Below are 144,179 nucleotides of genomic sequence, written 5' to 3'. Positions count from 1 at the left end.
GATGGCAAGGGATATGACAATGATTAAATCACAAGAGAACATTGGGAAATAAGAGCAGGAGATGGCCACTAGGTCTCTCAAGCTTACCCTGCCATTTAATTTGATCATGGCTGATCTACCTCAGGCCTCAGCTCCTCCTCTGTGCCAATCCCTATGACCCTCAAATCCTTGATCTTTCAATCATTTACCTACCTTTAAAAAGTTCTAATGACCTGGATTCTATAACCCTGCACATGGAGAATCACTACCCTTTGTGAGAAGAAAGTTCTATGTACCTCGGTTTTAAGTTATTGCCACCTTATCTTGTAACCATACCCCCCCATGTGCTCTCATTTGAGGCCCCCTCTCATCCGAAGATCTGTGCTGTTATGTTCCCTTAGGATCTTAAACATTTCAAAAAGATCATCACCCATTCTTCTAATTTCCGAAGAATACAGATCCATCTTCTTTAGCCACTTGGTAACAGGACAGGACTGCCTCCAATATCCTTTCTCAGCTAAAGGGACTGAAACTGAGCACCAGGCGTGACCTCACCAACACCCTGTACAATTCCAACAAAACCGTCCTCTTTCTAAATTCCAACTCCTTTGCAAAAAAATCCTAGTGGGACATTCCCTGCTGTAGTTTTGTCACGATTGTTGAGTTGAATTGGAAGTGTTAAATTAGAAAATTCCAGAACTGAGCACACTGTAGTAGCAATATTAAAAATAACTGATAGAATGCAATTGCAATATTAAGGTAACATGAACTAAAATGAATTCAACTTAGAACTATTCAAAATTAAATTTTGTTTGACAATTGGATGTCAATATAAGCATTTTGGTGTAATTTACAGAATCACGTGACCATTTAAAAGATAAACATGGTTCAATGAACATATATTCCAAATATCATTCCAGATGTTTGTTGTCCTGAGTGATTTAAATAATTAGCCAGAAGCACTCTACATAGAAAAGGAAAAATCAGTCAGGTTACCCAGACCTGGACTCTGTGTAGCAACCTGCATTTCAATGGAAATAATGGCATTGTAAAATATTTCAAGGATTTTTATTGGGGCGTTGTCAAACAAAATTTGACGTCAAGCCACAAGGAGATATTACAGCATGAAATATCAAATAGGGAGCCAGCATGAGTAAGCAAATATATGTCTCTTGTACCTTGTCATTAATATTTCCAATGAATTGAAACTAGATCTAAAAATACATTAACAGCAGGTGCACATATGGACACGCTCCATCTGCTGAGGTGCAGTGATTGTTCACAAGTCCTCCCAACAGCTGTGGCATTGTTGATGCTGATAATTTCCACTTTCTATTAATCACATCCTGTTTCCATTTCCTAACTCTCTTCACCCATGAATAATATGGGGTGAAGAGAACTAAGGCTTTATTCGACATTGGTTAGACCAAAATTTGAGCATTGTGAGCTGTTTTGGGCCCCTTATCTTAGAAAAGACATGTTGGCATTGAAGGGGGTCCACAGGAGGTTCATGAGAATAATTCCATGAATGAAAGGGTTAACGTATGAGGAGCATTTGATGGCTCTGGGCCTGTACACACTGCAGTTTAGAAGACTGAAGGGGAATCTCATTGAAACATATTGAATGTTGAAAGACCTAGATAGAGTGGGTGTGGAGAGGGTATTTCCCATAATGGAGAAATCTAGGACCAGAGGGCACAGCCTCAGAATAAAGGGACGTCCATTTAGAGTGCAGATGAGAAGGAACTTCTTTATTGAGTGGGTGGTGAACCTATGGAATTCATTCCACAAATGGAGTGGAGGCCAAGTCATTGGGTATATATTTAAAGTGGAGTTGGATAGTCTTTTGGTAAGTAAGGGCATCAAAGGTTATGGGGCGAAGGCAGGAGAATGGGGTGAAGAGGGATAATAAATCAGCCATGATGGAATGGTGGAGTGGATTCAATGGACCAAATGGCCTAATTTTGTCCTATGTCTATGGTCTTAATACCTAGAGAGCAGGATGCCTGACTACTGGTCTTCTCTTCACGAGTGCACTTCAAAAAGTGACTTGGAAGGGCACACATGATAAACCAGAGTAATAATCTACCCAACTTTATTTCCACTCCTTTGGAGTGAATTCCATTCTCTTGATCCCTGTATCTCCTCGAACACTGGACCTGACATTGGTTTCATGTATACCAATAAACTTTCATATAAAACAGCGCTGGAAGACATCATACAATCAGATATATAGTGATTAAAAGGATTATATAGAAAGAAGCAAACAATTTTCTTAACTTGCAGTACACATGCAATACACAGTCACCTTGTTAGGCTTTTCTCAATGATCATTACATTTTTAAAAGTATTGACGTTTTACTCCTAAAATCCCAAAGCTTCTGCTCCCAGTTGGATCAACTAAAAAGATGGACAATGATTGATATGGCTTTTGGAATTAATTCATGTCTGAAGGTCAAACTCTTAATCAGGATAAGTAGGGTACTTCTCACAGACTGTCTGTCCAATTATACATCATTTCACTTAATGCAAGTTGTCAGCAAAGCTGATTACTTAATTTCCATCCACCATGCTTTATTGAATGTGGTAAAAGACTAAAAAGCAAGTGATTCATTACAAATACCTTTTAAAGAAAGATGGAGTGGATAGCAAATCGTTGAGTTAGTATTCCAAATCCTTATGGGGTGTTAAAGCCTTTGCCTTTTGTTACTTTTGCCCTTATACTTGACCTTGTGACAAAACCACTTCTACTCCAGAAATCAAGTTGAATTAAGGTTTTTGTCAATGATATTTGAAATGTTTAATAGGATTTGCACCATGAGAAATACAGTAACTTGTTCCATTGTGCTTCCACTTTCTTGATGGGCAAGTGCTTAGTGTCTTAAATCATGAATAGCTAAAGGCATAATTAATGACTGGAATTTACCACAGAGATGTGTATAGGCTCAGAATTTGGTTCTGTTAATCCTGTGGCATACATTGGTATACCATGGGGAACACAGGGTCTTTGTTCTTGTCACACTCACTGTGAGCTCCAGCTAAGCAGATTCAGGCCTGGTTAAGACACAAACAGGAAATAGGGCATTTGACCAGCAGACTGAATTTGCATCCAAACAATCCTCACATACTAAAAATTTGCACCCATGTTGGCTTTTTATCTAGAATATTGCCACTTATATTGCGTTTAGCCATAGTTAATATGTTTATTGGTTGGTGAGTATGAACAGCTCACAGTTGGCAACAAATTATGTTTTGCACATGTTGATTATACTTCCGCTAATTCTGAGTTCATTAACCTGTTTCCAGAACCCATGGATTGTCTTTTACTAAAGTTATTTTCTTTTGGCATCAGTTTAGCGCACACACCTTAACAGTGATTGGGTGGTGGGGAAGGCCACTTGGCCCACAAGCCCCCTCTACCATATAACAAAATATGACTGCAGCCTGAACTCCGCATTCCTGTCTGTGCGTGATAACCCTTGCCCTTTGTTTATCAAGTGTTCATCCACCCCTGCCCTGAATATATTCAGAGACTCAGTTCCTATGGCTCTTTGAGGAAAACAGTTTGAAACACTTACTGACAATCTGAGAGAAAGTATTTTGTATCAACTCTCTCTTAAACAACCAATCATATATTTTTAAACCATGACCCTTAATTATAGATTGTTTCACAAGAGTAAACATCCTTTCCACATTCTGTCAAAACCCCTTCGGATGTTATACAGTATGTTTCAGTCAAGCCCTTCTCATTCTTCTAAATTGCACTGGGTATAAGCCTAGCCTGTCCAAATTTTCCGCATTCCAAACTTACAATTTCCTTGCATTCATTACTGATTTCCCACCCTCATTTTCTAGGGGAGCAAAACTCCATCTGTTTTCTTCTATAACAAACACCATGAATCTTACTATATGTTTCATATTTCTGGCTATTTTTCTCTTGCATCTATACTTTTTCTTCTTTGCTAAACACGTTGTCATTCTTTACTGGCCTTTATATTCCATCCAATCATCTGGCCTGCTGTCTTGGCACAATTATATGCTTCTGCTGATATTATCTTTAACTATTTTAATTAATCACAGATGTAGGTCTCCTCCTCGGAATTTTTCATTCTTGCTGGAATTCTGTGTATTTGTAAAGTTCCTCTTGAATGTCTACAACTGTATATCACCAGACTTCTCCCTCAACTTAATTTGCCACTTCACATTAGCTTGTTCTACTCTTAAGTCTCAGAGTTGCCCATGGTTAGTTTTGGGCCCATTGTTCTCCCTCTCAAACAGAATATAAAATTCAATCAGGTTGATTGTTGTGACCTTTACAACATGAGCATAAATTAATTGTCTCAATGCATAGTACCAAGTCTAAAGTAGCCTGTGTTGTTGCTGGCTACTGAACATCTATTCCAAGAAACTCTCCTTAGAAAGATTTACAAATTCTCATCTGAATTAACTTTGCCTGTTTTTCCATCCCAATGTGGATTTAAATCTCCACAAGCACCCATAGTTTCTTTCTTTATGTATGTATCCTACTGTGCAGTTACAGCAAGAATACTTGTAACTATTACCAAAAGTGACTTGTTGTCTTTATTACATCTCATCTCTCCCCACAGTTTACTGAACTTCCATCAACATCAGGATAAAAGGAGGAACATTTGCTTGGATGCAGAGATTGTGCATGAGGTCCTTAATGAGTACTCTACGGTATTTACCAAGGAGAAGTATGTAGAGGATAGGGAGATCAGTGCTGAGCATATTGATAGTCTATGGCATTTTGAGGTAAAGGAGGAGGAAGTGTTGGTTCTCTTAAATAGCTTTAAGGTGAATAAGTCACCAGGACCTGATGGAATATACTCCAGGTTATTGAGGAATGCAAGAGAAGAGATTGCTGGGGCTTTAGCCATTACCTTTCTGTCCTCTCTAGCCACAGGAGAGTTGGGGAGGTCTGGCGAGTAGCTTATGTCATTCTATTATTCTAGAAGGGAACCAGGGATAATTCTGGATTCTATAGACTGGTGAGTCTTATGTCAGTGGTAGGGACATTGTTTTCTCAGAGTGGTGCGGACACCGAGCAATCTGTGGATGTGAACTTTCCTCTATTTAGGACACTTACAGCAGCAGGTGCGTAAAAAGGGCCTGGAGGATCATCAGGGACTCCAGCCACCAAACAGTACCATAGCATTAAGGCCATGACCAACAGGCTCCAGGACAGCTTCTTTAACACAAGTTATCTCCTGGCTCCCTTGTTTTCCTTTCAACTAGTTTTCATGCTTTAGATTTACAAAACATAATGGTGACGTTGAGGAAGTTTTAAACAAACCTGAGATGTCTACCTGTTGAAGCGCAGTAAGATGTTTGAGTTTTAAAAAAGCAGCGAGGAACAGTTGAGTTAAAAAAAAAAGCAGTGCAGCATGTATCTCTGGAGGGGAGAAAGGGAATGCGTTTGAGTTTAATAAAAGACAGGAAATGGACAAAATTCAAGGGTTCATAAATAGTGAGTACTGGGTGATAATAATTATAAAAAAGAGTAGAAATGGCTGGCTACATCGGAAATATTGACGTGTTTGATTACATAACAGATAACTGGATATTGTATATTGAGTGAATCAGGCAGTAATTTAAAGCAAATGCAATAGCCGATGGGAAGTGAGTGCCTAGTTTGCTGAGTGTATCTGACTTAAAGGAATGAAGTTTTTTAGAAGTTTGTCTGCTCTAACCAATGCAGCCAGAATGAATTTTGCTGATTTTGTGAAAATAATGCAGGAACATTTAGAATCAAAGTCATTGTTGGACTGCAGAACACTTTAGGATTCATAGAATCCTAACCTGAGATTTATGGCTAACACAAGAAGGCACAGTTTTAAGGCGTCTGGAAGTAGGTATAGAGGAGATGTTTGGGGTAAGTTTTTTTACGCAGAGAGTGGTGAGTGTGTGGAATGGGCTGCTGGAAACAGTGGTGGAGGTGGATACAATAGGGTCTTTTAAGACTTGCCTGGATGGGTACATGGAGCTTAGAAGATTAGAGGGCTATGGGTGACCCTAGGTGATTTCTAAAGTAAGCACATGTTCGGCACAGCTTTGTGGGCTGAAGGGCCTGTATTGTGCTGTAGGCTTTCTATGTTCTATGCTCTAAGCAAAAGGAAGGAGAGTCCATTTCAGTATATGTGGCTGAATTGAAGAAATTGTCTGAGCATTGTCAGTTCAGTAATGGGCTTATTGATGCTCTGAGAGATTGTTTAGTTTGTGGAATCTTGCAAGAAAGCATTCAAAAACAGCCGCTAACTGAAGCACAGCTTGCATTTAAAAGAGTAGCTAAAATTGCTATATCAGTGAAAGCAGCAGACGGGGCGCAATTCATTTGCAGTCAGGAGTGAAGGAGAGAGTGAAAAAGATTGCAATGTCTAAACAGGAACCTGCCTAGCTGATAAATTGTGTTACCATCGTGGTAAGGGCCCACATACACCAGTCCAATGCAGACTTAAAGGTGAATCTTGCAACAAAGTAAGGCATATACAAAGAACATGTCAGGCAGACAATAATAAACAGATTACACAGGAAAGAGAAAAAGATAAAAAAAAAACAAGTTGCAGTTTCAAAATAAGCATTAAACTGCATGCTGCTGATGAAAAATCTGATAGCGAGAGTGACTGGGGACTAGGTAGCATTAGGATTTACCATGTGAAAATGAGCAACAGGCAAGCAATATGGCTTACACCAGAAGTGAAAGGCAAATTAATTAAAATTGAATTGGATATTGGCTCAGCAGTTTCAGTCATTCCACAAAACAAGTTTGAACCACATTTCAAAGAGCCTGCAGATATCCAATTAAGAACATGTTAGAGAAAAGATAATACTGTGCAAATGACATTTGTAACAGTAAATACAACAACCAACAAGCCACATTGTATGTAATAAAAACAGGAAGTCCAGCATTGTGGGGCCATGCGTGGCAGAGACAACTACAACTTGGTTGAAAATCCATCCACCACGTGCATGCCACATCCCCTGTAATAGAGTCAATTGACAGCGAATTAAGAAAGGTACTGGATAATGCCAAAACTATCTCCACGATGTACAACATGAATCGTGACCCAACAGAGGGTAAACGGGTGCTGGTGCCAATCAACCCTTGTGCCTCTGGTTGGAAATCATATTGGTCTGAGGATGGACCATGCTACTCAGAAGGATCAAGAAAGTGGCAAAAGTAGTGTTGTGACTAAAACAGGTTTTGAAGGTAACATAACTGAGAAGGTTCCTAAGATTATCATAGCCAGGAGTGGTAGCGGGAAGCTCCCACTACCTGTAAGGTGCTCCAAATGGTGTGCGTCTCTGACAACCAATTCCAACTCTTGGCCTTCACGTGTGGCCTAGCTACTAGGCCCGGCGGAACTGTCCCTACTGACAAGAGAAGGGGCAAAGGCGGACCACTGGCGCCTCAAAACCAGTTGCTTCGGCAGGTTGGGCTTGTCAGCCTTTGACAGCAGCCCGGCTAGGAAAAGGAAAACTCTGATCTTAAACCTCCACTGGCTTGCGGCCATACCCACCCACGGGAAAGGCTTCGGGAGTAAACCTTGAGGATGAAATCCAGAGCTGCGGTCCCTAAGGTGGTTTGATGTTGTTTACAACTTCACTCTGGCAACCCCTCTGACTGACACTGGTGCCAAGCTGTATCGGTGCTTGCCCTTCCCTTGGACTACATCAGTGATGTGGAGAGGGGGAACAGCCAGTTCTTCAAATCTTCCTGCCCAGGCTTGCAACCTGGAGAGGACACAGTCCACCAGAGGCACAAATTCATGATCCCCTGGGATCGATGCCTCCCTGCTACTATCTGAGAAAGCTTCTAATACGTTAATGAGGCAGTTTCTGTGAAATGTGGCTTGGTTTTAAGCTAGAAGTGAATTTAAGGAGGTTCAGAAATGTTTCAAGAGTTTAGCTTCTGTGAGCATAAAGAACCAGAATCTACTCTGTATGCATTAAGGTTATTGCATGAACTTCAGGTGGGAGACAAAAAGCTGCTTGTAAAAGTGGATGCAAAGTCCAAAGCCCAGCTGGATGAATGGAAGGCCAAAAAAAAGGAGTCAACGAAAACAGAGGATTCGTCAGATGATGTGCGATGAAGAAATGAAGAGGAGAGATCAGATTGTAAGGAAGGATTATTAAGAGACTACTCCAGTGAACTAAATGCACTTTCCCAAGATCAGGGTGCACGTCCTAGAAAGAAGAAAAAGGAGAAGAAAGAGGAGGATGACATAAGTGCTGTGGAAATGAAAGAGGACAAGCAAAACTAATTTCTCAAGAAATTAGCAAATTCAGAGATACTCACAAAAAAATAGAAGGAGAAAATGGAAGGAGAGAAAAAGAAATTCCAAGAATTTAAAAAGGAGAGAAGAGATAGAGAGAAAGAATGTGAATGAGAAGGCATGAAAGAAAAATAATGAGAGTGAGAACATGAGCTAGATTGAGACCATGATAGGGATCGATGAGAGAACCATGGATAAGGAATGGGAGTGGGACTGAGAAAGGGGTCGAGATCAGGATAAAGAGAAAGAAAGAAGCTGGGACCGGGAGAGAAGCTCTTGAACTCAGTGCCCTGACTAATGAAGGCCAACACACTAAACACCTTCTTAACAACCTTATCAACTTGTGTGACAGCCTTGAAGGATCAATGGATTTGCACTCTAGCTAACTTATCTAAGTTTTTGATCTTTGTGATGCAACTCCTTATTTAGCACAGTTTTTTAAAAAAAAGTTCAATGTTATATGGCATTCTACATGCTCTAAGATGACTATTTTTCATACATGGCTAAGTCAAACATGTAAGGGTTTTATATACAATTACTAAGGTAGAAATGAATCTTAAATATAGTTATCCACACATATATTTCTGATAAATGCTTGAATTTTCCTAACTGGCTGTGGTATAAATCTTAAATGTAAAAGATGAGCAATAATGGCAATTATATCACCTTTAATATCTAGTCACATTATCCTAGTTTCACTATTTTGGCGAACTGTCCATTTACCTTTTGTGGTGATCTGCCCAAATCATTTCAATTACAGGTACCTGTATTATAGAATCATATAGTTACGTACTGTTGAAACTGACCCTTTGGCCCAACTTACCCATGATGAAGAAGATGTCCATCTGAGCTAGTCCCACTTGCCTGCATTTGGCCCATATGCATCTAATCCTCTTTTACACATGAACCTGTCCAAATATTCTAAATATGTTGAAAATGTACCTGCTTTTGCAGTTTCCTTGCACAGTTCATATCACCTTCTGTGTAAAAAAAAAGTTGTCCTTCAGATCCATTTTAAACCTTTCCCTCTCACCTTAATCCCATCAAGGTTCAAAATAAATTCATTATCAAAGTATGTATATGTCATCATATACAACCTTGGGATTCATTTTCTTCTAAGTATTTACAGGAAAAATGAAATATAATTGAATTTTATCAAAAGCTATGCATAGACAAAGACTGACACATAACCATTGTGCAAAAGAAGGCACAACACAAATAAAAAATAATACTGACAACATGAGTTTGTAAAGAGAGTCAGTAGGTTGGAGAAGCAGTTCAGAGTGGTGGTGAATGAAATCATCTGTGCTGATTCAGAAGCCTGATATTTGTAATGTAATAACTGTTCCTGAACTTGATGGTGTGGGACTAAGGCTTCTGTACATTGTGTCCAGTTGTAGTACCAAGAAGAGGGTATGGCCTGGACAGAGGAGATCTTGGATGATGCATGCAGCAGTGCTCCATTTTATTGCACTCAGTGGTGGGGAGGGCTTTACCTGTGATGGACTGGGCTGCATCCACCACTTTCTGTATCCTGTTCCATTCCTGGGCATTGGTGTTTCCATACCAGGCCATGATGCGGACAACCAGGATATTCTCTACTGTGTATCAATGGAAGTTTGTCAAAATTTTTGGTGAGGTAGGAGAACAGAAGCCTGAAGGCACACACTCAGCAATTCAGGATCAGCTTTGCCATCCATTTCCTAAATGGACATTGAACCTGTGAACACTACCTCACTTTATTAATGTACGTTATTTCTGATCTTTGCACAATTTTAATCTATTCAATATACGTAATACTGTAAATTGGTTTATTTATTTATTATTATTTTATTTTTTTCTTCTTCTTCTATGTTATGTATTGCATTGAACTGCTGCTGCTAAGTTAACAAATTTCACGACACATGCAGTGATAATAAACCTGATTCTGACATGCTAAATCTAAGCAAACTTCTAAGAAAGTAGAAGTGTTGTTGTGCTTTCTTTGTGATGACTCTTAAGTGCTGGTCCCGGAATGGATTCTCTTATGCATTAATGCCAAGGAATGTCCTCCGTGTCCTCTACTTTTAGACTCCCCTACCTAGCATCTCACACAACAAAACAGCCGAAAGCTCCTTCCAGGGAAATTATCAGATAGAGATTTGACCGGGCCACATAACAAAATGTTAGAGTATAAATTCCAAAGCGTGATCATGGGAGGGGGTTTTAATGAGGATCTTAAGGAAGGAAAGAGGAAAGCACGATGAAGATTTATAGAGGAAGTTCTAAACCCTGGAATCTTGGCAACCGAAGGCCTGACCACAAATGGTGGAGTGATTGTAGTTGATATCGTTGAATAGTTGATTGGTTTTGTTGTCCTATCCTATCCAGGTGAATCTAAATAAAGAATGATAAACACATAGTCATAGTCATAGTCATACTTTATTGATCCTGGGGGAAATTGGTTTTCGTTACAGTTGCACCATAAATAATAAATAGTAATAGAACCATAAATAATTAAATAGTAATATGTAAATTATGCCAGGAAATAAGTCCATGTCCAGCCTATTGGCTCAGGGTGTCTGACCCTCCAAGGGAGGAGTTGTAAAGTTTGATGGCCACAGGCAGGAATGACTTCCTATGACGCTCAGTGTTGCATATCAGTGGAATGAGTCTCTGGCTGAATGTACTCCTGTGCCCACCCAGTACATTGTGTAGTGGATGGGAAACATTGACCAAGATGGCATACAACTTAGACAGCATCCCCTTTTCGGACACCACCGTGAGAGAGTCCTTTTATATCTTGTCTGTAAAGCAAGTTCTAACTTGTGTTACAGGTATGTGGTGGATTAGGCTCATTTAGATTTAACAAAAGAACATGCTGTGCAACTAAATACTGCCCTTTCTATCATGTTTTACTGATCTGTTATAGGCACAGGATGAGGTAAATAACACATTTGCCATTATTTTGTAGGTCCATAAAGAAATATTCACAAAAAGGTTCATTGTTGGGTCTGGGTTGGGCAATGCATCAGATTAAGATGTTATATTGTTTCATCGTTGGTCCCATGGTTTGTATGGTGACAGACAACTTCAGGCAAATTCTCATTCAGTAAGAGAGTACAGTTTAATCATGAACAATATGAAAGCTTTAGTCCTCAAAGAGCACTTTAAGGGAACTAGAACTGGAGCTGAAAAAAATTCTACCAAATAAATGTTAGAGCATGTAATATTAAGACTTTAAAACTCAGTTGACAGTTATAAAACTAAAAAAGAACATATTTTCCTTGCACTGTTGTTTATCTTATTCAAATTACCTAACATTTTTTTGTGACTGTGCATTCAATATCTGTGTGGATAAGGGGAGGGTGATGCCTGACTGTAGATAATTCCCTCTCATGCTGTTTCTGAATATCTTTATACTTATCTCTCTGTAATTTATCTCCCTACATCTCATTTCTGGCACACTACCTCTTTTGTGTCCCTGCATTATTTTTAAAGATCTTCTTACTCTGAAAATAATGGATTAAAATTTACCAAAATACATCGGGAAACCAACTGTTGCACAATGTAACAGGCTTTGTCATGTTCCAACCTGTAAAAACTGCAAGGTTATCAGTTCACGATTATGAGTACATCTATTTCATGAAAAGGTTTTAATGTAATGGATTAACTTGAACATTTAAATTGAGTACATGTGGTTTGTAAACATGTCTCCAAAACAAGAATACCTTAGGAATTTGTACAGGAGAGTTCCTTTAAACACTTTCAGATTAATATGCAGATTAAAACAATCTCTGCTGCTATTGTTACTGTTCCATTAACAGCTATGGTTAATATACTCTTGCATGTTTCTCCATCAGCCTACCCAAACAAAATATTCCAGGTATTGAATATTAATTATAAAAATAAATTCTTCAAAATCTCTCATTTTATTGGTTTTATTCATGTGTAGAATTGCACAAACTTTAATAACATTGGCTTCCTAATACTGAAGAATCAGGCGGAATAGGATTGGCACCAAAAGTTAGCCACAGACAGAAATGCAGAGCTGAACCCCTCACATCTCTTTGCTTACCCATGTGGGTGGCCACTGGGAGATCCATTTTAATTCCACTTACACCACTCTGAGATCAATCTAACCCTTCCCTCCCACATAGCCCTACATTTTCCTATCATCCACGTGCCTATCTCAGAGTCCCTTAAATGTCCCTAATGTATCTGCCTCTGCCACCACCAAGCACCCTCCACTGTGTGAAAAATTTACCTCTGACATCTCCATATACTTTCCTCCAATCACCTTAAAATTATACCCCTCTTTATTCTTTGACTGACTGTAGGTTTCTACTGTTAGTAGTCCTGAATGGGATTGTTTGACTATTTCCTTGGGAGCTGCATGCAAAGAGCTTCTAGTCTCCCGTGCCATCAGCCATTTCTGCCTTGAGAAAAAGTCTCTGGTTGTCCACTCGATCGCTACCTCTTATCGTCTTGTACATCTCTATCAAGTCATCTCTCAACCTTGTCTCTGTCAAAAATGGTGCACTCATTATGTGAAATACATTATGTTAATTTTTTTGCTGATAAAAATTTAGCGCTGCATATAAGAACCAATGTAGTAACCTTGAGACTAAGGCACACGCCAGCAAGATTACTGAATTGTAAGGGAACCAAAGGGATGATTGAAAGAGCTTTATCAGCAAGTTGCAAAAAATTGAGCTAATGAAATGAATTTATTGGCGCAAAAACCATGAGAATGGGACATAGAGAAGTAAGTGATGGCAAGAAATTACAGTTTACTGTATTAGGAGTGCTTGAACTATTTTATATGTTGTTGAAAAACAATGAACCCAGTGGTTTATGCTGCACAACAGGTCAAGAAATGATTTCACATCAGTCAGATAAAACTAAAAGTCTGAGAAGGGCAGCACACAAAACGCTGAAGGAACTTGGCAGGTTCTCACATCTGCAGTCTCTCTTTTGTCTCCAAACCTGAAAAGAAGCAATGAAAGCAAAAATGTCTGGTGGTATGATCACATGGTGGGCCTTAGCAGATGATGATTTACCTTTGATAATATTGGCTTCTATACTATTTCAAGCCCGTCAAGGAGCAGGCAAGAGGTATGATTTCGGGAATCACACATGCCAAGAACTAATATGCAATTCTTGAAAGTACATAAATAGCCTATTGAAACAACTGGCCTTGCATAGCTCAAATCATACTGATGGAACATCCGGGAAGAACATTGTCAATGTGGTGAACTGTTGGCATTGAATTTTGTGTGCAGTTCTCAAATATTGCCATTTAACACTACTACATCTGTAATCTACAGTCAGTCACAGGTACTTCAGTAAACAATATTGTTTCGAGATGTCTAAAAAATTCATTGATCTTTCAAATCGGCATACTCCGGACTGCAGCCCACTCATGTAGTGAGTGCAGTTTCCATTGTTTGAGGAAGTATGGCAGCCAGGGTGGGGTACAGGTAAAATTGAGGCCCTCTCCTCCTTACCATCCTCCAGCCTAATGTACGTTCTATGGAAAATAAAACTGAAGACCTCAGCGCAAAGATTGCAGTACCAGAGTTGACCAGAGTCACAAGGTATGCACCCTGATGCCCTTCCATTTGTTGTAGGGGACTTCAGTCAAGCCACCTTGAAGAAGTCTCTGACAAACTGCGACCAGCGTGTCACCCGAAGCCCACACTTTAGCAAGTCTGATCACTTAGCTGTACTTCTACTCTGGGCCTACAGGCAGATACTGAGGACAACAGCACCATCGGGAAGGATCATGAAGGAATGATCAAGGCAGGTGGAGGAGCACTTTGAATCAGTGAACTGGACAATACTTAGGGATTCATCTTCGGATTTGAATAAATATACCGCAGTCATCACCGACTTCATCAAGGCCTGTGTGGATGAGTGTGTGCTTTTCAGTTCAGCTCTCACTTATTGCCATTTAGAAATGCAGGCATTAAAAAATGATACAACGTTCCTCCAGAAAGATATCACAAGAAAACACAGGACAAACCAAGACTAAAACTGACAAAACCACATAATTATAACATATAGTTACAACAGTGTAAAGCAATACCATAATTTGATAAAGAGTAGACCATGGGCATGGTAAAAAAATGTCTCAAAGTCCCGATAGACTCATCATCTCATGCAGGTGGTAGAAGGGAGAAACTCTCCCTGCCATGAACCTCCAAGCACCGCCAACTCGCTGATGCAGCACCATTGGAAGCACTTGACCACAACGGACTCTGAGTCCGTCCGAAAACTTTGAGCCTCCGACCAGCCCCTCCGACACAGCCTCTCCGAGCGCTTCGACCCTGCCCCGGCCGCCGAGCAACAAACAAAGCCAAGGACTCGGGGCCTTCTCCTCCGGAGATTCAGGACCACACGGTTGCAGCAGCAGTGAAGCAGACATTTCAGAAGTATCACCGGATGTTCCTCCATGCTCTCACGTCTGTCTCCATCAAATCAGGATTATGCACGGCCTACTTGGCAAATAACAGATATCACCTCCGGAGTGGCCGCTGCGAGCTGCGTCGCGCCGCTATCTCCTGTCCTCTTTTGAGAATATACTCGGCATTCCCAAACCTGAGGTCATGGATGAACTAGAAGATTTGCAGTCTCCTGAGGGCTGGATCTATGACATTCAAGCCAGTGATCCAGCACACTACAAGAAGTCCTGGTACGACCTATAAAAGGCTATCATAAGAGCAAAAAGCAGCTCCAAGTGAAGATGGAGATATAATTGGATGCATGTCAACTGTGGTAGGGTTTGCCTGCTATTACTTCCTACAAAGTGAAATCTAACGTCATAAATGTCTGTGATACTTCACTCCCAGATGGACTCAGTGTTTTTTATGCACACTTGGATTTTACCTGTGTAAATGCCTGCAGCATCTGGAAACTCTGTGATATCTGTCTCAGCGGCCAACAGCAGAACATCTTTCAAGAGACTGCAAGGAGTCAGGCCAGAAACAACAATAATCCTTCTGGATTTTGAGCTTTGCTGTAATATATTCGCGTGGCTTTGCTGCATATGTGAAAGATTTGATATTACATTTTGCTGTAACCCAACCTCCTTTATCCTAATATTGACATTTGTGCTTGAAGAAGTCTGGGCTTTGAGCTCTAGAATTTCCTCCTGTGATCTTCATTTCTTCATTCTCCCTTTTCCTTTAAGACACTCTTTGAAGCTGATCTCTTTAACTAACTTTTGTCGAATTCCTTAATGTTGCCTTTGTTGCTCAGAGCAAACTTTCAGTTAAGACCATAAGAACATGAGTCACAGGAGCAGAATTAGGCCATTCAGCCCATCACATCTAGTCCAACATTTCATCATGGCTGATTTGTTTTCCTTTCAACCCCATTCTCCAATGACAATGAACTCCACAGATTCACCATCCACTGGCTAAAGAAATTCCTCCTCGTCTCTGTTTTAAATGGACATCCCTCTATTCTGAGGCTGGTACTAGACTCCTCCACTATAGGAAACGTCCTCTCCACATCCACTCTATCTAGGACTTTCAATTTTCAATAGGTTTCAATGAGATTTCCTCCCCCCATCCATTCTTCTAAATTCTATCGGGTACAGGCTCAGAGTTATCAATTGCTCCTCATATGACAACCTTTTCATTCTGGGAATCGTTCTCATGAATGTCCTCTGAACCCTTTCCAATGTCAGCACATCCTTTCTTATTTAAGGAGCCCAAAACTGCTCACAGTACTCCAAGTGAGGCTTCACCCGTGCCTTATAAAGCCTCAGTGTTACCTCCTTGCCTTTATATTCAAGTCCTCTCGAAATGAATGCGAGCGTTGTATCTGCCTTTATCACCACCGATCCCACTAGCAAGTTACCCTTTAGGGAATCTTGTAGAAGGACTTCCCAGGTCCCTTTGCACCTCAGATTTTTGAACTTTCTCCCTGCTTAGAAAGTGCTTACTTACTGCTCATTGCGCCGCTGGTGCTTAGGGCAGCAATGAAGGTCCTCCACCGCTGTCTGTATAGAAGGATAGTTCATTGCTGTTTCCATCACAATTGTTCTTTGACCAGTCTAGGTTGTTAGTCCTGAGCTGAACCCCCAAACCTGGAGGACCAGTGGACCACTCTTAGTCTGGCCTCTATCCTTTGACCTGTTTTTCAGGGGTGTCCACCAAGAGCCAAAACACAAGGCCCTGTCTCCAGTCAAATAGCTCTCCTGGTCATTGAGGCATCAAGACTTCAAAACCTATGACAAAGTTGTGGTCCCCTTGGAGGGTTTAGAAAATAGTCAATGCTTTTACTCCTTCTACCAAAGTGTGTGATAATATATTTCCCGATACGGTGTCCATCTGCCACTTCTTTACTCATTCTCCTGATCTGTCTAAATCCTATTGAAGCTTCCCTGCTTCCTCAATACTACCTGCCCATTAACATATTTTCCTACCATCCGCAAACTTGGCCACAAAACCATCACTTCTGTCACCCATTGACACACAACATAAAAAGAAGCAGTCCCAACTCTGACCCTGAAACACAGCACTAATCACAGGCAGTTAATCAGGAAAGGCTCCCTTTATTCACACTATTTGCCTTCTGCCAATCAGCTAATGCTCTATCTATGTTAGTATCTTTCCTGTAATGCCATGGACTCTTATCTTGTTAAACAGCCTCATATATGGTATCTTGTGAAAGGCCTTCTGAGAATCCAAGTATACAACATCCACAGATTCTCCTTTGTCTAGTCTGCTTGTTATTTCTGCAAAGAATTCCAGCAAATTAGTCAGGCAAGATTTTCCCTGATGGAAACCATGCCGACTTTGGTGTGCCTTCAAGTACCCTGAAACCATATTCTTAACAATCAACTCCAACGTCTTCCCAAACACTGAGGCCAGGCTAACCAGCCTATATTTTCATTTCTTTCTCCCTCACCCCATGAAGAGTGAAGTGACATTTGCAATTTTCCAATCCTCTGGAACGATGCCGGAATCTATTGATTTTTGAAAGATCATTACTAATATCTCCACATTTTTTCAGCTACCTTTTTCAGAACCCTGGGTTGGAGTCTATCTGGTCCAGGTGACCTATCTCTCTACTGACCTTTCAGTTTCCGAAGCACCTTCTCCCTATCTAATAGCAACTGCATTTCTGCTGCCTGGCACTCCCAAACTTTCAGCATAATGCTAATTTCGTCCACAGTTAATATTGATGCAAAATACTTAATCAGTTCATCCGCCATTTCATTGTCCCCCATTACTACCTCTCTCTCCAGCGTCATTTCCAGTGGTCAAATATCTATACTCACCATTATATATTTCGGCTGCTCCGAAATGATATCGTATTTGTGAAGTAGGATGCCGTGCACAATCCTGATCTGATGGAGACAGCCGTGAGAAGCACGGAGGAACATCTGGAGAAACTTCTGAAATGCCTGCTTTGCTGCCGCTGTTATTGTGCGATCGAGAATCTCCGGAGGGGAAGGACCCAAATCCTCCGCTTTGCCTGTTGCTGGAGCCGGGGCCGGGGTCGAAGCACTCGGCAGAGGTGATGTTCGGTGCTCGGTGTCGGAGAGCTGGTCAGAGGCTCGAAGTTTTCGGACGGACTCAAGAGTTGGCTGTGGTCGGGTGCTTCCAGAGTGCTGCATCGGCAAGTTTGCAGCGCTGGAAGCTCATGGCAGGGAGAGTTTTTCTTCCTTCTACTGTCTGTGTGAGATGATGGGACTTTCGAGAGACTTTGAGACTTTTTTTTACCGTGCCCATGGTCTGTTCTTTATCAAATTATGGTATTGCTTTGCACTGTTGTAACTATACGTTATAATTATGTGTTTTTTTTCAGTTTTTCAGTCTTGATTTGTCTCGTGTTTCTGTGATATCATTCTGGAGGAACATTGTATCATTTCTTAATGCATGCATTACTAAATGACAATAAAAGAGAACTGCGTGTCCTCATAATCTAATCTAATCTATATCTGAGAAAAAAACTTTTGGTAACTTATTTGACATTAATGGCTAGCTTACCATCATATTTCATCTTTTTTTCCCCTATGGCTTTTTTAGTTTCCTTCTGTTGGGTTTAAAAAGTTCCTCAATCCTCTAACTTCCCACTAACTTTTGCTCTATGACATACTCACGCTTTTGCTTCTATGTTGCTTTGAATTTCCCTGTCAGCAATGGTTGCATCATTCTGCTTTTAGAGTACTTCTTCTTCTTTGGGATGTATCTATCCTGCACCTTTTGAATTGCTCACAGAAACTCCAGCCATTGCTGCACTGCTGTCATCCCCGCTGGTGTTTCCTTCCAATCAACTTTGGCCAAGTCCTCTCTCATGGTTTTGTATTCCCTTTACTCCACAATAATACTGAAACATTTGACTTTAGCTTGTTCTTCTCAATTTGCAGAGTGAATTCTATCATATTATAGAAACATAGAAAACCTACAGCATAATACATGCCCTTCGGCCCACAAAGCTGTGCCGAACATGTCCTTACCTTAGAACTACCTAGGCTTTACCCATAGCCCTCTATTTTTCTAAGCTCCATGTATCCATCCAGGAGTCTCTTAAAAGACCCTATCATTTCCGCCTCCACCACTGCCGCCAGCAGCCCATTCCATGCACTCACAAATCTCTGCGTTAAAAAACTTACCCCTGACGTCGATCACTGTCTCCTAAGGGTTCCTTTACCTTAAGCTCCCTAATCAAATCTGGTTCATCATAAAACACACAATCCAGAATTGCCTTTCCCCTAGTGGGCTCAACCACAAACTGGTCTAAAAAACATCTTGTGGGTATTCTAAAAATTCTCTCTCTTGGGATCCAGCACCAACCTAATTTTCCCAATCTACCTGTATATTGAAGCTCCCATGACTAACATAACATTGCCTTTTTGACATGCTTTTTCTATCTCCCATTGTAATTTGTGGCCCACATCCTGGCTGCTACATTTTCCGATCCCTTGTCTTGTCTTTCTACGGATTTGATTTCATTTTTTTACCAACAAAAATATGTCATTCCTCTGCCTGTCCTATTAATACAATTTGTAACCTTGTATGTTAAGCTCCCAACTATAATCTTCTGTCAGCCACAACTCAATGTTGTCTACAACATTATACCTGTAAATTTCTAACTACAAGATCATCTACCTTATTCTATATACTGTATGCATCCCATTATACCACATTCACTCCTGTATTCATCAACCTTTTTGATTGTGTCCCCCTTTTATACTGCAACTCATCCCACTGACTGCAATTTGCCCTTTCATCTGCCTGTCCTTCCTGACCATCTCAGTATACACTGTCTCTGTTTGTAAACCAACACCCCTATCCTCAGCCCTACCACTCCAGTTCCCAAATTAATTTAAACCCTCCCCAGTAGTTGTATCATACCTACCCACAAGAAGGTTGGTCCCCTTGGGTTTAGGTGTAACCTGTCCCTTTTGTACAGATCATACCTTCCCTAGAAGTGATCCTAATGATCCAGAAATCTAAAGCCCTGCCCCCTGCACCAGTTCCTCGGCCATGCATTCATCTGACAAATCATCCTATTCTGGAGGTCCTGCATTTCAGCTTTCTACCTAACTCCCTATATTCTCCTATCAGGACCTCCTCGCTTTTCCTACCTATGTCACTGGTGCCAATATGAAGCAAGACTTTTGACTGCTCCCCCTCCCTCGTGAGAATGTTGTGGACCCAATCTGAGATGAACCTGACCCTGGCACTTGGGAGGCAGCACTCTGTCCAGGTGTCACTATCACATCCACAGAATCTTGTGTCTGCTCCTCTGACTATGGAATCCCCTATCACTACTGCAGTGCTCGTCTCACCCCTTCCTATCTGACCCACAGTGCCAGAGAGCTGGTTGCTGCAGTTCCCGCCTGCTAGGTCACTCCCCTCAACAGTATCCAAAATGGTACTGTATACTAATACTTGATATTAGGTGGAACGGGCACAGGGCTGCTCTGTACTGGCTGCCCATTTCCTTTCCCTCTCCTGACAGTCACCTATTTACCTGCCTCCTGCAACCTAGGGGTGATCCTGTAGATCCTCCCTATCATCTCCTCAGTTTCCTATATGAGCTGAAGGTCATCGAGCTGTAGCTCCATTTCCTTAATATGTTCTCTGAGAAGCTGCAGCGTGGCGCACCTTGGGCAGAGTGGGTATTCAGGAGGCTTGAGGTCTCCCACATTTCCCACATCTCACTGAAAGAACACAACATAACCCCTTGAGCCATTCTCACTGCTCTAACTATGCACTAACAGATAAAGAATGAAGAATAAAGAAGGAGAAGAAGAAGAAGAAGAAGAAGAAGAAAGAAGAAGAAGAAGAAAGAAGAAGAAGAAGGAGAAGAAGAAGAAGGAGAAGAAGAAAAAGAAGAAGAAGAAGAAGAAGAAGAAGAAGAAGAAGAAAGAAGAAGAAGAAGGAGAAGAAGAAGGAGAAGAAGAAGAAACTTATCAGATGTACCTCACCCAAGCCTGTTCTTGCCAAACCTGATGAGCCAAAGCCTCCCCACTCCAACAGTGGCCACTCTTCTTGTCCCTGCCTTAATTTTATTTGCCCTTCTCAATGAATCATGACTGCACTGTTGAAATCCTGCAAAAGCACTTTTTAAAATCTCTCTCTCTCCCCGCCCTGCGTGAGGCCTCCTCCACTAATTTGACCATGACTGTGCTGTTGAAAAAACTGAAATCCCTTGAAAGCTCCTTTTTTAAATCTCTCCCCACAATCTGTGTGAGGCCTCCTCTGCCGATTTGACGGCGACTGCTGTCGATGATTTTGTTTCCTTGAGGAACTTTGGGACACTCCAAGTTTTTGTGTACATTCTATCTTTTCTAATGCTTTTGAAGGTTTGGGGCAAATTTCCAACTGTACCAGTTGATTTGCCGTTGTCCTGTGCCTGGGGATTCATGACAATGCAGTGTTGAAAGTTACACTGAATTGGTCCCCGATGAGCTGCGAGAAGGGAGAGCTTTGAAATAGGGGAAGGGGAAGAGAGAAAAGACAAAAGACAATAGTGTGGGGAGATAGAATGGGATCAGTTAGTACACTGTCTGTTTACTTTATAGTTTAAAACTATGCAGAATTTGAAACCCCACTTTGAGTTTTAACCTGGATTTTACTCCCTCAGTGAGTGGCCTACTCTTTTTATGGCCACCATTCTTTTTTCAATTAACATCTCAAAACAAAAAGTTCCTGCTGTCATTTATTTGTTGCTTCTGAACATTATTTTGCTCTTAGATTTACCAACATAACAATGCCCTGGAGGAAGGATAAGCTTCAATTTAAAACTCATTTTCTGCCTTCCGCTAACTTACGGATTTTGCTATGATTGACAGCTACAGCTATGTATAGTGAGACAAAATTACACTCCTGAGCCCTTTTTTAGCATGTTACTATCTTGACTGAGAAAAACATTTGGCCAATTTTAATTCTAAGTGATTCAGTAGTACCTGTGATCTCACTTGGACTACATACTGCTTGTGTTTAAATTTGCCGTAATGGCCATTTTAAGAGAGACGAACTCTTGCTTGCTTAATGATGGGAAATGTACATTTAGAGAGTGATGGCCTCTCCTTTTGTTGCTTCTGGTGGTAGAATTGATCTGTTATGATTGAGAAGGGGTAGTTATGACCCCCACACATGTAACCTATGAATCCTTGGATTGGGGAATTCTGTCACTTTATAAAATTGCATACCTGCTTATGTTACCACATGCCCTTTGGAGTGGGGAAGATAAATTGCTAGCTCTGGAGAAAAATATGCTTTTCTGACTTTCTTAATGCATCCGTGCACAGCTGCTTAACTAATGTTGCAGATGTTCCCAGTGAGAACCTGGACTGACCCCGTAAAGAGTAGTCATGTACTTAACAGGCCCAAGTGATGGTGGGCTGTAAATCAAATTGCAGCATGTGTTATTACTTAGTGACAGTTTCCAGTGGAAATCATAGCCCTTCTAGACAGTGCTTTCAATTTAATGCAAGGAGGAAAACCCCTGCCCGAATATTCTGGTTGGACAAATTGCATTCTCAGCAGCTTGGCTTCTGTCTATACTATAACCCTTGTTTCATCTTGCAGGAGATATGGGAAGAACAGAATATGCAAAGAGAGAGGAATTCTAACCATATTAAAGATGGAAATACATGTGCTCATCAGATGATGTGTTGAAGTGATGTCATTTGCAAAGTTAAACAGTAAAATGCAATGAGGAATCAGTTATGACTACGCTTGTAAGTCACAAACATGAAAAAATCTGCAGATGCCAGAATTCCGAGGCAACACTCACAGAACGTTGGAGGAACTCAGCAGGCCAGGCAGCATCTATAGAAAGGAACAGTCGACCCTTCAGGCCCAGAGCCTTCATCAGGACTGGAAGAAAGATGATGTCAGAATAAGAAGGTGGTGGGAGTGAGGAAGAAGTACAAGGTGGTAGGTGAAACCAGGAGAGTGGGAGAGGGCATGAAGTAAAGAGCTGGGAAGTTGATTGGTGAAAAAGATAAAGGGCTGAAGAAGGGGAATCTGGAAGGAGAAAGTAAAAGACCAAAGGGAAGGGGGAGGAGCACCGGGGGGGGGGCAGGTAAAGAGAAAGGTGAGAGAGGGAAACAGGAATGGGGAATGGTGAAGGTGTGGAGGTGGTAGAATTACCAGAAGTTTGAGAAATCGATATTCATGCCATCAGGTTGAATGATACCTGGACAGAATATAAGGTGTTTCTCCTTCAACCTGAGTGTGGCCTCATCGCAGCAGTAAAGGAGGCCATGGACTGACATGTCAGAATGGGAAGTAGAATTGAAATAGGTAGCTACTGGGAGATCCTGCTTTTTCTGGCTGACTGAGCGTAGGTGCTTGTTGAAGAGGTCTCCCAATCTATGCTGGGTCTCACCGATGTACGGGAGGCCACACCGGGAGCACTGAGTACAATAGAAGATCCCAACAGACATACAGGTGAAGTGTCGCCTCACCTGGAAGGACTGTTTGGGGCCCTGAATGGTAGTGAGGGACAAGGTGTAGGGGCAGGTATAGCACTTGTTCAGCTTGCAAGGGGAAGTACCAGGAGGGTGACCAATGAACATATAGAACATAGAACATAGAATAGTACAGCACAGTACAGGCCCTTCGGCCCACAATGTTGTGCTGACCCTCAAACCTCGCCTCCCATATAACCCCCCACCTTAAATTCCCCCATATACCTGTCTAGTAGTCTCTTAAACTTCACTAGTGTATCTACCTCCATCACTGACTCAGGCAGTGCATTCCACGCACCAACCACTCTCTGAGTAAAAAACCTTCCTCTAATATCTCCCTTGAACTTCCCATCCCTTACCTTAAAGCCATGTCCTCTTGTATTGAGCAATGGTGCCCTGGGGAAGAGGCGCTGGCTATCCACTCTATCTATTCCTCTTAATATCTTGTACACCTCTATCATGTCTCCTCTCATCCTCCTTCTCTCCAAAGAGTAAAACCCTAGCTCCCATAATCTCTGATCATAATGCATACTCTCTAAACCAGGTAGCATCCTGGTAAATCTCCTCTGTACCCTTTCCAATGCTTCCACATCCTTCCTATAGTGAGGCAACCAGAACTGGACACAGTACTCCAAGCGTGGCCTAACCAGAGTTTTATAGAGCTGCATCATTACATCGCGACTCTTAAACTCTATCCCTCGACTTATGAAAGCTAACACCCCATAAGCTTTCTTAACTAACCTATCCACCTGTGAGGCAACTTTCAGGGATCTGTGGACATGTACCCCCAGATCCCTCTGCTCAATGAGGAGGGATGAATGGACAATGGAGTCATGTTGGGAGCAATCCCTGTGGACAGTGCGAAGTGGGGAAGAGGGAAAGATGTGTTTGCTGGTAGGATCCTGTTCGAAATAGTGAAAGTTACAGAGAATTATGTGCTGGACATGGAGGCAAGTGGAGTGGTAGGTGAGGACAAGAAAAACCCTATACCTGGTATTGCAGTGGATGATGGGGTAGGAGCAGATGTGTGTGAAATGGAAGAAATGCGGATGAGGGCAGTGTTGATGGCGGAGGAAGAAAAGCCTCTTTCTTTGAAGAAGGAGGACATCTCATTAACTCTGGAAGCAGATGAGGCAGAGATGGAGGAACTGAGAGAAAGTGATAGTACCTTTACAAGTGACAGGCTGGGAGGAGTATAGTCCAGGTAGCTGTGAGAATCAGTAAGCGTATAAAAGATATTGGTGGATAGACTGTCTCCAGAGATAGAGACAGAGGGATCAAGAAATGGGAGGGAGATGTCGAAAATGAGCCAAGTAAATTTGAGGGCAGGGTGGAAGTCGGAGGCAAAGCTGATGAAGTCGACGAGCACAGCTTGGGTGCAGGAAGCAACACCAATGCAGTTGTCAATGTAGCAGAGGAAGAGTTGGGGAGCGGTACCAGTGTAGGCTTGGAACATGGACTGTTCTTTTAACCAACAAAAAGGCAGGCGGAGCTGGGACTCGTATGAGTGCTCTTGACTATACCTTTGGTTTAAAGAAGTGGAAGGAGCCAAAAGAGAGATTACTGAAAGTAAGGACTAGTTCTGCCAGATGGAGGAGACTGGTTGTGGAGGTGAACTGGTTGGGTCTGTTGTCGAAAAAGAAGGGTAGAGCTTTGAGGCCTTCCGGATAGAAATGGGGGTATATAAGGACTGGACATCCATAGTGAAAATGAGACGATCAGGGCCAGGGAACTTGAAGTCATTGAAAAGATCAAGAGCATGTGAAGTGTCAGAGATGTGGGTAGGAAGGGACTGAACCAGGGGGGATAAGGAAGAGTTGAGGTATGCAGATATATGTTTGGTGGGGCGGAACAAGCAGAAACAATGGGTCTATTTGGATAGTCAGGTTTATGGATCTTGGGTAGGGGAACTATGAGTTTGGTGGCAGAGGATGGGAGATCCCCAGACTTAATAAGGTTAGTGATGGTGTCAGAGACAATGGCGTAATGCTCCTTTGTGGGGTCCTGTTTGAGGTGTAGGTAAGAGGAGGTGTTTGAGAGTTGTTAACTGGCCTCAGAGAGTTAGAGATCAGTCCCCCAGACTACTACAGCACCCCCCTTATCTGTGGGTTTGATGTTGAGGTGAAGATTAGTGAGCAGAGGGTGGAGAGCAGCACGTTCGGAAGAGGTGAGGTTTGAATTGGAGAGAAGAGTGGTAACGTTGAGATGGTTGAAGTCTCGTGGCAGGAATAAAAAGATCTGGAGTAAGTAGAAGATCTGAGCAGAGTTTCATTTTCGCTTCCCCATTCTGGCTCCGTTCTTATCCCTTCTCTTCTCCTCGCCTGACAATCACCTCCCTCTGGTGGCCCCCCTCCCCTTTCTCTCATAGTCCGCTCTCTTCTCCTATCAGATTCCTCTTCCTTCAGCTCTTTTCCATCTGTACCTTCCCAGCTTCTCACTTCATCCCCCCTCCCCACCCACCTGGCTTCACCTATTACCTTTCAGCTTGTACTTCTTCCCCTCCCCCCACCTTCTGGCTTTTTCCCCTTTCTTTCTAGTCTTGATGAAGGGTCTTGGCCTGCAAAGTCGACTGTTCATTCCTCTTCATCGATGCTGCATGAACTGCTGAGTTCCTCCAGCATTTTGTGTGTGTTACATTGTAAATGTTGTCATTGGCACATTCTATTCCCTTCAGAGCAATTAATAAGCCTGGATATTTGCTTTACATGAAGGGAATGCAATATAGATATAAACTCCCATGCTATTGATTGCAACATGCCAAGTCTCAAGTCCAATTGCAGAACCCTGCCCTCCTGAAAAAGCACCAGCTCCTCATGCATGCTACACACACACACACACACACACACACACAAAAATGCAGGCATGTTGATGTAGGCTTATATTCCTGCAGGAAGTATAAGGAATTCAATCCATTCTAGGTACTATGCAAACACGAGGAAATCTGCAGATGCTGGAAATTCAAGCAACACACAAAAAATGCCTTATCGGCCTGAAACATCGACTGTACCTCTTTCTATAAATGCTGTCTGGCCTGCTGCGTTCACCAGCATTTTTTGTGTGTGTTCTGGGTACTATCTACTGTAACATAGTTTTCTCTGGCAGCTGCTCCTCTTTCCTTTGTGAACATTACAACGAACCTCATAAACAAGAGGGTATGTTGTGGGAAGACCCCACTCAAAAAAAGCTCAAAATGTATTGAAAATTTTGTCAAGCAGATGCAGCTTTGTGCTATTGCAAGTTATTTAAATATAAAAATGTTTAAACACAAAAGAGACTGAAAAATAAAAGAATTAAAACTTGTGAGCAAGTAGATCTTTTACTGAAATTTTACAAAAGAAAGATAATCTAATGTAGATCCAACTAAGCCGAGTATTTTTAGAAATGCCAAAAGCTAAATGACCAATGTGTATTCCAACAATTGCTTGTATGTGATTAAACTTCTGCCATGTGTCAAGCATTTCAAACCACTCAGAGATATAATGCAGAAGGACTTAAAATATTCTGAGGGGATTTTTGTAAACTGACACTGGCCAAAGATTTAAAATAGAAGCAACCAGCATTCTTGTTCTCAAATAGTATAATCTCAAAGAAGAGGCTACTCTTCAATGTAGTCCATTCCTCACTGGATTGAAGCAGCAATGGTGTCGACTCAGCAGACTCAAACATGTCTTCAAAATCAGCTCTGACAAACTCACCTACAATGACCCCTGTCCCATGAAACATCTTGCACGGATTGCACATTACACACACCTCTGACAATACTGTTCCAAACTATGAGTAATATTATAAAATATGACAATTACTCATTGAACCTCTCAGGCCAAACCTGGTGCAGGTGTTCAGAATGGTGAAGACTGTAGCACCATGTAAACCTGTAGATTCGTAAGTGATACAGGGTAATTCTGTTACCCTATAGCTTTATTACAGGAAACAGGAAAGATGACATATAGCATCCTTCTTTGGGACAACTAAAATCAAGCTGATCGATGAGGTTGTCATTGTAACTGAAGTTATTGTGTTCTGTTTATATCTTTCAATTTTCCTTCAAAGCATGCCCTTCAAGCCAACATTTCAAGATTCGCAACATTTTGAATCCCAGCTTTCAACTTGCGAGGCTTAATGCAGTGTCTCTTTTAACATGGTCTATCCTACCATTAGCCAGGTTTAAGGTATCTTTTTTGGCCTTATTGGCATTGAACTTGCATGCTTTGTTGTGTTTTAATGTTTTGCAAAAGAGTGCATTCTTCTGTTGAATTTATTGCTCTGAAAACCAATATCTTGGAAAGTTGGCAGAGCTCAGGAAAATTTGTCGGCACCAGTGATACTTGATCATGTCTTATCTACAGATAGTTCTACCAAAGTTAATTTAAAATGCTCTAGCACTATGCTCATTTAGACTTGTAGACAAGATTGAATATAGGGGTGTATTGTTCTTATGCTTGCCTGATTCATATTCATTTCCCTAAAACAATCACATTATTGATTGTGAAAGCTTGCAATATTGTTGGGAATCATTTAACACCAATATTTTCCCATTATATTTAAACTTTCCCAACCAGCAAGAGGTTCACCAAGATTGTGAAATTCACACTTTTAAACTGTCTTTCTGGTGTGAGCTGCATGATAAAGGATTAACATTTTCTTTTGACACAGATAATAATAAATGGATCTAGAACAGTTTCAGAAGCTTAAGAATTATTCTACATTCTTGCACAACACAGTGAGGAGAGGGAATCCGGAAATCCATTGATTCAACCAATCAACTGACTAATCACCTGCAGAAAAAAATCTAGACCAATCATCTGGTTAACCAAAATCAAAAATACATATACTAGAAATCTGAAATGAAAGCAGAAAATGTTGGGACCATTCTTCAGGTCAGACAGCATCTGTGGAAACAGGTTTCAAACAGCAGGTTCAAGACCCTTCACCAGAACTGACAAAGATTGTTCCATCAGAAAAAATAAATCTTATTTCTTTTTCTACAAATACTGCTTGACTCACCTTGTGAATATTCTGACCAATCACTTGGCTAACCATTTGATGAGTATCATGTTTAGCTGTTAAACATATAGAACATAGAACATAGAATAGTACAGCACATTACAGGTCCTTCGGCCCACAATGTTGTGCCGACCCTCAAATCCTGCCTCCCATATAACCCCCCACCTCAGATTCCTCCATATACCTGTCTAGCAGTCTCTTAAATTTCACAAGTGTATCTGCCTCCACCACTGACTCAGGCAGTGCATTCCACGCACCAACCACTCTCTGAGTAAAAAATCTTCCTCTAATATCCCCCTTGAACTTCCCACCCCTTACTTTAAAGCCATGTCCTCTTGTATTGAGCAGTGGTGCCCTGGGGAAGAGGTGCTGGCTATCCACTCTATCTATTCCTCTTAATATCTTGTACACCTCTATCATGTCTCCTCTCATCCTCCTTCTCTCCAAAGAGTAAAGCCCTAGCTCCCTTAATCTCTGATCATAATCCATACTCTCTAACCATACTCTCTTTTATCACGCAGAAAATGTTACAGCCGATTCAATCATATTGAAATGGTCTAATCTGAGAAGAAAACAACAAATGCCTCCTGAAAACTTTCATCGTATTTCTAAGAACAAGTTAATGATAAGTTTAATGATTCCAGTTAACCTCAATTTGCAATATTTGCTCCGTCCCTTTCTGGATAGGGTATACGCTTTTATGAGTTTTGTTCAATCATCATCAGAATCACAATCTGGTTTACTGTCACTGACATATGCCATGCAATTTGTTGTGTGGTGGCAGCACAGTGCAGAATGACAAAGTACTATAACTTACAATAGAATAAATAAATGTTAAATGTTGTACGTTCTATAGTTTAAATAAATATTGCAAAAGAAGAATGATGATGTGTTCATGGGTTCATGGACTGTTCAGAAATCTGATAGCAAAGGGGAAGAAGCTATTCCTAAAATATGTGTAGGTCTTTGGGCTCCCGTACCTCCTCCCTGATGGCACTACTGAGAAAAGGTCATGTCCCAGGTGATAAGATGGATGCCGGCTTTTTGAGGCACCACCTCTGAAAGATGTCTTCGACGGTAGAGGGGCTTGTGCCCGTGATGGAGCTGACTGAGTCTGCAGCCCTCTGAAGCTGCTTATAATCCAGTGCAACTACACCTCCATACCAAACGTGACACAACCAGTCAGAATTGTCTCCACACCACATCTGTAGAAATTTGTTAGAATGTCTTCAAAGTCCTAATGAAATATAGCCACTGGCATGCCTTGGTCATGATTCCATCAATATGGTGGGCCCTGGATCGATCCTCTGAGATGTTGATACCCAGGATCTTGAAAGTGCTCACCCTTTTCACCACTGACCCCTCAATGAAAATGAGCATATGTTCTCCTGACATCTCCTTCTTGAAGTATACCATTATCTCTTGACTCTGAAAGGAATGGAAGCAATAGTAAAATGTAGACTGCCTCCATATCAAAATGCTGCAGTTCCCGTAGGTGTAGATGGATGACAGCTCAGGCCTGAGCTATGTCCTGTTTTAGAGATTTTACTGCTTTTTAGTTTAAATCAGCACAATGCAGATCAGGAATGGAACCAGGGTCTTCCCATTGCTAACTCAACATACAGTGCAAACCTTGCAAATTGGGAGCGGGAGGTGGGGTTCACGAACTGTATTTGCATCAGAAGATAAAAGGAATGTAATTTTTTTAACAAAATATGTTCTTGTGGTGCATAATCATGGGGTGCATCCAGCTGGCCTGATCACTGTCTGTTTGAAGAGTTCAGAGTTCAAAGTAAATTTATTATTGAAGTACTTACATGTCACCTATACTACCATGAGATTCCTGTGTGTAAATACAGAGAAGCACAATATAATCAATGAAAAACTGCATACATCAACACAGGCAAACAACCTATATGTAAAATACAACAAACTGTACAAACTGTGTGGTGGGATGAACTGAGCTGTATCCACTATTTTTTGTAGGCTTTTCCGTTCAAGGGCGTTAATGTTCAATGTCATGTTCAGGCCATGATGCCATCAGTCAGTATAGTCTCTACTGTGTATATATAGAAGTTAGTCAAAGTTTGAGATGACAAGTCAAATCTTCACAAACTCCTATGAAAGTAGAGGCACTACTGTGCTAACTTCATAATGGCACTACCCAGGACAGATCCTCTGAAAAGAAAAACGCTGAAGAATTTAAAGTTGCTGACCCTCTCCACCTCTGATCCCCTGACGAGGACTGGTTCGTGAACCTCCGGTTTCCTCCTCCTGCAGTCAATAGTCAACTCTTTGATTTTGCTGACTTTGAGTGAGAGGCTGTTCTTATGTCACCACTCAGCCAGATTTTCAATCTCCCTCGTATATATTGATTCAGCCAACAACAGTGGTGCCTTCAGCAAACTTAAATATGGCAGTGGAGCTGTGCTTAGCCTCACAGTGATAAGTATAAGGTGGTTTGAGTAGTAAGCACACAGCCCTGTGGTGCACCTGTGCTGGTGGAGATTCTGGAAGAGATGTTGTTGCCAATCTGAACTGACTGGGGACTTCAGCTGAGGAAATGAAGGATCCAGTTGCACAAGGAGGTATGGAGGGCTATGCCTTGGAGCTTATTGATTAGTTTGAGGGGATGTTGGAGAAAAACTTAAGTACCATATCAATATATTTGCCAACTTGTCTTTCATGATTATATTGTGGTTCTTATCACCATGGTGAAGTGATTACAGGAGTACGAGAGTTAGGATGTTACATTGAAGTTGTATAAGATGTTTGTGAGGCCTAACTTGGAGTATTATGTGCAATACTGGTCATGTACCTACAGGAACAATAACAGTAAAATTGAAAGATTGCAGAGAAAATTTACAGTAATGTGCCAGGACTTGAGGACCTGAGTTATAGGGGAAGGTTAAGCAGTTAGGGCTTTATTCCCCAGAGTGTAGGAGAATGAAGGGAGATTTGATAGAGGTATATAAAATTATGAGGGGTATAGATAGGGTAAATGCAAGCTGAAATGCAATGCAAATGAGGTTGTAGAATGATGATACGCTGTCATAGGTACATAATGGTTTCCTTAGCCTTACCATAGCTTGAAAACCATGATTCAGATGGATCTATCCTTCAACCTTTTCTTATCAAATATGGGGTCAGTTGTACATGAAATGCTCACCATAACTCACTCTTAAATGAATGTGGTGAAGACACGAATTTGATCTTTGGGTTCATGATCTGGTTTCTACTGTGTTCCATGTTCCCTGCCTTTTGTCTTTAGGTGAGAATAAAGGTTTTGAGAACTTTGTGTGTTAATCAGTGGAAGGGAGAGACCAAAGATTTCTAGACTTTAGACAGGAGTATTTGGATTCTTCACTGAATGGCTGATTGGTTTACTGCCAAATTCCTTCTGAAGTCATGACAGATCTGTGCAAGGGTTGAGTGTCAAACGACAGTGTTATGATGCTCACTCTCTCAGTCCTGCCAACGTTGGACATTAAGGGGCTGGGACTATTAAGAAGGAAACATGAGTGGCATTAAACTATTGCAAGAAAATATATTATTAAGAACATAGAGAGTTGTATTTATTGCATAAAATATTTATTATATATGATTTTTCAATATAATATTTTATGCTATTGTATATAATTTTGAAAAAATATTGCACATTCATTCTATTTCAATGTATACACTCCACCCCCTACAACCTCTCCCTCCTCACACCACCCGCCTCCTCAATCTTGAGGCCAAATTGCAAACACCTCCACCTCAACTGCTTCCAATTATCTTTTTGGGATGATGCTGATCCCCCTCTTGATTGCAGTTTATTGAGGCTGCATATTTTTTTTAAATGTCTATGATTCATGAGATGATGACTAACAATTACTCCAGGCTTTTTTTGAGGAATCCTGATTGTCAAAGTTCATTACTAAAGAAGAATTCAGGTACTTTGTCACACCCATTGCTCAGATTAAGATCAAGCCACCCTTTCCACCGATGCATGAATTCACACTAAACACCTGTCTCAAAGTCAACCGGATAACCAATTTTCTTCACTGAAGTAGACAGGTATAAGAAATGTAAAAGACAAGATCAGAACAGCTCCAGAGTTATTAAGGTTGTCTCATTTCCTTCATGACACTTAATGACAGTTTGTGACTGGTTCGCCTGGTTACGAGACGCTGGTGTGTAACTGAAGACAGTCTTTCGGTAACAATATAAAATACTGAGGGCATCTATAGGCAAGATGACGAAATCCAGATCTCAGAGATTGCTTAAAGAAAAGTAGAAAGGCAAAGCTGCTACTTCTCTTTAACCCTGTTATTGCCTCTGATTTGTCAGACTACTTGGCTGATGTCCGTGACTGAATGAGTGGCAATTTCTCGAACAAGACATTAACCTTTGTCATTGATCCCTAACAAAACTTCTGTTTTCTAGCCACCAATTCAGCCTCTTTGCCTTGCGATTGCTTCAGACTAAACCACACAGGTTTAATTTTGGTGTTATTCTGTACATAACTCCAAGATGGTGTCCTGATTATCTAATATTTTTGCATCAAACTGCTGACCTCCATCTCTTCCTTTGCTTCAGTTTATCAGTTGTTTCAACTTTAATCTGTGCCTGGTTACTTCTAAATCTCAGTACTCCAGTGTTCCCCAAGTCAGCCTCAGATCTCCCAACAGCTATCAAATTAATGGATATCCAAAACTCTGTTACCTCTGTTGCTCACAAGAACACATACACATCTACATTGGCTTCAAATTAAACTGTCCCTCATTTTCTAACTCCTCAAATGTTTGTATTTATTTTCCATTCACGGCCTCACAACTCTTATTCCTGAGGTTTAGGTCATAAGACCACAAGACATAGGCCCACTGAGTTTGCTCCGCCATTCCAACATGGCTGATCCCAGATCCCATTCAACCCCATTCACCTGCTTTCTTGCTATATCTGTTTAAACTCCCTATACCGACTATCTTGCTGGCGAACCTGCAGTCTCAGGTGAATAAAATCGATGATCACAGAGCCAGGGTGCTGAATCAGAGGGACATTAGGACCATGCGTGTCCTTTGTTTCACAGAATCCTGGTTAACCCCTTCCATACCGGATGCAGCAATCCAGATTGACGGGTTTACTATACAACGTCAGGACAGATCTATAGAGTCTCTCAAAAGCAGAGGTGGAGGAGTATGACTCATTATCAGCTCTTCTTGGTGCACAAATATATCTGTACTGTCCCAATTCTGCTCAGCATACCTGGAATATCTAGCAGTAAAGTGTTGTCCTTTTTACCTACCACGGGAGTTCTCTGGGGTCACCTTGGTATTAGCTTACATTCCACCTCGGGCCAATATCAATCAGGCTTTAGATGATCTCAGCGATGGGATCAACATGCACGAAACAGCACACCCTAATGCCTTCACCATCGTTTTGGGAGATTCTAACCAGGCCAGTCTGAAAAAATCGCTAAGCAGCTACCATCAATAGATCACTTGCAATACCAGAGGAAACAACACACTGGACCATTGCTACACCACCAACAAGAATGCCTACCATGCTATTCCATGCCCTCACTTCGGGAAGTCTGATCACCTGGCTGTATTTCTACTCCCTGAGTATAGGCAGAGACTGCAGACTGCAGCACCAGCAGTGAGGACCAAGAAGGTTTGGACAAGGGAAGCTCTGGAGCACCTACAGGACTGCTTTGAATCGGTGGACTGGACTGTATTCAGGGATTCATCTTCGAACTTGGATGAGTACGCTGCAGTTGTTACCGACTTCATTAAAACCTGTGTGGATGAGTGTGTGCCCACAAAGACTTACTGTACATTCCCAAACCAAAGGCTGTGGGTGAACCAGGAAGTACGTTGTTTGCTGAAGGCTAGATCCGTGGCATTTAGGTCTGGCAACCCAGGCCAGTACCAGAAAACCAGGTGTGATTTATGGAGGGCTATTTCAAGGGTGAAGAGACAATTTCAAACGAGGTTGGAGGCGTCATTGGATTCACGGCAACTCTGGCAGGGTCTGCAAGACATTACTTCCTACAAAGCGAAACCCAATAGCATGAATGGCAGCGATGCTTCACTACCAGGACATCTTCAATGAGTGGCGTCTCAGAAAGGCAGCGTCCATTATTAAGGACCTCCAGCACCCAGGGCATGCCCTTTTCTCACTGTTACCATCAAGAAGCCTGAAGGCACTTACTCAGTGATTCAGGAACAGCTTTTTCCCCTCTGCCATCCGATTCCTAAATGGACATAGAATCTTTGGACACTACCTCACTTTTTTTTAATATACAGTATTTCTGTTTTTGCACGTTTTAAAAAATCTATTCAATATACGTAATTGATTTACTTGTTTATTTATTATTATTATTTTATTTATTTTACTATGTTTTTTTCTCTCACTGCTATATTATGTATTGCATTGAACTGCTGCTGCTAAGTTAACAAATTTCACGTCACATGCTGGTGATAATAAACCTGATTCTGATTCTGATTCTGATCCCTGACCAATCAGGAAACTATCTACTTCTGCCTTAAATATACCTGCAGACTGGGCCTCCACCGCAGTCTGTGGCAGAGCATTCCACAGATTTTCCAACCAAAATTCCTCCTCGTTTCTCTTCTAAAAGGTCATCCCTCAGTTTTGAGGCTGTGCCCTCTAGTTCTGGATACTCACACCAGAGGAAACATCCTCTCCACATCCACCTTATCTAGTCCTATCAACATTCGGTAGCTTTCAAAGAGATCCCCCCCACATTCTTCTAAATTCCAGTCAGTACAGGCCCAAAGCTGCCAAATGTGCTTTATTTGTTAACCCCTTCATTCCCAGAACTCCTCTGAATTGTCCAATGACAATGCATCCTTTCTGAGATATGGAGCCCAAAACTGTTGACAATACTCCAAGTGCGGCCTGACGAGTATCTTATAAAGCTTCAGCATTATCTCCTTGCTTTTGTATTCTATTCCTTGAAATAAATGCCAGCATTGCATTTGCCTTCTTTACCACAGTCTCAACCTATAAATTAAACTTCTGGCAGCCTTACACGAGGACTACTAAGTCCCTCTGCGCCTCTGATGTTTGAACCTTCTCCCCATTTAGATAATAGTCCACACTATTGTTCCTTTTACCAAAATGCATTATCATACATTCCCCAACACTATATTCCATCTGCCACTTTTTTGCCCATTCTTCCAATTTGTCTAAGTCCTGCTGCAATCGCATTGCTTCCTCAGCACTACCTACCCCTCCACCTCATCCTCAAACTTTGTATCATCCTCAAACTTTGCCACAAAGCCATCAATTCCATTATCCAAATCATTGACGTACAAGGTGAAAAGTAACACAAAATAAAAAAGGCGAAAAGTAGCAGTCTCAAACTGACCCCTGAGGAACACCACTAATCACAGGCAGCCAACCAGAAAAGGCCTCCTTTATTCCTACTCGTCAGCCATTCCTCTATCCATGCCAGTATCTTTCCTGTAACACTACAAGATTTTATCTTGTTAAGCAGCCTCATGTGTGGCACTTTGTCAAATGCCTTCTGAAAATACAAGTAAATTACATCCACTGCCTCTCCTTTGTCCACCCTGCTTGTTACTTCCTTGAAGAACTCTAACGGATTTGCAGGCAAGATTTCCCTTTCAGAAACCATGCCAACTTTGACTTATTTAATCAATAGTCTCCAAGTACCCTGAGACCTTATCCTTAATATTGGACTCCAACACTTTCCCAACCACTGAGGTTAGGCTAACTGACCTATAATTTTCTTTCTTTTCCTTCCTCCCTTCTTAAAGAGCAGAGTGACATCTGTAATCTTCCAGTCCTCTGGGACCATGCCATAATCAAGTGATTCTTGGAAGATCATGACCAATGCATCCATAATGAGCGCTTTGCATCTGTTTTCACTGTGGAAGACACTAGCAGTGTGACAGAGGTCCGTGAGAGTCAGGGATCAGGAGTGAGTACTTTTGCTATCACAATGGAAAAAGTGCAAGGCAAATTCAAAGGTCTTAAGGTGAATAAGTCACCTGGACCAGATGGACTACATCCCAGAGTCCTGAAAGAGGCTGCTGAAGAGATAAATTTCATCTGCCATTTCTTTGTCCCACATTACTACCTCACCAGCATCATTTTCCAGTGGTCCAATATCAACTCTCACCTCCCTTTTACTCTTTATCTAACCAATAAAACTTGCTGCTTTATATTGTTGGCTAGTTTGCCCTCATATTTCATTTTTCCCTTCTTATAGCCTTTTATGTTGCCTTTTGATGGATTTTTAAAACTTTCCAATTATCCAACTTCTCACTCAATTTTGCTACCTTATATGCCCTTTCCTTGGCTTTTATGCAGTGCTTAACTTCCCTTGCCAGCCACGGTTGCCTACCCCTATCATTTGAGAAATTCTTCTGTGGGCCATAGCTATCCTACGTCTTGTGAAATATTCCCAGAAACTTCAGCCATCTCTGATCTGACATCATCCCTGCCAGTACCCTGCTTCAGTCTACCTGGGCAAGCTCCTCTCTCATGCCTCTGTAATTCTCTTTATTCCATCGCGATGCTGATGCATGTCTGTTATGGTTCTCCCTCTCAAAATGCAGTATGAATTCAACCAAATTATGACAACTGCCTCCTAAGGTTTCATTTACGCTAAGCTACCTAATAAGATCTGGGTTATTACACAACACCCAATCTAAGATAGCCTTTCCCTGAGTAGGCTCAAGCACAAGCTGCTCTAAAAAGCCATCTCGTAAGTATTCAACAAATTCCCTCTCTAGCGATCTGACACCAACCTGATTTTCCCAATCCACTTGCATATTGAAGTCCTCCTTTACAATTGTGACATTACCTTTATTACATGCCTTTTCCAGCTCCCCTTGCAATCTCAACCCCACATCTTGGCTACTATTTGGAGCCTTATATATGATTCCCACAATGTTTTTTTCACCCATGCAGTTTCTTAACTCCACCCACAAAACTTCAACATTCTCTGACCAAATGTCACTTCTTTCTTTCACAATCCTCTATGATATCTATGCTGCTCTTATTTCCATCATTTGATTGGGCTTGAATAAATTACTCCTCTAAAAGCACTCATTTGCCAAATGCCTGAACTCAGGAATTCCCCCAAGCAGATTTGCCTTTCTACTTTTCTTCCTTGAAACAATCTTGCGGAAACCTAACCCTTTGACCAAATCCTTGATCATATTCACTAATGTCTCTGTATGTAATTTGGTGTACCAGTTTGTTTAACTATGCTCCTTGAAATACAATATTGGAAAACGCATGGTTATGCACATTGGTAGTAGAAATAAATATGCGGACTATTTTCTAAACAGGGAGAAAAACCAGGAATCTGAGATGCAGAGGGATTTGGGAGTCCTTGTGCAGAACACCCTGAAGGTTAAATTGCAGGTTGGGTCGGTGGCGAGGAAGGCAAATGCCATGTTAGCATTCACTTCAAGAGGTCTAGAATACAAGAGCAAGAATGTGATGCTGAAGCTTTATAAGGCAGTGGTGAGGCCTCACCTTGAGTATTTTGAACAATTTTGGGCCCCTCAACTTAGAAAAGATGTGCTGGCATTGGAGAGGGTCCAGAGGAGGTTCAGAAGGATGATTCCAAGAACGAAAGGGTTATCATATGAGGAACATTTAATGGTTCTGGGTCTGTACCTACTGGAATTCAGGAGGATGTGGGGGGCTCTCATTGAAACCTTTCGAATGTTGAAAGGCCTAGACAGAGTAGATGTGGAAAGGATGTTTCCCATGGTGGGAGAGTCTAGGACAAGAGGGCACAGCCTCAGGATAGAGGGGCACCCTTTCAAAACAGAGATGTGGAGAAATTTCTTTAGCCAATGGGTGGTGAATTTGTGGAATTTGTTGTCACATGCAGCTGTGGAGGCCAGGTCCTTGGATGTATTTAAGGCAGAGGTTCTTGATTGGACATAGCATCAAAGGTTATGGGGAGAAGGCTGGGAAGTGAGGTTGAGGAGGAGGTAGAAGCAAAGGATCAGCCATGATTGAATGGTGGAATAGACTCAATGGGCCAGATGGCCTAATTCTGTTCCCATGTATTTTGGTCTCATGGTCTTATGGTCTTTCAAGTTCAAGTTTAGGTTTAATTGTCATTCAACCATACATGAATACAGCCAAACGAAACAGCGTTACTCCAGGGCCAAGGTCCGAAACATAGTGCACCATTCATACACAGCACAAGGCGCATATAGCACATTTAAGATAGCATGAAGATACAGTCACACAAAAAAATATAGTCCAAGACCCTGAGTCCATGAAGAAGTTAAAGCAGATATGGTCTGAACTAAGGAAATAATATGCCTGTGATTAGATGAGAAACATATTTCTGCATTTTATGATCTTAATTCAAAGCCATGATTTCTACTGAATCTGCAGCTCTGTATTGTCATATGTCGCAGATTGTAATACATAAATACAACTCATACAAGACATTTAATCTAGTATACACTCAGTATATTAGGCACACTTGCATGTTAATTCAAATATCTTATCAGCCAATCATGTGGCCGCAACTCAATGTATAAAAGCATGCAGACATGGTCAAGAAGTTCAGTTGTTGTTCAGACCAAACATCAGAATGGGGAAAAAATGTGAATTAAGTGACTTTGAACTGTGGGATGATTATTGGTGCCAGACAGCATGGTCAGTGTGGCTCAGAAACTGCCGATCCTCTGGGAATTTCACGCACAACAGTCTCTGCTAGAGTTACCCAATAAAGTGGCCACCGAGCATAAACTGCAAAACCAGGCTGATGTTATTCCTAATTGAATTATCTTACTGCCATCTAGTGGAGACACACTGCTAACTCTTTGCCTGTATTCCATTAATAATTTTGTGAGATGCCTTGCCCATGACATACTGAAGTATCAGAGCTCTAGATGCTTAATAGTTCGTATCTCACAACCTACAATGAAGGATTTGTAGGAGTTTAGAAGAAAGGTCAATAAATCTGACCTTCACATTTCTGACAAGGAGTTAAAGAGATTAGGATTAAAAGGTGAGAATTTAGTCATAGTCATAGTCATAGTCATACTTTATTGATCCCGGGGGAAATTGGTTTTCGTTACAGTTGCACCATAAATAATTAAATAGTAATAAAACCATAAATAATTAAATAGTAATATGTAAATTATGCCAGGAAATAAGTCCAGGTCCAGCCTATTGGCTCAGGGTGTCTGACCCTCCAAGGGAGGAGTTGTAAAGTTTGATGGCCACAGGCAGGAATGACTTCCTATGACGCTCTGTGTTGCATCTGGGTGGAATGAGTCTCTGGCTGAATGTACTCCTGTGCCCAACCAGTACATTATGTAGTGGATGGGAGACATTTACATAAAAGATACAAACTAGGTGGAGGACTGGGCCATTTGGCATATTAGACGGGCCTGACATTCAATAGGGTCATGGATGATCTGACTGTAACCTTATATTGCAGTCCCACCTACCAGAGCAAACCCTCCCAGACTCGCACATTCTCTTTGCTACTGTACAGAGTTCCCTCACACATTCCAAAGATGAGCTGTTTGAAAGACTCACGGTCCTTTGGGAGAAATGCATTTGCCTCTTTTCTACCTTGAATGGGCGCCCACTTACTGTTAAAGATCCATCCCCCTCTGCGAGTACATGGCTCCTTCACAGACAGAATTAAGTGCACCAGGTTCCTGGGGAGTTCACATCATGGATTACCTCAACTGATCCCATAATATCACTTCCCTGAACAAGAAGGCACAGCAGCACCTCCACTTCCTAAGAAAATTGAGGCAAGCAAGGCTCCCCCCTCCCATATTAACTATGTTTTACAGGAGCACCATTGAGAACATCCTGACAAGTTGCATTTCCATCTGGTATGGGAGCAGTCAGGCATCGGACCAGAAGTCCATTCAAAGGATTGGGAGCACAGCTGAGGGGATTATAGGTGTCTCCCTACCATCCACCATGGATATATAGTATATAAGGAGTACTGCATACAGAGGGCACTTAGTATTATTAAGGATCCTACCCATCCATCCGGAATCCTCTGATTTTCTACCATCAGGCAAGAGTCTACGATGTATAAAAGCAAGAATGGACAGGATGAGAAACAGTTTCTCCCCCAGTGCCATTAGGCTTCTGAATTCCCTGCCACATTACATTCGATGTGTCACCAGTTGATCTGTTCCATACGTTACAATATTTAATATTACTGCACTTCATTTTTTATTTATGTGTTATTCATCTGTAAATTTTATCCTTATCTTCATACTGTAAGTTATGTGTGCTACTGTGCTTTACACCCTGGTTCAGAGAAACAATATCTTGTTTCTATATACATTTTTTTGAGGATGTAACCATGAAAATGGACAAGGGAGAGCCAGTGGATGTAGTGTACCTGGACTTTCAGAAAGCCTTTGATAAAGTCCCACATAGGAGAACAGTGGGCAAAATTAGGGCACATGGTATTGGGGGCAGAGTACTGACATGGATAGAAAATTGGCTGGCTGACAGAAAACAAAGAGTAGCGATTAACGGGTCTCTTTCGGAATGGCAGGCGGTGACCAGTGTGGTACCGCAGGGTTCAGTGCTGGGACCGCAGCTGTTTACAATATATATTAATGATTTAGATGAGGGAATTAAAAGTAACATTAGCAAATTTGCCAATGACACAAAGCTGGGTGGCAGTGTGAAATGTGAGGAGGATGTTATGAGAATGCAAGGTGACTTGGACAGGCTGTGTGAGTGGGCAGATGCATGGCAGATGCAGTTTAATGTGGATAAATGTGAGGTTATCCACTTTGGTGGTAAGAACAGGAAGGCAGATTATTATCTAAATGGAGTCAAGTTAGGAAAAGGGGAAGTACAACGAGATCTAGGTGTTCTTGTACAACAGTCACTGAAAGCAAGCATGCAAGTACAGCAGGCAGTGAAGAAAGCTAATGGCATGCTGGCCTTCATAACAAAGGTAATTGAGTATAAGAGCAAAGAGGTCCTTCTGCAGCTGTACAGGGCCCTGGTGAGACCACACCTGGAGTACTGTGTGCAGTTTTGGTCTCCAAGTTTGAGGAAGGACATTCTTGCTATTGAGGGAGTGCAGCGTAGGTTCACAAGGTTAATTCCCGGGATGGCGGGACTGTCATATGTCGAAAGATTGGAGCTACTGGGCTTGTATACTCTGGAATTTAGAAGACTGAGAGGGGATCTTATTGAAACATATAAGATTATTAAGGGATTGGACACGCTGGAGGCAGGAAGCATGTTCCTGCTGATGGGTGAGTCCAGAACCAGAGGCCACAGTTTAAGAATAAGGGGTAGGCCATTTAGAACAGAGTTGAGGAAAAACTTTTTCACCCAGAGAGCGGTGGATATATGAAATACTCTGCCCCAGAAGGCTGTGGAGGCCAAGTCTCTGGATGCTTTCAAGAAAGAGATGGATAGAACTCTTAAAGATAGCGGAATCAAAAGTTATGGGGATAAGGCAGGAACTGGGTACTGATTGTGGATGATCAGCCATGATCACAGTGAATGGTGGTGCTGGCTCGAAGGGCTGAATGGCCTACTCCTGCACTTATTGTCTATTATTTACGGTTATATATGATATGCATGTATATAGTCAAATGGCAATAAACTTGACTTGACTTGAAATAATTATCCTTAATTCTAGATTGTTCTAGAAGAGGAAATACTCTCCTGGTATCAAGAAGATTTTATATTTTGTAAGGCACAACTACCTCTTGAGTCTCTGGACAATAACAGTTCCACCCTGCTCTGCAATAGGCTATACTATAAAGGAACTATGCTTGACTTCTTTCCATAATACTTGATTGAACTAATAGACATAAATACTTCGGTGATAAGTACTGAATTGCTTTTAACAGAGGAAAATAAAATGAATGGACCATTGGTCTAAAAGCAACCCTGAAGCCTTAATATTTTGCTCCTATTACAGTCCCGGAACTACAATCACCCATCCCATCATGAGGTAGGAGTTCAGGGATGGTGATTGTTTATGGACATTAAATGCCCAGCTTGCAACAATGACCGCACCCCATGAATAAAACACCACCCACCTTTGCCTATACCAACTTCTCTTTTTTTGTTTACAAAAATCAGCTTTTAGTTCATTTTGAAAATAACAATTTGCCTTGTATCAATTGTTGTAGTGGAAAAGAATTCCAATCGTCCACTACTCTTTTCATGGGGGAGTGTTTTCTTATTTTCCAATTTTCACCTTTAAAAGGCTAATCTATAAGTTTGTTACCCTTTATTCTTAACTCCCCCAGACAGCAGAAATAATTCTTTACCATTTTAGTTCCTCTTTCCTCCTTCTCTTTTTGGATTGCCTCCTTCTCCAAGGTGCTGTAGTCAGCATTTAACGGTGTTTTTGATGATCTCTACCTGTGGTCCCTTTTCTAACTTGGTTCCCCTTACTCAATACACCATAATAATTCCATACCCCTTTATGAGATTGAACCAGGAACTGAAGCAATGTCCTGAAAATTAATCCTCCTCCTTTTTATGCTTCAAAATATTTTGTTCCCACATTTTGGTTAGACAGATATACATTGCATGTGTACTCATTACAAGCCCTGACTCTTCAATTTAGATTCTTGATATGTTGTGTAACATCATTCCCTATGATATTTGCAATTTTTAAAGTCTGCTGATTTTTTTTATGTTGAAGGCTATTGGCCTATACAATATCGCATATGGAACCCCGAGCAAGGTAGACCTTAAGGTAAACTAGCCAAGGACAGCTTCATTCCTAGTTTAAGAAAGTTGAAATTTGCCAAACTCCATAAAAAGAAGAATCCAGTACAGTCAGTTACCTTCGAATTGGTCTACTCCCAATACTCACCAATAACCTATTCTCCATTGGTCAAATTGGATTCTGGCGGTCCCATTTATCTTGATACATCATTTAAGAATTCCAGAGTTACTGCTCTTGATAAGAAAACATTATTTGATTGTACTATGCATCATGAAGCCTCACATAGTTATGAGAGCAAGACAAACTTTCTGCAGAAATGGCTTCCTTCCCTAAACCATTCTATCAATTGCCTGACATATCAAGATGGTAAGAATAATCTCCACTAATCTGAAGGGGTGGAACTCCAACAGAAGTCAGTTTTCTACCATCCAGGACAAAGCATGTCACTTGACTTATGGTCTGTCCAGCATCTTAGACTTTAGTCCTTCTGTAAGTTGTGTACCATTGCTTTAACGTGTATTGTTTACAGAAAATTCTGCAATTAGATGCTAAGACTTCATGAGCTGTACCACACAACTGGGATGTTGACGATGTACAGGATGATGGGAGCATCATTATCTGCAAACTTCCCTCCCTTGAAATTTACATAACTTACTGGCTTGGAAATACATTACTTGTCCTTCATTATTCCTGAGTCAACATCCTAGAACTCTCTGCATTCCCTTTTGTTTCCCATATTACCATCAGCTGTAGCATAGTTCATGATTACTTCAAGCCCCAAAGGGATTGTTACGGAAACTCAAGTCTTGCATTTTACAATAGGAGCAGCTTCCACTCATGGACTGCAGCATTTCAGGTAACATTGTACCATCTTCTCCGGTAGAGTAATAAGAGATCAATAGTAAATGTGAGCAACGTTCTAATCTAATACTAAGTTATCTATCCATATATCCAAATTGCTGTGTCATGAGGAAACTGTCTAATCCTAATACATACTAAGAGAAATTTTAATGCAAACCGAACAGAATGAGTTTGCTCATATTGAAAGTATGTTAGCTCAAAGTAAAGTTTGCATGTAATTATTGAACTATTACTGGTATTCGAGGTGAAATAATACTTTCATGGACAAAAAAAACATAAATAATGTGAGGCCCTGGGGGGTTGTGGTGAGTCGTTCTGCGCTGTCAAGCAAGAAATGAAATAGGAGAGAAACTGTCATGCAGATGTCTCAGATGAGATACGTGCAAGGAGAAAATCAAATTTATTTTGAACAATCATTTACAACACTTCAAATATATGTGTAACAATATAAATTCTATTCTCTGATTACAGTTAACCCGATGAACAACAGAGGTCGCAGAATTCAAGATGGCGGTTGTGAATAAGGTCTATTCACGGCTAGGACCCGGAAGTGAATCGCGGGGTGGGCGATGACCAGGGGTCCAGATTCGGGCCTGCAGCTTGGGTCCGGGTACGGGAAACAATGATTCCTGGTGGTGAATGAAGGCCGGACCGGACGGCAGCAGGTCGCCTCTGATGGACGAGTGGAAGCCGAACCCGCGAGCCAAGCCGTTCGTCCCGCGGCGGCACAGGAGCTGGTTCATCAGCTGGAAGTACAGGCTGAGGGGACAGCGATCGGTCAGGAGGCTGTGCCAGGTGAGGAGGCCTTGGCGCCGGGCATAGCCCCGCTCCCTGTCGGTGTACACGGGAGCCGCAGGGGGTGGGGAGGGGAAGGGGAAGGAGGAAGCGGGGTAGGAAAGGTCGAGGGGAGTGGAAAGAGAAGGAAGGGGGTGGAGTGGAAGGAGAAATGGGAGCCTGACTTCATATCTGCAGTGCCACTTCGTAACAATCGGCGCCTCAGGCAGTGGTAGAGACTCTCACAACACGCAGGAAGTGTAGATGATGGGATTAGTAATGAAATGGTATTTCATGGTTGCATTGGAGATGGCAATTGAAGTTCTGGTTGCTGTGCTGTATGCTCCATGAGGCTATAGGGTGTCTGCAGAAGTCTCTAAAATAGGTGGGATAGGGGTTCAATGTCTGTGCTTAATTCCCCATCTTCTGGGTTCAATGTCTGTGCTTAATTCCCCATCTTCTGGGTTCAATGTCTGTGCTTAATTCCCCATCTTCTGGGTTCTACACCGAAGTTCAAAGTAAATTTATCATCCGATTAGGTAAACTGTATGTCACCATACAGATCCATTTTCTTGTAAGCATTTGTAGTAGAATAAAGAAATAGTCATAGTCATGTTTTATTGATCTCAGAGGAAATTGGTTTTCATTACAGTTGCACCATAAATAATAAATAGTAATAGAACCATAAATAGTTAAATAGTAATATGCATATTATGCCAGTAAATTATGAAATAAGTCCAGGACCAGCCTATTGGCTCAGGGTGTCTGAACCTCCAAGGGAGGAGTTGTAAAGTTTGATGGCCACAGGCAGGAATGACTTCCTATGACGCTCTGTGCTGCATCTCGGTGGAATGAGTCTCTGGCTGAATGTACTCCTGTGCCCTCCCAGTACATTATGTAATGGATGGGAGACATTGACCAAGATGGCATGCAACTTAGACAGCATCCTCTTTTCAGACACCACCGTGAGAGAGTCCAGTTCCATCCCTACAACATCACTGGCCTTGCAAATGAGTTTGTTGATTCTGTTGGTGTCTGCTACCCTCAGCCTGCTGCCCCAGCACACAACAGCAAACATGATAGCACTGGCCACCACAGACTCGTAGAACATCCTCAGCATCGTCCGGCAGATGTTAACGGACCTCAGTCTCCTCAGGAAATAGAGATGGCTCTGACCCTTCTTGTAGACAGCCTCAGTGTTCTTAGACCTGTCCAGTTTATTATCAATTCGTATCCCCAGGTATTTAATCCTCCACCATGTCCACGCTGACCCCCTGGATGGAAACGGGTCACCGGTACCTTAGCTCTCTTCAGGACTACCACTAGCTGCTTAGTCTTTTTCACATTAAGCTGCAGATAATTCTGCTCACACCGTGTGCCAAAGTTTCCTACCGTAGCTCTGTACTCAACCTCATCTCCGTTGCTGATGCATCCAACTCTGGCAGAGTCATCCGAAAACTTCTGAAGATGACAAGACTCTGTGCAGTAGTTGAAGTCCAAGGTGTAAATGGTGAAGAGAAAGGGAGACAAGACAGTCCCCTGTGGAGCCCCAGTGCTGCTGATCACTCTGTCGGACACACAGTGTTGCAAGCACACGTACTGTGGTCTGCCAGTCAGGTAATCAAGAATCCATGACACCAGGGAAGCATCCACCTGCATCGCAGTCAGCTTTTCCCCCAGCAGAGCAGGGCGGATGGTGTTGAATGCACTGGAGAAGTCAAAAAACATGACCCTCACTGTGCTCGCTGGCTTGCCCAGGTGGGCGTAGACACGGTTCAGCAGGTAGACGATGGCATCCTCAACTTCTAGTAGGGGCTGGTAGACGAACTGGAGGGGATCTAAGTGTGGCCTGAACGTAGGCCGGAGCAGCTCCAGAACAAGTCTTTCCAGGGTCTTCATGTTGTGGGACGTCAATGCCACCGGTCTGTAGTCATTGAGGCCGCTGGGGCGCGGCATCTTAGGCACAGGGACGAGGCAGGACGTCTTCCACAATACAGGAACTCTCCAGAGCCTCAGGCTCAGGTTGAATACATGGCGAAGTACTCCACATAGCTGGCGGGCGCAGGCTTTGAGCATGTGGAATCAATGAAAAACCAAGATGCAAAAGAAGTCAAACCATACAAAAACAAAGTACAAACATAAATAAACAAGCAATACTGAGAAGATGAGTTACAGCATTCTTGAAACTGAGCCCATGGTTTGTGGAATCAGTTGATAGCTGAGGTGGTTCCATGCTGGTTCAGGAGGCTGATAGTTAAAGGGAACAAAATAACCGTCCCTGAACCTTGTAGTGTGAGACCGAAGGCTCCTGTACCTCCTTCCTGGTGGCAGTAGTGAGAAGAGAGTATGAGCTGGATTCAATTCAATTCAGGCAGGGGACCTTGAGGATGGATGCTGCTTTCTTGTGATAGTGCTCTTTGTAGATGTGCTCAATGGTGTGGAGGCTTTTGCCTGTGATGGACTGGGCTGTAGCCTCTACTTTTTGTGGACTTTTCCATTCAAGAGCATTGGTTTTCCCTCTCAGGCCATGATGTAACCAGTAAGGATACTTTCTACTGTGGATTTATAAAGTTTTGTCAAAGTATTAGATGGTCAATGGGAAGACTTAACTTCATTTCCCTGGCACTAGATTCTCAAAACTGAGAGCTCTATAGTAATAAATTTCCAAGCACATATAGGGGACATCTTAAAATTAGTCTGCTCTTGTCACGTGTACTGAGGTACAATGAAAAGCTTTGCCTGGCATGTCACTTCAGGCTTAAGTATATTGAGATGGTGCAAAAGGAAAAGCAATAACAATGCAGAATAGTGTTACTGCTACGGAGAAATTGCAATTCAAAGGTTCATTTATTACCAAAGTATGCATGTACTTTTGTCCTGAGATTTGTCTTCTCCAATAGCTACGAAACAAAAAAAAACATGGAAATCGTTCAAAGAAAAATACCAAACTCACCCCCCACGCAAAAAAGAGCAGTAACATGATCATCAGCCCCCAAAACCCCTACCCTGCACAAAAAAAACTAACAAAACACACCAATGAGAAAGAACAGGTGAAAACACAGAATAGAAAGCCGTAAGACTGAAAAAGTTCAATCCATAAATGCTGAATCTTGGTAGCATCCTCCGACAGCATCGATAGAAAGAGATACTACTTGAACGTAGAGAGAGGCCTGCTCTTTGGGAGCAGCGAGCAATGGGCCACCACATAGACTCTTTCTCCCTGGCAGCAGAGAGATGCTTTCATTCAGCAATCAAAAGCAGGCAGTCAGTCCTGAACCTTCACCCGTCTTCCGCATTTGCCTTGGTGTTTCAAACTTCTTCAACGTATTAATCAGCGATTAATGAAAGCTTCAGTCGATTACTGGCTCGCGCCCCGTTTCTATGTTTCTTTGCCTCAAGGCGCTTCGAGCTCGAGCTTGCTTTCTGGAATCTTCTCAGAGGCAGCAAAGCACTGGATCACTGAATCATTCTCCCAGCTGTAAATCGCAGAAACACATTTAAGATGAAAATCAGATGTAAAAGAAGTGAAATAAACAGCTTTGTGGACTAGCTGGAAGACGCTGACCAAGGAAGCATTGTAGGCTGACCAGAGTTCGGGTAGACAAGTAAGGAGCAGGGACCATGACTGGGTAGAGTGAGAGATGAAGAGTTCAAATTTATTGTACAAGAGGTCTGTTTGGAAGTTTTGCGGCATTAAAGATGAACTTGAGTTTGATGGTATCTGCTCTCAGGGGTTTGTATCTTCTGACTGATGAAATGGAATAAAGGAGAGAGTGATCTGGGGTGGGGGGAGGGTCTTCGATTATGTTGTCTGTTTTCCCATGGTAGGTAGAAGTGTAGACAGAGCCAGTGGAGGGAAGGTTGGCCTTCATGATGGGCAGGATTGTGTTCAAAACTCTGCAATTTCTTGTGACCTCGGCAGAATACTTGCCATACCAAGCTGTGATGCATCCAGATAGTTTGCACTCTGGTGCATCTATAAAAATTGGTGAGTGTTATGGGGAATATGTTGAATTTCCCTAGCCTTCTGATGAAGTAGAGGTGCTTGCGTTCCCCCTAGCATCTGCGTGATTGGATCAGGACAGGCAGTATTTACACCTAGAAGTAGTAAGCTCTGAAATACTTCCACTTCAGAACCATTGATACAGATTACTGATACATGTACTCTGTCCTGATTCCTGAAGTATTTTGTTTTTTCTGACACTAGGGAGAAAGGTCGTCTTGACACCAGGTCACTAGGCTCCCTATCTTCCTCCTGTACTTCCTCAGTCTTGGTGGGAGGAAGAAGAAGGGGAAGGATTGCAAGGACTCCTGGAGATTCTTGGCCTGAGTAATCACAGTCGATTAGGAATACTTGGCAAGGCACAGAGCATCTCAAACTTCTACAGTGGGACTTCATGTGGATCCCCAAGCAAGTGGTGAAAATGGGCATGAAAGATTGCAGATGCTGGTTTGGTGGGAATATGTACTGATTTGTCAGATGGGAAAACATAGATCGTCTGATGGCAGGACTGAGAAGGGTGTTGCTATTTAGCTGTCCTATTTAAATAGCTGGCTGATTTCAATCAGTTTGCAACAGTTTGGTTGATCATTGACTGCTTTTATTGTCATGCAGCAGAGGCACAGACCTTTTGGTGTCATGTCTGTGCTGACCGTCAAATACCCACCTCCATTGATTGCATTTTCTAGTACTTGGCACGTAGCTGCAATGCCATAGCTTCAGAACCCTGAGAGAGACAGGAACAACTGGAGGTTAGGATTTTCTTTCAAGAGTTGGTTGATTGTGGCTGCACATTGATAGCAGGCAGCTTTTCAGTGCTTTCTGTTATTAACTTGTAAGTTGATTCACCTCCCGTGACAACACGGTGTCTCCTGCACTCTTAAATTCTATCTGGTTTTGGTGTTTCTGTATATCTAATCAGCAGAAGCCCTCTTTACATTTTTAGTTCAACACTGTATGTTGTCAGTTACTTAACCATTGTAGGATGTAAAGTAATCATTGATGTTGTAGTGAGTGAACAGTTATCTGAAGAGCCACCTCACACTGATTGCATTAAATATAACAAAGCTATGATAATAAAATGTGGAACATGGGTATCAAATTCGCTGTCAAGTTATTTAAGTATTTTATGTTTGCATTTGGTTATTGCAGGCAATTGAAATATTTGGGCTAATGTTTTGTTTTTTTTGCATTCTGATGTTTTTTATCAGCACAGGTTTGATCAAATACATTTGTCTTCCAGACTGGTGCGCTCCTGTTTTTACTTGTAACCATAATTGTCAACGTTAAGCTTATTTTGGACACAAGAAGAGCAGCAAATGAAGAAGAGCTTGAAGAAGACTATGGTCAGTTTATGTAAAGATTTCTACACTTTATTATTATTTTTGTCAACAATGTAAACGTATAACAGTTTCTAGCTATATAAAGATATGTGATGTCAGTTCTTTCACCCATGCTGAGGTTAAGGTGTAACCTTTCAAATATAGATAGCCATAGATAGAGATTGCCTATGCTTGCTTTCATTGAAATCGCAAAGAACAATGCATTTTAGATAGTCCTCGTGTACAGTTGCAAGAAGATGAAGCTCAGAACATATTTTATGAAGTAATTAATTCAGAAAACCAGGTGATTGCAAAGGGTTCACAAACTTTTTCTTGCAACTGTACGTGTAAAATTTGCTTTATCTAAGGATTAAATTGACACTGCTTTTTGATGATACATGTCAGTGTGGCCTTTTTAAGTCTAGCTTTGGTAACTTTAACAGGAGAATAAAGCTTGATGGGGTAATGATTACATGTAATCCTTTTATCATTTTTGATTTGAAGATTTAAGTGGCTGGTGTTTTATATGCATAACAAATCGTTGAAGTGATTTGCTTTGCTTTACAGTTTATGGTTTACTTTCAAATTTTAGTACATTAGCCACTTTTAAAAACATGAAGAAAAGGAGTGAGAATTGGTTCCCTCTTAGCTACTACCTCTTCTAATGAGATGTGGACTTGTCTTAACCGCTGCATTTCTCTAGCTACATAAATCTTGATTCCCTTTGTCTAAAAATTTATTCCTCGCATTGTAAGCATACTGTACACACTGAATTTCCATGGCCATCTGGTGTAGAGAATGCCCCAGATTCACAGTATAATTAATAGTTGGAGATGGGTGGTATATATCTGTACTGCCAGCAACTTCTCTATGCTGAGCATGCATATTGCTGACATTTTTGTACTTGTCTGGTATAACTCAGTTCTGCCAGCTCCTCCATAGGTGTTTTATGGATATCATCTTGTTTCTGTGGTAGACGATGCAATGCCGAATATGGAAACTGCTCGAAGGCCATCACACGGCCGGAAGGTTCTGGACATTGAAGTATATTCCAGCAGGTCAAAAGTCTACGTTGCTGTTGATGGAACCACAGTAAGCACCTTCCTCCTATTTAATTTTAGTTAATCCATGGTGCTTTGTAATACCAGTTTTAACATTAAAGCTGCGCAGAAAGGAACAAGTATAAAGGTGATTAGCTTTATGTCAGAGTTGGATACCATCAAAGCTATAGTGATCCATCAGGGTGAGTATTTAAGTTCCCTCTATCTCCTTCATAGAGTTATTCATTGTCTTTTGTTTTGCATAGCACGAGAGAAATGTTGTTATTATCTCTGTTCTTTTCACATTTTTATTGTAGTGTCTTTGCATCTTCTCTTCTGGAAGATTGATTGTTATCTGAATGCCCTTGTTTTTGTTTTTTATTTTTTAGTGTTGAAGTGGGTGATATTTTTTTTGCTCCATTATAGGTCTAAACACAATGACCATAAAAAGACATAGGAGCAGAATTAGGCTATTCGGCCCATCGAGTCAGCTCTGCCATTTGCTTAGGGCTGATTTATTTATCCTCTCAACTCTGTTTTGTGTAACCTTTGACACCTTTATGACCTGTCAACTTCTACTTTAAATATACCCAATGACTTGCCCTGCACAGTCACCTGTGGCAATGAATATCATATATTCACCAACTGAAGAAATTCCCCCTCTTGTCTGTCATAAAGAGGTCCCCTTGTATTCTGAGGCTGGGCTGTCTTTCACTAGACTTCTCCACTACTGGAAATATCCTCTCCATGTCAACTCGAGATAAGTTTTTCAGTATTCAATAGGTTTCAGTGAAATTTCCCTCTCTCCCCCCCCCCCCCCCCAACATTCTTCCAAACTCCAGCGAGTTAAACCTTTCATTCCTCATATGTTGAACCTTTCATTCCTGGGATCATTCTCATAAACCTCATCTGTACCCTGTCCAATGCCATCACATTCTTTCTTGGATATGGGGCCCAAAACTGCGTACAATATTTTAAGTGTAGTCTGATCAATGCATTTTCAAGTCTGAGTAGTATATTGTTGCTTTTATATTCTAGTTCTCTCAAAATGAATGCTAACATTGCATTTGCCTTCCTTTCTACCGACTCAGCCTGCAAGTTAACCTTTAGGCAATCGTGAACTAGAACTCCAAGGTCTCTTTGCACTTCTGTTTTCTGAATTTGCTCCCCTTTAGAAAATAGTTTATGCCTTTATTCCTTTTACCAAATTGCATAACCATACACTTCCCTCCACTGTATCCCATCTGTCACTTCTTTCTCTATTCTCCTAATCTGTCCAAGTCCTTCTGCAGACTCCCTGCATCTTCAACAATACCACCCCTGTCTTTGTATCATCTGCAAATTTGGCCAGAGAGCCATCAATTTCATCATCCATGTCATTAACATATAACGTGAAAAGCAACAGACCCAACTGAACCCTCTGTGGAACAACACTGCTTACCTGCAGCTCCCTCTCTGCCTTCTGCCGCTTCGCCAATTTTCTGTCCGTGCTAGTATCTTTCCTGTAATAACATGGGCTTTTATCTTGTTTAGCTGCTTTGTGTGTGGCATGTTGCCTTTTGAAAATCCTTGTAAGTAACGTCTACTGACTCACCTTTGTTTATCCTGCCCGTTATTCATGTGAGCCCTAATATAGTGCTGGCAGGCAATTCAAACACAAGCATGAAACTGAAGCCATCCTGGCTTTGAACTGTAATGAAGAACCGTGGAAAATTTCCTCCTCATTCAGTCCCCCTCCCACCCCCCGAACCTTCTCTTAACCCTTCCTTTAAAAACAAAATGCATTAGGTGTATTCATGGTACCATCTACTCCAGATGAGTTTAATTAACCCAACTCTTAATTGGTAGATCTGTTGATCTGAAGAGATGAGTAATGTTTGTGTATCAGACTTGGTGGAAAATAAGATTTATAATCATTTATTCAGCTCACTGTCCGTTCATCTTGATTATCAAATGAGAAGTGTGTGTTGAGTGATAGAGAGAAGGACTTGAACAATGCAGGCAGCAATTTGACTGGTGTTTTAGTTTTCTATTATCTCAAATTCCTCTATGAAACCAGTGTTTGGTTGAATGCAGATGAACTTTAATCTTGGAAATTACTGCATTTATTCACTGCAGATTACTGTTTTTTTTTGTACAAAGTAAATCCTTAATATGAAAGTTATACTATGTAATTAATCTGAAGGAAGTTTTTCAGCTTGCAGTTTTTGCTTAGGCAAATGGAGAATGCTTACTTGTTGTTTAGTAGACCGATCAATTAGTTTTTGTAACTGTTCATGCCGACACATGAGAAAAATTTTAATTCCACAGACAGTCGAGCAGTGCTACAACTCATGCACTTTTAATCTGGTGTTGTAGGTTCTTGAAGATGAAGTCAAAGAGCAGAGTCGAGGAATACACGTTATTGTTCTGAATCAAGCTACAGTAAGTTTGGCACAGGAAGACTGAAACTTCTTCCCACAAGCCTATGGGTTTGCAAACTGATTTTTTAGATATCCTGAACAATGCACATTCATTGCAAATAATTGATTGCAAATAACTCTCTCTATTTAGCCAAACTACAAACCCCATTTCCAGAAAAGTTGGGATTTTTCCAAAATGCAATAAAAACAAAAACCCGTGATATGTTAATTCACGTGAACCTTTATTTAACTGACAAAAGTACAAAGATAAGATTTTCAATAGTTTTACTGACCAACTTAATTGTATTTTGTAAACATACACAAATTTAGAATTTGATGGCTGCAACACACTCAACAAAAGTTGGGACAGAGGCATGTTTACCATTATGTTACATCACCTTTCCTTTTAATAACACTTTTTAATCGTTTTGGAACTGAGGATACTAATTGTAGTAGATTTGCAATTGGAAATTTTGTCCATTCTTGCTTGATATAAGACTTCAGCTGCTCAACAGTCCGTGGTCGGGGGCGTCACGTGATGACGTGGGATTGAGACGTGTAAATCCAGCTCTCCTGCAACAAATCAGCAAAGTACCGTTTAAACAAAACAAAGTTAATAAATATTTTCTGAAAACTATTTATAAACTTTGCAAGACTACTTTACGATATGCCTCCTAAACCGCAACAAAAGAAGTCTGCTGTTGCGAAGCAGCCGCGAGAGGGGAAGAAAAAAGGGCCTACTGCAACGATGGAGCCTCGGACTCAGGTTGGATCTCCTTCGGTAGAACAGGGAGCAATGGCAGTGGTAGCGGTTTCTCCGAAGAAGATGCCGGAAATGCGCATGCGCAAAGAAGAGCGCATGCGCAAATCAACACAACTCAAACTACAAGAACCGACAGCCACTGCAATTGAAAATGACTCAGAGTCAGAATTAGATTCTGCAGAGAATACAGATGAAGAAGAGGAGGAAGAATTGGAAGCGATTGGAAGTAAAGGAGATGATAGAGACATAAGAGAGGCTATATAGCAATTAACGGCTGAACTGAGAAAAGTAAGAGAAGAACTTAGAGATACGAAGATGTGCTATAATAAAGTTATGGAAAGACAGGACAAAATGGATAAGGAGCTTCAGAAGATGGAAAGAGCAATGGGGCATATGAATGATAGAGTGGAAAAAACAGAAAATGATCTGCTTGTCTGGAACTCGGAAAGAAATCGACTCTTGGAGAAAGTGGACATGTTGGAAAATTTCAGTAGACGTAATAATATTAAAATTGTTGGTCTTAAAGAAGGTATGGAGGGAGAAAAACCAATAGAATTTTTTCAAAGATGGTTCCCGGAAGTTTTGCAAATGGAAGAGGAGGTTCGACTAATTGAAATTGAGTGGGCACATAGAGCTCTAAGACCAAAACCAAAAGATGACCAATATCCACGATCGATTTTAATAAAATTCTTAAGATTTCAAGACAAGGAAAGGATTCTACAGGCAGCTGCTCGAGCTGCCAAGGATAGAAAAGGGCCATTGATGATTCATGGGAACAAAGTTTTTTTCTACCCTGATATAAGTTATGAACTTTTGAAGAGAAGGAAGAAATTTAATCCAGTGAAAAAAACCCTATGGGATCATGGTTATCAATTTATATTGCGTTATCCTGCAACCTTGAAGATTTTTTTTGCCTGGTGGAGAAAAAAGATTTTTTGATGATTACCAGAAAGCGGAGCAGTTTGTGCAAGATTCTCTGAATATTCACCAGATACAAGAACAAATCCAGGGGAGCGAGATAGATTGAAGATGAAGATTGGGTCAAAGAATGGACTTGTTGGATTTTTGAAGGTGGATGAATGTATAAATATATTATTAATTATACGAGGGGGCTAAGAAAGGTTAAAATTGGAGGAATATTAGTTGGGAATAGTAACACTAATTTTGCCTATATATATATATATATATATATATATAATTTTTTTTTGTTGCGGGGGAGCTGGAAGAAGCACTGACCAATTGCTATGCTAATCATGTGTGCAAGCGTGGCTTTTGCCACGACCCGTAAAATGGAGGGGGTAGTGTTGTGTATCTTTTCATTCACAACATTAGTGGGGGGGTATTTTGTTTTTTCTTTTTTTGTATTCTTTCTATCTTTTTTTTTCTTTTTGCCTGGAAGGTTGGGAGGGAAACACATAGCAACATGGTGAAGTTTAAAGAGATTCCCCAAGGAACTATGAGAGTTGAGAAGATAAGTAATGTTTTAGTTTGGAGTAACTTTGTTAAGAATAATGACTAATTTATTGAATTTTTTGAGTTTTAATGTTAATGGGCTTAATGGACCAGTGAAAAGAAAAAGAATCTTAACACATATTAAAAAAATGAAGATAGATTTAGCTTTTTTACAGGAAACGCACCTAACAGAAACAGAACATCAGAAACTAAAGAGAGATTGGGTGGGTAGTGTTGCTGCGGCTTCATTTAATTCAAAAGCGAGGGGAGTAGCAATTTTGATCAATAAAACGTTACCAATTAGAATACAAAATGTAATAACTGATTCTGCGGGGAGATATGTGATTATACATTGTCAACTTTTTTCTGAACTATGGACTTTTATGAATATTTATGCACCAAACAAAAATGATGCAAAATTCATACAAGAAGCTTTTTTGAATTTGGCAGATGCACATGAAAAAATATTAATTGGAGGAGACTTTAATTTTTGCTTAGACCCAGTCTTAGATAGATCAACCAAGGCTGTTATAAAATCGAAGGTTGTAAATCTAACTTTATCATTGATGAAAGATTTAAATTTGATTGATATATGGAGAAGAATCAATCCTAAAGAAAGAGACTATTCGTTCTATTCCCATAGACATAAAACTTACTCAAGGATAGATTTTTTTCTATTATCAATGCATATTCAACACAGAGTGAAAAATATGGAATATAAAGCAAGAATATTATCAGATCATTCTCCTTTATTAATGACAATAATAACGGCTGATAAGGAAGAAGTGGGTTATAGATGGAGATTTAATTCAACATTATTAAAATGTCAAGATTTTTGTGATTTTATGAAAAAGCAGATTCAATTTTTTTTGGATACAAATTTTCATTCAGTGGATGATAAATTTATATTATGGGATGCGATGAAAGCATATCTTAGGGGCCAGATAATAAGTTATATGTCTAAAATTAAGAAAGAATATATGGCAGAACTAGATCAATTGGAAAAAGAGATTACAAAAATAGAAAAAGAATCTCAAAGATATATGTCAGAAGAAAAACGAAGGCAACTTGTCAATAAGAAGTTACAATATAATATGCTTCAGACATATAGAATGGAAAAAGCAATTATAAGAACTAAACAAAGGTATTATGAGTTAGGTGAGAGAGCACATAAAATTCTTGCCTGGCAGTTGAAAACAGAACAAGCTTCCAAAACAATAAATGCAATTAGAACAAGGACAAATAAACTATCTTATAAACCTCTTGAAATAAATGAAACCTTTAAAAATTTCTATTCTGAATTATATCAATCAGAATCCCAAAATGATGTTAATGAGATAGAAAGGTTTTTATCACAAGTATCTCTTCCAAAATTGAATTTGGAAGAACAGAAGGGATTAGATATGCCTTTTATATTAAAAGAAGTTGAAGAAGCTTTAGGATCACTTCAAAGTAATAAATCTCCAAGAGAAGATGGTTTTCCACCTGAATTTTATAAAAAATTTAAAGATTTATTATTTCCTCTCTTTATGGAACTAATACGTCAAGCAGAAAAAATACATAAACTTCCAGAATCTTTTTCAACAGCGATTGTAATAGTATTGCCAAAAAAAGACAGAGATCCTATGAAACCAACATCATACAGGCCTATTTCTTTATTGAATACGGATTATAAATAATAGCAAAAATTTTATCGAATAGATTATCTAAATATTTACCAAAATTAATACATATGGATCAAACAGGATTTATTAAAAATAGACAATTGGCAGATAATGTAACCCGGCTACTCAGTATAATTCATTTGGCACAAAAAAAGGACGAGGAGAGTATAGTAGTAGCCTTGGATGCAGAAAAAGCATTTGATAGATTAGAATGGGATTTTTTATTTAAAGTGTTAGAAAAATATGGGTTAGGAACATCTTTTATAAATTGGATTAAAACTTTAAATTCTAACCCTAAGGCTAAAGTAGTGACAAACTCTCAAATTTCAAAACCATTCCAGTTAAAAAGGTCAGCTAGACAAGGTTGTCCATTATCACCTGTTTTATTTGTACTGGCGATAGAGCCATTAGCAGAACTAATCAGAATTGATCCAGATATTATGGGTTTTAGAGTTAATCAGGAGGAATATAAAGTTAATCTTTTTGCCGATGATGTTTTGATTTACTTAACAAACCCACAACATTCGTTACATAAATTATCTTCTAGATTGGATGAATATGGGAAGGTATCAGGTTACAAAATAAATTGGGATAAAAGTGAAATTTTACCTCTTACTAAAGGAGACTATTGTCAATGTCGATTAGTAACCCAATTTAGATGGCCGGTAAATGGTATAAAGTACTTAGGTATAAGACTTGACAATGATGTAAAGAATTTATATAAATTTAATTATTTACCATTATTGAAAAAAATTCAAGAAGATTTTGACAAATGGATGATACTACCAATAACATTAGGTAGAGTCAATGTTGTAAAAATGAATATATTTCCTAGATTACAGTATTTGTTTCAAACATTACCAATACAATTGCCACAGAAATTTTTTCAAGAGTTAAATAAATGTGTGAGAAAATTTCTTTGGAAAGGTAAAATGTCAAGAATATCATTGGAAAAATTGACATGTAAATTTGGGTTAGGAGGGCTACAACTTCCAAACTTTAAGAACTATTATAAAGCAAATCAACTTAGATTTATTGCATCTTTCTTCGATGATCGAAAACCAGCATGGATTAAAATAGAATTAGACAAGATAGGAGAAAATAGACCTGAAGATTTTATATATAAATGGGAATCTAAATGGATACGGGAAAAGAAAAAATCTCCTATATTAACACGTTTGATTGATCTATGGAATAAGATAAATGTTGATAATGAAACACAGAAATCTCTATTAGCAAGGAGACCTTTGTTCCAAAACAGACTTATTCCTTTTACAATGGACAATCAACTTTTATATAATTGGTACCAAAAAGGGATTAAATTTATAGGAGATTGTTTTGAACGAGGTATATTAATGTTATTTGAACAATTAAAGGATAAATATAAAATATCAAATAATACTTTCTTTTGTTACTTTCAATTAAGGGCTTACTTAAAAGGTAAGCTGGGTCAAACAATGTTTTTGCCAAAGCTTAATGAAATTGAAATTTTAATTCAAAAAGGGAAAATTAAAAAACTTATTTCTTGTATGTATAATTTGATTCAAGAACAGACAATTAAACAAGGAACCCATAAGTCAAAGCAAAAATGGGAAACAGATCTGAATATTAATATTGATGAAACAAATTGGTCAAGACTCTGTCTTGACAGTATGACAAATACAATGTTCGACTTAGATTAGTACAATATAATTTTTTACACCAATTATATATTACACCACAAAAAATAAATAGATTAAATTCAAATCTATCCGATAAATGCTTTCGGTGTAATCAAGAAATTGGTACTTTTTTACATTCTACTTGGTCTTGTTTTAAAATTCAACCTTTTTGGATAAATTTAAGAGTCTTATTGGAACAAATTACTGGAACTCAACTTTCACATAACCCTGTATTATTTCTATTAGGTGATATTGAAAGGATAAAGCCGAAACTTAAATTGGATAAATATCAGAAAGAATTTATAAAAATTGCATTGGCAGTAGCTAAGAAGACTATAGCAGTTACTTGGAAATCTGATTTGTATTTAAGTATGGATCGTTGGAATAATGAAATGGCTAGTTCTATTCCACTCGAAAAAATTACTTATAATTTAAGAGATAAATATGTAACATTTTTGAATATTTGGCGCCTTTATTTACAAAAGATAGGATGGCATATTCAAGTGCTCCGATAAAGATCTTGGTCCCTTGGAGAAAGTAACGAATAATTATACCAAATTTATTTTGAATCCCATGGAGCATGTGGAAACCTTCCAACACCCAGGCGGCTCTTCTTTTTTTTTCTCTTTTCTTTCTTATTAGGTAGGACTATATATGGGGGGGGGAGGGTTAAGGGGAGAGGGGAGGGTAGATTTTATCTTTTCATGTATTCTTTTTGAAAACTCAATAAAAATTATATTACTAAAAAAAAACAGTCCGTTGTCTCCGTTGTCTGATTGTCCTCTTCATGATGCGCCATACATTTTCAATAGGAGATAGATCTGGACTGGCAACAGGCCAGTCAAGCACACGCACTCTGTGTCTACTAAGCCACGCTGTTGTAGCCCGTGCAGAATGTGGTCTGGCATTGTGTTGCTGAAATAAGCATGGACGTCCTGGGAAGAGATGTCGCCTTGATGGCAACATATGTCTCTCTAAAATCCTAATATACGCCTCAGAGTCAATGGTACCTTCACATACATGCAACTCACCCATGCCGTGGGCACTGATGCACCCCCATACCATCACAGATGCTGGCTTTTGCACCTTTCGCTGATAACAATCTGGATGGTCGTTTTCATCTTTGGCACGGAGAACTCGATGCCCATTTTTTCCGAAAACTAGCTGAAGTGTGGACTCACCTGACCACAGCACACGGTTCCACAGTCTTTCGGTCCATCTGAGATGAGCTCAGGCCCAGAGAACTCGCCGGCGTTTCTGCATAGAGTTGATGTATGGCTTTCTCCTTGCATAATACAGTTTCAAGTTGCATTTCTGGATGCAGAGGCGGACTGTATTGAGTGACAATGGTTTTCCGAAGTACTCCTGAGCCCAGGTGGCTATAATTGTCACAGTAGCATGACGGTTTCTTAGGCAGTGCCGCCTGAGGGCTCGAAGATCACGCGCATTCAACAGTGGTTTCCGACCTTGCCCTTTACGCACTGAGATGTCTCTGAATTCTCTGAATCTTTTCACAATATTATGTACTGTAGATGTTGCAAGACCTAAATTCTCTGCAATCTTGCTTTGAGAGATGTTCCTTTTGAACTGACTAACAATTCTTTCACGAATTTTGGCACAAAGGAGTGAGCCACAACCCATCCTCGCTTGCAAAGACTGAGCCTTTGATGGACGCTACTTTTATACCCAGTCATGATACCTCTCCTGCTACCAATTAGCCTGCTTAATGTGGAGTCTTCCAAACTGGTGTTACTTGAATATTCTGTGCACTTTTCAATCTTATTTTAACTCTGTCCCAACTTTTGTTGAGTGTGTTGCAGCCATCGAATTCTAAATTTGTGTATATTTACAAAATACAATTAAGTTGGTCAGTAAAACTATTGAAAATCTTTTGTACTTTTGTCAGTTTAAAAAAAGGTTCATGTGAATTAACATATCACAGATTTTTGTTTTTATTGAATTTTGGAAAATATCCCAACTTTTCTGGAGGTGGGCTTTGTAAATAATCTATTGGTATCTTGGGCTTTTTCATTTTGCTGAGGGAATGTAAATCATAGGGTGATATGAGGCATGTTTAAAATTAAGAAATTAATAAATAAGGTTTTCCTGGTCATTGTCCACAATGAAGAACTGTAGTTAAGATGATTATAGACACAAGCTTGGACCCCACCTCAATTTCTATTTGACATTACAGGTGCCAGTTTGCCTCTTGAAGTCTATGCAAGTCACACGTTCATGTTTTTTTCTTATAGCTGCAGGCATATCTCACATTTGATAGTGCTGTGTGCATTGATTACTAGTACCAAAGTGTATTCAGTAGGCAGTTCATTTCTCATGCAGCACTAACTTGACACTTGGCTATCCAGTTGGATGGTAATAACATAGATGACATTACATTAATCAGCACAAAGCAGTCCTGACTTTGAGCTGTATTTTGGATTCTAGAATGCCCCAGCATACTGAAATGGTCTTGACAATGCAGAATACTGCCCAGGTACTATTAATCTCTCCCTCTCCCAGTATAGAGTGCCTCCTGCTTCAGAATATCCACCATTGTTTCTGTACCTAAAAAGACCAAAGTAACATGTCTGAACAACTGGCGTCCTGTCGCACTCACTTCAATAATAAGCAAATGCTTTGAGAGGTTGGTCAAGGACTACATCTGCAGCATGCTACCACCCACACTGGACCCTCTACAATTCTCTTACTGACGCAACTGACAGATGATGCAATAGCCACTGCTCTACACACCACACTTACACACCTGGAGAAGAAGGATGCTTATGTGAGACTGCTGTTCTTGGACTACAGTTCAGCATTCAACACCATAATTCCCTCCAGGCTCGACAAGAAGCTCAGAGACCTCGGCCTTCACCCTGCCTTGTGTAGCTGGATCCTGGACTTTCTGTCAGGCCGTCGGTAGGTGGTGAGAGTGGGCTCCCTCACTTCTGCACCTCTGACCCTCTGACCCTCAATACAGGTGCCCCTCGGGGCTGTGCCCTAAGCATCCTCCTTTACTCTCTGTATACTCATGACTATGTCGCCACCCACAGCTCCAATCTGCTAATTAAATTCACTAACGATACTAATCTCAAATAATAATGAGGCAGCCTACAGAGAAGTCGTCATCCTGATACAGTGGGGTCAAGAAAACAACCTCTCCCTCAATGTCGCAAAAACAAAGGAGTTAGTTGTGTACTACAGGAGGAATGGAGACGGGCTAACCCCTATTGGCATCAATGAATCTAGGGTTGAGAGGGTGAACAGCTATAAGTTCCTCGGCATAAACATCACCGAGGAGCTCATGTGGTCTGTATATACCGGCTGTGTTTTGAAAAAGGCACAACAGCACCTCTTTCACCTCAGTTAGTTGAAGAAGTTTGGTATGGGCCCCCAGATCCTAAGAACTTTTTACAGGGGCACAATTGAGAGCATCCTGACTGGCTGCATCACTGCCTGGTATGGGAACTGTACTTCCCTCAATCACAGGGCTCTGCAGAGAGTGGTGCGGACAGCCCACTATTCAGGTCATTTACAAAGACAGGTGTGTAAAAAAGGCCCGAAGGATCACTGGGGACCCGAGTCACCCCAACCACAAACTGTTCCAGTTGCTACCATCCGGGAAACGGTACCACAGCATAAAAGCCACGACCAACAGGCTCCAGGAGAGCTTCTTCCACCGGACTATCAGACTGATTAATTTATGCTGACGCAACTGTATTTCGATGTTATTTTGACTGTCCTGTTGTACATACTATTTATTATAAATTACTATAAATTGCACATTTAAACTGAGATGTAACGTAAAGATTTTTACTCGTGTATATGAAGGATGTAAGTAATAAAGTCAATTCAATTCAACTCAATTCAGGTAGAACTTGTTCATGAAGAGTAGGATCAATCCAGTGTGAGTCACTTGCAATGTAGTTTGTCTTCACTTGATCAGCAAAGTAATGGTGCTCATTGGTGCTCTGGTAAAATATGAAATTCCACGTTGGGTGAGAGTGATTGCCCTTGACATGGGGGTAGTATTTGACTGATTGAAGCATCAAGGAATATTAACTGAACTGAAGTCAGTGGATATCAAGGGAAAAGTGCTGCATTGGCTAGAGCCACTTGAAGAAAAAAGATGGTCATTACCATTGGAAATCAACGTATCAGCCTAAAGATATCACTGCAGAAATTATTCGAGGCAGTGTCCCAGGCCCTTCCTAGGCTAATAATGTTCCTTCCATCAGGAGCTCAGAATTCATTGATGAAGCAGCTGAAGATGGTTAGGTCTCAGATATTGACTTGAGGAATTCATGCAGTTATATCTTTGAGAGAGTATGTTGGTCTCCAAAGGCAGTGACTATCATTCTCTAAGGAATATGACTCCTGCCACTGGAGTGCTTTTCCAGTGATGTCCATCCTCTGACTTTAGTTTTACCAAGACTCTTTGATATTTCATTCAGTCAAATATACCTTGATTTTGAGGGCACTCACTTTGCAAAATGAGTTAATGAGTCCCTGTTGATACCAAGGCTGTGATGAAACCTGGAACAGAACTGGTCCTGGCAAACCATAAATGGAGTGATGTCATTAAGTAGCACTGACAATATTTTCTATTCTTCACATTACTGATGATTGAGAGTTGATTGGGTGATTAAAAAGCTGTATTGATTTTCCAATTTTTTATGAACAGGACACCTGAGTAAATTTCCACATTATTAAGCAGCAGCCAGTGTTTTAACAGCATGGGAGCATATTGAGGTGTGGCTAATTCAGCAGCACCGGTCTTCATCATTATAATTGAATGTTCCTTTTAACTGCTTTAAACTCTGGTACTCATACTGATTTGCTTTCAGTGAGGATAGTGATGTTCCTCAAGATGTTGTATGTTGTCTGTGCATTTTTTTCAAATGCAGGCACTTTTAGACATTTTTAATATTTAACCTACTTAATTTTCAGGCTGCATTTAAACCAAATGGATTTGTTGTGCAGTCCCACTTGTGTGAAAGGTGTACTGTAATAGTTAATTTTTTAATGTCTTATTGTTTTAAAATATTAAAAGGCAGCTTTTTTTTTTTAGTTACCAAGTATACTAATGGTAGTAAATTGTTCTTTCTTTAAACAGGGTCATGTTATGGCCAAACGTGTCTTTGATACCTATTCACCCCACGAAGATGAAGCTATGATCCTTTTCTTAAATATGGTATCTCGTGGTAGAATACTTCTCTTCACTATCAAGGTTGGTGTAGTCTTTCCTTTTCCAAAGTTACATTTGGGAAATTCTGGATTTCCCTATGAGTTGTCTTATAATTCCCTTTGCATTTTGATTTTGTTTGGAAGGAGGTTCACCTTCCAATTGAATTGTTGGGATCTGCTTCTGGAATGTCAACTTGATGAATTTATTCATGTCTATACAGAGTGTTCCAATTAATCGGGCAATTACTTAATTGGGGCAGCTACTTATTTTGGACACCTACTTATTTTGGACAGCTCTTAAAAAAAAAAACAAAAAAAAAAATTGAGAAAATAGCCAGGATTCCCTTTGTTTATTTGCAACACCAAGAGGCTTAAATGGGGCAGGAGCCTGTTGCTGAACCGTTTCTAACTAATGTCAGATGTGTGCACTTGTGTGGCTTTAGTCACAGCACTGTGCATAGAGTGAACAGTTTTTAAATGGCATCAGTTGTGCATGCTTGTGTTCAAAAAGCAATGATTTTTCTCACTGATAGTTGGTGGGAAATAAGCAGTAAGACAATTCAGAACCATTTTGCTGACTGCAGTTTCAAGCATTCAGGCTTGGAGATGCCAGAAATGTCCGAGAGTGAAAATGAAATGATTTCACTACTTCAGCAAGTCAGGAACTATGAAAAATCTGAAGGTATCAACAATCATCTTGAATGTTACAGGTCGACCTTCTATAATCCAGCACCATTGGGACCTGAGGAGTGCCGGATTAGTGAAAATGCCGAATTACAGAAGGATCACATGAAGCAATAGCTAACTGCCTCATCATACCTTTAAAATATCAAAGGATTCAAAGGTTCATTTAATGTCAGAGAAATGTATACAATATACTTCCTGAAATGCTTTTTCTTTGCAACCATCTACGAAAACAGAGGAGTGCCCCCAAAAATGAACAACAGTTAAATGTTAGAACCCCTAAGTTCTTCCCCCCCCCCCGCTCCCCTCCCTCCCGCGCGTAAGTGGCAGCGAGCAACAATCCCCCCCACTGGCAAAAAAAATAAAGCGCATCCACTACCAGCACTCAAGCGTGAGCTAAGCGATAGCAAAGACACAGACTAACAGTTACCCCAAAAGCTACATTGCACTCGCAGTTACTGAGGGAATCCTCATTAGTTTCTTTTCCTCTGCTTAGTAATCTGCTTAAATTCAGCGGGTTGCCATGTCTGATCTGAGGTCGTAGGCAGAAGAGAATGGGGCGCTGGCCGGGCAGTGCCGGAGGGCAGTGCATGACTGCCGGCAGGCGGGCGAGAAGCGGACAGACCCAGCACGTACCAGCTCCCCCACTGCTGGCCGGTGAGATGGGCAGGTGCCGGGCGGCCACGCCTCACATAAATGATATTAATAAATGCAGGAATCGCCTGTCTGTGCTTACAAGAGCGCGACAACGCGTGAACAGTTCTAGCACAACCAAAACAATGCGCGGCAGATTGGTACGGTGGCCCGGGAAATTTAAAATTACAGTTGCGCGGAAAATTTGAAATCAGTGGAGATTATCAAAGGAACCGGATTACAAGTAGTTGGATTAGTGAAGGTCGACCTATACAATGAAAATAAATATTTGGAGGATGCAATCGTCAATAGCCTTGTGTGAAGACAATCCAGTACCTACACTAGGTGGTCTGTGCCAATTTTGTTCGTTTACAGTCACTCAAACGAACACATCAGTGTACACTGGATGAATTCCTCTGTCAATAACTATTAGGAACTAATACACAATTTTATAGTACTGCAGTGGTATTGATAATCTTATTTGTTCTGTATTTCCTTTAAGAACCTAATTTGTTATTCTGCTAAAATGGTAGTTTATTTTTGAAAATTTTTTTCCATGAAACTTCAGCTAATTGGAGCAACCAAAATGTATTGGTCCCAATTAATCGGAATCCACTGCATTAGTAACAGGTTACACATTATCTTCAACCCAATAGTCTTCTTGCCAAGGTATTAGTTTTTAAACCAGAGAACCTTGAGTTTAATATGTTCGTCATTCTTGCTGGAATTTTGACTTGTAGTCAGTTATTGAGCCTTTCCTCCAGTTCATATACCCATCCCCCTTTCAGCTACTACCACCACCCGGTTCTCCTTATAACTACACTAATCTTTTGCAGCCCTGCGTGATAAATTGGTTTTCAGAAGTTACTGTCATGGCTGTAGTTCAAGACAGAACATGCAAGAAATTAAGAACAGGCATAGGCCATCAGGCCCCTCAATCTACTTCACTCTTTAATACAGTCATGGCTGATCTATGCTACCTATTCCTCAAATGATCAAATAATTATCCCCCTCCATTTTAAATTCTTCCAGTGATCTAGCTTACACTATCATAGAGGCAGCAAATTCCAGAGATTGATCACCCTCTGTGAGAAGAAACTTTCAATTACCTCAGTTTTAAATAACCGCACCCACACCCCCTGTAGTTATATCCTCTTGTTTGTGTTCTTCCACTTGTGAAAACTTCTCAACATCAACCTGGTCAATCCCCCTTAGGTTCTTCTATAATTGAATGAGGTCACTCTTTGTGCTTCTAAACTCTATGGAATACAGAAACCAGTCTGTCTAGCCTTACTTGATAGAACGTCCACAGTGGACTAGCCTTCTACCTTTAGGTGACTAGTTTTTGGGGGTGGCTACTGATGTACTAATTCCAGGACAACATTACAACCAAGCAGGTTACAGAGATTCACCTGTACAGAATTCAAAAATTGCTGGCCATAAATTTGAGAGATGGAATAAAAGGTTACTCTTGAAAAATTTCTTTGCAAAAAAAAAATTAATTCAATACTTTTCAATTTGTATTTCTTGGCATGTGCAGATGATGAGGCTTCTTGTTACAGACAATTGTAATATGGCCCATTTTCTTAGAATCCAACCCTCCCCTCCTTTTATGTGTGGTGGTTACCTCTACCACTAATTTAGTACTTAAAAGCAAATGAAAAGAAATTTAAATAATACAAAAGAAAGACACTTTAAAATGTATGATTTACTTAAAATGTATTTGAAGACATTAGATCTAAATTGGCTGACAGTACAATCCCTTCAATTCATTTCTCCCATGTACATTCTTGTAAACTCTCTCTACTGCATATGCGTCAACTCCTACATCCGCACTAAGGCAATGTTCAGTAATTATTTCGACCACCAGCCACGATGCTTTTCTGACGTGTGAGGGAACTCGACCAGTCATGAGAGGAATATCCACACAGTCAGCCACGAAAATTGGGATCAAACTTGGGTTTCTGAAATAGTGAGGCAGTAACGCTATCTGCTTTCTCACCGAGCAGTATGTGCTGTTGCATAAAATTTAAAATGGTCAAACTACCTTTTCAGCAAAACACACAGAATGCTGGAGGAACTCAGTAGGTCAGACAGCGTCTATGGAGTTGATGTTCTGGGCCGAGACCCTTCATAGGGCAATCCTGATAAAGGGTTCCGGCCTGAAGCGTTGATTGGATATTTATCTCCATTGATCTTCCCTGACTTTTGTGTGTGTTGCAGAATTTCTTGTGTTTATAAACGATATTTTCAGTCCAAGAACACAACAAATAAGACCTAAGAGTAGAATTAGGCCATGCACTGATCAAGTTCGCTCTACCTACTGATAATGGCTGATTTATTTTTCTCTCATCCCAGTCTCCTGCTTTCCCTCTGCAAGCTTTGACACCCTTACTGATCAAGAACCCGTCAAACTCGGCTTTTAACCATAGACAATGACTTGGCCTCCACAGCGTCTTTTACAATGAATTTCACAAATTCACCACCCTCTGTTTAAAGAAATTCCTCCTCATCTTTACTCTTTAGCAGGGGTTCCCAACCTGGGGTCCACTGACTCTTTGCTTAATAGTGTTGGTCCATGGCATAAAAAAGGTTGGGAACCCCTGGACTACAGGGGTTTTCTTTTATCCTAAGGCTGTGCCCTCTGGTCCGAGACAGGCCCAGAGCTATCAAACACTTTTCATACATTAATTCTTTCATTCCCAGAATCAGAAATTTCAAAGTACGTGGATGTCACCATGTGCAACCCTGAGATTCGTGTTCTTGCAGGAATAGACAGTAAATCCAAGAAATGTAATAGAATCAATGAAAGCGCATACCCAACAGGCTGGACTAACAACCAATGTGCAAAAGACAACAAACTGTGCAAAAATAAAGTTAAAAAAGTGCAATAAATATTGAGAATATGAAATGAAAAGTCCTTGAAGGCGAGTTCATAGGTTGTATTAACAGTTTAGTGATGGGGCAAGTGAAGTTATCCCCTCTGGTTCAAGAGCCTGGTGGTTCAGAGATAATATCTGTTCCTGAGCCTGGTGGTGTGCTCCTGTACGTTCTTCCTGATGGCAACAGCAAGAAGACGGTATGGTCTGGATGGTGAGGTTCTTTGATGGTGGATACTGCTTTACTGCAACAGCACTCTGTACTGATGAGCTCGGCAGTGGGGAGGACTTTACCTGTGATGGGCTGGGCCATACCCATTACTTCTGAAAGGATTTTTCATTCAAGGGCATTGGGTGTTTTCACACCAGGCTGTGATATAACCAGTCAATATACTCTCCACCACATATCTATAGAGGTTTGTCAAAGTTTTACTTGGGGAAATAGAAAAAGACACTACAGTACTCTGCAGGTACATATATATAACTGGGATACCTGACACATTTCTGCAGTACTGTAGTAGTTTTATGTATTGCCCTGTACTGCTGCTGCAAAAAAAATTCATGATGTGAGTGATGATAAATTAGACTCTAATATAGGTCTCTATTGTAGACTGAGAGTGGGAAAGGGGCAGGGAGAGAGAATCATGTTTGGGTAAAGGGGAAGGGAGAGGAGAGGAGAGGGAGCAGGAAGCAGCACAGAGGCATTCTGTAATGATCAATAAACCAGTTGTTTGGAATCAAATGACCTTGCCTGTTGTCTCAGGGCTGAGTGTGTCTGCACTCATGCTAACAAGACTCCCCAGCACTCCTCTGTCACCTGTCCCACAGCCTTCCTGTGGTGAGCATAAATATGGCATTGGAGCTGTGCTTAGCCTCATAGTGGTAAGTATAAAGTGAGTAGAGTAGGGTGCTAAGCATACAGCCTTGTGGTGCAAATGTTCTGAGGGACATTGTGGAGGAAATATTGGCATCCGAACTGATGCTTCAGAATTAAGTATAAAGCTAATGAAAATAGCATCTGCTGTTGACTTGTTGTGACGGTAGGCAAATTGGAGTGCATCCAAGTCCCTTCTCAGGACTATTCTTGTAAGCCTCCTCTGCCAGCACACCCTTCCTTAGCTGCAGGGCCCGTTGCGCATAAAACTTCAAAACTCCGGCTTACAAACAGAAACTGAAGCAGGAGGTCACGGTGTCAAAAATAGTGTCGCATTGGACGGAGGAAATGGATGAGGTCCTCCGTGACTGCTTTGAATCGGTGGACTGGTTAGTATTCAAGGACTCGGCAGCTAACCTCGATGAGTATGCCTCAGCTGTCACGGACTTTATTTGGAAATGCACGGAGGACTATGTGTCTTGCAAGACGATCTGGGTATTCCCTAACCGGAAACCTTGGATGAGTTATGAGGTCAAGTCCCTTTTAAAGGCTAGAGCTGCGGCTTTTAGGTCCAGGGATACCAGTCGCTACACGGAATCCAGGTGTGAACTCCGGAAAGCCATTAAGGGCGCCAAGAGGCAATATCGAGCCAAGTTGGAAGCCCACGCTAACCAAAGGGATGCCAGTAGACTATGGCAGGGTCTAAATGAGATCACTGGGCGCAAAGAAAAGGCTGGGAATATCAATAACTGTGGCGCTTCTCTTCCTGACGAACTTAACGTATCCTATACAAGATTCGAACAGAAGAGGAGCGTCCCACTCCCTCCGGATGAACCGGACGTGGTGGCGTTGAGATTCATCGTCACTAAGGAGGACGTTAGAAGGGCCTTCCTGAAGATAAATCCAAGGAAGGTGACGAGCCTGGATGACGTCCCAGGACGGGTTCTCCGGGCCTGTGCAAGCGAGCTAGCTGGAGTGTTTGCTGACATCTTCAACTGCTCCTTGCTTCAGTCTAAGATCCCCTCGTGTTTTAAGAAGGCAACGATAATCCCAGTGCCGAAGAAGAGTAAGGTGGCGTGCCTGAATGACTATCGACCTGTGGCTCTGACGTCAATTGCTATGAAGCGCTTCAAGAGATTGGTTTTGGCACACATCAACCACAGCCTACCAGTCAACCTCGATGCTTTGCAATTTGCCTACCGGAGCAACAGGTCAACGGCAGATGCCATCTCTCTGGCCCTATGTTCCTCCTTAGAACACCTGGAGAATAAAGATGCATACGTAAGGCTCCTTTTCATTGACTACAGCTCTGCCTTTAATACCATTGTTCCAAATAAACTGATTCCTAAGCTCTGGAACTTGGGCCTTAGCACTCAGATCTGCAGCTGGATCTTCAACTTCCTCACAGACAGGACCCAGGCTGTAAAAATAGGGGACAAGCTCTCCTCTACAATCACTCTGAGCACCGGTGCCCCACAAGGCTGTGTACTCAGCCCCCTGCTGTACTCACTGTACACCCATGATTGTGTAGCCAAGTTTCCATCAAACTCAATATATAAGTCTGCTGATGACACAACAATTGTAGGCCGTATGTCGGGTAATGATGAGTTTGAGTACAGAGAGGAAATTAAGAACCAGGTGGCATGGTGCGAAGACAATAACCTATCCCTTAACGTCAGCAGGACGAAGGAATTAGTTGTTGACTTCAGAAGGAGTAGTGGACTGCACGACCCAATTTACATCGGTGGTGCGCAAGTGGAACAGGTCAAAAGCTTTAAGTTCCTCAGGGTCACTATCACAAATGACCTGACTTGGTCCAATCAAGCAGAGTTCAATGCCAAGAAGGCCCACCAGCGCCTTTACTTCCTGAGAAAGCTAAAGAAATTTGGCCTGTCCCCTAAAACCCTCACTAATTTTTATAGATGCACCATAGAAAGCATTCTTCTAGGGTGCATCACAACCTGGTATGGAAGTTGTCCTGTCCAAGACCGAAAGAAGCTGCAGAAGATCGTGAACACGGCGCAGCACATCACACAAACCAATCTTCCATCCGTGGACTCACTTTACACCGCATGCTGTCGGAGCAGTGCTGCCAGGATAATCAAGGACACGACCCACCCAGCCAACAGACCTTTCGTCCCTCTTCCTTCCAGGAGAAGATTCAGGAGCTTGAAGACTCGTACGGCCAGATTTGGGAACAGCTTCTTTCCAACTGTGATAAGACTGCTGAACGGATCCTGACCCGGATCTGGGCCGTATCCTCCAAATATCTGGACCTGCCTCTCGGTTTTTTTGCACTACCTTACTTCCCATTTTTCTATTTTCTATTTATGATTAATAATTTACATTTTTAATATTTTCTAATTTTAACTATTTTTAATATCTTTAATATTTAATATTTGTAACCCAGGGGGTGTGAAGTGCAGAATCAAATATTGCTGTGATGATTGTACGTTCTAGTACCAATTGTTTGATGACAATAAAGTATAAAGTGTAAGTATAAAGTATAGTCTGACCACTGTCTTATAAAGCCTCAGCATTGGTTCCTTTCTTTTGTACTCCAGTCCTCTCCAAATGAATGCTAACATCGCATTTGCCTTCCTTACCACTGACTCAACCTGCAACTTAACCTTCATAGAATCCTGCGCAAGGATTCCCAAGACCCTTTGCATCTGTGATTTCTGAATTCTCTCCCCATTTAGAAAATAGTTGATATCTTTGTTCCTTCTACCAAAGTGCATTACCATACATTTCCATATACTGTATTTTTGCCCATTCTCTCAACTTATCCAAATTCTACTGCAGAATTACTGCTTATTCAACATTACATGCTCTTCCAATTATCTTTGTTTCATATACAAACTTGGCCAAAAAGCAATCAGTTCAATCATCCAAATCATTAACATAATGTGAAAAGTAATGGACCCAACACTGACATTTGGGGACCACCACTAGTCACTAGCTGTCAACCAGAGAAGGCCTCCTTTATTCCCACCTGACAGTCAGCCAATCTTTTATCCATGCTGGCTGTAACACCATGGGTTCTTATTTTGTTAAACAGCCATATGTGAGGTACCTTGTCGTAAACCTTCTGAAAATCCATGCTGGCTGTAACACCATGGGTTCTTATCTTGTTAAACAGCCATATGTGAGGCACCTTATCGTAAACCTTCTGAAAATCCAAGCAGACAACATCAAGTTACTCTCCTTTGTCTATCTTGCTTGTCACTTCCTTAAAGGATTCTAACAGATTGGTCAGGGAGGATCTCCCCTTAACGAAACCATGTTGACTTCAATTTATTTTATCATGTTCTTCCAAGTATTGTGAAATCTCATCTGTAATACTGGACTCTTAAGATCTTACTGAAGTCCTTTACCTCTCTCTTTTTGTTTTAAGGAGTGGAGTGATATTTGCAATTTTCCAGTCCTCTGGAATCGTTCTTGACTAGCAATTCTTGAATGATTATTAATGTTCCATAATCTCTTTGGTGGTCTCTTTGAGAACTTGGTGGTATAGTCCATCTGGTTTAGGTGATTATTCACCTTCAGACCTTGCAGCTTCCCAAGCACCTTCTGTTTAGTAATAGCAGCTCACTCACTTCTGCCCTCTAACACTCTAAAATTTCTGGCATGTTGCTAGTGTCTTGCACAGTGAAGACTGCAAAATACCTATTCATTTTATCAACCATTTCTTTATTTTCCCCATTACTACTTCTCCAATACAATTTTCCGGTGGTCTGGATGTCCATTCTTGCATGTTTTTTACACCTTGTATCTGAAAAATCTTTTGGTATCCTCTTTTATGTTATTTGCTTTCCTTTATATTTCATGTTTTCATCCCTTATTGCTGCTTACATTGCCTTCTGTTGGTTTTTAACAGTTTCCCAATCCTCTAGATTCCTATTACCTTTTGTGATATATGCCCTCTCTTTTTGGATTTATGCTGTCTTTGACTTTCCTTGTCAGCCATGGTTGCCCCATCCTCTGGAATGCTGCTGTTTCTTTGTGGTGAACTATTCCTGCGACTTCCAAATTGCTACCAGAAACTCCTGCTATTACTACATTGGAATCATTCTTGCTAGCATCTCCTTCAATCAATTTTGGCTATCTCCTCTCGTGCCTCTGCCGTGAACTTTACTTAACTGTAATACTAACACATCTAATTTTAGCTTCTCCCTCTCAAACTATTGAATTCCCCCATATCTGCCCCTCTTATTTTGATAGGATGTGTGCCCTTGGATGTTTAGCCTCTAGCTGTGATCTTTCAGCCACAGCTCTGTGATGCCCTTAATGTCATACCTGACAATTTCTAACTGCAGTATAATCTCATTCACCTTGTTTCATATACTGTGCATTCAAATATAACAACTTAAGTCCTGTATTTGCCACCCTTCTCAAATTTGTCTCCATGTTGCCTGAAGTTAAATTCTTATCCCTTAATAAACTTAGTCTTTTTTTAACTTTGGAGTCTTCAGCAACTTCTTCCCTTTTTGCTTTATCCATATTTTTCTAATCTATTGAATCCATCCCTTTATTATTTAGTTTAAAGCTCTGTCCATGGCCCTAGTTATGTGATTTACCAGTTTCCTGGTTTCAGGTGCAGCCCACCCCGTTGGAAGAGCACCCTCCTTCCCCACTACTGGTGCCAATGTCATACACCCACTTCTCCTACAGCAGTCTTTGAGCACACATTTAACACTAATCTTATTGATCCTGTGCCAATTGCATGTAGCTCAGGTAGCAGTGTAGAGATTACTACCTTTTTGGTTGTGCTTTTAAATTTAGTCCCTAATTGCGCAAATTTCCTCAGCAAATCCTCTGCTTGTTCTGCCTATGTCATTGGTACTCACATGGACCACAATGACTTGATCTTTCTGACCAGCTCCAATTCCCCTGCAGGTCAGCTGTGACTGCATCGGCAAATGACCCGATTCCAGTGACGTGGCAAGTGTAAAGCTGCATTGAGAAATGTGAATTACTTAAAGTCTGTTATCTCAGCACAATTGTGTTTTGCTTCTTGATTTGATAGCAAAGGAGGGGGACTGATGATCTATTGTCTGAGCACTGTGTTGCATTGAGCAGCTATGTTGAACTCCCGGCAGGAATCTGCGCTATCTGGGCCTATGTTAAGTAACTGAAGTTATCCAGCAGAGGGTACTGCACACTAATTTAACATGGTCTGTGCAGGAAAGATTAAACTTGTTTTCTTAGTTTGAACTAGGTAATGTGAACATCATAAAAAGTAAACTTGAAACTTTTAGTATCATTGTCACTGATGCTTGTATTTAGGCTTGTTTTTTCATTTCATTTACATATTCTCACAGATTTCCTTTATTTCCCAGCTTAATGTTTAATGTATTTGCTCTACACAAGGCAATTCATTTTAAACTTGCCCACTTTTATTATGATTCCTAGAAATTCCTTCTTGAGCAGTGGAAAAAGTCTGGGAAATAACTGCATCCTGCTGATGTATGACTATTGTATGGTTCCCTAGTTTGTCCGTGAGCCGGGACCCCAAACTTGGGCCACCGGTACTATCTGGGGGGAATAATTCTTAGTGAATTTTGACAAGGTATACACCCCTAGTGCTAAAAGATATGTGATAGCATTGCAGTGGTGGTAGCTGTGACATGTGGTCAACATAAACCTCCAAAGCACCTTCTACTTCCTTATGCAGTAAAAACACTTGACGGGTAACACTGAGCTCATCCAAACACTGAACAGGCTTGGACATGGGGTGTCTTACTCCCGACTTGAAAAGAACGACACTGCTCTGTGACTCCAAAAGCTAGCAACAACCTCCAACCAGAGAGTTGTACTTCCAGCCTCCATCAAGCCTCATGTCTTCACCAATCTTGCATGGGACAATATCGATAGACTTGAGGAAACTCTCGCTGGAAAGGGTACATCACATAGAGTCAATGGCATAGTGGTACAGGCCAATGTCTATGGACCACATCTGCCAAGAGCTGAGCTTCCACACATTGAGAAACTGAAGCAGGGATTGGTCACCATTGAGGACCAGGAACTGGAAGTATATGTAGCAGGTGCACGTGTGGGCACACAGCCTCTCCCAACCAGGGAACACTGTGTCCAGGAAACCAAGGAAGCTGCTCTTCATACTGCGTGTCTCGCAAGACGATCCGGGTATTCCCTAACTGGAAACCTTGGATGAATTATGAGGTCAAGTCCCTTTTAAAGGCTAGAGCTGTGGCTTTTAGGTCCGGGGATACCAGTCGCTATATGGAATCCAGGCGTGAACTCCGGGAAGCCATTAAGGGCGCCAAGAGGCAATATCGAGCCAAGTTGGAAGCCCAAGCTAATCAGAGGGATGCCAGTAGACTATGGCAGGGTCTAAGTGAGATCACTGGGCGCAAAGAAAAGGCTGGGAACATCAATAACTGTGGCACTTCTCTTCCTGACAAACTTAACGTATTCTACGCAAGAAGAGGAGCTTCCCGCTCCCTCCGGATGAACCGGACCTGGTGGCATTGAGATTCATCGTCACCGAAGAGGACGTTAGAAGGGCCTTCCTGAAGATAAATCCAAGGAAGGCGACGGGCCCAGATGACGTCCCAGGACGGGTTCTCCGGGCCTGTGCAAGCGAGCTAGCTGGAGTGTTTGCTGACATCTTCAACTGCTCCTTGCTTCAGTCTAAGATCTCCTTGTGTTTTAAGAAGGCAATGATAATCCCAGTGCCGAAGAAGAGCAAGGTGGCATGCCTGAATGACTATCGACCTGTGGCTCTGACATCAATTGCTATGAAGTGCTTTGAGAGATTGGTTATGGCACACATCAACCACAGCCTACCGGTCAACCTCGATGCTTTGCAATTCGCCTACTGGAGCAACAGGTCAGTGGCAGATGCCATCTCTCTGGCCCTACATTCCTTCTTAGAACGCCTGGAGAATAAAGATGCATACGTAAGGCTCCTTTTCATTGACTCCAGCTCTGCCTTTAATACCATCATTCCAAATAAACTGATTCCTAAGCTCCGGAACCTAGGCCGTAACACTGAGATCTGCAGCTGGATCTTCAATTTCCTCACAGACAGGACCCAGGCTGTGAAAATAGGGGACAAGCTCTCCTCTACAATCACTCTGAGCACCGGTGCCCCACAAGGCTGTGTACTCAGCCCCCTGCTGTACTCACTGTACACCCATGATTGTGTAGCCAAGTTTCCATCAAACTCAATATATAAGTTAGCTGATGACACAACAATTGTAGGCTGTATCTCGGGTAATGATGAGTTTGAGTACAGAGAGGAAATTAAGAACCTGGTGGCATGGTGCGAAGACAATAACCTATCCCTCAATGTCAGCAAGACGAAGGAATTGGTTGTTGACTTCAGAAGGAGTAGCGGACTGTACGACCCAATTTACATCGGTGGTATGCAAGTGGAACAGGTCAAAAGCTTTAAGTTCCTCTGGGTCAATATCACAAATGACCTGACTTGGTCCAACCAAGCAGAGTTCAATGCCAAGAAGGCCCACCAGCGCCTTTACTTCCTGAGAAAACTAAAGAAATTTGGCCTGTCCCCTAAAACCCTCACTAATTTTTATAGATGCACCGTAGAAAGCATTCTTCTAGGGTGCATCACAACCTGGTATGGAAGTTGTCCTGTCCAAGACCGAAAGAAGCTGCAGAAGATCGTGAACACGGCGCAGCACATCACACAAACCAATCTTCCATCCGTGGACTCACTTTACACCACACGCTGTTGGAGCAGTGCTGCCAGGATAATCAAGGACACGAACCACCCAGCCAACACACTTTTCACCCTCTTCCCTCCGGGAGAAGGTTCAGCAGCTTGAAGACTCGTAGGGCCAGATTTGGGAACAGCTTCTTTCCAACTGTGATAAGACTGCACTACCTTACTTCCCATTTTTCTATTTTCTATTTATGATTTATAATTTAAATTTTTAATATTTACTAATTAAAAATATTTTTAATATTTAATATTTGTAATCCAGGGAGTGTGATGCGCGGAATCAAATATCGATGTGATGATTGTACGTTCTCGTACCAATTGTTTGGCGACAATAAATTATAAAGTGATCAAAAGTGAGCTTGCCTGCAAGAAGAACCTGGTGTGGACACTTGCAAGGCAAACAGATCCAGAGAATCAGAGAATCCCAAGCTGGACTGGTTTTAATATTAGCACTGGGGATCAAGAACCAATCTCACAAGATATTGTTGGGTATCTGCCAACTATCAATTCACCAGCCACAGAGTTGACCACAGTATGTGAAACCCTGAACCAATCAGAGCTAATCAGGAAGGAACTTCATCTAGAAACAATAGTGGTAGTCATGGATCAAGCACTCTATGCAAAAGCCACTGAAATTGCCTGGAAGCACAAAGAGTGCTTCTCCAACATTCTTCTCAGGATGGGGAAACTCCATGCCATATGTAATGCCTTAGCCATCCTAGGAAAGCGATTTTGGGATGCTGGTCTAAAGGACGTATGCATAGAGGCTGGAATTGTCGCAGAGGGGTCCATCAATGGAGTCCTTGATGGTAAACACTACATTCGTGCTGTCAGGGTCCACAAGTACATCTATGAAGCACTGATGAGACTCGCATAGGCAGAGTTCACACCGGGGTTGACGACAACATTCCAGAGAGGAGTGGGATGATCAAATCATTCTTAGACCATGTGAATGACATGGCCATTGACTTGAACCAACAGAACTTGAACAACCTGCTGCAAAGTCCACTCTTAGCTGAGCTGATAACCCTGTGGAGAGACTTTCTGGAACACCTCTGTCACAACAATGGAGAGCTATCCGCATTCTGGATATCATACATTGGCATGGTAGAGAACGTAGTACTTGAACTTCTGCGCGCCTCTCGTGAGGGGGACAGCGAGCCAACTACCAGGCTGGTATATGGAGAAAATGTTTGGAGAAGGACCCACAAGTGCCAAGCCCTGTTGGCAGAGAACAGAAGATGGAGAGAGAAGAGCAAGCTGAACAGTTGGTGGTGCACTGGATGGAAGGCCAGCCAGCACCCGATCCCGTCCTGGATCTACTAGCCTGTAACTGTCCAGAAAAATATTCACTCCCAAGATGTATGTGTGTTGCAGATAGCCTCAGGTGTACTGACATGTGTAGACTGGCAGACTGTGAGAACCAGGCATCCACCTCAGAGAGTGTGGAAAGTTCAGATGAAGATGTGGAAGACTTGGAAAATTATTATGATTATTAATAGGTTATAAAAGTATGGAAAGCAGTCTTTGATTAAGTATATTCATTTTACAACCAATTGGGGCCTAGGTTATGGCCGTGTGGAACCCCACATTTGAATTATTGTACTGTAATTCTGTATGCTGTGACAAAAGCTTAAGATTGTTTTGATTTGATACAACAATATGGAAGATATCATGACATTGGTAAAACCTAGAAATCTCTCCAAATGAGGTTTTTAACCTTTTGTGGGGTGGGGTAACATTTTCTGCTGTACTGATGTTAATATGGAATATATACAAAAAGTGATTACTTGAATTCCAGAATAAATTCTCCACAAATCCATGTGATTATATGTGTCCTAGGGTTTTTTATTGACTTTTCCAAAATAAACAGACAAATATTTTTCTATAAATGAAATGATTCACTCTACTGAAATTGGACACTGTACTGTGAGTGCCACCAATGACACAGTTTTCAATGTAGAATTTTATAACAACATTTGATGAAAAGTGCTTGAACTCAGCTATCATTGTGACAAATTTCAGTGTTGAGGGATCACTGATGACAAAATACCACGAGGTTGAAGATATATGTTGTACTTTATATTGGCCACTTTTCAGAAATGCTCATTTTAGGATAGTGTTATAAAATGCATGATACCATACATAAAGCTACCACTGGTGCAATGCTATCACATATTTTCGAACTCTGGAGATGTATACCTTGCCAAAAATCACTATGAGCATTATTCCCCTCAAGTAGTACCAACCAACCCTACTGGCTCATGGACTAAGTATGATAAAATAGACTTTTGACCTCATACCTCAAAATCATACCTTGTTATGATTTTGCATCTTATTGTTTACTTCCACATTCTCTGTAGGTGTTACACTTTATTCTGCATTCTGTTACTGTTTACCTTGTACTGCTTCAATGGTCTATGTAATGGATTGATCTGTATGAGCAGTATGCAAGACAAACTTTTCCCTGTACCTCGGTAAACAAATTCCAATATAATAATGCAGTTTTAGAAAGTTATTGCATAAACAGTAATGTTTAAACCAAAGTAAAATTTATTGGGGGAGAGAGTGGAAGAGAAACTTTCCTTGTTCAGACATGCCCAAGTTTGCTTGAAGGGTGATACATCAAATCTGGTTTGTAAGAGGATTACTTGGCCTAGATTCGATAATGGGTTTGAAATGTGCAAAATACGTCTAGTTTCAGATTTTCTAAATGTATTCCGTTTACTGACTTGATTTCCTATTGTCTTGTCGTGCCAGCGATGGAAAGATATGAATAGTGCACAGTATGAACCATGTCATTTAAAAAATCTTTTTCTGCATTCCCAAATTCAAAACAAAATACTCATCCAATGTTGTGATTACTTTTTACCTTTGTCACAGGAAAAGGAAACTTTTATAAGTTAGAAGTGGGGAAGGAGAAACTGATATTTCAGTAGATATTGTTTAAAGTCCTATTTGGCTATTTTCCTGCAAAATGAGGTTCATGATGGATTAGAAAAGCAGTAGAAAATCTTCTCCATCCGAGATACTTGGTGTTGTTTGATGTAACATCTTGCTTTTTTGAGCTGTTTTGCAGATTGATCTTGTTTTAATTAAAGTTTAAGCAACGAAAGTCACAATAATCTGTCAATGGGGCAGACTTGCATTCTCTCCTTCTTCCCTTAGAAGTTTGTACTAAGTGTAACATTTTAAGTTTTGCTACCTTTTAAATATTTTGTTAAGTTTACAGTCACTTATTTCCCAATATTTTTTATTAAGGTAGGTTATTAAGTGAGACTTCCTCAAATATACACACATGTTACTATAGAAAACAGTGAAATGTCAGTATTCCTCATGCTGAGGTTAATTGCAATAAACTGGATCACTTTGGATGGTCAAAACTAGAGAATTTGAATCTCTTCACTGTCCTTATAAAGGATTGTTGACCTAAAATATATTAACTCCGACTTTCTTTCCACAGTTGCTGAAAGACCTGTTGAGATCTCCTGTGTTTTTTGTGATTTTTTTTTGCCATAAATTTCTATCGGGATGAGTCAATGAGATTACAGCAATATAAAATGATGTTAATAATAAGTATTTTAGTTTTTCCTTTCTTTAAACATACTACACTGGGGGGAAATTGGCTGTTATTTTCTTTTTTCTTGCTACTTAGGATGAAGGATCCTTCCACCTGAAAGACGCGGCCAGAAACCTGCTGAAAGGCCTAGGCAGTCAAATTGCCTCCTCACTCAGTTGGCGTGACATGTGGACTTTCGTTGTAAAGAAAGGAGGTAAAGTTTATGCATATTTACATGTTCATACAGTGCTTTCATTATTTTACCTGAAAAATGAAACATACCAAAAGTAATAACGTGGAGAAGTGAACAATTTTTTTTGAGGTAGTAAGAATTTGTTATACCACTGCCCTGCACTCAGCATTGCAGAAGATTTCCACTTTGAATCCCGTCATCTTCAATGGCTTATTAGTTAGAGGGATGTGGGGATTTGCATGTTCTTGCAGTTAATACGTGTCAAATAGGTGGATGTCAAACTGATTTATTTGGAAACTCACAATGTTCAATTCTACTTTCAGGTCAGGTATATGGTGAAAAACATTCAAAATCTCCTGCATTGGCCACTTGGGGTGATCCTGTTTTACTGAAGACCGAAGTTCAGTTAACTTCGACTGAAGGTGAATATTTAGCATTTGTCCTTTTTAAGATGTGGGTCAGTTTATTCTGAGCATTGCAGTACATTATGAGCAGTATTCAGCCTTTACTCTCTCATTAAGCACCATGCTTTATGCAATTTTAAGTAACTGGTGAAGCTGCATGGATGCCTTTAATTTTTTTTTGAAAAATTAAAAAAATTGAGAAGCAAACTGATCAGTCACGTGCCATCGTAGTCAATGTTTAAGCTACAACGAGCTCAATCTTGCCTCACCGCCCTGTTCCCAGCAGAGAATACCTGCCTGAAAATCCTTCACTTGCAATTTGTATTCTACAGCTGTATCTCTACGAAATTACCTGTAGTTAGTTTGAAGTATGTGAATGGAACAAAACATTTGAAGTTGTAATTAGTAGATTTTGATGGAAATAAACGACAAATATTCCAAACCAATTCCTTTGGTGTGACAAGTCACAAAAAGTCAAGTGTCTGCTAAAGGTTTGCATTCCTTCTGAAGATGCTGAGTGCCACTGGGCAGACACGGATGCCAATCGCAGGAGGAAGACTTTCTGCAGCAAAGTGGAAGGATATGGGAGCATCTGCAGCTGTAAGGACCCAGCACCTATTGAATTTAATCCTGAGCCTGTAAGTTTTTTTTTATCTCCCTTTTATCAATTGTTTTCAAGTAGCTGCTATATTATAATAGACCAAAGTTCAAAGTAAAATGTATTATTAGAGTACATGCATGTCACCATATACAATCCTGAGCTTTTTCTGTGGGCATACTTAACAAATCTATAGAGCAGTAACTATAAACCGTAAACAGTAAGAACTGTTAACTGAAAACAAACTATGCAAATGCAGATATAAATAAATAGCAATGAGTAATGAGCATGGAATAGCAATATAACAGAGTCCTTAAATGAGTGTGGTTATCACCTTTTGTTCCAGAGTCTGATGATTGAGGGGTAGTAACTGTTCTTCAACCTGGTGGTGGGATTCCTGAGACATTTGTACCTTCTACTTGTTGGCAGCAGTGAGAAAAGAGCATGGCCTGGGTGGTGAGGATCTTTGATGATGGATGCTGCTTTTCTACAGCAACGTTTCATGTAGATGTGCTCAATGGTTGGGAGGGGTTTACCCATGATGTACTGAGCTGAATCCACTACCTTTTGTAGGATTTTCCTTTTAAAGCCATTGGTGTTCCCATACCAGGCCGTAATGTAGCCAGTCAGCAGACTATCCACAGCACATCTATAGAAGTTTGCCAAGGTTTTTGATGACATGCCAAACCTCCGCAGATCCCTGACGAAGTAGAGGCGCTGTTGTGCTTTCTTGGCAATATTATTTATGTAATAGGTGAGGACAGGTCCTCTGAGATAGCAACACCTAGGAATTTAAGATTACTGATCCTCTCCACCTCTGTCTTCCAATGATTACTGTCTCATAGACCTTCCCTCTCCTGAAATCTACAATCAGTTCCTTGGTCTTATTGACATTTAGTGAGAGGTTGTTGTTATTACACCACTCAGGCAAGTTTGCAGTCTCCCTCCTGTATGCTGATTCATCACTCCCTTTGATACAGCCCACAGCAGTGGTGTCATCAGCAAACTTGTATATGGTGTTGGAGCTGTACTTAGCCACACAGTCATAGGTGTAAAGTGAGTAGAGCAGGGGACTAAATACACATTCTTACAGTGCTCCTGTGCTGTTAGAGATTGTGGAGGAGATGTGTTTGCCTGTCTGAACTGACTGGAGTCTGCAAGTGAGGAAATCTAGGATCCAATTGCACAAGGGGGTATTGAGGTCCAGGTCATGAGTTTACTGATTAGTTTTGAGGGGATGATGGTGTTAAATGCTGAGCTGTAATCGATAAGGAGCATTCTGATGTATTCATCTTTGCTGTTCAGATGTTCCAGAGTTGTGTGAAGAGCCAACGAGATAGCATCTGCTGTAGACCTGTTGCCTTGGAAGGCCAACTGGAGCAGATCCAAGTTGCCACCCAAACAGAAGCTGATATGCTTCCATACAAGCCTCTCAAAACTCTTAATCACTGTGGATATAAATGTCACTGGGCGATAGTCATTTAGGCAGGCTACCATGCTCTTATTAGGCACTGTTACAATTGAAGCCTGCTTGAAGCAGGTTGGTACCACACTGCTGGAGCAAGAGGTGAAGATATCGGTGAATACACCAGTCGATTGGTTGGCACAGGTCTTCAGTTCTCAGCCAGGTACTCTGTCTGGACTGGATGCTTTGCTTTGGATTTACTCTTAAAGGCAACCCACACGTCATCTTCAGATATTGAGACCAAATGACCATTGGGTGACATTGGGGTGTGTGATGGTTCCTCCCTGTTCTGGTGATCAAATCAAGCATAGAAGGCATTGAGCTCATCTGGAAGCGAAGCTCTGCTGTTCCCTATGTCACAAGATTTAACTTTGTAGGAGGTTATGGCATTTAAACCCTGCCACAGCTGTCGAGCATCCCTTGCTGATTCCAGTCTAGTCCAGAATTTCCACTTTGCCCGAGAGATGGCTTTCCGGAGATCATACCTGCACCTCTTGTAGCATTCTTGATCTCCATACTTGAATGCCTCTGACCTGGCTCTCAGCAAAATCCAGATTTCTTTGTTCATCCAGGGCTTCTGATTGGGGAAAACTCTGAATGATTTTGTGGGGACAATCTCATACACAGCTGTTTTAATAAAGTCTTTAACAACCCTGGTGTTGTCATTCAGGCCTTCAGAGGTGTTCTTGAACACGGCCCAGTCCACTGGCTCAAGTCAGTCTTGTAACTGTTCCCCTGCCTCCTGTGACCAGCTCTTAGTTGTCTTGATGTCTGGAGCCTTGCTGTTTAAGCTCTGTCTATATGCAGGTAGTAGGAGTACAGCCAAATGACCCCTCTTACCAAAATGCAGTTGTGGGAAGGAGCGTTGAAGCATTCCTTATTGTAGTGTAACAGCGGCTTAGTATGTTAGGACCTCTGGTGCGACAGGGCACCTGCTGTTGATAATTGGGCAGGATTTTCTTCAAACAGGGCTGGTTGAAGTCGCTGACTATAATTCGAAATGTGTCGGGATGGGCATTTCTGGTTTGCAGACAGCACCGTGCAGTTTTGCGAGTGCTTGCTTATAGTCGGCTGCTGGTGGTATATAAACTGTGGTCAGGATCATGGGTGCGAACTCCTGAGGCAAGTAGCATAGCTTACATTTAATCATAGTTGTTCTAAGTCAGGGCGACAAGAAGTGACATAACCCCAACATCCATGCTCCCAACGAGAATTGACTCAAAAGCGCACACCACCTCTTTCCTTGCCAGAGTTTGAGGTTTGGTTCATTCTGAAAATTGTAAAACCTTCTGGTCAGATAGCTGCATCCAGTGTGTTCACTGTTAGCCGAGTAAAGCAATAAACATTTGAGATCTGTCTTTGATACAGCAGCCTTTCCCTGAGATCGTCAGTCTTATTTTCTTTTTTTGGCGTGTGCCTGTGTACGTGCGAGTCTGCATCTGCGTGTGTGTGTGCGTCCGTGATGATGTCTTTTTTCATGGCTTTTACAAGGCGCAGAACGAGAGAGAGCGCCCCACTCCTCACACAGACATTTTCGCAGTATTTTCCCTTTTTATTTTACGAGGTCGAGTTGTGATCTTGACACTCAACCCGGCACGGATGGAAAGCGTACTCAGGAGCAGACCGACCGGCTTTGAACCCGGGAACTTCCGCTCCCGGGTCAGGCGCTGATGTCATTGTGCCACCAGCCTTATTTTCAAGTGACTGTACATTCACCAACAAGATGCTCAGACGGGGAGGCCTCCTTCCCCATGCTTCAGCCAGGTTTGAATCCTGTCTCTCCTGCGTTTTCGGCCGCGGCCATAGCATTGACCCTTAAAGGCGCCGCGCTTAACTGCTTGGCATTTAACTCTTGAATGTGAGAGCTGAAGATCATTGATGGAGTTTCGTAGTCTGTTGTTAAGAGGAAATTTACATGTTAGATTGCAGTGAAAGTAGTTCAAAAGCAGTATATTTTAAGAGGAAAATTTCCAGCAGCCCACAGAGAGTCCGGTGTACACTGGCGCCATCTTGGGTCATCTTAGACTTGATAAGATAAGTTCTGCTGAAGTGTTCTAAATTGATTTGATTATACTTTTGACTGATTTTTAAATCTTCTAGAAGATCTATCTTAATATTTGATTGGCTGAGTGTGTGTGGTCATTTAAGCCATTGATCCAATTCAGTGCTCGAGAATGTTCCCCGTTAATGTGTGTCGACTGATTATTTGACTGAAATTTTTTTTACCATTTCAATCTCCTAAAAAGAAGCTCATTTGGGAATAGGGGAGGAATATGCTGCTCATTTTATGTGTGTTTGGTGAATCATGAGCATGATTTAGAACAACTTGTAACTTTGATGCATCTTTTCCTTTATCTTCCTACACTTTTTCTACCTCTTGTAGATTCTGGAACAATATCTCACAAGCTGAACAACATATCATAGAGTTTGTGAACCATGAAACAAATTCCTGCATCCTACCCCCATTATTTGAAATTACAATAGGGTTTTATCATAGCTTTGCAAAACAAATAGGACTACCTTCCATGGGCACCTTGGTGAGCATGGACAAGTTGGGCTGAAGAACTTTTCTGCATTCCTCTGATAAAATGGAAAAATCTAGGTTTAAAAATCGAGATCTGTATATTTTCTCATGTTTGTTAAAAACTGCGGAGCTCTGTTGCTACAAATGATAATTTCATTGCTTGTATTCTTAATTGGCACGTTTTAAAATAATTCTATTATAAAATATTTGGATGGCATATTGTAAACTGCCAAAGACCTTTTATGTGTTGCTGCATTGGCATTGTTGGTCACAATGCTCTTTGTCCATGCAAACTGGAGGCCAAATGGTTGCTCTGAAGACTGAAACTTTTGTTAGAAGTTATTTTGATGGCATAGTTGAATGATTCTTCTGGTTGGGTCAGATTAACATTTGAGATGTTTCAAGCAGCTGGTCAACTGCAGAGATTGTTTGAAGGATGCCAAAAAGGATTTAAAAATAAAACAATGAATGCTGTTTTGTTGAGAGATGTATTGATTTGTACCTTGATCGCAATTTCAGTTTTATTACAGAACAAATATCACACATATAAATTCTGATATTTTTGTGTAGTGGTCACCAGGATAACACAGAATATTATGTTTATTTTAACAGCTAAAAGATAATAAAGTGTATGATATCCCAGTAGCAGTAATAGCAGGGAACAGGCCTAACTACCTTTACAGGTGAGATTACTTATTGTTAATGTGGTTCATGCAGATGATAATTGAATTGAAAATACATGTATTTAATTTGTTTGTTAATGTTAACATGAGTATTTCAACATATCCTTATTTCATTGTATTGCTATATTAAGAATATATTTCAGAATTCTATGGTTCCTGTCTCATGTACAGGTAGTTGTGTATCATCCTGATCTATGACTATCTAGCTAACAACAGGTCTAGAGATTTCTAACTCTTCCTGTTAAAGGACATTTGACTGAATAGTCAGACTATATATGAATTAGAGAGTACGAAATAGAGACTATCTCAGAGATTATATTCATGAAGATTTAATAAGATGTTGGGAGAATATCTATACTTGGGAGTCACTGATGGGAGGTGTCATTGTTTTTAAAATGTCTCTGGAAAGGCTTTATGCATAACTTTTTTGCAGCTTGGAATGTTTTGCCATGAGAATTGGAGCAATGGAGAAAATCTTGTGGCATTGGAAGTTGAAAAAGATTCTGGTCTATGGGCACACACATAACAGTGGCTGATTTTTGGACTGCCTTCTCTGCAAACCAGGTCCAATTCTAGTTGGTCTAAAATAAAATCCTGAATTTTTTTTTATTTTTGATTTGTTTTAAGTCCCCAAGATTTTAATATATCCAAATATATCTGATTAGGAGAGGTGATAAAATAAACCGCAATTTTGAATGTAGCTTTGCTTTTTTGCAGGATGTTGCGTTCATTACTATCTGCACAGGGTGTGAATCCAGAGAAAATCATTGTTTTCATTGATGGCTACTATGAGGTGAGAATTTACTTTATTCAAAAGAATAAGTGTACATAAATCAAACCCTCTGAAAATGTAATATCCAAATGAACTATTTTTCCTTTTTCTCTATGGCACAGATAAATTTAACTGCATTCTGATTCACCTTTGATTCTTTATGGAGATATTTAGAATATTAATGTTTTTGTAAGTGCAGAGAAAATCTGATTATTATTAGAGAGATAATAAGGATTCTATTGTGCTCATCCTAAAGAGGTGTGAGTAACCAAACTGCTTTATTTATACATGTTTCTACTCTCTCACCTTTGGTTACAATATCTCTTCCAAAGCCAGACCCCAGGTTTAATATCCAAACTGCAGTGTTCAAATATGTTCTTTGTTTTGGTTTGGTATTATTCCGATTGATATTTAATAAAATAAATTATAATATGCTAGACATGGTATTTTCTTCAGGTTTAAAAATAAAATGAAAATTATATAATTTCAAGTAAATCTGTGCTTTAATGTTCGATGTTTCTCTTCCCTCTTTTAGGAGCCAATGGATGTGGTAGAACTCTTTGGCTTGAAAGGTGTTCAGCATACTCCCATTAGTATTAAAAATGCTCGAGTGTCACAGGTAACAGTTTAAAGTTTTAGTAATCTGCTTGCCTTCTCTATTTTCTTTGTCTACTAGCAGTTCAAGTAGAATCCTTTTCCATCAGTGTTTCCTGATTTTAATAGTTCAAAGGACACAAACAATGATGAATTAAAATCTGAACTGCTTGTGCTGCTGAATGAAGACAACTTCATTTACAAAAAGGACCACTGTAACTGTATTTGTTAGTGTTTTTAACTTAATGTATATAAAGAGGATGGGTTTTGTCTATTAACCCTGATCAGCACTTGTATTCCTTTGTAACTTCTTTTTCTCTTCACAGCATTACAAAGCCAGTTTGACAGCCACTTTCAATTTACATCCGGTAAGTAGTGAAACCATTCTGCACAAGATTCTTTTAAAGTGTAAACTACTATGGCCCACTTAGGACTCAATCTTACAGGTAAGTATTGATGATTCCAAATGGAATTTCCAGCATTAATCTATTTAAATGGAATCAAGTTAGGGGGCTTTGTGTGTGTAAAGTCCTGAAGTTACTGACCGATTTGTAATGCAGTTTTCTCCATCACTGGACTCAGTTATCTTGTTCACATTCCTAGGTGTCTCAGATCCTGTGCTAGATTAGACCCCCCTCTCACTGAAATCAATGTGGGCATGTTAATAATAATGTGAAAGAGAGGGCAAAATCTTTTTTTATTTATTATTTGATTTTGTTTGTTTTAAGTGTTTGCAGCAAATGTTTTTAAAAGTATTTTTAAATGTTTGTAGTTTCATCTTTAGTAGTTTTCCAAAAGTTGCACTTAATATTCATTTTTTGCAAATTGACTAAGTTGCTAATTTACAGTACCATTTACTTGCATTTGGCCAATATTCTAAACCTTTCCTATCCATGTACCTCTGCATATGTCTTTAAAAAATTGTAATTGTGCTTGTACTTGCCTCTACCAAAGCCAATATGCACTGTGTTTTGGAGAGAATCTTGCTGCTCAGATTCTATTTAAATCTTTCCCCACTCACCTTTAATCTACACACTTTAATTCCTTATCTGGGAAATACATTCTCATAATTTTATAAGCCTCCATGGTTATCCCTCAACATGATTCATTCCAGGGGAAATGGTCAAATCCTATCCCATCGCTCCTTATAACTCAAACACTCCAGTCTAGGCAACATTCCTGTGAATCCTATTTGTGTTCTCAGGAGCTTGATCATATCCTTCCTCTGGCGTAGCAACCAAAACTGCACAGAGTACTCCCAGTAGAGTCTAACAAATAATTTGTACATTTCTACCAAGACATTCCAACTCCTATACTCAGTGTCTCAGCAGATGAAGATGACAAGCATTCCTTACTCCTTCACTACTTTGTCTACCTGTGCTGCTCTTTTCGGGGAATGAGATGCCAAAAAAAACAACTGTTGGAAGAACTTAGTGGGTTGAGCCAGCATCTAGTTTGGGGGGGTGGGGGTGGTAGTGGGGAAGAGGAGCGAATAGAGTGCAGAGTACTGACTCGAAACGTCACCAATTCCTTCAACCAGAATGAATGTATACGTTTGCACACATACGCACACACTGGTCTCTTGTGTTTCCCGCTGCTGCCACATAACAACAATTGGGAGACCACAGTCAGTGCGGATTGGAAATAACATCTTCTCCTTGCTGACTGTCATCACCTGCAGACCTCAAGGATATGTGCTTAGCCCTCTGTGCTATTCTGTCTATGCCCATGATTGTGTGGCCAGACGCAGCTCAAATGCCATCTATAAATTTACTAATGACACAGCAATTGTTGGCAGAACTTCAGAAGATAATGAGAAGGTGTACAGGAGTGAAGGTGGATCAACTGGTTGAGTGATATTGCAACAACAAACTTGCACTCAAAGTGAGTAAGACCAAGGGATTGATTGTGGACTTTGGGAAGGGGAAGTTGAGCAAACACACCAGTCCTCATCGAGGGATCAGCAGTGGAAAGGGTGAGCAATTTCAAGTTCCTGGGTGTCAACATCTCTGAAGATCTATCCTGGGCCCAACCTATTCATGCAATTACAAAGAAGGCACAACGGTTTATATATTTCATTAGGAATTTTTGGAGATAAAGTTAGTATAATTATTGAAATGTATCACAATATGTGCCAGTACAAGAAAATGCGAAGTCTGAGAAAACTTGGTATATCATGAAAGACTCTCAAAAAATTTCTGCAAATGTTCTGCGAAGTGCATTCTAATTGGTTGCAACACCTTTCTGGTATGGAGGGGCCACTGCACAGGATCGGAAAAAGCTGCAGAAAGTTGCAAACTCAGCCAAGTCCATCATAGGCACTCGCCTCCCTACTGTTGAGATCTTCAAAAGACGAAGCCTCAAAAAGCAACATCTATCATTAAGAACTCACATCAGCCCTCTTCTCATTGCTACCATTACGGAGAAGTACAGGAGCCTGCAGACAGACTCAATATTTTAGAAACAGCTTCTTCTTCTCTGCCATCAGATTTCTGAATGGACAATGAATCCATGTATACTACCTCAATTTCTTTATTTTTTTGCGGTAGTTATTTAGTTTATATGTATATATACTATATGTGTTTGTATGTACATATGTATATGTGTATGTGATCAAGTGCATCTTCAAATTTTGTGGGAGGCTAGAGAAGTAGCAGAGGAGGCCCTTGTGGTGAAATTTGCTTTATCATTAGCCACTGGTGAAGTTCCTGTAGGCTTGAAAGTGGCTTGTGTTGTTTCATTATTTAAAAAGGGTAGCAAGGGTAAACCAGGGGACTACAGGCCAGTCAGGCTGACATCATTGGTGGGAAGTTACTGGAGGGAATTCTGAGGGGGCAGGATCCACCAGCAGGGTCTGACTAGAAGGAGTCAGCAGGACTTTGTGCGTGGAAAGTTGTGCTTGACGGATTTGAGTTTTTTTTTTGAAGAGGTAGCTGAAGAAGGTTCAGAGTAGGGCAGTGGATGTTATCTGTTTGGACTTCAGCAAAATCTTTGACAAGGTCCTCAATGGTAGGCCGTTCTGGAAGGTTAAGTCCAGGCACTAGTAGTTAGATAGATTGAAGGTAGGAGGCAGAGGGTAGTGATTGAAGGTTGTTTCTCTGAATGGAGGCGGTAACTGGTTGTGTGCTGTAGGGGGGTCAGTATTGGGAACTTTGCTATTCATTTCTTAGATAAATGTCTTGTTTCTGAATGCCCAAGGTTTGATCAGTAAGTTTGTGGGTGACATAAAGTTAGGAAGTGTTGCTAAGACCATAAGACACAAGAGCAGATTTAGGCCATTTAGTCCATTGAGTCTGCTCTGCCATTTCATCATGGCTGACTTATCCCTCCCAACCCCATTCTCCTGCCTTTTCCTTGTAACTTTTGATGGGGAAATGGGCTGTGAAGTGGTAAATGGTTTTCAGTATAGATTTCCAAAATGCATTGTAAAGTCAAGTCCTCATAGGACTTGCAGTATGATTGCTAGGGCACTAGGTACTGAAATAGAGGGACTTAGGAGTACAAGTACGCAGTTTATTGAAAGCTGCATCAGAGGTGAATAGGGTAGTGAAAAAGGCATTGGCATGCTGGCTTTATCAGCCAGGACATTATGTTGCAGTTGTATAAACTGTTGGTAAGGCTGCATTTGGATACCATGTACGGTTCTGTTATAGGAAAGATCTGGTTAAACTGGAAGGGGTGCAAAAAGGATTTACAGAAATATTTCTGGGATTAGAGGGTCTGAGTTATAGGGAGAGTTGGCCAGGTTAGATCTTTATCCCTTGGAACATTGGAGAATGAAGGATTATCTTATAAAAGGGTATAAATATTGAGAGGCTTGGGTAAGGTGGATGGTAATAGTCTTTTATCCCCCAAGGAGTGCAAAACCTGGTGCCAAGATTTAGGATGAGAGGGGAAAGATTTAAAATGATGAGGGAGCTTTGTTACATCAAGGATTCCGAGTATATAGAACGAGCTGCCGGAGGAAGCGGTGAGGCAGATACAGTGGTATCATTTAAGAGGCACTTAGATAGGTGCATGGAGGGACAGAAGGTGGGAAACTGGGACTAGCTAAATGTGCACTGTAGTCGGCATGGATTGGTCAGGTCAAAGGGCCTGTTTCTGTGCTGTACCACATTATGACTTAACTGGAGAGGATGTACCTGGGCCTGATTATTGGATATACTTTAACTGTCTTGACTTTTCACCTCCTAGCATTTTGCTCTTATTGTGCTTTACTGTTCATCAAAATAGAAATGTCACATCCTCCTTCCATCTTAATAAATAGATTGAGCATGCTTCCCTCATATAGAAATAATTAATTGCCTGTGTATTTTTCCAGGGCTGTGATTTGGCTTACTACTGTATTAACAAACATTATTTTTTCAGTAAATAAAAATTGCAGATGTTGGAAATGAGAAATAAGAACAAAAATTGCTAGAAATGCTACAGGCAAGGCAGACCATCTGGTCTTTGAGTTGAAGTGTTCTCTTACCACAGATGCTTTCTGACCTGCAGAGGGTTTCTAGCACTTTCTGCTTTTGATCTTATCAGTCCTGGATGATTGATATTTGACATGTTTCTGTTCTTTGGTAGTGGTTAAAACACTACCTTTTAATATTTTTTAATTAATTTGCCATTGCATAATATTCTCCTGTTTATTTTTTGTATGGTATCTTAGGATGCAAAGTTTACTGTGGTACTTGAGGACGACTTGGATATCTCAGTGGATTTTTTCAGGTGAGTACAAAAATTTTTCCTGTTTCAAATGGGAAACAATGTAAGTTAGTTTTGTAAGGGATTGATTTACTTTAAGAAACATTTCCTGATGTGTTTTTAAATTCATATAAAAAAGTTTCAAAATCTTTGTGCATAACACCCAATTGATTAAAGAATGTATTCTAGCCAATGATTATTCTGTGGAAAATTTCTTGCTAGTTATAATTGTCGTTTATAAATTTGGTGCAAGATTGGGTCAAGTCCTTGTTATTCATAATTGGCAAGTACTCTGGAATCTGTTTTCTTCTAGTTTTCTCAGCCAAACAATCCATTTACTTGAAGAAGATGAAAGTTTGTATTGCATATCTGCTTGGAATGATCAGGTAAACTGCATCTGGTTGAGTTCTAGTTTAACTAGATTGTGTGCACATTTGAATTGAAAGATTTGTTTTGCATCTGAAGGGTGTGAAAACTCCTGACACTGCCAGGTGAATGCCAAGTTTAATCTATCTCTGGAGAAATTCTTCATTTTAATTGGAAGTCTAAATTCTAAATGTTCATGAGGTGCTGGATAAATGTCCTTCCTTCAAATTCAGTATAAGGCCATGTAAACCAAGCAAGTTCCGTATGTTCTTGCTCCATTCTAAAAGGGAGAAACCATTTATTTTCTGTCACTTTTTTGTATCCACAAAAATCTGGGACATTGTAAATATGAAGCAAGAGAAGGGTAACCTCAGATTTTGTGGTCACCCAGATGATTAGCCTAAGTGTTCTTCCAAATCCCATGTAAAAGACTAAAGTGTTGCTCCTGTATCTGGAATAATTCCCCATCAAAATGGTGGTTCAGAAATTAAAAGAATGGGTATTTGGGCAAGGAGTTGGCATTTCAACTCCTCTACTTTATTAAGAATTTGCATAGGTTCAGCATGTCACCAAAAACTTTGATAGACTTTTATCGATGTACAGTGGAGAGTATCCAAAATGGCTACATCTCCTGGTATGGAATTATCAATGCCCGGGAATGAAGAAGACTACAGAAAGTAGTGGATACATCCCAGTCCATCACTGGCCTTCCCGTATGGAGTACTGCTACAAAAAAAGAAAGAACCCATCATCAAAGACCCCTACCATCCAGGCCATGCTGTCTTGCTACTACCATTGGGCAGGAGTTACAGAAGCCGTGGGTCCCACAGTGTTTCCATAAATTCTATGGTATTTATTTACTTTCCCTGTAATTTCCTGCAAGAAAATAAATCTCAAGATAGCATATGTTAACATACTTTGATAATAAGTTTACTTTGAACTTTTGATCAAACTACAGAAAAACATATATAAATAAAAGATAAATTTTCTGTTGTATGTCCTTTATAATTCCATTCTTTGATCTCACTACCTTCCTTCTCAGTGAAGGACATGAAAGTAAAGATGATCATTTCACTGTGCAGTACAATTCCCGTTTGATCTCCCAATGCTGCTTCTGCTGTATTTGTAGCTTTGAAACACTACCTAATTTCCCAGTGGCCACACATTTTAATTCCACATCCCATTCCCATTCTGATATGTCTATCCATGGCCTCCTCTACTGTAAAGATGAAGCCACACTTGGGTTGGAGGAACAACACTGTATATTCTGTCTGGGTAGCCTCCAACCTGATGGCATGAACATTGACTTCTCTAACTTCCGCTAATGCCCCACCTCCCCCTCGTACTCCATCCATTATTTATTTATTTATATACACACATTCTTTTTCTCTCTGTCCTTTTTCTCCCTCTGTCCTTCTCACTATACCCCTTGCCCATCCTCTGGGTTTTCCCCCCCTCCCCCTTTTCCTTCTCCCTAGGCCTCCTGTCCCATGATCCTCTCATATCCCTTTTGCCAATCACCTGTCCAGCTCTTGGCTCCATCCCTCCCCCTCCTGTCTTCTCCTATCATTTCAGATCTCCCCCTCCCCCTCCCCCTCCCACTTACAAATCTCTTACTAGCTCTTCCTTCAGTTAGTCCTGACGAAGGGTCTCGGCCCGAAACGTCGACTGTACCTCTTTCTATAGACGCTGCCTGGCCTGCTGCGTTCACTAGCAACTTTGATGTGTGTTGCCGAATTTATCTATCACCTCTTCATCTGCAACACTTGCAGCTCCACTTAATTTGCTATATATTCTGCATTGAACTGCTGCTGCTGTTAACAAATTTCACGTCACACGCCAGTGATAATAAATCTGATTCTGATTCTGAATTTGGTTTTGAGCTTCAGTTTGCTAGCTGACATTATCTAAGTGAAAACTATTTGCAACAGTTTCTCCCATTTTCCATCCTTCTACAACCCAAAATGTTCAACGTGACTTTGATAAAAGTTCCCCTTTCTCATTACAGGTGTATTTTTCCTGCGTCCTTTGCATATTTGCTATGCCTGATTTTCCCACGATTTCCCCGTTTGATTTCAGACAGACATATTTCCCTCATTTCTGCTTCGCCATAACTAATTCCTCTTTTACCCTCCTATAGCCTTTGTGTGTGACAGTGGGTGCGTTCTTCTCTATTCATTCCAATTGTTCAAGTCTCTAGACTGCTCTTGCTCAATTCCGTCCTGATTTGTAAGCAGCGTCTCTCCTAATGACTTCCCTTTCCACACCTATAACACTGTACCATGCTTCCTGTAAGGAGAGAGTCGTGTTTTCTGTCTCCTTTCTTTTGGTTTGAGTTTCAGCATTCACATGTGGGAATGAAAGGACAAAGCTGCATTTAAATGCCATGATGGCCTGTGACTTGGATGGAATTGCAGATGTTACCATTCATGTGCATCAGCTATGTTCGTCCTTGTTGATAGTGATTTTTTTTTAAATGGTGGAAGCTTTCATAGAAATTTGAATTGATAGAGCGCATTGAATAGAACAGTGCATACAAGAATCAGATTATGTTGCTGCAGTGGGGAATAAATGAATAGGCAGTGGTTCAGTTGACATCAACCAAGCTGCTTTGTCTTAGATTGCTGAGCATGTGGATTGTTATTGGCATTGCACTCATCAGGCAGGAGGAGAGTATTTTGCCCACATGTGTGCCTTGAAGATGCTTGGAAGGCTATGCAGGCCAGAAGGTTCAGTAACTACTGGTCTTCTAATTGCAGTATTGGTAGCTTGTTCAGCTAGTCTCTGGCTCCTCGGGGAGATTTGGTGATGGTAATGATGTCAAATGCAAGGGGAGATGGTATCTCTCTTACCTGGCACTCCTGGGGTTCACATGGTTACCTGTCAGCTGGGACATGAATATGACCAGATATAGCTGCATGCACCCAGGGATTGCTTCATTTTTCTGAGGGGCTGTATGTAAAGTTCAATTTCTAAACTTGTAATGGAGGAAACAACAGAAGACCGATGTTTGTAGCACATTATGTTTGAATGCTCTGAGATATATTCTGCAGTTGAATATTGAGGATCTCTACCACTCATCCCAAAATCTCTTTAACTCACTACTGTCAGAAGGGAAGTTCAAGAGCATCAGGACTAGGACTGCTAGACTGGGTAACATTCTGCGTATCAGTTCCCCGGGAGATGTTGGATTGTGCATAATTGGGTATTTGACAAGGGCCAATAAAACGAAGTTAGTTTTAAGTGGAGTGGTCATTGTGTGAGTGTGCCAGTGTTAAGAGTGGGGAGTTCAGGCTTTGGCTCGTAGAGGCTTTGGTGAGGAGAGGTGGAGGCCACAGGTAGATTTTTTTCATTTATTTTTTCTTTCTTTCTTTATTGCACAGTTAGAGCAGTGGGGGTGTCAGACAGGAGAGTGGAATGCTTCTCTTGCAAGATGATGGAAGGGAGGGAGACCTCCAATATCATTGATGACTGCACCTGCAAGAATGTGTGTGTGTGTGTGTGTGTGTGTGTCTGTGTCTGTCTGTCTGTCTGGATGTGCGTGTCTGTGTCATTAACAGAGGGGTCTATGGGCCCCAGATTGGGAACCCCTGTTCTAAAGGGGAGATGAGGCTATCACGGCTGACAAGGGAAGTAAAACACAGCATTAAATCAAGAGAGAGACCATATAATATGGCAAAAATTAGTGGGGCGTTATGTTATTGAATTGGGAGACTGAATTCGTGGCTAAGGAGCCAGTTTTGCAGATGATATGAAGATGGGTGGAGTGGCATGTAGTGTTGAGGAAGCAAGAAGTCTGAAGAAGTACTTAGAATAGGCAAAGAAGTGGCAGATGGAATATAGTGTAGGGAAGTTTATGGTCATAGAAGAAATAAAGGTGCAGACTATTTTCAAATGAGGGAGAAAATTAAAAAGAAACCGTTGTACAAAGGGACTTAGAAGTCTTCGAGCAGGATTCCCTAATGGTTAACACTACAGGTAGAGTTGGTGTAAGAAAAGCAAATGCAATGTTAGCATTTATATTGATGGGATTAGAATATAAAAGCAAGGATGTATTGTTGAGGCTTTATAAGGCATTGTGAGCAGTTTTCAGCCCCTTTTCTAAGAAGAAGTGTGGTGGCATTGAAGGGAGTACAGAGCAAATTCATAAGAATGATTCTGGGAATGAAAGAGTTAATGTATGAGGGGCGTTTGATGGCTCTGGGCTTGTACTTGCCATCAAATATTGAATGGCTTAGATAGAGTGGATGTGGAGAGGATGTTTCCTATTGTGGGGGGAGTCTAGGACCAGAGAGCACAGCCTCAGTATAGAGGGATGTCCATTTAGAAAAGAGATAAGGAATTTCTTTACCAGAGGATAGTGAATTTGTGGAACTCATTGCCACAGATGACAGTGGAGGCTAAGTCATTGGGCATATTTAAAGTGGAAGTGGATTGGTTCTTGATTAGTGATGGTGTCAAAGGTTACGGGAAGAAGGCAAGAATGACGTTGAGGGGATAACATCAGCCATGTTGGAATGGCAGAGCAGATTCGAAGGACTGAATGGCCTTATGGTAACAGCTACTTCCCTCAGGTTCTGAGACTAATGAATACCCTACAACAACTGAGGTCTTGTCACTAGGACTGGGAGCTGTTCACTCGTGCAGCATACTACATTCACTTTGAATTATATTTCATTAACTTAATATTTTATTTAATGTGCTGTGTGTAATATGTTTTGTGGGTGCACCAAGGTGCAGAGGAATGTTATTCCTTGTGTTCATATGTATGTAGTCAGTGGACAATAAACTTGAACTTGAAATTATTGTTCCAGGATCCGGAATATTATTCCTTTTGTGCTGGGTATTGCTTCAGCCACAAATAGATATTCAGAATCAGAAACAGGTTGATTAAAATTGGCATGTGTTGTGAAATTTGTTGATTTGTGACAGCAGTACAGTGGAAGAAAAATGTTATTCTAAGTTACAATAAAAATAAATACTGCGAAAAAAAAGGGATAACAAGATAGGATTCATGGATCATTCAGAAGTCTGATGGCGGGGGGAGAAACTGTTCCTAAATCACCTTTGGTGAGTCCTCTGGCTTCAGTTACTCCTACCTGATGGTAGTTATGAGAAGACAGTATGTCCCAAGTGGTGAGGGTCCTTAATAATGGTTGCTGCCTTCCTGAGACACTGCCTTTGAAGATATCCTCATTGGTGGGGAGGGTTGTGTCTGTGGTTGAGCTGGATGAGTGTCCAACCCACTGCAGCCACTTTCAGTCTTGCGCATTGGAGCTTCCTTACTAGGCGGTGATTAACCAGTCAGAATACTCTCCACGTTTCGATATGTATACTCTGTATGCATTTGCTGGAGTCTTTAGTGACATACCAATCTCTTAAAACTTTTGCCAACCAGCTGGTGGGAATATTCAAGGACATGGTTCAATTTCTCACTGCTGCGATAGAAGGTTCCCACCATCTTCGATCATGCTAGTGCCCAAGAGGAGCAGGGTGAGCTATTCAATGACTATCTACCGGTGGCACTTGCATCTACTGACCTGAAGTGCTTTGGAAGGTTGGTCATGGCTCGAATTAAACTCCTACCTAAACAAGGACCTGGACCTGCAATTTACCTATTGCCATAATAGGTTCATAGTGGATGCAAGTGTTAGTGCATGGCCAAGTGGTTAAGGTGTTTGTCTAGTGATTTGAAGGTCGCTAGTGCGAGCCTTGGCTGAGGCAGCGTGTGTACCCTTGAGCAAGGCACTTAACCACACATTGCTCTGCGATGACACCGGTGTCAAGCTGTATGGGTCCTAATGCCCTTCCCTTGGACAACATTGGTGGCGTGGAGAGGGGAGACTTGCAGCATGGGCAACTGCTGGTCTTCCATACAGGCCTGCGACCTGGAAACCTTCCAGTGTGCAAATCCATGGTCTCATGAGACTAATGGTTGCCTATAAGTGGATGCAATCTCACTGGCTCTCCATTAGATCACCTGGACAATAAGTAATACCTACGTCCGGCTGCTGTTTATTGATTACAGCTCAGTGTTCAACACAATCATACCCTCGGCTCTAATCAACAAGCTCCAAAATCTGAGCCCCTGTACCTGCCTCTACAACTGGATCCTTGACTTCCTCACCAGGAGACCACAATCTATGCGGATTAGAAAGAACATCTCCTCGCTGACAGTCTACATGGGCACATCTCAAAGATGCGTGCTTAGCCCACTGCTGTACTCTTTCTGCACACACAACTTTGAGGTTCGGCACAGCTCAACCACTATCTGTACATTTGCTGACAACACAAATATTGTTGGCAGAATTTCACATGGTGACCAGGAGGCATACTGGTGTGAGATAGATCAGCTGGTTGAGTGGTGTTGCAACAAAGGCTTTGCTCTCAACAACAGTAAAATCAAGGAATTGATTGTGGACTTCAGGAAGTTGAGGGAACACACCTCAGTCATCATTGAAGGATCAGCAGTGGAAAGGGTGAGCAGTTTAAAGTTCCTGGGTGTCATCTTTGCTGAAGATCTATCCTGGGCCCAACAATTACAAAGAATGCTTGATGCAATTACAAGGCGGCATGACAGGGTCTATATTTCATTAAAAAGTTGAGGAGGCTTGGTATGTCACCAAAGACACTTGCAAATTTCTACAGATGTGCCATGGAGAGCATTCTAGCTGGTTGCATCTCCATCTGTTATTGAGGTACCACTGTAATGGAGCAGAAACAGCTGCAGAAATTTGAAAACTCAGCCAGCTCTATCATCGGCACTAGCTTCCCCAGTATTGAGGAAGCCTTCAAAAAGCAATGCCTCAAAAAGGTGGCATTCATCATTAAGGACTCCCACCACCCAGACGTGCCCTCTTATTGCTTTCATCAATAAGGAGGTATAGGACTGCCTGAAGACACTCATTCAGCACTTCAGGAACTGTTAATTCCCCTCTTCCATCAGATTTTTGAATGGACAATCAATCCATGAACACTACCTTATTTTATTTATATTTATTATAATGTATAGTTTTTTTTGTTACTGTGTTTTGCACTGTACTGATGTCGCAAAACAACAAATTTCATGGGATATGCCAGTGGTATTAAACTTGATTCTGATTCATATGAAGTATCGCCATTGGTGTACCTTCTTTGTGAGTGCATCAATATGTCGGGCACAGGAGAGAGTCTGTGAGATATTAATGACCAGAAACTTGAAGCTGCTCACCTTTTCCACTACTGACTCCTCAATGGGTTATGTTCTCCAAATTTCCCCCTGCTAAAGTCCCATTGACTTTAGGTTTACCAGATTTCCATTATGCTGCACATACAACCTTGAATTCAGCTGTTCTGATTCACATTTGGACTAATTTTCGGTTTTCTGGTGGAGCCAGATCATGTAAAATTGGTTGATAAATGATACTTGATAGAAGTGTCAATGGTCATTAAATGGATAGATAGTATAGTATTTAGGTATACTTGAAAAGAGAAAAGTAAATGCTGGAAATTTGTAATAAAAGCAGAGAATATGGTAGTGGATGTGCTGTTACTGCTGATTATTTTAGCTGTATTGGATTTGTGGACAACACATACCAGGACCAGTATTCATATTCAGCATGGTAGTTTGGGTAGAGGAATGGCAAGTCTTAGACCAGCATGGCCGAGTATTTTTATTTTCCATAACATTCAAGTAATTTTGATGTCATTTGAGTCATGTATAGTGGATCAGATTAGCATCTGTTATGGAGAGGATCATAGAAGTGGGGGGGGACGGATTGTGTACTTGGGTTTTTGACTCAAAATGATGGTTGCTACGTTTCGTGTGTTCAGCTGCTCTACTTGTATTAGGGAATCACTGCCTCTTTATTAGACGTCTTTTCCATTGAAGTGTTTGTTCTAAATGACAATATTAAATTAAAATTTGTGATAATTTAACAGTGTTTGTAAAGGTAAATGGAGAAAGTTACCTTCTGTTTTAAAGCATTTTGATACATGTATGTTCTTACTGTATGGTTGATTTTCTTTCTGCTCTACAGATTATCTGTGAATGATGCTGTTATCAGATCAGCATTGCTTGTTGATTACTTGCTGTTCTCCATGGTTGAGAATGAGTGATACTTTGTTAATGACTTTGTGTGTAAACCTTAGGGCTATGAGCACACAGCAGAGGACATTGCTTTACTCTATCGAGTGGAGAGTATGCCAGGGCTTGGATGGGTTCTAAAGAAGAGCCTTTATAAAGATGAGCTGGAGCCAAAGTGGCCAACACCAGAAAAGGTAAGGTTGTTTTAATTCCTAGTCCATTGATTCAATGTTTTTTCCTATGTGTTATTCTAACAGCTGTTTTCATTTTTCCATAATGATCACTTTGAGTGCATCAGTGTGACAATATTTTGTACTTTCCCCTCTCTCTTTTCACATTTTTTTTCTTGCCAGGAATTGTAGAAAAAGTATCTTAAATACGTATGCTATCTTTCCTTTTGGATTTTTATGCATTAGTGGAACTGTACAGTAAGTATTTACAGACAAATTATTTTAATTTGTTATGGGGATGAGAGAGATGAAGTCCAGGAAAAAAAAAGCAGAAATACCATGTCCTACTTTCTCTTTCTCCTTTCAATTCCTTTTGCCTTTGCAGTAAGGCATCTCTTCCGAGAATGATCCTTTAAATGGATTTTTTGTCTTCAGTGGTCAATGTACTTGAGTTTAGACTATCGGACAACTATTTTCTCTCCTACCTGCGGCCAGATCATTTGCTTTGTACAGCTAAGGAAAAGTTAAAAGAAACCATAATAATTTAGTGGGCTGAGTATCAGACACCACATAATGTATGTACGGAAGAAGGCGGTGTTCCTCGAGGGGAAGGGGAGGCAGAGTGTTGCTCTCAGGTTGCTGGCAGCCATCGTAAAGCACCAGCATATGACGATCACAGAGAGAGCTGGAGACAGCAAGTCTCAAGAATGAGGCGGTCGTGCTGCACCAGCATTGTACCACCATGGGGGAAGCTCCTCGTTCAGCACTGACCCAGGTCAAAGTGCTAGAGGGCTACGAAGATAGCCGGTCAGCTAGTGAAGGTGGAGCAATTGGAGGCTGCCCGACGGGCTGACTGGCAAACGGATTCTATTAAGGTTTGAGCCTTGTTGCTGCAGGGAGATGATCCAAACATGCTGATTGGGGATTGGGATATCTGGCTAAATGGTGAGGATGGAGGAATCAGAAACAGATTTATTATCACCGGCATGTGACGTGAAATTTGTTAACTTAGCAGCAGCAGTTCAATGCAATACATAATCTAGCAGAGACAAAATAATAATAATAAACAAGTAAATCAATTATGTATATTGAATAGATTTTAAAAAGTCCAAAAACGGAAATACTGTATATTTAAAAAAAAAGTGAGGTAGCGTCCAAAGATTCAATGTCCATTTAGGAATTGGATGACAGAGGGGAAGAAGCTGTTCCTGAATAACTGAGTATGTACCTTCAGGCTTCTGTACCTCCTACCTGATGGTAACAATGAGAAAAGGCCATGCTCTGGGTACTGGAGGTCCTTAATAATGGATGCTGCCTTTATGAGACACCGCTCCCTGAAGATGTCCTGGGTACTTTGTAGGCTAGTACCCAAGATGGAGCTGACTAGGTTTACAACCTTCTGCGGCTTCTTTCGGTCCTGTGCAGTAGCCCCTCCAAACAGACAGTGATGCAGCCTGTCAGAATGCTCTCCACGGTACAACTATAGAAATTTTTGAGAGTATTTCTTGATATGCCAAGTCTCTTCAAACTCCTAATGAAGTATAGCCGCTGTCTTGCCTTCTTTATAACTCCATCAATATGTTGGGACCAGGTTAGATCCTCAGAGGTCTTGACACCCAGGAGCTGCTCACTCTCTCCACTTCTGATCCCTCTGAGGATTGGCATGTGTTCCTTCTTCATACCCTTCCTGAAGTCCACAATCAGCTCTTTTGTCTTACTGACGTTGAGTCCCAGGTTGTTGTTGCGGCAACACTCCACTAGTTGGCATATCTCACTCCTGTACACCCTCTCGTCACCACCTCAGATTCTACCAACAATAGTTGTATAGTCAGCAAAGTTATAGATGGTACTTGAGCTGTGCCTAGCCACACAGTTGTGTGTATACAGAGGGTAGAGCAGCGGGCTAAGCACACACCCCTGAGGTGCGCCAATGTTGATCGTCAGCGTGGAGGATATGTTATCACCAATCTGCACAGATTGTTGTCTTCCAGTTAGGAAATCGAGGATCTAATTGCAGAGGGAGGTACAGAGGCCCAGGTTCTGCAACTTCTCAAACAGAGCAGAGGTTGTATGATTCTCTCTGTACAGCTCAGATCTATGACCACATGATCCCATACCCAGCATAGGGTCCCTGGGAAATGTCAGAGGAATACTACAGTAGGCCCTTCCAAGGCGACAGAGATCAGGGGGTTCTCCCCTAAGGAACTAGAGGGGTTGGCGGATAGGTACAAGCAGAAGCTGGGAAGGCCTCTGGCTACGTGTTTCTTGAGGATATGGATGATAGGGGTACTGGAGTGAGTCTATCTAATAGAAAGAAGGGCGCCTTAGGGGGTCTGTTGTTCCAACATGTAATCAACAACACCCACAGAATGCTGCTCGCTCCCTGTAAGTGTAAATAAATCCTTATGGGATTGGGTGGCAGTGTCGGTCAAGGTCAGATACCCTTCCCGCCTTGAGTAGGATTTAAAGCCCTTGGCAGAGTGAAACACAGAAGAGAAAGGGACCAGGGCTCTTTGCCAGTGGTTTTGTGTTTTCTATGTAGTTTAGTGGGGTGCTTGTGGGGGTTATAGTGGCCTGTGGGCTGACTAGTCATGGTGTTGTATCTTTTGAGGGGTGAAATGTAATGTAAAGGATAAACTTGCCTACTGATAGAAGGCTGCTTCCACGGTGCCGGTCGCTGATTGACCCATTTGAAAGATGTGGGAGCTCTCTCCCATTAACTGGCTCTCACGCTATAGCACCAACTTCTGGTTTCAGGCACCCCAACAGTATAAGAATAGTGCGTGCCAGACATTCTGACTCTTGGCTAGGGTCTGGCTCCCTTCAGGCTGGGTCGCGACCAGGGCTGATGAGCCACTGGGAAAGTGCTGCAGATATAAGGGCCCCAGAACAGAGACAGACAGTTAGTTATAGTGTTATAGTTGTGAAACTTGAGGGGCTTAACAAAGTTCCTGTTTGAGTTAGAAATGTTATTGACTGTTTAGTGTTGCAGTTTTGTTATAAGTACTTGTTTGACTTAGATGTTTGGTTGAGTGTTTCACTGATGGTTTGTAAATAAATAGTTATTGTACTTACTCACAATCAGTATCTTCTATTCCATTGACCGAATCCGCAAATCTGCTTCTGCGAAACAAAGTCTTAGTTTTTAAAATGAGTGAGATCCATGTTCATTCTCATAGATGGCAAATTTTTAATAGAAACATGAATATTTATGAAATTCTAATAACATATAGTAATCATACATTAGATAAATGTCAAGAACAGGGGCCAACTTGTCAAGTCTGTGCTATAGGGAATTGCTGTGTATACCTGCTTGAACCAGAATGTTTGTGACATTGACATCTTGCCAAGTGTGGATGAATATACTGACAATTGTTGCCCAAATCAAAGACACTGCAAATTATTAACACAGTAAGTGCCACTGATGTTATCTGGGAAGTTTAAAAAAATCGATGGACAGCAACTCATTTACTTCCAAGTGGTTTTATCAACACTTTATTTTGATAAGAGATGTCAGCACAATTGCTTTGAGTTAAATACTTTTTTTTACATATTTAAACACTCCATTTGAAGAAATATTTTAAAAAATGTCTTCATACTATCATGCATTGCACAGTAGTTCTATGAGATAAGAATTTATTTTCTATTTACCAAAGAAAATTTCAGAGTTTATCATGGTCATGGTGAATACACCCTTAATGTGCATAGTATACAAACTTGGCATTGAACCAGGATCAGGAGCATCATGCAGGCTGAGTGTATTGTTTTGGACAAGAGAAGTAAATAAAAATGCAGCTATATACCCTCATATTTACTTTAAAGAAGATTATCTGGGTTTTAACTTCTGACTTCTTCACAGCTCTGGGACTGGGACATGTGGGTGAGAATGCCTGAGCAAAGGAAAGGTCGGGAGTGTATTATCCCAGATGTATCCAGATCGTACCATTTTGGCATCGTTGGACTCAATATGAATGGGTATTTTCATGTAAGTATTAGGTGGTTGTATTAATATAAAGCTGCTCTGATGGGATGATTTAGGGTTGATCAAACCAGTTTAGTTACAGTGATAAACAGCTGATGTGTGCTGTGACCTTTCTGGTTGGCTTTTGTATAGTCAGCAGTAATGTCAATAGCTGAATAATTGGTGATTAGGGCTTAATTTTAATCTGCTTTAATTTGAGTTGTAATGTTTTGTCGTTCTGAAATAACACATTTTATGTAATTCACTTTTTTTCCTTTTGTAGGAAGCTTATTTCAAGAAACACAAGCTCAACACTGTTCCAAATGTGCAGCTCAAAAACGTAGATAGGTATCTTGTACTTTTATCCATCTGTGGCTCTTTCGATATCTCATTCTGTCCCAAATAGAAACATAGGAAACCTACAGGCCCTTCAGCCCACAAAGTTGTGCTGAACATGTCCCTACCTTAGAAATTACTAGGCTTACCTTTAGCCCTCTATTTTTCTAAGCTCCATGTACCTATCTAATTGTCTCTTAAAAGACCCTATCGTATCCCCCTCTACCACCGTTGCCGGCAGCCCATTCCACGCACTCACCACCCTCTGAGTAAAAAAACCTAGCCCTGACATCTCCTCTGTACCTACTCCCCATCACCATAAACCTGTGTCCTCTTGTGGCAACCCTTTCAGCCCTGGGAAAAAGCCTATGACTATCCACACGATCAATGCCTTTCATCATCTTATACACCTCTATCAGGTCACCTCTCACCCTCCGTCGCTCCAAGGAGAAAAATCCGAGTTCACTCAACCTATTCTCATAAGGCATGCTCCCCAATCCAGACAACATCCCTGTAGTTCTCCTCTGCACCCTTTCTATGGCTTCCACATCCTTTCTGTAGTGAGGCGACCAGAGCTGAGCACAGTACTCCAAGTGGGGTCTGACCAGGGTCCTATAGAGCTGCAACATTACCTCTCGACTCCTAAATTCAATTCCATAATTGATGAAGGCCAATACACTGTACGCCGCCTTAACCATAGAGTCAACCTGCGCAGCTGTTTTGAGCGTCCTATGGACTCGGATCCCAAGGGCCCTCTGATCCTCCACACTTCCAAGAGTCTTACCATTAATACTATATTCTGCCATCATATTTGACCTACCAAAATGAACCACTTCACACTTATCTGGGTTGAACTCCATCTGCCACTTCTCAGCCTAATTTTGCATCCTATCAATGTCCCGCTGTAACCTCTGATGGCCTTCCACACTATCCACAACACCTCCAACCTTTGTGTCATCAGCAAACTTACTAACCCATCCCTCCACTTCCTCATCCAGGTCATTTACAAAAATCACGAAGAGTAAGGGTCCCAGAACAGGTCCCTGAGGCACCTCACTGGTGACCGACCTCCATGCAGAATATGACCCGTCTACAACCACTCTTTGCCTTCTGTGGGCAAGCCAGTTCTGGATCCACAAAGCAATGTCCCCTTGGATCCCATGCCTCTTTACTTTCTCAATAAGCCTTGCATGGGGTACCTTATCAAATGCCTTGCTGAAATCCATATACACTATATCTACTGTTCTTCCTTCATCAATGTATTTAGTCACATCCTCAAAAAATTCAATCAGGCTCGTAAGGCGCGACCTGCCCTTGACAAGGCCATGCTGACTACTCATAATCATATTATACCTCTCCAAATGTTCGTAAATCCTGCCTCTCAGGATCTTCTCCATCAGTTTACCAGCCACTGAGGTAAGACTCACTGGTCTATAATTCCCTGGGCTATATCTACCCCTTTTCTGAAATAAAGGAACAACATTTGCAACCCTCCAATCCTCTGGAACCTCTCCCATCCCCATTGATGATGCAGGGATCATCGCCAGAGGCTCAGCAACCTCTTACCTTGCCTCCCACAGTAGCCTGAGGTACGTCTCATCTGGTCCCGGCGACTTACTCAATTTGATGCTTTCCAAAAGCTCCAGCACATCCTCTTTCTTAGTATCTACATGCTCAAGCTTTTCAGTCTGCTGCAAGTCATCACTACAATCACCAAGATCCTTTTCCATAGTGAATACTGAAGTAAAGTATTCATTGTGCTATTTCCTCTGGTTCCATACACACTTTCTCACTGTCACACTTGATAGGTCCTATTCTTTCACATTTTATCCTCTTGCCCTTCACATACTTGTAGAATGCCTTGGGGTTTTCCTTAATCCTGCCCGCCAAGGCCTTCTCATGGCCCCTCCTGGCTCTCCTAATTTCCTTCTTAAACTCCTTCCTGCTAGCCTTATAATCTCTAACATTACCTAGCTTTCTGAACTTTTTGTAAGCTTTTCTTCTTGACTAGGTTTATTACAGCCTTTGTACACCACAGTTCCTGTACCCTACCGTAACTTCCCTGTCTCATTGGAACGTACCTATGCAGAACTCCACACAAATATCCCCTGAATATTTGCCACATTTCTTCCATACTTTTCCCTGAGAACATCTGTTTCCAATTTAAGCCTCTAATTTCCTGCCTGATAGCCTCATAATTTCCCTTACTCCAATTAAATCCTCTTCTAACTTGTCTGTTCCTATCTCTCTCCAATGCTATTGTAAAGGAGACAGAATTATCTCCAAATGCTCTCCCACTGAGAGATCTGACACCTGACTAGGGTCATTTCCCAATACCAAATCAAATATAGCCTCTCTTCTTGTAGGCTTATCTACATATTGTGTCAAGAAACCTTCCTGAACACACCTAATAAAGTCCACCCCATCTAAATCTCTCACTCTAGGGAGATGGCAAATGATATTTGGGAAATTAAAATCTCCCATCATGACAACTCTGTTATTATTACACCTTTTCCAGGATCTGTTTCCCTATCTGCTCCTCAATATCCCTGTTACTATTGGGCGGCCTATAAAAATCACCCAGTAAAGTTATTGACTCCTTCCTGTTCCTAACCTCCACCCACAGAGACTCCATAGACAGTCCCTCAATGGCGTCCACCTTTTCTGCAGCCGTGACACTATCTCTGATCAACAGTGCCACGCCCCCACCTCTTTTGCCTCCCTCCCTGTCCTTTCTGAAACATCTAAAACCCAGCACTGGAAGTAACCATTCCTGTCCTTGAGCCATCCAAGTCTCTGTAATGACCACCACATCATATCTCCAAGTACTGATCCACGCTCTAAGCTCATCCGCTTTGTTCACAACACTCCTTGACGTTAAAATAGAAACATCTCAAACTTTCGGTCTGAGCGCGTCCCTTCTCTATCACCTGCCTATCCTCCCTCTTGCATTGTCTACAAGCTTTCTCTATCTGTGAGCCAACCTCCTCTTTCCCAGTCTCTTCAGTTCGGTTCCCAGCCCCCAATAATTCTAGTTTAAACTCTCCCCAGTAGCCTTAGCAAACCTGCTTCTCAGCTTCCTTCCTAACTCCCTGTTGTCTTTTTTTCAAGACCTCTTCCCTTTTCCCCCCTATGTCATTGGTACCAATATGTATCATGACCTCTGGCTGTTCTCCCTCCCACTGCAGGATATCTTGGACACAGTCTGAAACATCCCGGACCTTGGCACCTGGGAGGCAAACTTCGCTCCGAGTTTCTTTCTTGTATCTACAGAATCGCCTGTCTGACCCCCTAACTATAGAGTCCCCTATCACTACTGCCTTCCTCCTCCTTTCACTACCCTTCTGAGCTACAGGGCCAGACTCCGTGCCAGAGTGACGGCCATTGCCGCTTCTCCCAGGTAGGCTGTTCCCCCCCAATGGTACTCAAACAGGAGTACTTATTGTCAAGGGGTACAGCCATAGGGGTACTCTCTCGTACCTGACTCTTCCTCTTCCCCCTCCTGACTGTGACCCATCTGTCTGTCTCCTGTGGCCCCGGTATGACCACCTAACTATAACTCCTTTCTATCACCTCCTTGCTCTCCCTGACCAGGCGAAGGTCATCAAGCTGCATCTCCAGTTCCCTAACTTGGTCCCTCAGGAGTTGCAGCTCGACATGCCTGGTGCAGATATGGCCGTCCGGGAGGCTGGGAGACTCCAGGACCCCCCACATCTGACACTGAGCACAGAAAACAGGCCTCACACTCATACTACCTCCTTTCCGCAATTAACACATTTAAACCTACCTAGCCCTGTCCCGTTACTGCCTAAGCCCGTTGAGCCAAAGCCCTACCACACTGCCGCCTCTCACTCGGCTGCCTGCAGGATACGGCTGTCTTTTTAAACCTTTCGCGCACTACTAGCTGATGTCGTGCCTTCGCAGTCTCGCTTCTCTTTTACCCCGAGCAGTAAAAAAAACTCCCTTCACTCTGAAAAATCAGCCGTTCACTCACAGTCTTCTTGCTCCGAATCAAAAACCTTTGAAGATTCCTTGCCTTTTTAAACCTTTCGCACACAATAGACTTATGTGCTTCATTTACCTAATGTTGGTATCTGACTTTTAGGCATTTTTTTGAACCCGAAATTTACTTGTGCCCCATTCTTGTATTTAGATCAAAATCTATTTGTTTTTACACTTTATACTAATGATTCTTAAAGCCATTTTAAAACATTGTTGATAAAATATCTTTGCGTGCTCATGGGCTCAAACTTGACCTCTTTTCCAGTTTGAAAAAGGATGCGTATGAGAATGAAATTCACAAGCTGGTAAGGTAAAGTAGTGCTTTGTTTAAATAAAACTGCTCTCCTTCTCACTCGTTTTCTTTCTGATCCTGTTTCCTGTTGAATATTTATATAGGATAAGAGGACAGGTTGTAAAAGCAGCTACAGCATTGTTTAGTTTTTCATTTCAAGAATTTCTGTGATTGGAAAATGTTTACTCACTTGTCATACCATTATCTTTAATAAGCAGCGATCGTGTTTAACTACGTCTTGGTTAAGAAATTATCCTTAGCGGTAATCAAACAGTTCGGTAATTGTTGATGAACTAAAATGAACCTGTTCTTTGCAGTGTATACAGTGTAGCTCAGCTTCTGTAGGCCTCTTGGATTTCTAATAATTGGTGGTTATTCCTACAGGGAGGCCAAGGTTCTAGACCATACCAAAAACCCCTGTGAAGATAGTTTCATTCCAGACACCGAAGGAAAAATCTACATAATGTATATTCGAATGGAACAGGAAGATGATTTTATTACATGGACACAGTTAGCAAAGGTAAGAGGAATTTTCTTCTTCCGGTTTGAGCCTCAAAGAGTGACTCAGAGAGAGGCGCAAGAAATATTAGTCTGAAATTAGAAGGTACTTGACTGTGTAAGCATGGTGTATCTGCATTATGTTTGGGGAAAATCCCATACTGATTTGTGGTTCAGCAGACGAAATGCGGGGTTTTCCTCCTGTTTAAGGAATGGTAAAGCTAAGAGAGACCTGATCATTGTAAAGGGATTTATCTTGATTGGAATGTAAGTCAAGAGTTTTGGGGGAATGATTTAAGTAGTTTGCAGATGATACCAGAACTGACTTGTTACTGTTGTAAAGCTGTAGAATTTAGGAAAATATAAGTGATTTGCTTAGGGTGAAGAAAAGTGGCAATTGGAGTCTATGGGATTTGTTTGGGAGGGGGAAGGGGAAGGGTGAAAACAAGGCAAAGGAATAAATGGAAATAGGGGAAAGATGAAGTGCAGAAGACCAAATGACATTCTACAGATTCCTCAAGATAGCTTGCAGGTCAGTAAGGTAATTACAAAGGTAGTTTATCAGTGGAGAAATGGAATGTAAAAGGAAGGAAATCATGCTAGAGTTGTGTGAAACATTAAACATACAGTTTAGAATTCTGCGTAGCTCTGGTCATTGCATTTCAGGAATTGTGAAGCACTAGAGATGATGAAGAGGATATGTACAGGTTACCATGGCTGAGAGAAATGGTTATGGGAAATGATTAACTAGGTTATGCTTTGTTTCTTTAAAACAGAGAAAGCTGCGGCAGGATTTAATCAAGGTGCATAAAATAGTGGCATAGAAAGATTCTTTATATTTTCCCTTTCCTTCCCAGAGAAATTGTATCACCTTAATGGTAAGGTAACAGGATTATAAAAGAATTGAACACGTTCTTCTATCCAGGTTCAGTGAGGACAGAAACTTTTACTGCGTTTAATTAGTGGACAAGCAGTCACTGGGTTAAAACCTGCAAGGTTGGGGGAAGAAAATTGGGATATGTGGTTACACTAAGTAGTATTTTCAGACTAGATGGCCCAGTTAGTTGCCTGTGAAGTAATCTTCTGATTTAAATTGAAGTTTAAGAGAGAGTTGGTGACAATTCCTTCTGGAGTTTTTGTGCCAGTTTTAAAAGATGAACAGGGCCTGTTCGGACTCGCCTGTGGAGCGGGAGATCACCGAGAGAGTTGGCAATAATTCCTTGTTTAGTTGCTGTGCCAATTTTTAAAAGCGAACTGGTCCTGTCAGAACTTGTCTGCAGAGTTTAAGATTGCTTGGTTATTAGTAACTTGACAAGGGCCATTAGAAAGAGACAAAGTATAAGTGGAGTGGCTGTTGTGGGAGTGGTCCCGTGTTAAGAGTGAGAGGCTTTGGCTCTGCTGGCAGAGGCTCCAGGTAATTTTCTAGTAAGTTTTTTTTCTTTACTTAATGATACATATCTAGTGCATTGAGAAGGAAACGTAGAAAGCCTGCAGGCCCTTTGGTCCACAATGCTGTGCCGAACATGTACTTACTTTAGAAATCCAGGCAACACACATCAAAGTTGCTGGTGAACGCAGCAGGCCAGGCAGCATCTCTAGGAAGAGGTACAGTTGAAGTCTCGGCCTGAAACGTTGACTGTACCTCTTCCTAGAGATACTGCCTGGCCTGCTGCGTTCACCAGCAACTTTGATGTGTGTTGCTTGAATTTCCAGCATCTGCAGAATTCCTCTTGTTTGCGTTAGAAATCCAGGAGTCACTTAAAAGAGCCTATCGTATCAGCCCCCACCACCGTTGCTGGCAGCCCATTCTACACACTCACCACTCTCTGCGTTAAAAAAACAACAACAAATTATCCCTGATATCTCTTCTGTGCCTGCTTCCAAGCACCTTTAAACTGTGCCCTCTTGTGTTGGCCATGATCCAGGCATAATGGCATGTTCTTTGAGAGATGAGGGAACTCTGGGAGATCACCAGTCTCCCTGATAACTACATCTGTACAAAGTGCTTCGAGCTGCAGCTCCTTAGAGACCATGTTAAGGAACAGGAGCTCCATCGGGATGACCTTTGTCTCATACGGGAGAATGAGATGGTGATATATAGGAGCTACAGGGAGGTAGTCACCCCTAAGTTGTTGGGGGCAGGTAGCTGGGTGACTGTCAGAAGAGGGAAAGGGAATAAGCAGCTAATGTAGAGTCACCATTCTCCACAATAATAATTATACCGCTTTGGATACTGCTGGGAAGAGGGGGGATGACCTACCAGGGGAAGACGCAGTGACTGGCGTTGAGTCTGGCTTTGTGGCTCAGAAGGGGAGGAGGGAGAAGAGGTGTGCAGTATTGGTAGGGGATTCCGTAGTTAGAGGACACCCTAATGGTATGCTGCCTCCCTAGTGCCAGGGACGACTCTGATTAGGTCCACACCATTCTAAAGGGGGAGGGTGAACAGACAGATGTTGTGCTATATATTGGTTACCAACAACATGGGTAGGAAAAGGAATGGGGTCTTAAAGAGTGAATATAGGGAGTTAGGTAGAAAGCTGAAAAGCAGGGCCTCAGGGGTAGTAATCTTGATTGCTGCCGGTGTCTTGTGCCAGTGAGGGAAAGAATAGAATGATCTGTCAGATGAATGTGTGGCTGAGGAATTGGTGCAGGGAGCAGGGTTTCAGATCTCTTCTGGAAAGGTATGACCTGTACAAAAGTCCTCCTTTTTTAAAGAAAGGGGCTTCCCTTCCTCCACCATCAACTCTGCTCTCAAACGCATCTCCCCCATTTCACGCACATCTACTCTCACTCCATCCTCCCGCCACCCCAATAGGAATAGGGTTTTCCTTGTCCTCACCTACCACCCCACCAGCCTCTGGGTCCAACATATTATTCTCTGTAACTTCTGCCACCTCCAGTGGGATCCCACCACTAAGCACATCTTTCCCTCCCCACCCCCCCGCTTTCTGCAGGGATCGCTCCCTACGCGACTCCCTTGTCCATTCGTCCCCCCCATCCCTCCCCACCGATCTCCCTTCTGGCACTTATCCTTGTAAGCGGAACAAGTGCTACACATGCCCTTACACTTCCTCCCTTACCACCATTCAGGGCCCCAGACAGTCCTTCCAGGTGAGGCGAAACTTCACCTGTGAGTCGGCTGGGGTGATATACTGCGTCCGGTGCTCCCGATATGGCCTATATATTGGCGAGACCCGACGCAGACTGGGAGACCACTTGCTGAACACCTACGCTCTGTCCGCCAGAGAAAGTAGGATCTCCCAGTGGCCACACATTTTAATTCCACATCCCATTCCCATTCTGATATGTCTATCCACGGCCTCCTCTACTGTAAAGATGAAGCCACACTCAGGTTGGAGGAACAACACCTTATATTCTGTCTGGGTAGCCTCCAACCTGACGGTTTGAACATTGACCTCAGACTTCCGCTAATGCCCCACCTCCCCCTCGTACCCCATCCGTTACTTATTTATATACACATACTCTTTTTCTTTTTCTCTCTCTCCTGTTTCTCCCTCTGTCCCTCTCACTATACCCCTTGCCCATCCTCTGGGTTTTTCCCCCCTCCCCCATTTCTTTCTCCCTAGGCCTCCTGTCCCATGATCCTCTCATATCCCTTTTGCCAATCAACTGTCCAGCTCTTAGCTCCATCCCTCCCCTTCCTGTCTTCTCCTATCATTTTGGATCTCCCCCTCCCCCTCCTGTCTTCTCCTATCATTTTGGATCTCCCCCTCCCCCTACCACTTTCAAATCTCTTACTAGCTCTTCTTTCAGTTAGTCCTGTCGAAGGGTCTGGGCCCGAAATGTCGACTGTACCTCTTCCTAGAGATGCTGCCTGGCCTGCTGCGTTTACCAGCAACTTTGATGTGTGTTGCTTGAATTTCCAGCATCTGCAGATTTTCTCGTGTTTGGGTTACACCTGAACTTGAGAGGCACCAGCACCAATAGAGCTGTTTGGAAGGGTTTAAACTAGTTTGGCAGTGGGATAGGAACTGGAGTGATAGGGCTGAAGATGGGGCAGGTGGTACACAAGTAGGTGCAGTGAGATTGTGAAGAAGGACAGGCAGATCATATAGCAAAATTGCAGTCAGTGGGGTGAGTTGAAGTATGGGGAGGCGCAAAATCAAAAACTGATTAAAAACAGAACTGAAGATGTTATATTTGAATGCACACAGCGTGTGGAAGAAGGTAGATGTTCTTGTAGCACAGTTAATGATTGGCAGGTGTGACATTGTGGATATCACTAAGTCGCAACTAAAAGAATATCATAGTTGAGAGCTTAACATCCAAGGATATGCGTTGTATTGAAAGAATAAGCAGGTAGACAGAGGGAGTGGTGCTGCTCTGTTGGTACAAAATGAAATCAAATCTTTAGAAAGGGGTGACATAGGACCTAAAGATGTAGAATCCTTTTGGGTAGAGTTAAGGAACTACAAGGGTAGAAAGACCCTGATGGGAGTCAAATACAGCCTTCCGAACAGTAGCTAGGATGTGGGGATTAACTTACAATGTGAGATAGAAAAAGCATGTGGAAAAAAAGAATGTTACGATAGTCATGAGTATTTCAATATGCAGATAGATTGGGAAAATCAGGTTGGTGCTGGATCCCAAGAAAGGGAATGTGTAGAATGCTTACGAGATGGCTTATTAGAGGAGCTTGTGGTTGAGTCTATTAGGGAAAAAACAATTCTAGTTTGGGTGTTGTGCAATTAACCAGATTTGATTAGGAAGTTAAGATAAAGGAACCCTTGGGAGGTAGTGGTCATAATATGATAGAATTCACCCTGCAGTTTGAGAGGGAGAAGATAAAGTGAGATGTATCAGTGTTACAGTGGAGAAAAGGGAATGAGAGAGGAGCTGGCCAAAGTTGATTGGAAGGGGACTTTAGCAGGATTGACACCAGAACAGCAGTGGCTGGAGTTTCTAGGAGCTATTTGGGAGGCATGGATAGTTACATCCAAAGAAATAGTATTCTAAAGGGAGGCTGAACAACTGTCATTGATGAGGGGGTCAAACATGGCATAAAAGAAAAAGAGAGGGTATATAATATAGCAAAAATTAGTGGGAAAGAGGATTGGGAAGCTTTTAAAAACTAACGGAAGACAACTAAAACCATAAGGAGAGAAAAGATGAAATTTATGGATGATATGAAGATAGGTAGAGGTGCAGATAGTGTTGAGGAAGCAGGAAGTCTGCCTAAGGACTTAAATGGAATATTCTACACTATTCTAGACAGAAGGACTTAGTGGCAGAGGGAATATAGTGTAGGGAAGTGTTTAGTTATGCACCTTGGTAGAAGGAGTAAGGCATTGACTATTTCCTAAGCAGGGAGAAAATTCAAAAATCGGAAGTGCGAAAGGACTTGGAAATCCTCATGCAGGATTCCCTAACATGCAGGTTGAGACAGTGGTAAGGAAGAAAAATGCAATGTTAGCATTAATTTCAAGAGGTCTAGAATATAAAAGCAAGGATGTAATGCTGAGGCTTTATAAGGCATGGGTCAGACTGTACTTGAAGTGTTGTGAGCAGTTTTGGTCCCCTTATTTAAGAAAAAATGTGTTGGTATTTTTGTGGGGGTGGGAGGGGTTTGTTACCTTGCTGCTGCTTTTGTGTGGGAGGGGGGAACCTGGGGGGTGGTCTTTGGGGTTCTAACATTTTAACTGCCATTCATTCTGTGCACTTCTCTGTTTCTGTGGATGTCTGCGAAGCAAAAGTAGTTCAGGGTGTATATTGTATACATTTCTCTGACATTAAATACACCTATTGAAACCTATTGAGACAGTCCAGAGGAGGTTCATGGAAATAATTTCAGGAATGAAAGGGTTAAAGTATGAGGAGTGTTTGATAGCTCTGGACCTGTACTCACTGGAGCTTAGAGAATGCGAGAGGATTTCATTGAAACTCATCAAATACTGGAAGGCCTAGAAACTGTTTCCTGTAGTAGTGGAGTCTCGGACCAGAGGGCACAGCCTCAGAATAGAGGGATGTCCATTTAGAAAAGAGATGAGGACTAACTTCTTTAACCAGAGGAAGATGTATCTGTAGAATTCATAGCCAAAGATGACTGTGGGGGCCAAGTCATTAGGTATATTTATAGTGGAGGTTGATAGGTTCTTGATTACCTAGGGTGTCAAAGATTACAGGGAGAAGGCAGTCAGGATAGAATAGCAAAGCAGACTCATTGGGCCGATGGTCTCTGATTCTGCTCCCATGTCTTCTCTCATGGTTTTAAATTGGAAAATCCCTTTAGGTTATAATGGATCAATTAAAAAGATGGTTGTCTTTTTGTGATGTTTTATTCTGCCATTGAATGCTATCAATATGTCCCAATTGGAAAAAGTCATCTGTTATTTTATGGCATTGTGTAAAAATAAACAATTTCTGGAACAGCCCTGTTGCACTTAATTTTCTTCTGGTGTTCTAGAAATTGTAATTTTTTTACACACCTGGAAAAAGACTCTTGGAGTTTAAATTAGAAGCCAATTATTTGTGCTAACTCTTTGAAATCAATCCCATCCAGCTCTTATATTAGCAATGGAGGCAGTATGAAACTGAGTCACTGGACTATTTCCTGGAAAGAAAAGGTGTAAAGAAAAGAGTGGCCAAAAAAATTAAGTCTGAATTCTTTCGAGCTTAGAAAAAGGAGAGCTGATTTTATTGAAACACAAGATCCTGAGCGGCACAACAGGGTACATGCTAATATCTTTCCACTGATGGTATGAACTTGAATGAGGGAAAATAGAAGTTTAGAGAATAGTCATTTGAAGTTGGGGTGCAAAGGAATAACTTGAGAGGTTAATGAATCTCTGGAACTGTCTACCCTGGAGTGTTGTGGAAGCTAGTTAAAGAAGTAAAGAAAACTGTGGAAATTAAAGTTTATGGGGAACTGGCACAGAAGAGGTGAGGAGGCTGGGAACAAATGAGTCGTGGTTACATTAATGGTGAGACAGGCTTGAGGGACTGAGTATCCTAACCCTGATGGATTTTTTTTCTTATGTCCTTGCACCAGAGCTTAAATTTGCTTCCACTGCCCTTCCAGCTAATATATTTGGCACAACAATTTGTATTTGTTGCCTCTGACTGTAATAAGTCAGAAATTGCTAGGAACACTCTGGATTAATAGCATCTGTGGAGATAGAAACCAAGTTCATGACCTTTCACTTGTAATTAGAAATGCTTAAGAACAAGTTCTGCTGAAAGCTCATCTACTTGAAACTTTAAACCAGTTCTCTCTCCACAGATGCTTCCTGGTCTGCTGAATGTTTTCAAAATTTACAGCATTTTATTTTTTGCATTTTGATTGTCTCAAGCTTTTTGCAATTTTCCCGTAACCTGTATCCTATTTCTGGTGCCATTTTCTAAAATTCGTTCCATGAAAATCAACACCCACTAATCGTCCTCTTAATTTTCCTTATTTGAAGGAAAACTGCCCCCTTTCTGGGCTTTCCACATAAACGAAGTCCCCAATCCTAATGAATACATGAAATCCCAATAACTACTCCTGCTTAGTACTGTTGGGGGGACGGCCTATCTGGGGGAAGCTATAGTGGCCGCGCCTCTGGCACAGAGTCTGGCCCTGTGTCTCAGCAGGGTAGGGAAAGGAAGAGGATGGCAGCAGTGATAGGGGAACTATAGTTAGGGGGTCAGACAGGTGATTCTGTGGACGCAGGAAAGAAGCACGGATGGTAGTTTGCCTCCCAGGTGCCAGGGTCTAAGATGTTTCTAATCGTGTCCACGATATCCTGAAGTGGGAAGGAGAATGGCCAGAGGTTGTGGTAAATATTGGTACCAATGACATAAGCAGGAAAAGGGAGGAGATCCTGAAAGCAGACTACAGGGAATTAGGAAGGAAGTTGAGAAGCAGGAACACAAAGGTAGTCGTCTCGGGATTACTGCCTCTGCCACGTGACAGTGAGTAGAGGAATAGAATGAGGTGGAGGATAAATGCGTAGCTGAGGGATTAGAGCAGGGGCAGGGATTCAGATTTCTAGATCATTGGGACCTCTTTTGGGGCAGAAGTGACCTATACTAAAAGGATGGGTTGCACTTGAATCCCAGGGGGGCCAATATCCTGGCAGGGAGATTTGCTGAGGCTATTGGGGAGAGTGTAAACTAGGATTGCTGGGGGGTGGGAACCGAACTGAAGTGACGGAGGAAGAGGCGGTTGGCTAACAAATAGAGAAAGCTTGGAGACAGTGTGAGAGGGAGGATAGGCAGATGATAAGGGATGCAATCAGACCGATGGTTTGAGATGTGTCTATTTTAATGCAAGGGGTATTATGATCAAAGCAGATCAGCTTAGAGCGTGGATCAGTACTTGGAGCTATGATGTAGCCATTACAGAGACTTGGATGGCTCAGGAGCAGGAATGGTTACTTAGAGTGCCAGGCTTTACATGTTTCAGAAATGACAGGGAGGGAGGCAAGAGAGGTGGGGGCGTGGCGCTGCTGATCAGAGATAGTGTCATGGCTGCAGAAAAGGAGGAAGTCATGGAGAGGTTGTCTACAGAGTCTCTGTGGGTGGGAGTTAGGAACAGGAAGGCGTCAATAACTCTACTGGGTGTTTTTTATAGACCACCAAATAGTAACAGGGACATCGAGGAGCAGATAAGGAGACAGATTCTGGAAAGGTGTAATAATAATAGGGTTGTTGTGGTGGAAGATTTTAATTTCTCAAATATCGGTTCGCATGTCCCTAGAGTGAGGGGTTTAGATTGGGTGGAGTTTGTTACGTGTGTTCAAGAAGGTTTCTTGACACAATATGTAGATAGGCCTACAAGAGGAGAGGCTGTACTTGATCTGGTATTGGGAAATGAACCTGGTGAGGTGTCAGATCTCTCAGTGGGAGAGCATTTTGGAGGTACAGGTTTCTCCCGCCATCCGAAGGTAGAGCGTTCCTATGAAATGGTTCGTAAGCCGGAATGTTGTAAAGTGAAGAGACAATTACCATTTATTTGTATGGGAAAAATTTGTGAGCGTTCGCAGACCCAAAAAAAACCTACCAAATCATGCCAAGTAACACATAAGACCTAAAATAACAGTAACATATAGTAAAAGCGGGAATGATATGATAAATACACAGCCTATATAAAATAGTAATACTTTTCTACAATCATTGCCGCACTGTTCTCCATAGCGGAAATCTCACGCAAGCGCTCTCGGCAGAAACACTTTCTCCAGTAACCTTTAAGCTATGAAGCTGCCAAATCATACCAAATGAGACACAAAAATACACAGCATATATAAAGTAGAAATAATGTATGTACAATGTAGAATCACTTACTGGAATTGAGAAGTCAGCACCAAGCACACTGATGATGGTGTGTTAGGCTGAGTCGTCGGAGGTTGGGGTGGTGTACTGGTCCCCAACCTCCGGGCAGCGAACCGATACTGATCCAAGGAGAATGCAGCAGTAGCCGGGACGCACCCAGCACATCTTTAAGAAAAAAGCCGAAATGAACAAGCTAATTAATTAGGTGCTGCCTGGCACGTAAATGTCGGCCCAGATCAGAGGTGACGCAATCGCCTCTGATCTGGTGTTTTCACGCAGTTGCTCCTGGATGACTTCACTTTCAGTCCGTTCGTTATTGCATTCGGTTTCGATTGTTATCCTTTCCCCTTCCAATTGCATCAGCTCTTCATCTGTCAGTTCTTGGTCATGGGATGCCAAAACCTCTTCAACATCATCTTCGTCAACTTCCACAAGCCAAACTCACTTTGTCCTTGCTTCATTCACCACGATCAAAACGCTTAATTATGTCTAGTTTTACGCTAAGTGTAACACCCTTACGGGCTCTTTTCGGCTTTTCCAATACCTTAGAGCTCATCTTGCTAACAGCTGCTCACAGGCATGTGTTTAAGCAATGCCGGCTGGAATGCAGTTCCGGGGGAGGAGCTTGACTGCTCTTTTTTCGTAACAGTGAAAACACCTTCTGTTAGCGAAGATAGGTAACTAATGTAGGTCTTTCGTAACAGCGAGGTTTCGTAAAGCGAACGTTCGAAAAGTGGGGGACACCTGTAGTGATCACAATTCTACCTCCTTTACCATAGCATTGGAGAGGGATAGGAACAGACAAGTTGTGAAAGCGTTTAATTGGAGTAAGGGGAAATATGAAGCTATCAGGTAGGAACTTGGAAGCATAAATTGGGAACAGATGTTTTCAGGGAATTGTTTGGAAGAAACATGGCAAATATTCAGGGGATAGTGTGGGGTTCTGCATAGGTATATTCCAATGAGACAGGGAAAGGATGGTAGGGTACAGGAACAGTGGTGTACAAAGGCTGTTGTAAGTCTAGTCAAGAAGGCTTACGAAAGGTTCAAAAAACTAGGTAATGATAGAGATCTAGAAGATTATAAGGCTAGCAGGAAGGAGCTTAAGAATGAAATTAGGAGAGCCAGAAGGGGCCATGAGAAGGTCTTGGCAGACAAGATTAAGGAAAACCCCACGGCATTCTACAAGTATGTGAAGAGAAAGAGGATAAGACGTGAGAGAATAGGATCAATCAAGTGTGACAGTGGAAAAGTGTGTATGGAACCAGAGGAGATAGCAGAGGTACTTAATGAGTACTTTGCTTCAATATTCACAAGGGAAAAGGATCTTGGCGATTGTAGGGATGACTTGCAGCGGACTGAAAAGCTTGAGCATGTAGTTATTAAGAAAGAGGATGTGCTGGAGCTTTTGGAAAGCATCAAGTTGGATAAGTCTCTGGGACCGGACGAGATGTACCCCAGGCTACTGAGGGAGGCAAGGGAAGAGATTGCTGAGCCTCTGGCGATGATCTTTGCATCATCATTGGGGATGGGAGAGGTTCCGGAGGATTGGAGTGTTGTGGATGTTGTTCCCTTATTTAAGAAAGGAAGTAGAGATAGCCCAGGAAATTATAGACCAATGAGTCTTACTTCAGTGGTTGGTAAGTTGATAGAGAAGATCCTGAGAGGCAGGACTTATGAACATTTGGAGAGGCATAGTATGATTAGGAATAGTTAGCATGGCTTTGTGAAAAGCAGATCGTGCCTAATTGAATTTCTTTGTGGATGTGACTAAACACATTGATGAAGGTAGAGCAGTAGATGTAGTGTATATGGATTTCAGCAAGGCATTTGACAAGGTACCCCATGCAAGGCTTATTGAGAAAGTAAGGAGGCATGGGATCCAAGGGGACATTGCTTTGTGGATCCAGAACTGGCTTGCCCACAGAAGCAAAGAGTGGTTGTAGACGGGTCATATTCTGCATGGAGGTCAGTCACCAGTGGTGTGTCTCAGGGATTTGTTCTAGGACCCCTACTCTTCGTGATTTTTTTATAAATGACTTGGATGAGGGAGTGGCAGGATGGGTTAGTAAACTTGCTGATGACACAAAGGTTGGAGCTGTTGTAGATGGTGTGGAGGGCTGTCAGAGGTTACAGCGGGACATTGATCGGATGAAATCTGGGCTGAGAAGTGGCAGATGAAGTTCAACCCAGGTAAGTGTGAGGTGGTTTATCTTGGTAGGGCAAATATGATGGCAGAATATATTAGTAATGGTAAGACTCATGGCTGTGTGGATGATTAGAGGGATCTTGGGGTCCGAGTCGATAGGACACTCAAAGCTGCTGCGCAGGTTGACTCTGTGGTTAAGAAAGCACATGGTGCATTAGCCCTCATCAATCGTGGAACTGAGTTTAGGAGCCGAGAGGTAATGTTGTAGCTATATAGAACCCTGGTTAGACCCCACTTGGAGTACTGTGCACAGTTCTGGTCGCCCCACTATGGGAAGGGTGTGGAAACTATAGAAAGGGTGCAGAGGAGATTTGCAAGGATGTTGCCTGGATTGGGGAGCATACCTTATGAGAATAGGTTGAGTGAACTCGGCCTTTTTTCTTAAGCGACGGAGGATGAGAAGTGGCCTGATAGAGGTGTGTAAGATGATGAGAGGCATTGATCATGTGGATAGTCGGAGGCTTTTTCCCAGGGCTGAAATAGCTAGCACGAGAGGGCACAGTTTTAAGGTGCCTGTAAGAAAGTACAGAGATGTCAGGGGTAAGTTTTTTGCACAGAGAGTGGTGAGTGTGTGGAATGGGCTGTCTGAGACGGTGGTAGAGGTGGATACAATAGGGTCTTTTAAGAGACTCCTGGACAGGTACATGGAGCTTAGAGGAATAGAGGGCTATGAGTAAGCCTAGTAATTTCTAAGGTAAGGACATGTACGGCAGAGCTTTGTGGGCCGAAGGGCCTGTATTGTGCTGTAGATTTTCTATGTTTCTATCTCTTTACTTTCTCTGCAACCATTAATATGTTGTTTTTCCTCCTTCATGTAGTCATGATATAATGGAACTTTTGGGACAGAGTTGGCATTTACTTTACTTTCTACTTTATTGTCACCAAACAATTGATACTAGAACATACGATCATCACAGCGATATTTGATTCTGCGCTTTCCGCTCCCTGGATTTTAAGTATTAAAAATTAGTAAATATTAAAAATTTAAATTATAAATCATAAATAGAAAATAGAAAAATGGAAAGTAAGGTAGTGCAAAAAAACCGAGAGGCAGGTCCGGATATTTGGAGGGTATGGCCCAGATCCGGGTCAAGATCCGTTCAGCAGTCTTATCGCAGTTGGAAAGAAGCTGTTCCCAAATCTGGCCGTACGAGTCTTCAAGCTCCTAACCCTTCTCCCGGAGGGAAGAGGGACGAAAAGTGTGTTGGCTGGGTGGGTCGTGTCCTTGATTATCCTGGCAGCACTGCTCCAACAGCGTTCAGTGTAAAGTGAGTCCAAGGATGGAAGATTGGTTTGTGTGATATGCTGCGCCGTGTTCACGATCTTCTGCAGCTTCTTTCGGTCTTGGACAGGACAACTTTCAAACCAGGTCGTTATGCACCCAAGAAGAATGCTTTCTACGGTGCATCTATAAAAATTAGTGAGATTTTTAGGGGACAGGCCAAATTTCTTTAGTTTTCTCAGGAAGTAAAGGTGCTGGTGGGCCTTCTTGGCAGTGGACTCTGCTTGGTTGGACCAAGTTAGGTCATTTGTGATATTGACCCCGAGGAACTTAAAGCTTTTGACCTGTTCCACTTGCGCACCACCGATGTAAATTGGGTCGTACGGTCTGCTACTCCTCCTGAAGTGAACAACAATTCCTTCGTCGTTGAGGGATAGGTTATTGTCTTCGCACCATGCCACCAGGTTCTTAATTTCCTCTCTGTACTCAAACTCATCATTATTCATCAACTACTGAACTTTTAGATTGTTTTCTTTCTTTAGTAATGTAGTTAGTGTTTGCATTATTACTTGGCTTTAAAACTGTTGCACTTGCCTATGTTGTGACATTGAGGTCAAAAACGTGGCATTGAGTCTCTGGTTATGGATAATGAATAACTCTTGCTTGTTCTCCTTCTATAAAGAAATGCTTAAATATGATTCAATTGCAGGAAATGACTCCTTAGTAAATCTATATAGTGAAGATTATACTGTTAAATGTTGAATTGATGATGCTGATTTTGTGTTGTCTATCATTGGCTTACACTGATTGTCTAAAAATTACAGTAATTCTATTTTTCAGTGCTTGCACATCTGGGACCTAGATGTCCGAGGTAACCACAAGGGTATGTGGAGGCTGTTCAGAAAAAAGAACCACTTGCTTGTTGTGGGGACACCTTCCTCTCCTTATTCGTAAGTATCATTCTCTCATTAAGCCAGTTTTAAATTGAAGCAACACACATCAAAGTTGCTGGTGAACGCAGCAGGCCAGGCAGCATCTCTAGGACGTTTCAGGCCGAGACCCTTCGTCAGGACTAACTGAAGGAAGAGTGAGTAAGGGATTTGAAAGTTGGAGGGGGGAGGGGGAGATCCAAAATGATAGGAGAAGACAGGAGGGGGAGGGATAGAGCCAAGAGCTGGACAGGTGATAGGCAAAAGGGATATGAGAGGATCATGGGACAGGAGGTCCGGGAAGAAAGACAAGGGGGGGGGGGGGGGGACCCAGAGGATGGGCAAGAGGTATATTCAGAGGGACAGAGGGAGAAAAAGGAGAGTGAGAGAAAGAATGTGTGCATAAAAAGATGGGGTACGAGGGGGAGGTGGGGCCTTAGCAGAAGTTAGAGAAGCCGATGTTCATGCCATCAGGTTGGAGGCTACCCAGACGGAATATAAGGTGTTGTTCCTCCAACCTGAGTGTGGCTTCATCTTTACAGTAGAGGAGGCCGTGGATAGACATGTCAGAATGACACTCAGGTTGGAGGAACAACATCTTATATTCCGTCTGGGTAGCCTCCAACCTGATGGCATGAACATCGGCTTCTCTAACTTCCGCTAAGGCCCCACCTCCCCCTCGTACCCCATCTGTTACTTATTTTTATGCACACATTCTTTCTCTCACTCTCCTTTTTCTCCCTCTGTCCCTCTGAATATACCTCTTGCCCATCCTCTGGGTCCCCCCCCCCTTGTCTTTCTTCCCAGACCTCCTGTCCCATGATCCTCTCGCATCCCCTTTTGCCTATCACCTGTCCAGCTCTTGGCTCTATCCCTCCCCCTCCTGTCTTCTCCTATCATTTTGGATCTCCCCCTCCCCCTCCAACTTTCAAATCCCTTACTCACTCTTCCTTCAGTTAGTCCTGACGAAGGGTCTCGGCCTGAAACGTCGACCATACCTCTTCCTAGAGATGCTGCCTGGCCTGCTGCGTTCACCAGCAACTTTGATGTGTGTTGCTTGAATTTCCAGCATCTGCAGAATTCCTGTTGTTTGCGTTTAAATTGAAGCATTTCTTTTATATGATTCTTTACGGTTTACTTGAGAAGTTTCTGATCAGTTGGAAGATTTTGTTTTAAAGTTAAATGAGATATAACCAATTTTCAGTGACTACATGCAGTTGAATTTTGCTGTGTATAAGCCTCTTCATAGAATAAAACATTTTCCAAATGTCTTATTGATATTTTCAGGACATTTCTTTCTTTTTTTTAAACAGGGAAAATAAGCCTGCATCTGTTATGCCAATATATCTTGAGCCACCTCCAAAGGAAGATGTGGAAATGAACTGAAGAGGACAATCAAGAAATTTAATAATGACGTTCTTGACTACTTTATACCACTATATTTAATGTACTGTTATCATGATGTTTACATGTTAAATGACCTGCTTCAACAAAAGAAAACAAAGTTAGAAATGGCTAATACTTGATTAATTGTAAAGCTATTATAGATTTTAGTTTTATAAATTATGGATTGATATATTTATTTTACCTGAATGCTGAAACCACATTTTCTGAAATATTAGAACATAAGAACATAAGAAACAGGAGCAGGAGTAGGCCATCTGGCCCGTTGAGCCTGCTCTGCCATTCAATAAGATCATAGCTGATCGGGCCATGGTCACCTACCAGCCTTTTTTCCATTACCCTCAATTCCTCTACTATGCAAATACCTATCCAACCTTGTCTTAAATATATTTACTGAGGTAGCCTCCACTGCTTCATTGGGCATAGAATTCCATAGATTCACCACTCTGGGAAAAGCAGTTCCTCCTCATCTTTGTCCTAAATCTACTCCCCTGAATCTTGAGGCAATGTCGCCTATTTTTTGTCTCACCTACCAGTGGAAACAACTTTCCTGCCTCTATCTTATCTATCCCTTTCATAATCTTATATGTTTCTATAGGATCTCCTCTCATTCTTTTGAATTCCAGTGAGTACAATCCCAGATGACTCAAATCTCTTTTCAGTCTAACCCCCTCATCTCTGGAATCAACCTGGTGAACCTCCTCTGCACTGCCTTCAAAACCAGTATATCCTTCCTCAAGTAAGGAAACTGGAGTGATGCGCAGTACTCCAGGTGCCTCACCAGTACCCTGTACAGTTGCAGCATAACTTCCCTGCTCTTAAATTCTACACCTCTGGCAACAATGAAGGCCAACATTCCATTTGCCTTCTTGATGCCTGCAAACCAACCCTTTGCAATTTATGCACAAGCACTCCAAGTCCTTCTACACAGCAGTAATCTGCAATCTTTAACTATTTAAATAATCTGCTCTTCCATTTTTCCTTCCAAAGTGGATGACCTCGCATTTACCAACATTGTACTCCATCTGCCAGACCCTTGCCCACTTTAGCCTATCTATATCTCTCTGCAGACTCTCCATATCTTCTGTACAATTAGCAATGCCAATCATGTGGTTAGATAGTGTAACTGATGTATCCAAAAGATAATGAATGGGGTTCTGATTTATTCAAGCTAAATGTTATTGTTGAATTTGACGAAACAGATTTCTTCAAGCTAGTGTATTTTCTTACACCACAAGTGTTTCTACTGTAATTATCTTGCTGTATTTTGTACAGATTGTTAGCCAGAATTTTATCTCAAAGCTTTATCATGTCTTCAAATTCTAAAATATGTTAAGTATTAAATATGTAAGCTATTGAGGTTTTTTTTTAAAAAAGGGATTTGTTTATTGGGAGTAAAACTAAGAAAGAATGATTTAGTATCCTGCTGGACTGACATATTTAAAAGAAAGCACTAACATTAAGGAGCAGGACAATCTAACATTAATTCTTGTTAACTGGAATTGCCAGGTTGTTATTTAATTAACCTCAACTTGGACTAATTATTATTTCCTGACCTGTTTTATATAAAAGAGAAGTTTGTTTATTTGCTTATCTTGAATTGTGTTGTCCATTTATAAATAATTAATGTTTATATTTGTATATAAAAGAAGCCAGTAAACTATCGGTACCCTTTCAAACCACAGTGTTGTTCTGGGCTGACAGAAAACCATCTGAGCTCCTTGAATGTTTAAACCACTTAATTCAAGCAGGTGCTTTTCCCTTTGTTTTATTTCACCCATGTTGTACCCCAGCACAATGCCAACAGCAAATTGTATAGCTGAAGTTTTGTTTGCTTCAGAATGAACTGCCTGATTCAAATTTACAAGATTATAAAACAGTAATCCTAATTTTAATAAAATGTTTTTAAAGCCTCATTAAAGCTGCTGATGGTTGATGGAATGGTAGAGGTAGATTGTGGGCGAGGCCTAGAACATCATCCATTTCACACAACAAGCAATACAGTATATACTTGTTTGGTCTACAAAATACAAAAATGTTCTTAGCAAGAATTTTTCAAAATGTAGTGTGGAGGATATTTAAGCACGGCAAATTGATCAGTTCTTTGCTCGTTTCTGGTGAGAGAGAATATTTAACGCAAATTAATTATGTAGCATCCATCTATATTTTCCTGCAGTGCAGTATCCAGGCCAGTTCCATTCATAATCTGTTACTGTTATTTTTAAAAATACACTAGAACTTGGAAACTCATTGTAAAATGCTTACTTAATAGAATTTCGTCTACAGAATGATGAGGTGGACCTTTTTTTGTGTAAATTTTAGAGCTGACCTTTTGAGTTCTCGTTATCAACAAGTCCCAGGTGGCAGTTGCTGTAGAAAAATCTATTTGGATAGTTGCTGAAAGACGTTATCTCCAAAAATATGTATATATCTACCAACAAGATAACAAACAATACTCAAGATAATTGGACATTACTAATTTCTTGTCATCTACTAATCCCTAATTTCAAAGTTTGTAGAAATGCTAGTTTTCAAACTGCCAAATTCATTGTGCCTCAGCTGAAGTAGCAATAAGATTTAATCATGTGTTAATCCTCAAGTTTTTATTACCTGTGGAAGCTATGTTGGAGTTTAGCAGTTCCTTATTCAACCTCTTCTGGAGCTTTAACTGCCATGGTGAATTTATCTCCCCATAACCTTCACAAATGATTCTCTGAATGATGAGCAGACAACACACTAGTACAGTTCCAATTCTTCAACCAGTTTGAAATTTAGAGTAGCAGAGACTCTCTTATAAGAATCCTTTGCAAAAAATGGGTAATTCTATTCAACCTGAAATTGAAAAGACTTTTAATATTTTGTGCTTAACCCACTGAGGCAGATGAGTACCTAAACCTGCTTTGCCCTTGAAATGAGTTGAAATAACTTTGCGGTAGTTATCTTGCAATTGAATTGGATTGATTGTTCCAAAGATCTTGACCTAAATCATAAGGAGTGGGCCCCATGCAACATTTTCAATAGCTAACATCAAGCTAGCAAATCTAATAGTTACTTAAAGTTATTTGTTTGCCTCCAGACAATCTAGTGTTTGTATCAGAAGATGGCTACCAGATTTTGATTATTGACTAAGTATTATAATAAGTGGAAATTAATATTAAACACCAGGAATATAAGCTACCAAATTTTGGACTAACTCTTCTAATGACGTTTGGGCAGTTTTTTCCCTTGTACCTTTGTGATTGTACTTTGTGGAAGGTGCTTTATAAATGCAGCTTTAGGAGTAGAATTAGAACAGTCTAAAAGGAGAATGTGTTTTGAACTAAGGCCACTGGAGCTCTTACTCTGCACTTGCTTCGTAGGCTAGTGTGAGAGAAAGTTTCTGCTACCTATTAGTATTCAATTAATTGGGTCTGTTTCAATTTGACTCAGATCATCGTCAAATTCAAATATTGAGTTTGTCTGACACTATGCACAGCAAGTTAAATTTGCTGATGTGAAGTGATTGGCTCTGAACTGAGCTGTTGGTCACATTAACAGTAGTTAATTACTCAAAACTGCAAAGGTTGCTGCTTCTCATAAATAGAAAGTTCTCTCACAAATGTGTTGTCCTCAAAATGCGAGCATTTCTGAAGATCTATGCATTCTGTATACCTATCTCCATTGTTGCCTTTAGTTAACTTTGGTATTTCAGATACTAAAGCAATCCCTAATAGGGATCAGACTAGTTGACAACAATAAAGAGATTGCATTTTCATACATTCGATAGATTACTGCACTGTAAAGCTCCTTCACTGTAACGTTATCTGCACGATGAGCTTCAGTTGCATCTACAGCTTCAGACTGCTTCCTTCAATACTTTAATTTGCTTAATGCAATGTCATTTCTTGCTACAGGTACTAAACATAATGGAGGAAAAGGGATTGTGTAGGTCATGTTGCGACTACAACCTACCATTAGCTTCGGATCAGCATTTGAATAAAACATTTTGTATATTGTAAATAAGCAGATGCTGACAATTAAACAGTATTGTACGTGTTTTCAGTATATCCTTCCATCGAAGATGTTTTTTATGTTTGTATTTTGCAAATGCATTTTTACTTGGTTGATGTTTCTTTCGGTCATCATACTACTTGTAGTGACTCGAATTAGCATTGTGAATCCAACTATTAAGAAGGGTAAACCATTTTGATGCGAACAATGTTAACTCAATATAGTTTTAGCTTGACCTTGAATCTTGTTAGTTTAGGACTTGAGCCAGTGATTTTCTACTTGTTATCTATAAACTTATCTAGCAATCAATTGGGGAAAGTTCTCATGTCCCACGTTGGAAATGCAAATAGCTGGATTGAGACAATTTTGATAAATTCAATCTAATTGGGGCTACCAATGAAACGAATTTCGGAGATGTGTGTCTGATTACATAATTTGGGGATTATTTTTGAAGATAAAAAGTGCTACACATCAGGGACTGCCAAATAAAATTTAAAGACTGACTTCACAAGTTTCAGTGAGACATTTTAGAGGTTAAAACCTAAAGACTTATCTGAAGTCCAAAAATGTGCAAGACTGTCTGCAATACTTGTTACCTTTTGTTTTGTGTGCTTAGCAATCCCCCCCCCAACCTTTCTGCTCACTTTACACTCATGACTGTGTGGCTAAGCACAGCTCCAAGCCATATGACACCACTATCAAAGGCTGTGATGAATCAGCATATAGGAGGGAGATTGGAAATGTGGCTGGAGAGGGTCAGCAACTTTAAATTCCTCGGTATCATTTCAGAAGACCTGTCCTGGGCCCAGCACATAATTACAAAGAAAGGACAGCAGCATCTCCACTTTCTTAGGAGTTCACGAAGATTTGGCATGACATCGACAACTTTATACAAGTTTGTTGTATACAGACATCTATTGATGCTTCTGGACACATCTTCAGTGATGTTCCTGGAATCATCGGGTGTTTCGGGTCTTTCAACATCATACAACCTCCTCCAGGTGACCCAGCTGGGGCTGATCAGACCCTAGCTTGTGTCCAGATGGCTAGCTACTTATGACTCCATGGCTCCCCTCTTTTGAGCCACAGCCATCTTGAGGCCCTCTCTGCCGCATCGGTGGTACTGCGGATGGCTCTCCTCTTCCTCTCTCCCTCGATGCCCAAAATGCTGAAGGCTCTAACTAAAGAATGGGCTACGAATCCCCTACAACCAACCTCTACTGGGACAATAATGGTTGTCATGGCTTGTGGCTTCCTATCAACCCCTCCCTTCGCCGTTGCCTCCAGAGTTTGGTTAACATGTTCATCACACTGCTTCTACAGTGAAGTCATGTTGTCGGATCTATGGTGGAGAATATATTGCCTGGCTGGATCACAGCCTGGTAGAAACACCAATGCCCTTGAATGGAAAGGCCTATAAAAAGTAGTGGATAAGGCCCAGCTGATCACAGGTAAAGCCCTCCCCATCACTGAGCTCATGTACACTGAACATTGCAAAAAAGCAGTAACTGTCATCGGGAATCCCCACAACCTCGGTAATGCTTTCTTCTCACTGTTGCCATCAATGTATGGGGTGTCAGGGAGGGGTAGCACCTCTGGTGGGGGAACATGTCATGTCCTTCGCAAGGCGGTTAGTCCACCTTCGCTCCCCACCTGGCACTCAGCTCTCACCTGTGGCTCCCCGTAGCTGTTTGCATGCGATAGTGGCCATACCCCGGGCAGTGGCTTCGACAAGCCAGCTAAACCAGGCGAGGGTAGCCGATGGGTCTCAAGCCCTCGGTGAGATAGGGAGTTGTCTATCCCAGTATGTGAAGACAGAGTCCGGCGGATTGAGCGGATGAGACCAATGGAAGGTCCAACTGTCAAGAAGGTGGTCTCTGCAAGCGTCGTGGAACGTGTAGAGCAGGACAAGACAAGACGTTCTGGTCATCCACTGCATCTCGTCCCATCTCCAGCCGTCTTGCCACTGGATCCAGATGGGAATTGAGAAGAGAAAGTGAGGCTTTCCCTCACTTAAATCCAAATCGCGCGCTAGTCTCGACACCATCATAATAGCATTGAGGTCCTCAGGGACATCGACGATGGATGAACACTGCCATCAGTAAGAAGGTACAGCAACCTCAGGACTCACGTGACTAGGTATGGGGACAGTTATTACCCCTCAACCATCAGGCTCTTGAATCAAATGGAATAAATTCACTCAACTTCACCTGCCCCATTATTGAAGTGTTCCCGGAACTTATGGACTCACTTTCAAGTACTCTTCATCTCATGTTCTCGATATTTATTGCTTATTTATTTCTTTTTGTATTTGTACGGTTTTGTTATCTTTTGAACACTGGTAGAACACCTCAGTTGGTGTCTTTTACTGATTTTATTATGGTTATGGATTTATTGAGTATGGTGGTGTTGTGGATAGTGTAGAGGATTGTCGCAGATTGCAGAGAGACATTGATAAGATGCAGAAGTGGGCTGAGAAGTGGCAGGTGGAGTTCAACCCGGAGAAGTGTGAGGTGGTACACTTTGGAAGGACAAATTCCAAAGCAGAGTACAAAGTAAATGGCAGGATACTTGGAAGTGTGGAGGAGCAGAGGGATCTGGGGGTACATGTCCACAGATCTCTGAAAGTTGCCTCACAGGTAGATAGGGTAGTCAAGAAAGCTTATGGAGTGTTAGCTTTCATAAGTTGAGGGATAGAGTTTAAGAGTCGTGGGGTAATGATGCAGTTCTATAAGACTCTGGTTAGGCCACACTTGGAGTACTGTGTCCAGTTCTGGTCGCCTCACTTTAGGAAGGATGTGGAAGCATTGGGAAGGGTACAGAGGAGATTTACCAGGATGCTGCCTGGTTTAGAGAGTATGCATTATGATCAGAGATTAAGGGAGCTAGGGCTTTACTCTCTGGAGAGAAGGAGAATGAGAGGAGACATGATAGAGGTATACAAGATTTTAGGAGGAATAGATAGACTGGACAGCCAGCGCCTCTTCCCCAGGGCACCACTGCTCAATACAAGAGGACATGGCTTTAAGGTAAGGGATGGGAAGTTCAAGGGGGATATTAGAGGAAGGTTTTTTACTCAGAGAGTGGTTGGTGTGTGGAATGCACCGCCTGAGTCAGTGGTGGAGGCAGATACACCAGTGAAATTTATGAGATTAGTAGACAGGTATATGGAGGAATTTAAGGTGGGGGGTTATATGGGAGGCAGGGTTTAAGGGTCAGCACAACATTGTGGGCCGAAGGGCCTGTAATGTGCTGTACTATTCTATGTTCTATGTTCTAAAATGAATCTCAGGATTTTATATGGTGGCATATTGTATTTTGATAATAAACTTACTTTGAACTTATGCTGCAGTGCCTCTTACACCAAGTTCTTGTACTGAATCAATTGCAGCCTTGCTTTGAAGGGTTATTTCCTAATTTTAAACAGATTTCTTGAGCTAGAGGTTATTCTTTGAAAATGGGTATTTTGCCAGGCGAATTAAATGGTCCTACACAAATTACCCATTGTAATTCATGAGTCTTTGCAGGATCCAAGTGATCAAAATAGACTTTGCCTTTGCTTTCCAGCATTTATTTGTGATAAGCTAAATATAATTTGTGACAATTGATTGTTTCTTGATTGACATCCATTGATCAACCAGTAAGTGCCATCTACAATAGTTAATTGCCTATACTATATCAACAACAGCTTCCAAACCACTAATGTTGCCACAAAAAAAAATGAGCAGTACATATTTGGGAATGCCACCACCTACAGATTTTCCTCCAAATCACACACCATCCTGCATAATTTGGAAAAATGGAAAAAAAGTAAAAGTAAGTCTTTTCATCTCTCTCTAGGGCAAAATAATCACGATTTCTTTGTGCCTCTATGAAAAATTGTTCTGACCATTGCATTAATTTCTGACCTTGTTCATGGATGACTTTGTGCCTCCCAGCTAAAGAATCTTGACCACTGGATGGTCTGTTGTCTTCCCAATTCCTAAATGCAGGTGTTGAGTATAGGGGAATCAATATCCACAAAAGTGTGCTGTACTTGAAGGCAGTGTTCCACCATCTGTACCAACAGTCACCAGTCCAGAACAAGTTTATCCCACTGCATTGCAGGAGAGAAAAACATTGCAAGCACTCACCACAAGATCAAACCCGCTTTATGAATTACAAAAGGTATCTGCACCAACAGTATTTAAATGCAAGATTCAATGGTATTGAATGACTTCAATAGTCATTCTCATATTTCATTAATATAAGATGCCTTTAATGTGGAGAAATGTGATGTGCTTCATTTAGAGGAATCAAAAGGCTGAATAGAGACTGCAAATAGGTGAAGACCACAGTACAATGCAGCATTTGGTGCCGTTGTCATGCAATCTATGTAAATTTATTCAACCCTTCCCTCATACACGGGTCCGAGCCCTGCCTTTTTTTCACATTCAGGTGCCTTTCCATGAGCCTTTAGATGTCTCCATCGTATCAGCCTCTATCATCACCCCTGGTAGTACTTTCTACGTACCCACCAATTTATGTAAAAACAAAACACACACAAACCAACTTCCTCTGACATCTCCTTAAACTTATCTCCACACCTTTACTCCCCTTAAACAGATGATCTGGGAAAAAGGTGCTGGCTGGATCATGTCTCTCATATTATACACCTTCAGGTCACGTCTCATCCTCCGTTGCTCAAAAGAGAAAGACCTTAGCTTGCTCATAAGATGTTCTCTAATCCAGGCAGCATCCTAGAAAAATCTCCTCTGAATCTTCTCTAAAGCTTCCGCAACCTTCCTATAAATGAGATGACCAGAAATGAACACAGTACTCCAAGTAGGATCTAGCCAGAACGTAGAACACAACAGGCCCTTCGTCCCACAATGTTGTGTCAACCACGTAACCTACTAGAGAAGCTGCCAAGAATTTCCCTACTGCATAGCCCTCTATTTTTCTAAGCTCCATGTACCTATCTAAGAGTCCTTTAAAAGACCCTATTGTATCTCCCTCTACCACTGTTGCTGGCGGTGCATTACATGCTCCCACCACTCTCTGTGTGAAAAACTTACCTTTGACCTCTCCCCTGTACCTACTTCCAAGCATCATAAAACTACGCTCCCTCATGTTAGCCATTTCAGCCCTGGGAAAAAGCCTCTGGCTATCCACACGATCAATACTTTTCATCGTCTTATGCACCTCCATCAGGTCACCTCTCATCCTCTGTCACTCGAAGGACAAAACGCTAAGTTCACTCAACCAATTCTCATAACGCACACTCTCCAATCCAGGCAACATCCTTGTAAATCTCCTTTACCCTCTCTCTATAGTATCCACATCCTTCCTGTAGTGAGGTGACCAGAACTGAACACAGCACCCCCAAGAGGGGCCTGACCAAGGTCTAATATAGCTGTAATATTACCTCACTGCTCCTGAACTCAATCCCATGGTTGATGAAGGCAAACCCACCATATACCTTCTTAACAACACTGTCAACCGGCACAGCAACTTTGAGTGTCTTATGGACACGGACCCCAAGATCCCTCTCATCCTCCACACTGCCAAGAGGCTTGCCATCAATATTACTTACTGTCTTCAAATTTGACCTACCGAAGTGAACCACTTCACACTTATCTGGTTTGAACTCCATGTGCCACTTCTCAGCCTAGTTCTGCATTCTATTGATGTCTCCAGGCTATCCACAACACCTCCAAATTTTGTGTCATCGGCAAACTTGCTAACCCACCCTTCTACTTCCTCATCCAGGTCATTTATAAAAAATCACAAAGAGGAGGGGTCCCAGAACAGATCCCTGCAGAACACCACTGGTCACTGTCCTCCATGCAGAATAAGAACCATCTACAGACACCCTTTGCCTCCTGTGGACAAGCCTATTCTGGATCCACGAAGTAAGGTCTCCTTGGATCTCGTGCCTCCTTATTTTCTGAGTGAGCCTTGCATGCTGAACCTTATCGAACGCCTTAATGAAATCCATATGCACTACATCCACTGCTCTACCTTCAGCAATGTGTTTTGTTACATCCTCAAATAATTCAATCCGGCTTGTAAGGCACAACTTGCCCTTGACAAAGCCATGCTGACTATCCCTAATCTGATTATGTCTCTCCAAATGCTCATAAGTCTTGTCTCTCATGATCTTCTCCAACAACTTACCCACTATTGAAGTAAGACTCACTGGTCTATAATTTCCTGGGTTATCTGTTCACCCTTTCTTGAACTGGGGAACAACGTTTGCAACCCTCCAATTGTCCGGTACTTCTCCTGTCCCTATTGATGATGCAGCGATGATCACCAGAGGCTCAGAAATCTCCTCCCTCGCTTCCCACAGTAGCCCAGGGTACATCCCGTCTGGACCTGGCGATTTATCTGACTTACCTCCCTCGCTTCCCACAGTAGCCCAGGGTACATCTCGTCTGGATCCTGCAATTTATCTAACTTAATGCTTTTCTAAAGCTCCAGCACATCCTCTTTCTTAACATCTATATGCTCAAGCGTTTCAGTTCACTGTAAGTTAACCTCACAAATGCCAAGGTCCTTTTCCCTGGTGAATACTGAAGCAAAGTATTCATTAGGTACCTCCGCTACCTCCTCCAACTCCATGCACACATTTCCACAATTGCAGTTGATTGGTCATATTCTCATTTGGCTCATCCTCTTGCTCTTCACATCCTTGTAGATTGCCTTGGGGTTTACCTTAATCCTGCTTACAAAGGTCTTCTCATGGCCCCTTCTAGCTCATTCTTGAGCTTCTTCCTGGCACCCTCGTAATTTTCTAGAGCTCTAACATAACCTAGTTTCCTGAACCTTTTGTAAGTTTTTCTTTTCTTCTTGACTAGATTTTCTACATCCTTTGAACACCATGCCTCAGTGGAACATACCTACTTGCATAGCGTTCTGCGTGTTCCCTGATCATTTGCCACATTTCTGCTGTGCATTGCCCTGAGAACATCTGCTCCATGTTTATGCTCCCAAGTTTCTGCCTAATAGCATCATATTTACTTCTACCCCAATTAAATGTTTTCCAAAATTGTTGTCTGCTATTCCTTTCCAGCACTATGGTAAAGGAGATAGAGTGGTGATAGAGTGGGGGCGTTAAAGAAAGAAAATGTGGAAATGCACATTAGTATCAGTAAAGCAGAGGTTATGTGTGTAATCTGGGAAGAAGTCAACCGAATGTGGCAAGAAAGATGGGACAGGGAGGGGAAAGGGAGGCATTTACATCAAATACAAAAGAGTGTTGCAGTTACTAGGGTAGGTAATGGAAACAGGAGAGAGGAAATTGTGTGGACTAGGTTAAGGCTGGGGCATTGTGCATTAAACAAAACATTGAAAATGATAGGGAAACACCAGACAGGATTGTGTGAGGAATGTCAGGAAGAGGAGTCAGTAGAACATGTAGTTTTGTGTTGCAGGAAGTATGGGATACAGAGAGAGATGATGAGAAATAAATTAAGGGAGTTGGGGATGCAGGAATTCACATTAAAAGGGTTGCTGGGCATGGGTGAGAGAGCACAAGGCCGGGTATTTTTAGCGTTTTTAAGGGGTACAGGGTTTTTTTTATAGAATATGACGAATAAACAGGAATAGGATATTAGGATGGTCAAAGATGGGAGGGTGAAGTGTAGGTTTGTGTGTGTGTGTGTGTGTGATTGGGTGAAGGGATTTAGAATGTATGTCTAGTGCACATTCTGGAGCAGAGGGTGGCGGTAATGCACCATTAAGCTGGATGCCAACCGCCGTAAAACAAGATACAGACAGACGGACCCTCTAGCACTTCATTGCATGAGATGTGGCGGCAATTGGTCTGTAGTCATTAAATTCAGATGGAGTTTGTATTTTTTCCTGACTCCCTCAGGGTACGTCTACACTACGCCGGATAATTTTGAAAACGAAGCTTTTTCTCTTCGTTTTGCCCTCCCGTCCACACTGACCTGGCGTTTTCAGCCCCCGAAAACGGAGATTTTCGAAAATACTCTCCAGAGTGAATAAATCTGAAAACGCTTAATATCCGGCGTAGTGTGTACGGGGTAAACGGAGAGATTTAAAAACGCTATCATGACAACACAACAACAATGCTTTTTTCTGTTTCTGCTTGGTACTGCGCAAGCACTGCCGTACGGCTGTTATAACGCGCAGTCGGTGTGAACGGCGTGAGAGTTAAATTGTAAAGTGAGCTTTTTTGACTATTTAAAAACGCTGTCATGACGTGCCGGAACAGAAGTTCGTTGTTTTAACAACGAAGTGAAGAAGTGAATAAGTATACTCACTTTGCCCTGTTTTCTGTCCTTGCTTGTATGAAGGTGGTTAACCTATTTATGCAAGTACTTCTCTGACAATAGATGTGTAACAGCCTAACATAACATTGTATGGAAATACAAGATAACGCTGATGCAGACGTTTTATACATTTAACAAGGTGCTTTATTAATGCAACAGAGTTAGTCAGTTTTTCAATATTCGTCATCAGCTGGGTTATACTGTCCGTGAACTCCCTGTTGGTTGCCTCCATACGCTCCAGTATTTGTTTTTTTTAAGTTTTAAGTCCACCTGCGCGACAGCCAAGAGCAATTCCTTTAAAGTTTTTCTACTCTGTAACTCGACAAACTCGCACTAAGTATATCGTTTCCTCTTCGCTTGTTTTCTGTGTGTCCTGCGCATGCCCAGTAGGAGGAGATTCGCCCAAATATCCGCCTAATGTGGACGGAGATATTTTGAAAAACGCGTAGTGTGGACGCCTGTTGTTTTTACTCGAAACCGGCCTTTTCAAAATTATCCGGCGTAGTATGGACGTAGCCTCAGACTCAGATTGTAAAGATGCTGCAAAATATCAGACAGCTGGCTTGCACAGGCCTTCAGTACCCTGGGGCCGGTATTGTCTGATCCAGCAGTCTTGCCTTGATGTAGTCTCTCTAGCTGTCTCGTAAGCTGACCTGCAGTCAGAGTTTGGTTGGGGGAGAGTGGTCATCCCCATGGAGGCAGGATACTCCAAAGTTGGGGGGATGGGGGTGGTTTGGAACACAAACACCAGAGGGGAGAGAGTGGTGGAGGGAGAAGGCTTCAGGGGCAGGGAGCGTGTGTAGTCTGGGCAAGTGGGGGGAGGGGACAGCAGGCAGTCACGTGCTGAGCCTGTCGAAAAACAAGTTAATTCATTGACCTTATCCAGACAGCTTTCGATCTTCCTTGCCTTAACCTTGAAGCCAGTGATCTGCTTCATGCCCGACCACACAACCCTTATGCTATTCTGCTGGAGCTTGTATTCCAGCCTCCTCTTGTAGGATTCTTTACCCCCTCAGCTTTACCCTCAGTTCACTCTGTACTCGCCTCAATACTTGTCTATCTCCAGACCTGAAGGCTTTCTTTTTCTTCAAAGTTCTTTCAAATATGGTTATAATATAAAATGGGTGCAGCGGAATTTCTTCACAGGGTAGTGAATTTCTGGAATTCTCTGCCCCATAAGATTGTCAACGTGTTTAAAGTGGAAGTAGATAAATATTTGAAGGTTTGAGGAGTTAAGGAATATGGGGATCAAAAGAGAAGTTGAGGCCATTACAGATCACCTGTGATCATGTTGAAAGCAGGATGGATGGGCCAGATGGCCGAACATGAACAGATACGTAATGAGTAAAGGGAGGTGCGGTCTCTTTACACAGTGTTCGTTTATTATTTGTTGGCAAGCCAGGAGCCAAGCTGTTCCAAGATACTTGGAATAAAATCTATATTTACTTTTATCTGAAAGGAACTCGTAGGTTGAAAACAGATATTGGATCATATTTGCAAACAGATAGTAAGAAAAAAAATCAATCCAGGAAGCAAAACATTTGATGCTCTCTTTCACAACCGCGCCCAGCATTTGCATTGTGAGTTCCAGGTTCGCTAATTAAAGCTGGTTCAGCAGGACAGAATTGCATGGGATATGTCGATGAGAAATGCCACGTTCTGGCTCCTTCCTCCTTCCATTTTAGTTCTGATGAAGTGTCTCTGCCCGAAATGTCGACTGTTGATTTCTTCCCATAGATGCTGTCTTATCTGCGGAGACCCTCCAGCATTTTGTCTGTGTTACTCTTGGACCTATTGGTCTGGTTTCAGTGTGTGAGTCAACTTCTGCTAAAGTGCAATGAAGAAATGAATTCGATGGGTGCATAGTGATTATTTAATAGCTTCCCTTCGAAATTATTTTGTGACATTTGGGAGATAAAATGTGATTATCACTGAAGTAGTGTTACTGAAATGTTAAATGAAAGAGGTGTGGGTGAAAGAGAATGTGATCTGGAATCTTAACCCTTTTGGGATAGGAAGTCAGAACTAAAATAACAGCTTTGTGCTGACTGGGAGAAGAAAAAAGGCAGCAAATGAAATCCAGGGGCTTGCTGTTAATATAACTTATAAAAGCCTGGTTCTGCTAGCAGGATTGGATATGTGGGTCTTGGACTGAATTCAAACTGGGAAAACATTTTTGCACCACAGACTATTAGTTTAGGATATGCTTTACCGCAAATGGCGATTGTGATGAAGACAACCATATTAATTATAAAAGGAGTATTTGAAAATGTGGAATATGAGAGGATCTAGATCAGGGGTCCCCAATCTTTTTCTCACTGTAGACTAGTTTAATATTGATAATTACCTGAGAAACCCTTCTAAACCTCCAATCTGCTACATCTAGCAAGATCAACAACACCCTGGCGAAGCTACTGACCGAGCTGGAGACCACCACGCCAGAATTGCTTCTTAAACTCCGGACCACACCTGGACCCGACCAGTGAGGCCCACCACGTTCCCGGAGACCCGTGGTCTGCTACTGTGCCGGAGCGCTTGGAGACACGGCCCATTCCGACCAGCACCTCTCCGGAGCAGACGACCACACAGAAGAGACGGCGGAGACCTCAAGGTGCCCCAGACGCTTCCCCGGAGCGACCACCGTAAAGCCCCATTGGTGGCCATCCAGTTGCTGGAAGTGAGGCCTCCGCCGCCGACTTTGGAAATTGAGCCCAAGGCTCGGCTGGAGCGGAGGCCTCCGCAACCATGACTCGACTTACGGACTTGTTTCAGCCAGGAGCCCGGCCATCCGGGATTAAGTGTCAGCTTTGGGGCCCGACCCAATTGACAGCCCGGGCCCCCAGCAGCTGGAAGTGGCAGCGGAGCCTCCCCCGTTACTCGGCCTGACCCGGAGCGTCCGACAACGCGACCCACCGATCGATCCCCATGGGATGCGTCCACCTACCTCAAAGAGCTGCCAACAACACACTGCATCAATGGAAACCTGGAAAGATGCACTATTTACCGAGGAAGCGTGGGAAAAGAGCTGGGCTGCTGGTCAGGTTGAAGCTGAGGGGCTTCAGGGTCCCTATGCCCACCATCCTTCTAGCTAATGTGTAGGCCATCGAGAACAAGGTGGATGATCTTAAAGGGAGACTCACCTACTGCAGGGAGATGCAGAACTGCTGTGTATTCTGTTTCACTGAGACCTGGCTCTCCCCTGCCACCCACGACTGTGCCATCTGACCGGAGGGATTTTCAATCCATCGGATGGACTGCAAGGTGTCTTCCGGCAAGACGAGGAGAGGTAGTGTTTGCCTACTGATCAACACTGGGTGGTGCTCGGACACAATGGCACTGACAAGCTCCTGCAGCCCGGAACTGGAACACCTGTCGGTGAAGTGTCGTCTCTACTATCTGCCATGGGAATTCACCTTGGTCGTACTGACGGTGGTCTACGTTCCCCCCAGGCGGACATGGAGTGTGCTCTGAACATACAGTATGCTAACATCAGTGAACTTGAGACCAGGTATCCGGAGGCTTTGCTCATTACAGCCGGGGACTTTAACCAGGTCAACCCCAGAAAGGCGCTGCCAAAGTTATACCAACATATCTCCTGCCCCACTAGAGGCCTGAGTATACTTGACCACTGCTACACAGCAGTCAAGGATGCCTACCGTTCTGTCCCACAACCTCACTTCGGAAAATCGGACCATCAGGCCGTACTCCTCCTCCCGGCTTACAAACAGAATCTGAAGAGGGAGGTCCAGGGATACCAGTCGCTATACGGAATCCAGGCGTGAACTCCGGAAGGGCGCCAAGAGGAAATATCGAGCCAAATTGGAAGCCCAGGCTAACCAGAGGGATGCCAGTAGACTATGGCAGGGTCTAAATGAGATCACTGGGCGCAAAGAAAAGGCTGGGAATATCAATAACTGTGGTGCTACTCTTCCTGACGAACTTAACGTATCCTATGCAAGATTCGAACAGAAGAGGAGCGTCCCGCTCCCTCCAGATGAACCGGACCTGGTGGCATTGAGATTCATCGTCACCGAAGAGGACGTTAGAAGGGCCTTCCTGAAGATAAATCCAAGGACGGCGACAGGCCCAGATGGTGTCCCAGGACGGGTTCTCCGGGCCTGTGCAAGTGAGCTAGCTGGAGTGTTTGCTAACATCTTCAACTGCTCCTTGCTTCAGTCTAAGATCCCCTCATGTTTTAAGAAGGCAACGATAATCCCAGCACCGAAGAAGAGCAAGGTGGCATGCCTGAATGACTATCGACCTGTGGCTCTGGCATCAATTGCTATGAAGTGCTTCAAGAGATTGGTTATGGCACACATCAACCACAACCTCGATGCTTTGCAATTCGCCTACCGGAGCAACAGGTCAGCGGCAGATGCCATCTCTCTGGCCCTACATTCCTCCTTAGAACACCTGGAGAATAAAGACACATACGTAAGGCTCCTTTTCATTGACTACAGCTCTGCCTTTAATACCATCATTCCAAATAAACTGATTCCTAAGCTCCGGAACCTGGGCCTTAGCACTCAGATCTGCAGCTGGATCTTCAACTTCCTCACAGACAGGACCCAGGCTGTAAAGATAGGGGACAAGCTCTCCTCTACAATCACTCTGAGCACCGGTGCCCCACAAGGCTGTGCACTCAGCCCCCTGCTGTACTCACTGTACACCCAAGATTGTGTAGCCAAGTTTCCATCAAACTCAATATACAAGTTTGCTGATGACACAATCAATTGTAGGCCGTATCTTGGGTAATGATGAGTTTGAGTACAGAGAGGAAATTAAGAACCTGGTGGCATGGTGCAAAGACAATAACCTATCCCTCAACGTCAGCAAGGTGAAGGAATTGGTTGTTGACTTCAGAAGGAGTAGCGGACCGCATGACCCCATTTACATTGGTGATACACAAGTGGAACAGGTCAAAAGCTTTAAGTTCCTCGGGGACAATATCACAAATGACCTGACTTGGTCCAACCAAGCAGAGTTCACTGCCAAGAAGGGCCACCAGCGTCTTTACTTCCTGAGAAAACTAAAGAAATTTGGCCTGTCCCCTAAAACCCTCACTAATTTTTATAGATGCACCGTAGAAAGCATTCTTCTAGGGTGCATCACAACCTGGTACGGAAGTTGTCCTGTCCAAGACCAAAAGAAGCTGCAGAAGATCGTGAACACGGCACAGCACATCACACAAACCAATCTTCCGTCCTTGGACTCACTTTACACTGCACGCTGTCGGAGCAGTGCTGCCAGGATAATCAAGGACATGACCCACCCAGCCAACACACTTTTCGTCCCTTTTCCATGCGGGAGAAGGCTCAGGAGCTTGAAGACTTGTACGGCCAGATTTGGGAACAGCTTCTTTCCAACTGTGATAAGACTGCTGAACGGATCCTGACCCGGACCTGGGCCGTACCCTCCAAATATCCGGACCTGCCTCTCGGTTTTTTTTACACTACCTTACTTTCCATTTTTCTAATTTCTATTTATGATTTATAATTTAAATTTTTAATATTTACTAATTTTTACTATTTTTAATATTTAATATTTGTAATTGAGGGAGCGGGAAGCACAGCATCAAATATCGCTGTGATGATTGTATGTTCTAGTATCAATTGTTTGGCGACAATAAAGTATAAAGTAAGTAAGGTAAGTAAAGTATATTCTTGCAGATTGGACGACGGGGGGGTGGTGCTCAAGTTCAATAGTGCATGACAGGGAATGAGGAAATGTGCAGCTGACTCATATCATTTCATATCGCCAAATCATATCATTTCCTGGCAGCCCATCTTTGCGGCCTTGTACCGGTCTGCGGCCCGGTGGTTGGGTGGCCTCACTCCTGTTCTGGGAATTAAAATGTTTGGCCTCCGGGAAGTCCTGCTTTTGGCGGATGGTGCAGGGGTGCTTGATGCAGTTGTTCCCCAGTTTACAATTGGTCTCACCAATGTCCAGGAGGCCACATTGGGAGCAGCAAACACAATAGACAACTCCAGCAGATTCGCAGGTGAAGTGTTGCCTCACTTGGAAGGACTGTTTGGGGCCTGAATGGAAGTGAGGAAGGAGGTGTATGGGCAGGTGTAGCACTTAGGCTGCTTGCCTGGAGTGGGGTTCGTGGGGAGGGACAAATGGACAAGGGAATCATGGAGGGAGCAATCTCTGTGGAAAGTGGAGGGGTCTGGAGGTAAAGATATGTTTAATGGTTGGATCACTTTAGAAGTAGCAGAAGTTGCAGACGATAATGTGTTGGATGCAGAAGCTGATGGGACGATAGGTAAGGTCAAGAGGGACGGGAAGATGGGGTGAGCGTGGATGTGCGGGAAATGGAGGAGTTGGAACAGATGCAGTGGAGGTGAAGAAACTGAGAAAAAGGAATAGCATTTTTGCAGAAGATAAAAGTGGGGACAAGTATAGTTGAGAAAACTGTGGGAATCAATAGGTTTATAAAAGATGCCAGTTGATAGTTCGTGTCCAGAGATGGAGAAGAAGAGATCGAGAAAGGGGACGGAGGTGTCAGAGATGGTCCAAGTGAATTTAAGGGCATGAAGCAACACCAATTCAGTCAAACATTTAAATTTACTTCCTGATTGAATGGCCTTTGATCAGCACATTCCTGGAAATACATTTACAACTTAACTGGACCATGTAGTAAGTTATGTGGATTAGAAAGTGTTTTGCTCATCCCAGCATACGAAGACTGCTTCGGTGGATCAGGCAGAGGAAACCCTGGGGGGGTCAACTGCTGAGAAGGCGTTGCAGCAGCGAATTGAGTGCGTAGGGCACGGCAGAGCACTTAAGAAGACGCAGCCAAGGAAGTTGCCAGACGTAACGATTCTTCGTGCCACTGGATCCTGACTTCTGAGGCTGAGAGAGAGGGATCGT

General features: G+C 41.7%; 1 protein-coding gene across 2 annotated transcripts; it reads left to right on the top strand.

The window, feature by feature from the left end:
- Positions 1-44,321: 44,321 nt before the first annotated feature.
- Positions 44,322-127,198, top strand: pomgnt1 (protein O-linked mannose N-acetylglucosaminyltransferase 1 (beta 1,2-)). Of its 2 annotated transcripts, XM_072273715.1 has the most exons (21): positions 44,322-44,569; positions 49,792-49,894; positions 50,847-50,962; positions 53,269-53,334; positions 63,969-64,082; positions 80,476-80,593; positions 80,896-80,994; positions 81,487-81,614; positions 86,176-86,246; positions 86,964-87,039; positions 87,554-87,637; positions 87,939-87,980; positions 92,273-92,331; positions 92,621-92,693; positions 100,804-100,932; positions 104,768-104,893; positions 105,153-105,217; positions 109,473-109,517; positions 109,884-110,019; positions 123,539-123,648; positions 124,941-127,198. In XM_072273715.1, exons 1-21 carry the CDS (start codon positions 44,414-44,416, stop codon positions 125,011-125,013), a joined length of 1,989 nt encoding a protein of 662 aa, XP_072129816.1. In that variant the 5' UTR covers positions 44,322-44,413; the 3' UTR covers positions 125,014-127,198. The 2 variants fall into 2 exon arrangements, with proteins under 2 accessions (XP_072129816.1, XP_072129818.1); XM_072273717.1 differs by lacking the exons at positions 123,539-123,648; positions 124,941-127,198 and having other exon boundaries at positions 109,473-109,512; positions 109,884-110,011.
- Positions 127,199-144,179: the final 16,981 nt, after the last annotated feature.

The sequence above is a fragment of the Mobula birostris genome, chromosome 12 (genome assembly GCF_030028105.1).
Source record: "Mobula birostris isolate sMobBir1 chromosome 12, sMobBir1.hap1, whole genome shotgun sequence".
In the NCBI taxonomy this organism is placed as follows: domain Eukaryota; kingdom Metazoa; phylum Chordata; class Chondrichthyes; order Myliobatiformes; family Myliobatidae; genus Mobula; species Mobula birostris.
This window is presented reverse-complemented; position numbering and strand designations above follow the sequence as displayed.

Bases quoted from the DNA above. Each gene is read 5' to 3' on its own strand.
- pomgnt1 (XM_072273715.1), top strand. From the start codon at position 44,414: ATGAAGGCCGGACCGGACGGCAGCAGGTCGCCTCTGATGGACGAGTGG. The intron at 53,335-63,968 runs GTAAGTTTGGCA...TTCTTTAAACAG, and splicing joins TTGTTCTGAATCAAGCTACA to GGTCATGTTATGGCCAAACG. The intron at 92,332-92,620 runs GTGAGTACAAAA...GTTTTCTTCTAG, and splicing joins ATCTCAGTGGATTTTTTCAG to TTTTCTCAGCCAAACAATCC.